This window comes from Anoplophora glabripennis, unplaced genomic scaffold, assembly GCF_000390285.2.
Source record: "Anoplophora glabripennis isolate ALB-LARVAE unplaced genomic scaffold, Agla_2.0 scaffold73, whole genome shotgun sequence".
NCBI classification, from domain to species: domain Eukaryota; kingdom Metazoa; phylum Arthropoda; class Insecta; order Coleoptera; family Cerambycidae; genus Anoplophora; species Anoplophora glabripennis.
The window spans coordinates 1,346,167-1,480,290 of NW_019416874.1; the positions used below are offsets into that span (position 1 = coordinate 1,346,167).

A 134,124-nucleotide genomic window follows, 5' to 3' on the forward strand; every position below is an offset into this window, starting at 1 on the left:
TTATAGACCGCGAAACTAATGCCAGTAACTGCGAACCTAATATTTTACTAAATTTTACTATTTTTCACTACACGTAGCAAAATATTTGCACAAGTGACCTTCTTACCACAACGAAATATACTTTGCTAAAAAGAGCTTACTTGCAATAAGTAAAAAGTTTTGGTAGAAATTTTTGTACCTCAAACGAGTCAACTCATTATCTCCAAGTGAACAGCTTAGCTACAATAAAAAAGACCTATTTCCTGTTAATGATTTAGATCTATATTTTGTTGACCTAAATACGTTTCCCAATTGCTGCTAGTGAGTTAAACAATGTATTATACAGGGTGTTTATGAAGTATGTGCACAAACTTTAATATAAACGTCTGCAAATAGATAATTTTCGAGATTCAGGGTGCTGAAATTAAAAAAAAAATCACCTTTTCTAAAATAACTCCGAAGACGTTTGATGCACAATGTCACAATGATGAAACTTATTCTAATAACTAATTTCTAACTAATTAAACTAATTAAAGATAAAATCCACTGAATTCGTATATGCCAGTGGCGGACATATCGGGAGTTACTTTCACTGAAAACTCCAGAAATTCGATGCAACATTTTCTTATTTTTATTAACGCCACAAAATGTAAAATAATTGTAGACCTACTAATTTCTCACAATTTGTTCAAGGACTTGCTAAAAATACAATTTTAATTACAAACTAATCATTAAAAGCCCGAAATAAATAAATAGCGTGAAATTTTCCATTTTATTAGAAGTAGCAAGTGGTATAGCCTGGAAAAAATATTTTATCGTATATTTAGAAAAAATCCCTATGAATTTAAAGTTGGCAGATTTAAGTGGTTGGTAGCGTTAAAAGAAATTTTTGAAAAATAATAATTCGAAAATGGTTCGTTTTTTTTTCAAATAAAAGATATATTTTTTCTTTCAACCACCATAAGAAATAGTAACAGAATTTTGAAAATATTCATTGGCATCCAATGGTTCAGTTCAAAGTACTTGTCACTCTCCAAAGCTGTGAAAAGATGGTGTGTATTTGAAAAGTAAAGTTTGCAGTAAAGTGATAGGAATACTGAAAATATATTTTAGTAGCTTTTATTAAGGCTGCTATTATGGAGATAATAGAGCAACGAACAATGCCAAGAGTGCCCCTTGATTAAAAATCCCATAACACAGATCTCAATTTGAAACAAAAAAAAATGGATTTTCACATTTGTAGGTTTTTGAATATTTTTTTAAATGACTCAACAGAGAAAGACAATCGGAAAATTTTCCACTCTTGATTTTGATTTGTTTTTGTCTCCTTAATCAAATCCCAGAAGGACCGGTGTCACTTTTGTGACAATCTATACAGGGTGTCCCGGAACTTGAAACACAAAAGTCGAGTACAAATAGATGAAGTCAAAATAATATCAGTTCTTCATATAATTTTTTTTCATACGGGCCTTCGTTAACAAGTTACGGGCCCTCAAAGGTGAAAATTAAAAAGTTATTTTTGTTTACAGTCTCTGAATTATTAATTTCAACATGATTCAAATTTGGTGATCGATAACACTCGCGTACAGCTTGTTTTTGATGTTGTAAGTGAAACTTCTTTAAGCCCAGAACGCCAGGGACGGACTATGCCCAATGGTTAACAACCCAGAATTTTTGCATAGATGACGGTCGTAATCTGCCTACATCAAAAATAAGTTCCTTGAATAATTTTCCAACGATAATACCTCTTGGTTCAACTCGGTAAAATTAGCAGTTTAGGAAATATTTGTGATTTTATGTCAGTGCAGATCGAATGGCGCCTCCGCCAATTTTTGTTTTTAATTTTTAATTGGACATAATTACTGTGTTAGAACCGTACATATTTTTGAAATAAGAACCTAGAAAATCTTACTGTCTGGTAGTGTAATTTTGACTAACAAAATTTGACAAACGCACTTTACAAACACAAAATAGAAAAACAAAACAGGAATAAGTTAAAGTTAAAAAAAAATTTAAAAGAAAGAAAACTATCTAAATACATTTTCAATATGAGCACCTTCCACCTCCACAAACATCCTAAGTCTACGAATATTAGTTGTTTGTACACGAAAAAGCATTTCTAGGGTATGTCTAATATTATCACAATGGAAATTAATTCTTTGTAGCAATTCATCCCTTGTCTGTACTGGGGCTGAATACACTAAAATTTTTTCAGGTATCCCCACAGGAAGAAGTCCATGGGGTTAAAATATGGAGAACGTGGTGGCTATGAAATTGGGCCTCCTCTCCAATCCATTTATGATTAGTAGCACTGGATAAATAATTTCGTAGGTACCTACATCAATATTGAAATGGGGAGGAACCCCATCGTGCACAAACCAAACATTTCTTCGGGTGTCTAATAGAATACCGTTTAATACCGTTTAATAGTGACTGCAAATTATTTTGCAAAAACTCCAAATATCGATATTCATTCAGACGTTCCTCAAAAAGGTATGGACATATTAAATTATTATCCAGTATTTCTGCCCTTACATTAATAGTGGGTAATAATTTAATAGGTATATACGTTTTTGAGAAACGTCTAAATGGACATCGATATTTGGAGTTGAATACTTACTTTAACTTATTCTTGTTTTTTTTTCTAATTTGTGTTACGTGTGTTTGTCAGATTTTATAAGTGAAAATTACATTAGTAGACAGTAAAATTTTCTAGGCTCTTATTTTGACAAATATGTACCGTTGTAACACAGTAATTATGGCCAATTAAAAATTAAAAACAAAAAATGGTGGAGGCGCCACTCGATCTGCACTATGATATAAAATCACAAATATTTCCTAAACTGTTAATCTACCGAGTTGAACCAAGAGGGTATTATCGTTGGCAAATTCTTCAGGGAACTTATTTTTGTTGCAGCTAGATTGCAATCATCATCTATGTAAAAATTCTGGGTTGTTAACCATTGGGCATAGTCTGTCCTTGGCGTTCTGGGTATAACGAAGTTTCACTTACAACATCAAAAACAAGTTGTACGCATGTGTTATCGATCACCAAATTTGCACCATGCTGAAGTTAACAGTTTAGAGACTGTAAACAAAAATAATTTTTTAGTTTTCACTTTTGAGGGCCCGTAACTTGTTAACGAAGGCCCGTATGAAAAAAATTTATAGGAAGAACTGATATTATTTTGACCTTATCTATTTGTACTCGACTTTTTTGTATCAAGTACCGAGACACCCTGTATATGCAACCCTTTTCCAGATCTCAATATAGGCAACCTCTAATTTTGTTTTGCAAATTTCTGTCGGAACTGTTGGTTATTATTCTACATATAAAGGAGAATTATGTAACAAGTTTTTTTTTTACATACACAAAATGGCTTTGTAGTTCGCACGTCTACATATCAACTATGATTACTAAGGTACTGTTATAAAATTACTACTTCGATCCTTGTAGCCATATAAATTATTTTTAACCATTAATAAGTACGCAGGTCCCAACTAAAGCCAATTTCCTAGTGCAATAAGTTATTTAGTTACCATTTGTGGAAGATATGCTAGAAAAAATGTACCTATTGACCGTAGAAAGCTGCCCTCTTCTTCTAGTAAAACATCGACTTGAGGTAGTAGCAAGTATACTTTTTAACGGAACCCCTTTATAGGTATTTTTACATAAACGAAACATATGGGCAAAAAATAAATATGTAATTATCTGTATAAATTATCTTGGTATTTAACAAAATAGCAGCACTATAGCTACCTAAATGGCAAGGCAATAAACAGGTTTATAAATCAGGGAACAATTATCATAATTTGTAATTTTTTTAAATAATAATAATAATACCTATAGATACATTTAGCTTGTTATGACCTAGATGTGGCTCAGATTATAGATATTATTGTTCTGAACTGTGCCCACATAGTAATGATATTTTACATAAACTATTACAGACAAACAGGACATGAAAGTTTAGAAATTTACAGAAAAATTGTCTTGAATTGAATGATATTCAGAGAAAAACTTTGAACACTCTGTAATATATCTCCTCCCATACTATTTTCTTATGAAATAGATCCAACTAGGTATACCCCTAACATTTTATCAAAAACTGGCTCATGATATAAAAGATATTGAAATTTAAATAATTGCAATGAGAAAAGATTCTTAACAGCGCGATATTAAACCCACAATAACTTTATTGTAATATAAATGCGTTCCATGAAAAATACTAAATGGACACACTAAATATTTTCCATTAGGTACATATTTTATGTACCAAAATGCTTTCTTTCTAAGGATAAAAAAGGAGTATCACTTATAAAAAAATTAAGTTATACATTAATTGACAATAACAATTTCGTTCCGATTAATTTGTTCTTGGCAGTATCTTAAATAAACAAATTATTTAGTATATTTTTCTAATCGTAAGAAAATTCGCTTTATCTCAGTTTTAATAACATTTTGCAGATCGTTTGTATTGGCCAGATTATCCTAGAAAATTACCTCCCTTTCGAACTAGCCGACCTCGAACTAATTAATTTTTACCACACTTCCGAATCTCCAAAAAATTTCATATAACGGAAATGCTTCTCTACCACCACCACCATCATCAAGGAGATTGCTACACCGCAGAGAGGACTGAAGGACTAAAAAAATTTTCTGTACTTTCGAAAACGTTGCAAACCAAATTCCCTAGAAATCTTATCTAAGCACATATCTGCTAAAATGACCTATTTTATCTAGAAATATACAGGGTGTCCCGGTACTTGATACAAAAAAGTCGAGTACAAATAAATGAGGTCAAAATAATATCAGTTCTTCATATAATTTTTTATCATATGGGCCTTCGTTAACAAATTACGGGCCCTCAAAGGTGAAAATTAAAAAGTTATTTTTATTTACTCTAAACTTCAGCATGATGCAAATTTGGTGATCGATAACACATGCATACAGCTTGTTTTTGATGTTGTAAACTGAAAACAGTTTAGGAAATATTTGTTTTTATGTCACCGAGCGGCGCCTTCACCATTTTTTCTTTTTAATTTTTAATTGGACATAATTACTATGTTAAAACCGTACATATTTTTAAAATAAGAGCCTAGAAAATCTTACTGTCTGCTAATGTAATTTTCACTAACAAAATTTGACTAACACAAACACACTTTACCCATAACACAAAATAGAAAAAAAAACAAAAATAAGTTAAAGTAAGAATTCAACTCCAAATATCGGTGTCCATTCAGAGGTTTATCAAAAATGTATAGACCTATTAAATTATTACCTACTATTAATATATGGGTAAAAACAGTAAATTTAATAGGCCTATGCATTTTTGAGGTACCTACGTCTGAATGGACATCGATGTTTGGAGTTTTGCAAAATAATGCAGCCACTATTAGACGATGTTCCATTAGACACCCGAAGAAACGTTTGGTTCATGCACGATGGGGCTTTTCCCCATTTCAATATTGATGTTCGAAATTATTTAAACATTGTGTTTAATAATAAATGAATTGGGAGAGGAGGTCCAATTTCATGGCCACCACGTTATTTAGACTTTAACGCGATCGACTTCTTCCTGTAGGGATACCTGAAAAGTTTAGTGTACTCAATTATTAATTAATTTCCATTGGGATAATATTAGACATAGACATACCCCAGAAGTGCTTTTTCTTGTACAAATAACATTCTATGCTTTGGAAGTATGTGGAGGTGGAAGGTGACCATATTGAAAATATATTTTGATAGTTTTTTCTTTTAAAATATTTTTTTAACTTACTTTAACTTATTCGTTTTTTTTCTATTTTGTGTTGTGTAAAGCGTGTTTGTCAAATTTTGTTAGTGAAAATTACATTAGCCGACAGTAAGATATTCTAGGCTCTTATTTTAAAAATATGTACGGTTCTAACGTAGTAATTGTGTCCAATTATAAATCAAAAACAAAAAATGGTGGAGGCGCCGCTCGATGTGCACTGCGACTTAAAATCACAAATATTTCCTAAAGTGTTAATTTTACCGAGTTGAACCAAGAGGATACTATAGTTGGCAAATTCTTTAGGGAACTTATTTTTTATGCAGGCAGATTGCAATCGTCATCTATGAAAATATTCTGGGTTGTTAACCATTGGGCATAGTCCGTCCCTGGCGTTCTAGGCATAATCAAGTTTCACTTGCAACATCAAAAACAAGCCGTCCGCATGTGTTAGCGATCACCAAATTTGCATCATACTGAAGTTAATAGTTTAGAGACTGTAAATAAAAATATTTTTTTAATTTTCACCTTTGAGGGCCCGTAACTTGTTAACGAAGGCCCGTATGAATGAAATTTATATGAAGAACAAATATTATTTTGGCCTTTTGTACTCGACTTTTTTGTATCAAGTACCGGGACACCCTGTATACAGCTGCCAAGCCCGGCTTTTGGTGGGAGGCTATAGTCCCAGGCCTTGGCAAGATTTGGTGATTCCAAAAAGTGTTTAGGTTTTGAAATTTTATACCGACCTTATACCGAAGTCGCGGATTGCATGGCTTTTATTTAAATCGAACCAAATCGTGTTTAGGTTTTGTAATTGTATCTTTTTTTTAGAAAAAGGCTTTCGTAGAGCTTGTATGGGGTACGTTAATGTAGCCCTGATAGCTGTCACCAGGTCACGTCACTAGTGAAAATGTTACTAATTTCAGTTGGACGTCAGAAATAAAGAATGTAGCTACGAGAGTCGTCACGACATGGGCTCATTTAGTTTTTTTTTAATGCATATTGACAAGGATACAACAATTAATAAAAGTAAAGTTTAGGGAAATGCACATGGCTGGGTCCAACACACATTAAATGATATCTCGAAGCAGACAAAAACAAATAAACGAAATATTTTACGAATTGAAAAATTATTTATCAAGGCTAATATTAAAGGTATCAGCCTAATTTTTTCACCACATATTTAAGGAGTGAAGTAGTTGCGGAAACGTAAAGTTTATAAATTAATCGTTTCTGAATGAACCCATTGCGCGATCTTTCTGTTATGTACAGCTTTAAAAAGCGATTGCAAATTTACTAGCTACATAATTGTCGCCCAGAGCTTAAAAGAAAGGTAGCACTTTTTCCAGTAAAACTATAACAATTTGGAATGGAATAACAGAATATATTATGCAACAAATTAATTAAGTGGTTTGAATTCGTTCAAACAATTGAACAAATCAAATTGCCAATGCACAAATAAAAGAGTATTACACAAAAAATAATGAACTAGAACAGACCAGAGTTTCTAATGAGCTCAAAATAGATAAACTACCGCAAAAAAATCGATTCGCCATCGGCTTTATTCCTCCACGAGAGTTCCGCTCTGATTTAAAACAATCGCGAGTCCATCCTGAACCTGATTGAGCCTCACATTAACTGAATGACCTCACATGACTGAATGACTGATGATTCGCCTGAAACGGCCCTCCAGTCGAAGACAAAATTTGCAAATTCTTCAAAATTTTAGTTCTCAAATTTATATTCCTTTCTGATTAAACTTGCTTTCTTCGAAACGGACAATAATACAGGGTGGCTCAATTTCACTTAACAACTATACTTCGATAGTTTGGCCGGCTAACATTGTTAATTAGAGGCTTTAATAAATTATGAAACCTGCAGAAATAGTGAAACATTTCTATAAAATTACATAAATAAGGATATTAAAGATTTTCATTTTATAAATACAGAAAATTTTATTCGTGAGTACAAAGAAAACATGTTATTTTGTTAAGAGGTCATATGGTTGTGTCAGTATATAATATTAGGATCTAATATGATACGGTGTACGTACACGTAGTGACGTCACTAACGAGACTCGCAACGTAATCAAGGCATGATAACGTAATTGGTATGGAAATAACATGACAACTTTCTATCATTTTTTTCTAAAATAGCCACATATCCAGTTATTGCAGCTTCATATAATTCATTTTATTGTGTGAAACGCTTCCTCAAACATCAAACAAATATTTAAGGTTATGTTCATGTTTAAATTCTGTATACCTAAACTCACTTCTTAAACAAGGTTCATTCCACATGTTAATATGAAAATTAAACGTTTTACATCTTACATATCACAATCAATTAAAAATTATCGTCAACTAGTATTCGTGTCAAAACGAAAGTCTGCTTCTCGTTACTGACGTCATGCGCCGCTAGGACGAATCTGAGCCGATTGGTGAGAACGCCATACTATATTCACACCAGGGTATACCACACCACCTTTACCTTTATCAGTAACAACTTATAATTTAGATAAACACAATATCCAAAGGTCTGCACATTTTCATAGAAGAAATATTACACGTAAATTTTAATCTGTGTTGCTTTTTATGCCAAAGGGTCTTGATGGGAAATAAATCTGGACTAAAACTCTGTTACTATATTTATTATATATATATATATATTTATTTATTAGTAAATTTCTGCAAGCTTGTTTGAATATTTTGTCATATGACAGGCGTGCTGTTCTGCTGGAAGATGAAGTCACCTTTGACCATATTTCTTAGATTTCCATCAACAAAACATGCTTTACCAGCACCCCTTCCTGACATACAACCCTCAGACCATAACCAACTATACTTTTTCAGTACAATGTCTTTGTGATAGTTCTTTGGAGGTATACGCAAAACTCGCCAGTAGCATGGCCAGCTAGAAGTCCTGACTGTAACCCGCTTAATTTTCTTCTGTGGGCCCCTTAAGGACCTTGTTCATATGGCTCCAATTAAGACAATAGAAGTCTCGATAGAACTATTACGGGAACATATTGAATAGAGTTTTCAGAGTATTGGAAATACCTCGAGAAGACCAGAACCAGTATGGCTAGCTGTGTAAAGACGTTGCAAAGCCTTGAATTAGTCATAAAAATCACCCAGTGTACATTTGTCGATCGGCAGAACACCGCAGCAGAAATTTAGCTACGGCCCCTGTTAGGATGTATCCACCGAATGACTTTTATGAAGTTTATCTGAATTATACTGCTGCCACCAGGTCAGGTAAAAAATGAAAAGTTGTCTCCATTCTGCCTGACCTCAGAAATTAAGAGTGATTTTTTGCATTGTATCGTGACCGACAATGAAAAACAGATAAGCCCGGCCATGTGTCAACATTCCGCAAAGTCGAATATCCGCGGCTCCAAGCCTACATTTGATGGTATCAGCTGGATGTAGCTTATTACAAACTGCTCAAATCGAATGAAACCACTACGGGAGATCGCTATCGACTACAATTAATGCGAGCACTGAAGGAAAAACGGCCGCTTAAGAGCACAAACATTACAAACTGATTTTGCAGCATGATAACGCTCGGCCACATGTTGCAAAACCGATGAAAAGCTACTCAGAAACGTTGAAATGGCAAGTCCTTCTCTGCCCGCCATATTCATCAGACACTGCCCCTTCCCATTCTTATGAAGATGCCAAAAAATGGGTCAACTCTTGGAGAGTCTCAAAAGACGTGTCATTATTCCGACATGGAATTAAAATGCTGCCAAAATGATGGGAAAAAATAATGGCTAGCAATGAAGAATGACATGTTTTTTACAATTATTTTTTAAATAAAGCATTCATTAATTTTTACGAAAAAACAGCGAGAACTTATTCAATTCCCCGATATATAAAAAAAAAAAGTAAAAGATCCAAGATCGAACCCTGTGGAACACCATATTTTCCACCATACTGAAATGTGTTGATCAAATATGAAAATATTAGAGATATTCCGTCATATCAAAAACCATAAATATATATTTTTTATTAAAATTTCATGTCACAATCAGACACGGTTGAAAGTTTTACTTAAGAGGGCTCTATAGCAAATAGGCAACCAGCGATAAATTTTTATAGATTTTATTACACACTTTGTCTAAATATGAATTAATGCACAAATAATAGACTTTCCCCCATTTTAACGCTATGAAATGGACTTAGTTTTAAACTCGAATTACTTTTTGGTGCAAAGAAATTTGTAATTTACAATGTTCAAAAACGGTAAATTACAAATTTCTTTACAACAAAAAATAATTTGAGTATCAAAATAACTCCATTTTATAGAAAATCTGCGTTAGAATGGAGGAAAGTCCGTTATTAGTGCATTAATTGATATTCAGACAAACTGTGTAATAAAATCTACAAAAATGTATTGCTGCTTGCCTATTTGCTATAAAGCCGACTTAACTCTAAGAACTGAGTACTTACCTTTACAAATTTCTTGAAACATTTATCTGTAAAAGATAAGAAACAGTCTATTGCCAATCCAGTTATAAATTATTGCGAAATCCATATTGCTGAGAGTTAAAGAGTTCATATGTTTCCATATTGATGTAATTTGAACGTTAAGAATACTTTCAAACACTTTATCCTTAAGCGATCCATAGGCGGGGAAAATATTTTCAAAAGGGATCACCCATCGCTTCGAACGTTATTAATTCAGAAATGAGTTGTTTGAAGTATTTTCTTTTGCTTCCCGCACCCTTATAGCTTACACCAAATTTGAATCAGATTTCACGTTGGTTCTCAGATATTATTGAAAAACTATTTCAAAAGAAAGACTTAACACCCTGTAACTTATAAACAAATAATTTTTGAACTTACTTAAATCGAGTTAGTTCAATTGTTTTTACACGAGAATGTATTTTCGGGATCACCCTGTATATTGTTTTACCTCAGAAATTTTACTGCGGTGATATGTAAAAACTAGTTCACTTTCCAGCTTTATTATTATCATTAATTCATTAAATGTGTGACACTATGATTACTTATTACACTTAAACAATTACAGCAGGGCCTTGATAATCCGTACCCCAGCTAGTCCGAACGTCTCTATAATCCGAACGACCCCCCTTACCTCTGCGCAACCGCCATTTCTCACAGTTTCTGTCTCGCCAGTGCCACGCAGTGCGTTTTAGATAATACACTTATCGCTTTTTCGTCCGCCTGCGCGCCGTTCCGCCATTTTATTGTGTTGGCGTCTCAAATTTGCATCATGGCCTCAACATCGAAGAAAAGAAAACATGTGACGCTAACAATTGAACAAAAGTGCGAGATTTTGGACAAGATTAAGGAATTTCTTTAAAAAAAGTGTGATTAATAGCATTGTATCTAACATACATCTAACGTACATACTTAAATAAATACATTATAATGTAAAATATTTTTGTTTTATTTTGAAAAATCCCTTTCAAAATGTCTACATACTATAATCCGAACGCTTCGTGAATCCGAACAGGGTATAAATTTTCGGTGTTCGGATTATCGAGGCCCTGCTGTAATATGTACCTAATAATCCTAAAAATACTTATATTTCTGCTATAATTATTTATTAATAATATTCGAAATTGGAAAACAAGAACAGCCTAATAGACGCAAGAAGTGACCGACTACGTTATAGAATTTAAATTATTTACTTTGACTTTCCACTTGCTTGTTAGGCTGATCCTTTAAAACGCCTTCTAAATCGGAAACCGCAGCAGAAACCTGAAACAGTCTTCCAAAAACATCGGCCAAATCACATTCTTGATTCGTTATCACAAAATATTCTGGAATAAATGTTTTAAATTTGGCGCATTTATTTAAGTTACAACAATATTTACCTGGTTTGTCATGGATCAATTTCTTACAATAAATATTTAAAATGGAAATCACATCGTTACTTTTGTCAAACAATTCTTCGTGTTCCTTCGAGAAATCATCTCTATTGCATTTAAAGTATAAAATCACCGACGTCCATTTTTCATTTTCGATTAACCTCGACAAATTTGATAATACGCTCTCCGTGTTAGTGAAAGTACCCGCTGACGAAGAAATTCCTCCGTCAGCGTCGGTGTCTTCATAGGCCCTTGTTAGTGCATTTTTTATAATCAGAATATCCCCAGTAATGTCTTTAAACTAAAAAATAAACGCAGATTCAAACATAATTAGGTTTTCCAGACAATAAAATAAAAAAATTTGTCATCCACTTCATAGTACTTACATCTGCCGTCTTTAAACTGTTATGAAGGATTCCAACCATTTTATTTCCGGCTTCGACTAACAGTAAAAGTTGAAAGTACAACTTATACAATGCTTTTCCCAGATCTAATAGGAAGTTTTCATGATTAAAATCTGATTGCTGGCCACTTAAACGTTCCAATTTTAGGGTAGTCTTTACTGCATCACAGTACTACAAACAAAGTTTACAAATTTACAGGATCTCCAAAAACTGCCATACTTTAAGAGGGCTCTATAGCTAATAGCCAACCAGCAGTACATTTTTATAGATTTTATTACACAGTTTGTCTAAATATGAATTAATGCACAAAAAACAGACTTTCCCCCATTTTAACAAAGATTTTCTATAAAATGGAGTTAGTTTAAAATTCAAATTACATTTTGGTGCAAAGAAATGTGTAATTTACGATGTTCCAAAATGGCAAATTACAAATGTCTTTACAACGAACAGTAATTTGAGTTTCAAAATAACTCCATTTTATAGAAAATCTTTGTTAAAATGGGGGAAAGTCTGTTATTTCATATTTAGACAAACTGTCTAATAAAATCTATAAAAAAAATTGTTCATACTTTATTTTTACAACTACATCAAAATACCACGTAGAAACAATTGAGGAGTGCTATGCGCCTCTTGGCTCGCTACCTCACAGCAACGAAATGCCCCTATTAAGGGCAAAATCATGAAGGTGAGAGAGAGTGGTAGCTTTTAATACAAGCTGTCCATTAATATTGTGAAAAAATTCAGGGGGAGTTTCCTTGACCAAAAATAACAAAGAAAGTTCCTATGTCCAAAAATGCTTCGTTTCGGAGATACAGGGTGTTGAAATTTAGAATTTTTTCGCAATATTAATGGGACATGCTGTATATCAGAATTTTTACAGACAGCAGATTACCGTGTAAACGGCGTAACATTATAGTATGGCAGTTTTGTTTCTAAACACAAGTGTATTATAAGACGTCAATTAAACATACAGCTCAATAGTTTCAATAATTCGGTCTAGAATTCTAAGTAGGTACTTACCATAGTTGCTTGTTCTTTTTTATCGCAAAACGTTTCCAAGTGTTCTTGTACCTCCAACATCCCATATTTTAACGTCTCAAAGAATTTAGAATTGCTAAACGCCAACGTATTGAACCATATCAAATTTATTGGCAACACACGATAGTTAATAATGTCGATCATAGACAGTAATCTCGAACTTATTAGTTTTATCGTTGGTAAACCACTCACTGCTGACTGGGACATGTAAGTACAAGACTCTCTCGTTATTTCAATAGCAGACACACATATATCCTAAAAAAATATTTTTTACATGTCGTAGGCTGAAAAAATACGTTTTCAACATACCACCACCAATTTTTGAAACTGATGGAAAAATTGTAAGGTATTGGCTGGGGTCTGAGGCATATTTGTTTGGATGTAAGTCGACCAATTTTCTAAAACGTCGCTTTTGGATATCGCCCTGATACTCGCAAGGCCAGATAAATTGGGTGATGCGTTACAAGGAGTCACTTCACCTAAATCTCCAACACTAGATCCACTGTGAACAATAAAAATCCCATACAAATTGCCCATTTCAATTGATTATGTGTAACTATTTTTTTTAAGCAGTGTATGTATTTAATTTGTGAATCACAATGACAATGAACTGTGACGTTGACCTAGTTTAGCTGAACTGTAAAAGTAGATAGGGACGCTTTTAAGAAAGTTGAAACAGGTAATATTAAAAAGTTTAAATTTTAAACAAAATATGGTACATTTCTACTTTTTTTCTTATTCGTATTCTTGAGCAGCTAATTGGTGCTAGTCATTATTAAATTAATAAAATATAAACCAAACAGCACCAAAATGAAACCAAATAAAGTTTAAAGTGTTGCAAGTGAAGAAATTGGCGCCCAACGTGGAGCGTTTTCAGTGTAATATAAGAGTGTTCTTTGGTGTTTTAAGAGTTAGTAGGAGTACACCCTACATAAAAATGTGGCAAGGATGGAAACTTGAATGGGATTAAGGAGAAAATGATGGTATTTGGGAATAAATTCAACATATAACGAAATTAATTAAAATTTCGTTACAATTTTAAGCAGAATTCGATCGTGTTCCAAACACCTACTAAGGACAATGCAGGTTAACCTCCTCTGTTCAGTTAAAATTCTGTATTACTGCCTCTGCAAACCGCCTACTGCCAGTTGACTTCACACTTGGTATAATATGACGGGATGGTAAAAAACAAACTACCATGTTAATTCGGCAAAATGAGAATGGCCAAATACTACATTTTGTTACAATCTTTATTTTAGTTTTGTTTAGCAGTTTACGAAAAGGTGTTTGCAAATACTAAGAAATAGCGCGACAAAAAAGTTTTTGCAAAATTTCCTTTTTTTTCTGAATCCACGGATTTGGAAAAAATTTTTTTTGCTAAGTCATTGTATGGACCAGATAGCTGGTTTATTCAGCTTCAATTTCCTTTTTTTTTAATTTTGATATGACCATTTTTCATCGATATATCGGACTTTTAATGGAAAAGGATCCTTTTGTCTTCAATCATCGATATCTCGGGGACAAATGGTCGTACAGAGAATTGAAGGGCAGTTTTGAAAAATGGAATAAATTTCCCATAACATGCTGCCACAACTTTTCGGGAAAAAAATGTTTTCTCATCTTTTACAAGAATTTTAAAAAACAGGAAAAAAGGGTAATTTATGGTTATGGTATAGTATGGTATAAATATTCACGAAATGACTAATGTTATTCATGACTTTTACAGTTCGATATACCCAGAAGAACCCTGTGAAGTTTCATCTCGATCTAGCGAACTGTTTCTTTGTTTCAAACAGTCAAACTTTTGAAAAAAATTAAAGGATCACGTTTTTTAATTCATGATTAAAATGGAAAAAATAATTTTTTTCAGGTTTTCTTCCCATTTTTACTGCAAATAACATTTAAATTGATGAAAAAAAAACATTTTAAAATTTTGAAAGTTTTGAAAAAAACTTTTTTAAGTGATTACAGACTGCACAAAAATTAATTAGAAATTGGTCTTGAAAGACGGTATGATAAATACAGTGTGTCAAAAATCACGGAAAAATTTCGGAAATTCTTTTGACCCTTCAATTTTTTGCATTAGTGTAGTTGCGTAAATATTTCTATTTTTTATAAAATCTGAATGAAAATCCTTCTCGTGAACATCATTTTTTCGATAATATTGTAAAAGCAACAAAAAATTTCTATATTCATTTAGTCGTTTGACCTTGAAAATTTTAAAAAAAATTTGCCTGCGGCGCTTTTTTTCCCACTTAGTAAAACAGCCACGGGTCTCGCCTATTTATAATGTTACGAGCCGTCACTGCAGTACAGTGTATTTTTGAGTTTTCATTTTCAAGTCTTTATAAGATATGGAAAAGCATGTATACTAATCAAGAAAGAGTTGATATGGTTAGAGCCTATTCAGGAGAAAAGACAATATTAGGTGGATTATCTCGACTGACAAGTACCAAATAAAATAAGATGTTTGTATTTAAAAGACTATGGGAGCTTTGATCTTGGACTAGAAATTTTTAATGCCGTGGAAAAGGACTCTGGTACCAGTACTAGAAGATTAGCCACAAGATTTCAAGTATGTGATATGCTGTAAAAATCAAGAGAGTAAACTTTTTCTGCATGAAATGATCGAAAATAAAAGATAAAATGATTCAAAATCAAAAATTTAAACAAATTTTGTAAAATTTTAACAAAATAAAAACCACACAAATTCACACCATTTTTAGTAATAAACAAAGTAAAATAACAAATAATAAAGTAAAAAGTAAATAAATAATTAAATAAAAGTAAAATAATAATAAACTAAGTAAAATAAAGAAATTACCTGGTATCTGATCGAGCGCTTGAATTAACCTGAGAATTATTTTCTCTCAGTGCCAAGGAGGAAGGTGGAAAAATTGCACTGCTCTCTATTGTACTGTTGTCAAACTCGGGTGCAATAGCAATCTCATCCAGAGGGGATTCCGATCCAATTTCGTCGTCCGATGACTCTTCCGTCAGCAACCGCTAAGAATCAAATATCATGAGAAGTATTTAAATATTTTTTTTGTTTGCATGCATATATAAAAGACAGAGGACGACACTCACATTATGATTAAAAGGACAGATGTGTACCTTTCTTACTGTCAATACGGGAGTCTTTTCGCTAAGACTATCTTCGAGCTGTTTCATATTAGTCTGATCGTCTTCACCTTGACTCAAAGGCCTTCTACGTACACCCCAATTAAAGTTATCGGTGCTCTCACCCTTAAGAATTACAAATGTTAGACGCAAGTGCGGTACAACTGAAAGGAAATAGAATAACCTACTTCTATGCTTTCACTTTCATATTCCAAGAAATCGAAATCTTTGAAAACACCAAATTCAGTCGCCGCGTCGTCCCTTCGCGAACCACCGCTCATATCGTTATTACCGGCGGACACCTCTTCGGTGCTAGAGGCCATACTAGACTGCCTCTCGATTAAGTCAGACGTCTGACTGAATATAACCTAAAATATCAACATTTGAGGTAAGAAGCGTTGGTATACTTATGTAAGTTAGTACTACCGATGGACTCTTGGGTAATCCAACTCTCTGTCCGCAAGTCGTTAACAGGTTCACAAGGCATTCTCGTACCCGGCCCTAGAAAGATTATGCTACACTGTTCACTGTTTACAATAAGGTAAATAATAACAAAATACGTATTTAAAAAAAAAAACATTAATATGGTGTACCTGACACATCCACGGTCTTTTCCAACCAGACTGTGGAGACGCATCGGCGGGACTTATCGAGCAAGACCGCCTAGGAGTCGCAGAGGTTTTGGATGTGGTCAGTTCTTCAGTTTTATTCAAGAAGCGTCTACCAATTACGGGAGTCTGCGACATATCAAAAGTAAATTCCATAGTTCTCCCTGTAACAAAGTATATTTGTGGATGTTTTATAAGTCCACGTCGCTACTAAGATCGTTAAATTAACTCCTACTACTATTAACCAGTCTCCTACTTTCTTCATCATACAATATCGAGGACTTCATAACAAAGGGGCGTATGAACCAATTTACAATCTATAACAGGCGTATGTTCATACGCCTCTATGTGATGTTCAGGAGATGTAAGATAGTTCATACACCTAACATAATAACACCAATAAAATTTTAATTACTGTAAATACCGATACGCCTGACTAAAGAACTATGCTCCACCCTTTTTGTGGCTCATATACCCGAAAATTCAATTTTTGTGATTTAGGTTCATACGCCCCTCTGTTATGAAGCCCTCGATATTATGAAAAACATGGTTCAATAAATGTGCAATTTTAAGAAATCTACACAAGAAAAAGAAATTAAGTACGTTTATATAAAAATGTCGAGATTAAAATGCAAATTTACTTTCTCCCTAACAGTTATTATAAAATTTGCATTACATAGATGATATTGCTTAATTTGATTTGTGTAAAATAATCAATTTTGAAGAAAAAAAAAATTAAATAATAGTTATTTACACCATAAAGGATGTAAGTATTATTTACCCGTCGAGGGCGATTTTGAGCCAATAAAATCAGAGACTGGTAAATTATACTTAACTGCTGCGTGGTCTATAACATTTGATCTGCTCCGACAGTCCTTTATGGTTCATGAAATAAAGATTAGGTTTTATTTTTTGGCATTTCTTAATCAATTGATTTTGACATTATTCGAAATCTTGCAAAGTCGCCTTGGTTTTTTTGTCGTGTCTAAGGTGTTTATAAACAAAGTTACATAAAAGTTGTGATTTTGCTGGTTTTGAATTATTATTTCTGAATGAGTGATTTTCAAATAGAAAGTGCAGCAAATGCTGCCTGCAAATTTTTATTGCCCGAGAAGTTGAAACTGCCCTACGGACAAGCATATAGAAACTTCAAAGAATGGTGCTAGAACAAAAATACTGGTGTTTCTGAAATGTCACTGCTAGCATATTTCATGGAGAAGTCAAGAACTTTAAAGTCACCGGCGAGATTGTGGAGTGAATACTCAATAATTAAGTCAACTATTTTCATAGAGTTTTAGGTTTACTAATCATGAATTTCAATTCAAAATTGCAAAATTCAACATGGCGCATCCAATATGGCGGACGAGATTTTCGAAAAATCAACAGATTAATCCTGAATTGGATCCTGAGGAGTTTTGGGGGTTGCTGATCACTAATACCAACTCAGAATTGTAAATTCATCATGGCGGATCCAATATGGTTGATTTTGTGGATGAATGTATGCATCTTCAGATGGATGTTTTTTTTAAGACAGGAATAGATGGACCTTTGAATGTATGGATCTTTGGATGTTACTGAGTATTTTAAAAATTGTATAAGTCCATTTAACTTATGTTACTATTTTTAAGAAAAAGTGTAAAAAGATATTTTCTACTTTATTTGAAAAATTAGTACTTTTTGAGTTTATTTTTAGTTATTTTTTCTTATTTAAAGCAAGCTTATCACACAGATCAAAATCAAAAACCTACAATAACACTGAAACTATACATTTCATAAAAAAATCAATCAAACAGCAATTATGGACTCTAGACAGGTGGTAACTTAGCCCGTACCTATGTAAGTCTATAGCAGGAGATAAATGATTTTATTTTATAGTTCAGAATATGTTAAATTCACAAATTTCATATTTGCACCAGATAAAAAGAGTACATTTTTAAACATATTTATAATTTTTCGAAAAAATAAACTTTTTCCTTCTTGCTTCAAAGTTTTCAATTTTTTAAATATAATATAATAACCAAAAGGGGGGAGCTTTTAAAAATATACAGGGTGATTCATTAACAATGGGAAAGTCGAAAGCTGAAGATACTACACGTGAAATGGTGACCATTGGCGCAAACATGCCTTATCCAAAAGTTGATAGTTTCGGAACTACAGGGTGTTAAAAGTAAAAATTTTAAATTGTTTTTTTGCGATTATTCTGAAAATATGTAGGTTAGGAACCTGAAAATTTGTGGAACTATATTTTTTTAGGCGATGAATAAGATGTGTGTTGTAATTTCATCATTACTCATAGAGGGCGCCACTTACGACCAATTTTACCGAAAATTTAGTTAATAACTTTTTACCCTGTATATTTAACATGAAACTTGATTCAAAACCTGAAAGAGCTATCATTTATCCATTAATTACGTACTCATGTTTCATTTCGGGATCTCGTTCCGTTTTCGAGAAAAATTGATTTAGCGAACACTATGTTTTGATAATATGAGAAATTAAAAGCGAAACAAACCAAGTGTTGCTTCGTGTTATTACAATTAACAATAAAACAAATAAAATACGTAATTATGATTTAAATTAATTGTTCGAGGAATCCACCGTTGACACTGATACACTTTACACGTTTTCTGAGAGATCCTCGAGTTTGAAACAACATATTGGGATTGCGTCTGACTTCGTTGGCAGCAATTTGTATTATTTGCCACAACTCTTCACACGAGCCAATAGATTCTTTGTAAACTATATCTTTCATTCGATACTAAATAGGAAAATCAAGAGGATTGAAGTCCGGACTTCTGGATGGCCAAGCAAAAATGCTTAAATGCCAATCCAGCGATTTAGAAAAACTGCATCTAAATATGCACGTAATGGCCAAGAAAAATGCGGTGGAGCTCCATGAACCACATGTCTTTTCTTAAATAAAGTGGAACTTCTTCAAGCCGTGAAAGCAATTTTACTTGGCCACCCAGAAGTACGGACTTCAATCCCCTTCGTTTTTCTATTTGGAAGAATCTATTGGTTCTTGTGAAGAGTTGTGGCAAAGAATACAAATCGCTGCCAACAAAGTCAAACGCAATCCCAATATGTTGTTTCAAACTCGAAGATCTCTCAAAAAATGTTGTGTAAAGTGTGTAAATGTCAACGGTGGATTCTTCGAACAATGACTTTAAATCATTACATTAGTTTTATTGTTAATCGTTGTAATAACACGAAGAAACACTTGGTTTGTTTCGCTTTTAATTTCTCGTATTATCAAAACATAATGTTCGTTAAATCGATTTTTCTCGAAAACGGATCGAGATATCGAAATGAAACAAGAATACATAATTAATGGAAAAATGATTGCTCTTTCAGGTTTTGAATCAAGTTTCATGTTAGACATACAGGGTAAAAAGTTATTAACTAAATTTTCAGTAAAATTGGTCGTAAGTGGCGTCCTCTATGAGCAATGCTGAAATTACAACACGCATCTTATTCGTCGCCTAAAAAAATATAGTTTCACAAATTTTCAAGATCCTAACCTACATATTTTCAGAATAATCGCAAAAAAACGATTTAAAATTTTAACTTTCAACACCCTGTATTTCTGAAACTATCAACTTTCGGATAAGGCATGTTTGCGCCAATTTCACGTGTAGTATCTTCAGCTTTCGATTTTCCCATTGTTAATGAATCACCCTGTATAAAAATAGTTACACTGTTTTTAAATTGTAATTAGAACAAAAATTCAATTCCCACACATTTTTTTTTCTTAATTAAAAAATTTCGAAAAATTCGAATTTCAAGTATCTCTCCAGTAGTTGATAGATTTGTAAAAAAAATTCAGTGAACTTTTGACGTTAATAAATTCACATTCATTCATTGTTTCAACATCTTCAAAAATATTATGAAAAAATGTGACATCGTTTCAATGCAGTCATCTTGTATCTTAAAAGCCATTGTTCAAAAGCCAAGTTCATTGAGGCTTTTAAATATATGCATTTCATTTATGATATGAATGATATTGCAGGTAACACACTACTCTGCGGGCTACATGTCCCGTCCAGCATTACACACACGATATCTAGTAAATAGCCAAATCCATTCGTCAGTAGAATCATCAGACATAGACTGGTTTTAAACTCACTAGTTCCCATTTGTATGCCATAGATGAGACAACCGATGAACGATTTAGCTATTTAAATATCTACCGATATATTTTGAGTGTGGGTGAGATGTAACCTACAAAGTACATAACCTAAGTGGCACTGCTTTTACAAGGCATTGAGCAGTAATGGCATTTAAGATATTACATGCTTTGAACGTTATCTCACACATATTTTGTTAATATTAATTACCTGGTAACTCCTTTTTGTTAAACACGCTCTCCTCAGAAAACGACGGATGTGGCATTGCTGTCAAAGTACTCTCCCAATGTGACTGTATAGAAATAGGAGGGGCAACCAGAGAACTTGATCGACTAACCACCAGTTTTAAAATTTTTAGGGCTTCCTTCCAGTTCACTCCTTCGATATATTTAACGATTACTTTGAGCAAATCTGCGTTAACCGGCTGAGCTGCCGCAGTTGCCAGATCCACATAGTGCAGGATACAATGTATAATATTTAATATGGGCAGTTGAAGATTGCTCGGTCCCTTTTCCAACACTTCAATCAAGAACGAAAGCATGTTCAAGCTTAAGTGTGAATATGTATCATGAAGGTATTTAACAACGCACTTTGTCCACTGGAAGCTTTCTTTACTGAAAGTCCTCCTGCTGTATAAATTCATGACAGTGCCCAAATTCTCCAGTTTTTTGCTCTTTTCTATGCTGACCTAAAATCAAGACGTTGGCAGAAAACGAATAAAGGATATTTTGAAGTAGTACCTGCGCGATATTTTCAGCAGCTCTAATGCAGAGTTCATTGGCGTCTTCGTAATTCAGTAACATGTAAGGAAGGAGAGCTATCACATTCATTGGAAAGGCTATGCTCTGAGACGGATCGACGACAACAAAGTTGAGGAGGGGTGTTAATTGTGATAGGAGTGCTACTACAGGTTCGTATATATTAGGATGTGTGCAACCCTAAAAAAAATATATATACAAACCTTATTTATTAATATGGGGTGTCCCAAAATTTATGCAAGAGTTCAATTTTGCGCCATTTCTGCAGTAAAGCGTTACCAACGAAAAAGACAGTGTGACAGCTGACAGTTCAGGGATATTAAAAATGGAGCGAATGCGTTTTCTTTGTTGAGCAATATTTTGAAAATAATAACAATTTGGCAGCTACAATTCGCAATTTTTGTACAAAATGAGGTTGGAATGTTGATTTAACTTCATCAATTGTGAAGAAATTAATTGAAAAATTCAGGGAGAATGGATCAATTAGTGAATTTACACACTATGGTCACCCTTCAACAAGTCGTTCAACACAAAACATCGAAGCAGTTCATGAGAGTGTTGCTGAGAGTCCAGAAACATTAATTCGAGTTTATTGAATGGATTATGGAACAAGTGAATGCCGATTTTTCGAACAAATTTTCAACGACGAGACTCATTTTTTTTTTAATAACTTCGTTAAGCAAGAAAATTGTCACATTTGAGGTTCAGAAAATCCAGGAGTGATTATTGAGAAACAAATGCATCCACAAAATGTCACTGTTTGGTGCAGATTTTGGGCTGGAGGTATCATTGGACCATTCTTCTTCAAAAATGCATCTGGTCAGTAATAACAGTTAACGGTGCCCGACATCGCGACATGTTATTCCAGTTTTTTTCTGCCTAAATTGCAAGATATGGATGTAGACAATGTGGTTTCAACAAAACACTCAAAATTCCATGTGATGTGGTAAAAGTTGTCCAAATTGAGATATTTTTTAAAAATACTCGTAATTATGTCCGTTTTCTTATGTCACTGCGACAATTGCGATATTTTAAGATCTCAGCCTGAGATATCTTAAATACTCTTATAAACTACAATCAGAAATGTTTCCGATACTTGATACCACAAAATATGAACAATATTTGGCGAATATAAAAAAAGTAAGGTATAAAGCTTAAAACCAGTTAATTGCAAGCCCTTCAACCATAAATTCTTGAAACCATAAGCCTAAAAACCTAACCTAATAAACCTAAATTCATTAAACTAAGCCCACAAAACCCAGACCCATAAAATTTAAACCAATAACATCTAAACCCACAAAACCTAAACCAACAGGTTTATAGTTTCACAAATTTGTGGTTGAAGGAATTACAATTAACTGGTTTTAAAATTTATACCTTACATTTTTTAGATTCGCTAAATATTGTTCATATTTTGCGATATCATTTATGATCTTATAAGATCACAATTGTCGCAGTGACATAAGAAGGCAGACATAATTACGAGTATTTAAAAAAATATATACAGGGTAGGGTAGAAGGAGCTCCCCGATTTTAAAGGTTAATTGTAAGAGAACGGTTGGAGATACATAAAAAAAGTTTGTATTGCTCAAAAGTACATATAATGCCGTTTTTTTATTATTTTTTTAAAATGATATCGTTCAAGTGGCAACCTTGGCGAGCAATGCACATATTGAGCCTTTCGAAGAAGTTTTCGGTCACTCTTCCCAGCATATCTTTCGAAATTCCAACGATGATGTCCTCAATTGTCTCCTTCAGATCCTCAAGAGTTCGAGGTCAAATTTTGTACACCTCAGCTCAAAGAGATCAGGCGACCAGGAAAGCGCTCTTGCAAAATTTCTCGTAAACGATGGGCAGTATGGACTGTGGCTCCATCTTGTTGAAACCAGAAGGCTTCTGTGTCGTGTTCTTCACCATATTCTTCCATTTTGGGACGAAAAAAGTTCTCCAACATGTCACAATAGCATGCCGAATTCACAGTAACAGTCAATCCTTCGGATTCAAAAAAATAAGGCCCAATAATGCATAAAGAGGACACAGCACACCAAACTGTTACTTTGGGGCTGTGAAGAGGTCTTTCATGTAGTCAATGGGGGTTTTCAGATGCCCAGTAACGAATGTTTTGTTTGTTTACTGAGCCATTGTAATGAAAATGTGGTTCGCACACTTTTAGGTCACCCAACTGGTTTCATAGGAACTGCAGATCCTGTCGCCCTTACATAACGGATCCATTTCCGAATGGTTTTAGGATCAAGAACACTGTCGTGACGATTCAACCCGAACCGAACCCGAAAAGCCCTCTGCGTAGCCACTACGCTTTCACCGTTTTTGAAGAATGTCTCCACAATAAAGTCCCATTGCTGACCCGACCACGGCATAGTGACTACTGAAAACGGCACCTAACGGCACCAGCCCCACTCCTCTATTCGGACCGAAGACCCTTCAATGATTTTTTAAAACTAGGGAGCTCATTCTGCCCCACCCTGTATATCTATCCCAAATTGGACAACTTTTACTAATTCGCACGGAATTTTGAGCGTTTTCGCCCACTCTGAGACGGTGCTACAGGCCGAGAAAAAATTAAATTACTGCACAAGTGGCTTCCCGTTTTGGTGATCAGAATTGGCCGCCCTGATCAGGTGATTTCAAGTAGTTCGATTTTTTTCTTTGGGGTTTTTTGAAGTTTTAGGTTTATGCCAACATGCCCATGACCACCCGCGCCTTGACTGAGAAAATTGAACACTGTATCAACAAAATTCAGCCATATTTATGCAAAACGATCATAGAAAATTTCAACAAAAGAGTGGGTATATGTTAACAAAGCCGTGGAGACCATTTATCCGAAATGCTATTCCATACATAACTTGATATTATATAATTTATGAATCAACAGAAAATTTGCAATTCCAAATTAAAAACCTGTGTTTTCTATTAAAACTACTCCTTGCATGAATTTTGGTACACCGTTGATAAAGCAATATAACCGTAAATAAATGAGATAAAGAAATGAAATGAAAAATATTTAAGAAACATTACCTTTAGCAGTAGTGCATGTACCCCAGGAAACGAATTCCACCTAAGCTGTGACTGCAGTTTTTCCACCTTATCCCTGGCATCAGGTCTATCAAGCGGTAACCTATGCATAACACTTGTTAAAAGTCTAACGGCCAACAGGAATTCATGTTCATAATCAGATTCCAGAAGTGACACAGCTAACCAAAACAACTGAGCCAAGATGGTTAACTTGTCATCTTGGGTTGCCGTGTCTCCTAACAATTTCAGGCTTTGCGCCGATCTCGAACGCGACAAATTCGCGGAGAACTTGTTAATCCCACTTCTGTGTTCTATTTCGTTGCTGAGTCTATTACGGTCTTTAGCCTCTGAGGCAGACTGGGCGTTCTTTCTAAGACCGTACGACACGGAGTAACTGGTACTTCTAGCATGACCGGCAGAAGTGGAGTGACCGTAGAGAGGCACTCCGTTAATATTCGCAGGAGATCCTTCGGGATTGCGTTTGAAGGGCATCGCGTCCTTGTTGTTCAAATTAGGGGTCGATTTGAAGAAGTCCTTCATAAAATCGAGTGGGCGGAAGTCCGACTCCAACGATTCCACAGCGGCTTCAAGAGTCAGCAATAATTCGGTTACGTAACCTAAATATATTTTTTAATTAGTGATATACTCGCAAGAGTTACAAAATTTTCTCACCTTGCATATCTTCACCTTGTTCCGCAACCGTCTCTACCAAACGACTTAAAATATCGGAAAGCATTCTCGAGGTTATGGGAACTCTTAGAGCCCTATAAATTTGCAAGGATCTGCCCGCGTAGTGCCTCGACGAGCAACTTAATCCTAACTGCAAAGCTGTCTGTGCCCATCGTTCATTGATATGAGCAGTAGGTAGAGATTCTCTGAATACTTTTAGAATATATTGCAAGAATATGTCAATTTGTTCGGCGCTTTTTATCGTCCACACTTTTGCTGTAATGTCCTCGTAATTCCACAAGGAAGTATTTTGTCTGGTAGCAAGGAATTCTATCAACGACTTTATTATCGCTGATACCGTTAGCTCGACTTTGTTAATGGGTGCCACTGGTTCAGTATTCTCTGGCAAAACTATCACTGGAGGAATAGAACTATCTTTTTCTTCTGCTAAAATTTTTTTTAGAAAAATATATTTTCAAATTTAGTTAAATTAAAATTGCAAAATATTCATATTAAAGTCGAAAAACCTCTCAATGTGCATGCTTCAATAACTAGAGTTATCTTAAATTTATATAGAAATATAAAGTATAATTTAATGTGAATTTTGCATTTGGACAGCACTCATCTAACCAAACGCAAGATTCGTCATATTCACTTGTGTTTTGTGTCTGGATATGGTTTAAAGATAAACTCAATTCACTTATTTAGGCCTTTTTCAATAAATTTTGTTAGTAAACACAATGATTAGAACTGAAATAAAATTCATTCACATTCCAGGTGTTTATATTGCTTTAAAAATCGTTGAGAATGAAATTCCGATAACATAATACAGACAATCTAAAAACATAATAATAATACTGAAGTAATATTTTTTTTATATTTTGTTTTTTTTTCAAAGCAGAAGTATTATCTTGTAAAGAAATACTGTTTTTATGTTTACTAATTCTTAACCAAATAAGCTGATTCAAGAAATTGCTCAATTTGGTAACAAAAATTGTGGTAAATTTACTAGCTGCAATAAAATTGAAAAAAATTGCAGGCAACGACTAGTACTAGTTCTAATTTATTGAGAACTTTGGTGATATTAGTGTAGTGAGTATTATGGTTAACTTGGCAGATTTGATCTTCAAGCAGACAAGCCTGTGTATGTGACAAGTATAGTACAGATAAATCTACAGGTCCCAACTTGTATTAAATCAACTGATTTGATCTACTCAAAACAAAAATATCCTTTTTTAAATAACAGATAATAACAAAAGAAGAACTTTAAATTCTCCTAAAAAATCAAGAGTTAAGATAAAATGAAAATAGCAATGAAATGTTAAATGACAAACCACTAACCACTGACATGGAAATTTTAACTAATGGATCTAATTGGATGATCACATTAGGAAATTAAATATGAGCCCTAATAACTCACCACAGATTTAGTATGTAACGTATTTGATATGAAAGTTAAATCTATATCGATTAAATCCCTCTGCCTTTATAACTGTCTGTGTTATGATGTACATGTAACTTGATATTTATTCAATATAATACGTTAAAATTTTGCCACGTCTTCATAAAACAGGGCAATAAAAAAATTACTTTTATATAATCTACAATTAAAAGCCAGAAAAAAATACTTTTTAATAATACACACTGAGTATCACCGACTTACTAATCGAATGACACCCTTTGTCGTCAACTACTATTATTTTTAGCACAATCGCTGAAGTAAAGTCCACTTGATTACACAGCCACACACAAAAAAAAGTTGTCTGTACTTTTCATGCGGCATATGTTATCTGTAGTATTTTTGCCACCTAATCAATAACCAGTGGTATTAGGTGATAAAAGTATGAATAACACAACCACATAAAAAAAAGTTGTCTGTACTTTTCATGCGACATAGTATTTTTGCCTCCTGATCACGAATCCGCTGTCAGAATTGAGATATCACATCATAGGAATTTCCTAACCTCAAAAAACAGGACAAAAATAGCAAAAATTCACGAAAAAGTGCTAGGAAAAATAGAAAAAAAAATTGTTTCTACAAGGTCAGAAAGTACCGATGGTCTATCTGAAGTTACATGAGTGCGATAAAGTAAAATATAGAAATACATGCAATAGAGGAGGATGGCTATAATGAAGGCGTCTCATAGTCGCCGCCCGTTTTGCCCTTCCACAAATAAGATCCACTTCTTATTTGTGGAAGGGTAAAATGGGCGGTGACTATTAGACGCCTTCATTATAGCCATCTTTCCCTATCACACGAATTTCTATGACTTACTTTATCGCTCTCACGAAACTTCAGATAGACCATAGGTACTTTCTGACCCTGTATATTCAAATGTTCATTTATATGGTTAAGGCCCCGCCGAACATGAATCTGCGGTCAGCGACCCCAAAAACCCCCTTATACCAAATTTGGCAAGAATCTGTTATTTTTTGAAAATTTGCTCGGCCATCTTGGATCCGCCATCTTGAATTTTGCAAAATTAACCTTGGATCCGTGATTAGCGACCCCGAAAACTCCCTTAGATCAAATTTGGCGCGAATCTGTTATTTTTTGAAAATTCATAATGTCTGACTTTATTGAGCCGTTTTTTTGAATATAAAAAAAAATCTGTTTTTTATAGCATGCTATTTTTGACATGCTTTTTGAGGTTAAGAAATTCCTGTAATGTGATAGCTCAATTCTGACGGCGGATTCGTGATCAGGAGGCAAAATTACTACGGATAACATATGTCGCATGAAAAGTACAGACAACTTTTTTTTGTGTGGCTGTGTTATTCATACTTTTATCACCTAATACCACTGGTTATTTAAGCTGTACTCAAGGCTGATACTCCCGAATATTAATATGTAGTTGCAATGTTTTGATGGCTGTTTTTTGTTTCCGAGGTACGTCTGCTGCTCGCATTGAAATTGGTTGTTATTCAACTGTCTCAACTGTAAACTTCCACGTGTCTTGCGCCTCTACGTTACTCGAATATGATGTACCTCGCAATGCCTAATACTAATTTACTATCGTCATCACCAATTTATGTCATGTGTGAAAATTGCAACAGCCTCCAACATAATATTGACATTTTTTCTTGTACCATAAAGTCAATAACGAATCTATTTTAATTGGCTTTTGTTTGTTTTGTTATTCATTTTATTTTGTGTCTTTATGGGCATTTTTCATTTTAACTTGTGTATACGTATAATGTTTATTGTATTTTACTAAAGCATATGACTGTTTTACACTACTGTTATTTTAGTTTTATTACTTTTAAATTTATTTATAGTTTTTTTTGTCTTCAAATTATTTTACCAATAATTGTTATTGTCATTTTTCTTTTTTTCAGTAATTGGATATTTTCTGTTGAATGGTGTAAAAAAAAAATCTTGATAAGTAAGGGTGGAAATATCACGAAACTTTAATACATTTCTTTTAAACGTTAGTACTATCCAACACACATATGAATTTTTGATTTGTGGCGCCAGCTGTGGGTTAGCCTTGGGACTTTTTGACCGATGTGTTCATATGTGATTTGACGATATCGTGATTAATTTTTATTCTAAGAGTTGGTAGTTTTAAATTCGGCCAACAGATTGACTATTTTAGTGTCCTATGTAAGAAAATGCAACAAATATAGTGAAAACAATTTATTGAACAATTCATTGTTTCAAAAATGATGTAAATAATAGTTACATCACATTTATCTGAAGAAAGTAATATTAGAATTGTTTTTATATGTATTTAGAAATTGCTATTGCCATGATAAATTTGTATTAAAAAAGTTGGTAGTTGCTTAAAAGCACGAATTTATCATAATATGTAAAATATATTGAACAATTTCTTGAACAGTTTCTCGAGTGAAAAATTGCTAATTGTAAAACCCTTTAACCGTATTAAACTTAAACATACCTGAATCCTCCCCTTTAGAAGGTATGCTTTGCAAACTCTGGACATTATTTTTATTAACTACCTCCCCAGCACCCGACAAGCTGGTCGGATTTTGTAAAAATTCGTTGTAGACAGCGTCAGATTCTACATTAAAAGGCTTTAATCAATACATTTACAAAAATAAATGAATAAACTAACCTGTAAACGCATGGATGAATACCGGCAAAGCGGGCGTCGACAAACCTAGGCCTAACTGTTTGGTCTTGCTATTCAATAAAATATGAGCAACGGTTAAGTGGTCGTTGTGCTGAGCCAATACAATCAGCAAGTTAAGCAACAACTGCTTGCAGTGCTGGTATACCAGGGGCCGGGTATGATCTAAACCTAAGAATAATATATGTAACATTAAAGGAATATGTACTGTCCAGTCTAGGTCTATTCCATCGACGACTATGTCGCACAGTAACATAACACCAACGTTGCACCTACAAACAAACACATGGTAACGAATGCTAAGTATTTATAAGCGAAATTTACCTGTGGAAACCAGATATGGGTTGCGAGCTGTCAGGTAAATATTCAGTAAGCGGGGCAAAATAACCGCCGAATTCTGGCATGGGTAAAGGATGAGGTTGGGGTAAAGGCATCTCTATTTTATCACGTAACATAACATCTTCCCCACTAGTGACCTGTAATGGCAAATATTAAACAGCAGCAGACGTGCTACGTATTCTTACCTCTTCTAGGGAGTTGGTCATGTCATCTTGGTTTCGTTGTTTGTCTGGACGGGACATATTAAAATCGGAAAAGACATTCGTTGCCGAGTCTGACTTCACAATTGACATTTTTGACGGATCTTCTCCACTGTGTCGTTTGGTATGTATTGTTCCTTTTTCTATGCCTTCAAATAAAACTGTTTTTATCACTATACTCATATTTCAAACAGTTAAAAAAGCTTCAGAAAATTCACTAATAAACTCACTGACAAAAAAACCAACTACTTAAAATTTGCACGATAATGTGATCAAGTTTCCTAATTACTTCAGCACTTAGACCTCCAATACATTATTTTGGTTGTAGGTGACTTATAACCTATAAAGTGTATGTCACATCTTAAGTGTCAACCACACCAAATTCCGCATTACTGCACTGCACTGCTAGGCAATTTGTCAACAACTGAAATTTATGGCGCAGTCGCCCAGTGCGACCGTGTTTGTACGCCGTTTGCCCGCGCGCGCCTTCTTCAACTAGGCGTATACATATCTACCACCTCCACGTTTAGTTTGACCAGACTGGTTATGGGTATGGCTAAATAAATATGGGAACAAGTTTTTCCAATATTTCAATGCCAAGTTGCTGCGTAGCGATCGAATCTGGTACGTATTGCCTAGCTCTTTGGTTTTCAATTGAGATCGGAAAGACTAATACCAGTAGACATTGACATTTAAAATGTAACAAACTTTACAGGTAATGTCAAACCCACACTCAAAATCTCTGTAGATAGATATTAAAATAGCTAAATCATTCCTTGGTTGTCTCACCTATAGCACACTGATGAAAACGAATAGGTTCAAAACTTGTCTACATCTGATGCTTCTCGTGAAGACGATTTTAGCTATTTACTAGATTTGCGGGTATAATTCAATGCTAGTTGGGGCACGTACCCCTAAAAGTGGTTGTTCCCCGTAATATCGTAAGTTGAAAAATCATATTGGTTCACCATATACAATAAACGAAACTTTTTTTTTCAAAATGCTTGTAAAAATTTTGACAAATTTCAGAAAAAATAATCATAAGTGAAGATTTACGAATGTTCTATAAAATCTTGTAAAATTTTAAGTAGCTGGATTCTTTTGCTGATAAGTTTAGAATACACAATAAGAGACATGACTACAAAATAACTGGATTGATGCTCTAAAAAAATGTTTTGTTAAAACTGTAGATTCTTTCTTGATTGATTGTACATGACCTTTGCCGTTTTTCCTTCACAGCCTCAGGAGACTCAAATCTAGTTCCTTTTAAAGCACACTAGACTTTCGGGAACAGAGAAAAGTCGCAAGAAGCTGAGTTAGCTGAGCAGGGGAAACCCAGGGAGCTCCAGGTGGAGAGAGCTTTGTGTACTGGCATTTCATGTCTTTTTTGGTAACGTGTTCACGAATGGTTAAAACCTCCTTGCTTGCCTTAATTTTTTCAGACAATTCCACAAATGTTTTCAATGTTAGCGTCTGTTTTAAATTTTTTAAACAAATCTAACACTTAGGTAGGAAATAAACTGCCATCAACATAAACTTCCTTTAACAAATTGTACCTTCGTGTGGCAGATTTTTCAAGTTTAGCGAGGTATTTCACATTGCGTATTGTTCTACTTTCACACTCAATGTCACAAAGTTAGTGGTACCGAACATCGCACGACTTTGAAATTTGGATGGTAGGGAGAAAAGAACACATAATAATATTTACAGGTTATTGCCAAGATAACAGCTAAACGGCAAAAATATCAGTCCAGTTATTTACTAAAAACACCTCACTAATCATTATCTTGGAAAAAAATATTAAAGAAATTTTCAGTTATCTCAACTCTTAAAAAAAATATTAATGAATTTAGTAACATTCGCTTCAAAACCTTGTAAATTAACTGATACAAAACATACTCAAATCGTTCCTACTACTTGAATCGGTCTGTCCAGGAACTCCATTTGTACCATCCGAATGACTAGACGCTTTTCTCATCACGGTAAGTCTATAAAATGGTGGTGTTTCTGTCCTTTCTATGAGGCAATTTAGTGTTTCAACTGTTTGTAGCTCTACCATCATTTCATCTAGTAGGCGTACAGGTTGGACCCTCGCCAAATACAGAACAACTCGTTTTGCCTAGACAACATATGTATAACATACGAAAGTTGTTACAACATTCCAGCAACAAAATTCTACAGGCAATTCCTAATTCTCAGATCAAAAAGGAAAAAAGTTTGATAAAGCGTAATAAAATTTTATTACTTTTTTTAATTATTATTCTCATTTATTTTATGATTATCTACGTTTGAATAAACAACTAATACAATTTTGTTGGTGGATTGCATTATTCTAAATATTTGTGTATTTATATAAATATATTGGTAAAACACATATTTTTTTAAGAAGTGTTTAAAAATTGACGAACAATTTAAAACAGAATTGACCACGTTAGGAATAAAAATTTTAACTTAAAGCCTGGCAAAGGGAAATTAAATTATTTAAAATAAAATAAGAGCACTGTATAAGTAACAATGGAAGATTTTTATGAGAAACCGAAAAAATTACCATTTTAAGTATTCAAATACTGTAAAACTAATCAAATATGTGTCCAATATAGTAGAGTTCAATACTTACATATGGTAAAAGTTCACATGGTGCCATTCCAGATACAATTATCAAATACCGTATAATAACCTTCATGTTGTTTGGCCAAGATGTACAAAGTGTGCCCCACACTTCTTCAATCTCTTTCGGATGGTTGTCACCAAACTAAATCAAATGTATTAAGTAGTAACAAATGAATTAATTTTTTTTATCATTTACCTTTGCGGTTATATAAAAAATATTATTCAGTACCATTTCGGTAGCTTCCGCAGAGCCCCACCCGTCTTTTCGTTCTGCACCCATCTCATTTGCATAAAACTAAAACCACATTAAATTTTTCAAAAATTATTTATCATTTAAATAAAAGAAACTTTGAAAATATTATATATTTTATTATTAGGTCTCGTAATGTTACTTTATTTTAAAGATATTAAGCTAATTTAAATGAAAAAAAAAAAGCTTCTAAAAATCTAATATAGGGTGTTAGAAGTTTGACTGTCTTAATTTAACAGACGATAGAATACATTAAAATAAACAAAAATAAAACTATATAATGGGTCCTAAACTCAAACATTTCCGTGAAAAAAATTATCAAAATCTCCAACTTGTTGTACAAAAGTTTGATTAATTAAGAAATATTGACATAACTGTGTGCCCAGAACACCATAAAATACAATGTTTATCACTTTTTTATACTTCTTTATGCTTAATTCTAAAAAATTAATAAATACCGAGCAATGTGACAACGGCGCGGCGGATAATACGAGGTACTAAGCTGTCGTGCATTAAGCAATTCAATTTGTATCTGGAATTGAACTGTGTCTGGAGTGTTTTTTGCGTACCACTATTTCCTTTTCTTGAGATGTTTTCCAGCGAATGCAAGAAAATTGGATTCGAAGGTGTCCTGCATGCATCGAAAATGGTGGTGGACATTTTGAGCATACAATGAAAATCGGTTATAACGACCTTCAAGGGACCGTTTGTTTACGGTTGTTATAACCGATAGATAGCACGATAGCAATTACATATATTTTATTTAAAATTTTTACAGAAAAAATTATAAATTTACAATACAAGTCTTTAAGTATTTACATGTATTTTATTGTGTTCAAAAGATCTCGTGCGCTTATTTACTGCTACTTTATTTCTATCCTTCCAAATTGTTGAAACTGTAGTGTGACACGCCATATTTTTTTGCTTGCTTGCATTAGTTTCTCCGTTTTTTTATCCGTATATTATATATGACATTTCTTCTTTATTAAACACTTTCCTCTTCGTCATCGTGAAAGAAAGCGGTAATTAATTCATATAACTGTATGCGTAGATAAGTCGTAATTTGTCCCGAATATACCAACTGGTGTCAAAAGCATGGATTTTGAAAGGGCGGGCGGAAGAGCGGTGCATTGGTTTTAAGGCTTAATGTCACTATTGGTCGTTATAACCGACAGATTCTATGGTAAATGTATATAAAAATACGTTGCTAAATCCGAGATGTCATTGTAAAAGGTGTCACAGTAAACGATATTTTTAATATGGTATTTCTATAGGGCTAAATCGGGACTTCCAAATTCTGTCGTTATATTCAATATGTCGTACAAAGCGATGTCGTTATAACCAATTTTCACTGTATATATTTTTTTTAATCAGTTTAATACTTTTAACACAAACCAATATAAAATTCAAAAAAAATTATCATTGTCAACCAATCAATTCATTTTTGAAATACTAAATCAGAATTCCATAACTGATAATGATAAAAATAAGTAAATTTTGTAAATACAATTTTTGTTGGCAAACTATACTTAACAAATATGATAATTTTTATATTAATTAATGTCAAGTTAAAAAATGCATAGGAAATGTGTCCAAATAATCTTTTTTTCTAAAAAAAAAAATTTATGTGAAATATTACATACCTGATACATATGTGCATTACTTGGAGGAATGTTAGGGTCTACTAATTCCATATTATGTAACCAAGGCAACAAATACTGAAGAAGTAATTGTCTCACTTCTGGTCGTGCTGATTGGAATCTGTATGTAATTTCTAAAACACGTTAAATCTCACAATTACTTAGAATCTTTTAATAGTGTTTGTTCGTTTCACACAAAAAAATGTATACAGTTTGTTACTTACCAGAAAACATTGGCATTGTCAGTTCAGGATGCAAAAGAGCTAATTGTCGAGACAAATGAATTTGTGACCTACAATATGTAGTGGCTAATATCACATCTAACGTGCTTCTTCCCTTATCTCCCTCGGCTACAAAAATATGTACCACTTAGCTTTCATTTCAAGTCTTAATTAAAGCTTAACAGATTTGAAGCTAAAATATATATATTGTTTTGTTAAAAAAAAAACACCTACCTAAATCATTTTCAGCCAAAGGCCCGATGCAACCGAAAAATCTTTTATCTAACAATTGCAAAAGTTGTAAGGCAGTATCCCGGACAACTTGTCTGGGACATCCGGTATTCATTAGTGTAACATTGATAATAGCAGTGTAATGATCACACGGGTATTCCCTGGAAAGAATAATAATTTTAACCTGCTGACTCTAATCAACTATTAATAACACCTCAAAATTTTGTTAGTTTTGATCAAATATACCGGGTGTTTCAGAGTTGAAGTGTCAAAAGCTTAAGGAAGATTCCGTTCAGAAAAATATGTAAAAAGTTCATATGGACATGGATCCGCAAGTGCTTCGTTTGCAAGATACAGGGTGTTAATTAAAAAAAAAAATGAGTTTTTAAAAAACACTAGCCGATTTGAATTAAATTTTTACGGATTATTAAAATAATTACCATACATCAACTGGACCAATTAGATTCAATTCAGAATTTTCAGGACCATGCTCAACGAGCAAGTCGTTTTTTTTATACTAGAAAATATTTTTTTGCTTCTGACAAGGCCTACTGTTCTAAAAATAAACACATGTTTCCAATTACCTTTTGATCAAGCACGATAGTTTCCACAAATCTAATTTCAACTTAATAATTTGTTGTCATTTATGTATTTTCTGATTAGCGTAATTATATTATTGAGTACTAAGGTTAAAACAAACTGTTAATTTCTAATCATTTTTTATTAAGGTGCACCCTTTTTATATTCGCTCATTTACAACCACATTTATATGCATTTGAACACACAAAATTTAAAAAAAGTAAATTTTTTCCATACAATATGGTGTATGAGGAACGAGCTCTTAAAAGAAAATTGTGATGGAAGTGCTGTCAATGACGATGTGCTCCACGAATATATACAAGGTGATTCACAACTTATCCAAAAAATTTTGGGAATAGATGCGGCATGAGAAATGGAATCAATATCGTAAAAACAATTTTTGTAAAATCCTTATAGCTTCCGAGAAAAAAATTATTAAAGTTGTAGTACTTTCAAGCATTATATTGTTGGACAACTGCGTCATTCGCAATACACGTAGAGAGCCACGTGGCCTCAGCGACTTTGAATACTGAAATCCGATTTTACAATCGTTGTGATAGTGTTTACAATGTGTGTAAAGTCCTTTATTCCTTTCCTTGCGAAATTCTTTCAAGTTTTTGTCCGTTTTTATTGTATTGTCCGAAGTCAGGTTTTACAGTGGAGCAGTTTCCAGTGCCATGCAGAAGTGTATTTTTAAATCATTTTCGAACTTTCTTTTTTTATTTTTTCTTTACAAAATTGTATTTGTAAGAGTCCCCTGTACATCCAAAATTCTGAAGTTCTGAATCACCCTGTAGAAAAAGGCACGGAAATAATTTGGCAAAAACGCTCGCTTCTAACAGCACACACTGAGTTGAGAATACTTTGAGTGATAGCTTGTGTGAATAAAAGGGATTGCGATATTTTCTAACATCTTTAGGTAAGCTCGAATCTATCTAAATTAAAAGGTAAATTTTTTTTACTTTATTTTTTAATTTTAAAAAAATATGTTACTTGAAAAATGTTCTTACTTTTTGAGTTTTATGTTATGTTAACTCAAAAAATTCAACTTAACAGATACAAAATTCAATTTAGAACAATTTCTGAGAAAGCTGTAGTAAAGAAAACAAAAAAAAATCAATAGGTGAAATACATATTTATAAGGTTATCCACCAACCTGGCACTGAATATTGTTGCCAATGCGAGGAAGCAGCCATCTGCAACGACAGATGTTCCGGTGTAACACTTATCAACTACCCAGTCCAACAACGGCGACACATCGGGATTCGATTCCAAAAGTAAAATCACAGTTTCTTGAGCCAAATTATACACCTATAATTGTTCCTGTTAATAATAAATCGTAATAATTACACAAAGTGTCATACTTTTTCATCGGAGCTGTTTAAAAGTCCATCCAGCCAAGAATAATACGAACTTTCCTCAGATAATGAGTCAAAGCACGGACCGCAGCACAGCAATGAACTCATGGCTTGCAAAGACACAAACTGAAGTTCGATATGTTTTTTGTTTGACATATCCCCTTCTAACTGTGTCGTTTTGTTATTGGGAATTCCATATTTTCCTACCCAATTTGTGAACAACGTAAATAAGTTGCGTCTAAGATCTCTCTTCAGCAGACTTCTACACGTCTCCACTAAAATTTGTCAAACTCAAGTCTAATTTACGATAAATAAGACTATTATTTAATTGTTAACTCAAAAAAAATCTTTTGTTGATCCATAAGCTGAACATAAAAAAATTAAAACACATACATTCCTAAAACGTTATATCAGGGAGCAAACTGATAATCTTTTGTGGTCAACATACAAGTAGGTGGAGTATTTTATTTAAAATATATTACTTCACAACTTTTTTTGAGTCATAATGTAAAGTAAGACATTATTGATGAGCATCAGGGCAGACCTTAGGGGTTCTAATAGTTGGTTCCCAGAGTCTAGCCCGAGAACAAGGGCGGGTCAAAGGTTCCTAGCTAAGGTTAAGGAAGTGAAAGGTAATTCTATTACCGACCAGGTACACAGGCCGCAGCGTAACAAGTAACAACCCAAAAAAAATATTGTGCTTTAAATTGTGAATCAAAGAAAAAATTTAAGTGAAAAAAAATTTCATATCTTCATTATAAACACTTGCTTTTTTAAACTAAACAGTTAATTCAGAAGGCCTTGAAAAGATCTATAAACTGATACTTCAATTTTTAGGATATCTTAAAATTATACGAGATACAGGCTTGGAGGGTTTTAGATAACGGTTATTGTATACCAAACGGGAAAGCATTACTAAACCATGAATATTAAAAAACCGTCAGCAACAAATCATTTTCTATTGTGAATATGATAAATTAACGCATAAAGATACTTACGACTAAAATTCTTAATCATCTTCCTTATGAAGTAGCAAAAATGTAAAGTTAAATCTCTTACGCTGCTAGAATTCTTATCAGGCTCGTTCTCTAAATAGTAACGTACTCCTTCTATGAATTCAACTATTACAGGATGAAGTGCCTGAGTGTCCTTATCCAACACGCAAGGACTAATTCCAAATGTACCATTTTCAGCGATATATTCCAACAGTCTCATAAGTTGCAGTCTTAACGCATCTCTTCTTCGCCTTCTCCTGACATTCTCTTGTTTCTTGTCTATCGCCTCACGAATATAAACGGCCAGTTCCTCCAAGAGGTCTCTAAAATGGTTCGTTTTAGCAAAAACAACAAAGAAATGATAAATTAGCTACCTCAGAGCAGAACCGTTAATATTTCCAATGGCATAGACTGCAGCATCCTTTATATCGGTCACCTCGCACCGCAAATGCGGTACTACGAGTTTATAAAGGGCCGAAGGGGAAATACTCGATGGGCATAATTTATTGTCCGTTTTCTCAGCATTTAAGCTATCAGGAGAAGAGCTATAAGAAAAAAATAAATAGTACGTTCAAAAACTATTTTTTAATCACATAAAGTGATCACAGGGGTCATATTCCCCCGAATACGAATCTGAAATTCTTTTTTTTTTAAATAGTCGACAGGGCGGCGTAAACCGGGACACTCGCAATTTGCATATTAGTGCACTATCAGCATTGCAGTGACAATGAAAAATAATTTAGTAAAATAGATTGCTTTTGTATAACTTAGGGAGGTGCCATTTTAAAGTCACCATATTTTTTTTTGTCATGACTGTGGTCAAAGTCAAGAACATTACAAAAGAACATATAATTTCTAAAAATATATAAAAAAATTTTACGAAATTTATTAAATATTGACAAAAAATGGTATGGAGATGCGTTACTAATCGTAAATAATTTTTTTTTAATCAACTGTTAGATAGCAAAACTAACGAAAAATAATTTAGTGAAAACAGATTGCTTTAATAGAACGTGTTACCATATACATGTTAAAGTCACCATTTTTTTTATGTCAATGTGGACGAAGTGCCAAACACTAAAAAAATTGTTTTTAAAAAATTAAAAATTTTGACCATTTATTAAGTATTAACAAACGCTGGTATTTATTTTTGCCGTTTTAAAAAACGACCAAAAAGTAAATAAAATTACTAATCTGATTGATATGAAACATATTTTCCATCATGTTCTGAATGCTTCCAAGGTGCAACGGAGGTTATCCACCTCTGTTCTGTTGCAATGCTGCCTCTGAAAGCGGATACGCTAACTGTCTTCGCATCTGGTATAAAACAGGAATGGCTAAATACTACAGTCTTTCATTTGGTCACATTTTTACTATAGTCTTCAATTTTATCAGTTTACGAGAGGGTATTCATAAAGTGCCTTTGTGTGTATAATCTTATAAAGTTATTTACTTCAGTGTCTGGTGACGGTACAGTGTAATTTGTGTTTTAATTTTCAAGTTTTTGTATGACATCATGAAAAAGAATATATACGAATCAAGAAAGAGTTGATAAGCTTAGAACCTACTTTTTGTAGAGTCCAGGAGCAAAGAAGACAATATCAGATAGATTACCCCGACTTATGGGTACCGAATAAGAAAATGTTTGTAAGATTGATTCAACATTTAAGAAATTATGGAAGCTTTGAATGCCAATACGCTAATGTTGGACGGGAACAAATTCAGGGAATGAAAAATTTCAAGCCACGCCTCTGCCGCGGTAAATTGTTACAGTCGTTTCGATAACAGAACCTTATTGGCTTATTTTCTTGGAATTCTATCTCAATACATATCGTAGGGACTGTATAATCGATCAATTGATTTGTTTTGGTCTACGGAAGCTTTGGTTTAATTTTTTACACCTACTTATGACCCACTCTGTTTAACATAAATCGATAAGAAATGAATAAAATTTGTACAATTTAAATCTCCCAATAAAAAATTTTATCATAATTTTTTTAACATAAATCCCACTTACCTTAAACTAAGATCTGGGCTAGCACACCTAACAATAGGATTCGATATGAGAGGCGCTACTCTAAATGCGAAAGTAATATAGTTTTTCCATAAATGCATATACGCGTCGCGTTCTGTCGGGGGCTTCTTAATAGCAGTGGCGCTCCTTAACAAAGAGGCCCTATTATCATTTAATGGCCTGTAAATAATAAATTATGTTATCATAAAAATTAGGAGAACGCAAGAACTTACGTTGGATCGACAACAGAATACAGTGCATTCAGTCTTGTGAAAACTATCGGCCAGGAATGCATAGTCATAATCGGACACAAACTTAACAACCTATCTCTTTCCAGAAACCCAAAGTAACACAGGCTCCAAGGATCTACGACACTAAAATTGTAGCTGGCGGAACTTTTCACTACGCCATCCTCGAATAGTCCAGCCGTCCAAATTGATGAATTTCTGTCTGCTAACCATTGAAGATCGATATTGCCCGCTGCTTGTATCGCTGTTTTCTCAGCGGGCGGTAACAACGGTAAACATTTCTCTATGACTTGGGTGCAACATTGGTCCATAACGTCAATGACTGGAGGGTTTTCGGAACAATTTAAAAGCTTCAACAGACACTTAACTTCTTTTAGGATGAAAACGGACAACCTTCTAGTGGAGAGCTTGTAGTTACATAACATTATTAACGCTAATGCTTCAACTAGATGAAGCACGGATGACAACGGTTCGGATTTTCCAACGTCTGTTCTTTTCGTAAGGTTTGGATCGGGTGGACCTGCCTTCAAGTCATTGTAGTCTTTCCCTAAAGAAAAAAACTGTAACATTTTTTGTGAAAATGAAATAAAAAAAAATTGTTTCCCTAATTTATTGGGTATTTTGCCACCTGCGAAAAAATTAAAAAAGATTCAGTCGACGGTGATTTTCGTGTAAATAAAAAGAAATTATGTCAAACAATGAGAGGAAATAAATTAAAATTCCAGATATTCCTGTCTTATCCAAAAAATTAAGAAGATAGGTAACAAATTTAAAAATATGCAAAATACTGTGGGTACACATGTTCGACAGCAGATTGGCGCCAAGGACCAGATACTTATACCTGCGAGGGACTCCACACTGAGACTCTCCAGCGATCGCTCGCCCCAACAACACATTCTTTTTCACTAACTTGTTTTCAATAAAAATACTTTTATTTGCCGTTGAGAGAGAGTTTTTTATTGCTGTACACCAAAAGCCACCCTCAATACCAAATAAATAAGGAAAAAACAAAAAAATTAAATCAGTCAATAAAAAAAGACTTACCTATTCGTAAAGTTGTATTTGGCAAAAAGGTATTATTAGATATAGCAGACTTCCAAGCTCCTAATAGAGTCAAAATCATTTTTAACCCATGATCCATAAGTTGCGGGAAAGTATCTAGAACATCTTTAGCGACAAACTGGGTCAAACCCCACAAAACATCTTGACGCCAGTCAGGAAAATCAACAACAAGACTCTGCAAACTGCAATAAGAAAGTCCCCTCAATTCCTCGTCCATGTGAACGGTTAGTCGACTTAGTAAATCGACGAGTTCACCACTGGTCATACCATCGGGTATCAAACGTGGAACAGCCGCAACGCAAGTTCTAAATAATTCAATCCTTGGTTTTCTTTCCCCCGTGATCATCTCGTCTGGTTCTTTATTAACGTTTTGAGTATTAGTCATCATTAAAGGCCTGCCGTATTGAGTGTCGAGTGCCCTCAAAATATCTACAAATACTCGACGGACGTGGGGAAAATAAGCGTTCATGCCGATACTTCTCGCGGTATCTTCCGTTAACATTTTATTCAGAAAAGTCTTGCGTACTCTCAGAGTATTACCGCTCGGTAAAACGCCGACTGATCTTGGCATTGGCGGATCGCCTTCCTTCTGTTGCAAACTGTCAGCTACCACCAGGAAGGCCCTCAGTCCTATACTCATTCTTTCCGGTGTTAAAATTAGTTTAACAGGCCTAGCAACTGAGAGTAGGTCGAATACAATTTCTCTCATGGCAAAATCTAGCCGTTCTTGAGCTATGAACTGGATGATCTTCACGAAAATATTCAGAGGGGTGTCTCTGGGCACGACACCCTTAGACCCCTTGGGAAACAACGAATTCACAATGCTCTGCAGCCTCGACTGGGTTGCGGAATTACTTTCGCATTTAATTCTTATCATATACACCCACAAAAGACGATACAACGACTCTAAAAATAATGTGTTTTAAATTTATAAAAAATCGTTTATACGTTTTATTTTACCTAAAGCAACGCGACACATCTTGGGGTCTCGGTTTTTTAGATGAGACAAACACATGGCTAAAAAGTAATGCCAGTTTTGCAAAAAGAATTGTTTCTGGCTAACACACAACAGACAGGTGACTAGCGGAAATAAAGCCAACCGATGCTTAGATTTCGTGCTCGCATCCAGTGTTTGCGAATAAAGCATTTCTACAAAGTTCTTTAAGCAAGGGACATTCACCTCGTTTTTAACCGCCTGTAATAAGTAAAGTTGGTTTTAATATCCATACGAGTATTTAAAAAAATACAATAATTCAGTAATTCCAGAAGCTAAATGTATTTCTAGCTTTGCAGTATATAAAGGAAGTACTATTCAGATTCAGATTAAAATATATAAGTAGTATGAAAAAAACAATTAGAAAGTTTAGTATTGTTGTGATTAATGTCCAGGTATTAAATTATACGAACAATTTTGTCGACGGCATCGTCCTTTGTCAGGATTTTGAAAATATAGATGAAAATGAATATAGAATATATTAATATATAATATGAATATAGAATATGAATATAGAATATGAAAATGAATATAGAATATATGAATATAGAAAATATAATTAATATAGAATATACATATGTAGAAATGAAATGAATAAATAGAATATACAGGGTCGGAAAGTCCCCATGGTTTATCGGCCGTTACGTGAGAGTGATAAAGTAAGTCATAGAAATCCGTGCGATAGAGAAAGATGGCTATAATGAAGGCGTCTGATACTCACCGCCCATTTCACCTTTCCACAAATAATAAGTGGATCTTATTTGTGGAAGGGCGAAATGGGCGGAGACTATTAGACGCCTTCATTATAGCCATCTTTCTCTATCACACGGATTTCTATGACTTACTTTATCGCTCTCACGTAGCGGCCGATGAACCATGGAGACTTTCCGACCCTGTATATAGAATAGAATAGAATATAGAAATGAAAATGAATAGATATGAAAATGAATATAGACTATAAGTACATATAAATGAACATAGAATATATATAGAAATTGAATATAGAATATAAGAATATAGATGAAATGAATTTAGAGGAAAATTAAGATGAAAATATAGATGAACTGGAAATATGATGAAGATGGAAATATAGATGAAATAATAGATGAAGATAAATGATAGAATTTGGAAATATTTGGCCACGATTCAGAAGATAGGTGAATTGTTGAAATGTGCTTGAGACTGATATTATGACAGTAGCTGCTTTTATTTATATCCATTTTTTACAATACATAATAAATAAATAATGAATGGGATTTCAAGAAGTCAAGTCTCAGTCGTTTATCTTTTTGCACACGATAAGCCGAGAGAGAAATAGGTGGTTTTAACGATAATAATAATCATAACATATTATCGGAAGACTATGCAAAAATGAATAGCACGGTAGAATTTTAATGCAGAGAATACACAAAATGATTTTATCAGATAAAAAAATGGTAAAAACTATGGTTTAATTAATTTATTTATGATTCTACTGCCTACTATTTAGACACTAGGATATAAAAAAGTGACATACCGCAGCGACGGGAACTAAGATCTCAACAAACAGGCCCGCTAGAGCATGTTTTATATCTTTATCTTTGACTTCCAGAAAATATTGGGCACATTCCTGCATAAACTGGAACGAAGCCTCAAACTCCTCTATTGGTACCATTTTAACTCTAAAGAATTTCATCCCCATTAGTAAGCTTATTATACTCTGAGTTGTACTTGGACTAGACTCTTTTGATCTCAGTTCTTTCAGTTCTGCCATAAACCTTGTTCTAACCGACATAAACCTAGATTGTGCCAATACCCCAATTACTTCGGCATAGAGATCAGATATCATGTGAATATTGGCACTGTTTGGGCTATTTTGTATCCTGAAAAAAAAAGTTTATTCCTGAGCTACTATTGTCATTAGTTTCGTTAGTTGATTCTTTAGTTTACGTGTATATTAAGAATTTATGTAAAATGTATTTATTCGTTGTAAAAAACGAAGACTCAAGGTTTGTTTGATATTCAAATTTTTATAAAATACTGCACTGCAAAACAGGAAACTTATCTATAAGTATAAAAGATAATCATTTTCAAACGATAAAGTAGATAACAAATGTATTAAAAATAGATTCAATTTTTGATCAGATCAATGTTTGCTGACTAATACATTAAATATTGTATGTAAAAAATTACTAACCCCTCGTGATATTTAAAGTGTTTAAGAGCTAAATTTTCTATGTACTGAACCAAATCCTCGTGTCCAGGATGCAATCCCATCTGTTTCAGGACTTCGATTAAAACTAAACAAAATATAAATTCTACGGCTAAGTCTCTTTTCTCCTTTTGTATATCAGCCTCAGACCTTTCTACTGTCTCAGTTGTGTTGCCTGCCACTATATTTATTATACTGAAATAAAATATTGATTTTAACATTAGACCCATGGATTGTACGTAATTACACACCTTTTTTGTTTAATATCAGACTTTTTCTGCTCGGGATTCGATACCTCCGACATTTGCCGTTCATACCACGAAAACAATGCGCGGAGCAAAGATGGCAAACAGTGTTCTGCTACTGATCCAAACGCACTCAACAATTGATCAAACTGAGCATCTTCCCCTCTTTGCAATGTTTTTGATAATGGTTTTTCCTAAATATAAGAAATGTATTACTTACCTCTGTAATACTTATTTGCATATACAAGTGATTAAATATTTTTAAAATGCAATGTTTTAATAGAGTACCTGTTGTTCTGTCATTACAAATTCAATTTTTTTTTCGGCCAGGACAGTAAAGTCTGCAAATAGGTTTCTCATAACAAACTCTCCCGGCCTGATTTCCATATCTATTTGCCCAGAATGAGGTGATCTTTCCTTTTGGGCACCCCATGGTAGAAGCATTCCTCTATTTAAAGCAACAACAGTTTCAGCTTTTCTCTCTGATCCTAAAATAATTATATAAGGATACTTCAAAAATATTCCCGTACATTAAGCAGATTATAAGGTTATTTTTTTAATAATCTCTCTTCTACTGCTTTGTTTTCCAAATATATCAAATGTATTTATTTGCAAATTTCCATTAGTTGAAGAAACATGAAAAATAGTAAGTTTTTTGAACTTATAATATGAAAAACCCACTATTTTTTAAAGTAATATCATATACTCTTATATCCGATGGTAAATTTGACACTCCCTTTATATCATTGTTCCAAATCGTTTATACATTAAAAATACTAAAAGATATACAGGGTGTTAATGAACTTATGTCAAATATTTTTGCCACATCTCCGTTATGTTAAAATGAGGTAAATACACCGATTTGTATTGAGTAAAATGTAATTTTAAAATCTGACTTACCTCAACATTGCAAGGAGCCACTTTTGAGAACTGCTGACTTTCATAAATGTTCGATGTACCCACCATTTACTTGCATACAAGCTTCAACGCGACGTATTCAGTTCGCTTGCATGTGTTGCAACACTGTCACATCCTCTCGAATCGTATTACAAGCTTCGGCAATATGATGTCGCAGTTGGTCAATGTCACGAACTTCCGTGGAATACACAAAACTTTTCACAAATCCCCACAAAAAGAAGTCGAAAGGGGTGAGGTCGGGGGGCCAGAGGGACCATCTAATGCCGCGGACTAACCAGCGATCGGGAAAAGTAATGTTTAGAAAGTCGCACACTCTCCAAAAAAAGTGAGCAGGGGCTCCGTCATGCAGTAACCACATATTTTGCCGAACATTTAATGACACATCTTCCAATAACACTGGCAAGCGATTTTGCAAAAAATCTAGATATGAAGCACCATCTAAGCGTCTAGGCAATTTAAAAGGTCATTAGCGATACTAACCCACACGTTCACTGAAAACTGTTCCTAAAGGCACCGGGTTGTATTTCGTGCAGATTTTCGATAGTACAGTGGGGAGTGTTGTGAACGTTACGTACACCATTTCGACTGAAACATGCTTCATCTATAACAAGTATTTGCGCTGTAAATTAAGGATTTCTTGCATGTTCCTGAAGCAGCCATTCGCAAAAACCTCGACATAGTGGAAAATCCTCAAGAGTAAGCGCATGAACATGTTGCATATGAAATGGGTATAACTGAGCTTCTCGTAATGTCTGCCACACAACAGGATGCAAAATATTTACTTGTTGTGTGATACTTCTGGTGCTACAATGCGGATCATCTTCAACGAGATCTAAAATCGTCTCCTCAACATTTAAGATTCTTAGTGATCACCCTGGGCCACCGTCACGACCTCGACGTGATTGTACTTCACCGGTATCCAAACTTGACAAACTCTGTGGGCATTTTCGTTTGCTTCGCCATAAATTATGAGTATAGGGATCATAATATTCGCGATAAATAAATGTGCCAAAAAGAAAACTTGGAAATGCGGCTATTAAATGTACTTTCAAAAAAAAGCACAGCAATCACTACGACAATGTATTACAAACTGACTTTCAAATATAATCCGGCTTGATAAGAAACCTACAAACTCGTAAAAAGCGTTACAGAACTTTTTGTAAGCACTCACCGCGATAAAATACCCATATATCAGCAGTTCCAAAACAGTTTTAAACACCTTTGTAATCAGCTTTTTTCTCTATGACCTTAAACTTCCGATACAAGTTTGTGACATCAGTTAAATCAGTTTTTGCTCCTTTTTCACCCCTTTAAATTTTTGACATAAGTTCATTAACACCCTGATATTATAGTCAGTGGTGCTCCACAAAAAAAAATGTCAACTGAGTATTTACAGATGTAACACCTAGTTATATTTCTCTGTGCAGGATTACTCTTGCACAGTTTAACTATTAAAATATTATATAAAAAAATGTCTATAACTTCAATACTGTGACCGTAATTACTTAACAGAATTATAACTAGTTTGTACCTACTAAATAAAAAGTTATTTTGAACTATTTCTTACCTGGAGAAACGGCTGTGCCTCCAGTAGCCTCACCTTCACTACCTCCAGATAAGGCATGAATCGTTGACTCAGAAAGCGTGCTTTTTTCAGTTAAACCCGACGCTGATGTGTTATCACTGTGGGTATCTGAACAAACACTTTGGGAACATTCGACATCTGAATCATTAGATACCAAATCTAAAATAATAAATGAAAATTGAAAGGCAAATATTGTATATTTGCGTATTTCTATGTTCCCAACTCATTTTTGAACAGTTAGGATATTCTTAACAAAAAATATAGCTCAAAAACATATGTATTTTTTAATTTTATTTTTTATTTAACCCGTAACAAACCTATGCACCTCAAATATGGCATACAAATATATCTGTCACAACAATTTTTTTTTTAGTTTGCTACCTTATACCTGGATTATTCAATTACACAAAATTAATAGTTTTTTGTTTAACTAGACAGTAAAGTACAAGATTTAATGCCGCAGCTGGTATTTAATATTATATTATTATTAAAGTAGCCAAGGCATTAATTCTATTACTGCCAAGTTAGACACATTATTTTTTCGCCGATCAATATTAATTTTATCATACTAGCAAACAAAGCTATTTATTTTATATTGTTAAGATTGTATGATACTTCTTTCATGAACAATAATAATTTCATCAGGTCGAATGTTGTTGCTATGAGACGAGCGTTATTAAGTAAATAACAGGTACACAGTAATCGCAATATTGTTCCTATTTAAATCCATAAAAATAACTATTATTTGAGATGGAAGAATTCACATTAACTCTGCCAGAAACTATTTAAGCAAACCCAAACATACTTATAAATCTGACTATCAGTTGTAGAGAGTAAAAGCAAAAAAAGAAAGATCGTATGAACCATTGTCCTAAATAATTTAGTTTTCGAGATACAGTGTGTTAATTTTGCCTAACCAGAAATATATCACATATCGACCCTTTGACAATATTTTGAAGCAAAGGGTTGTTTATTCAATTTTTTTTTCTCTTCAGCGTGGCAGAAAAAAAACCAAATAAAAAGGTAAATGAAAATGCCACAAATAGATGATCATAAACAATTAAACATTTTCAGAAATATGTGCATAAGTGTTACATATTTCAAAAACTTTAACACCCTGTATCTCAACAAATAAGCATTCGATATACAGCACTTGCTTATAAAACCATTGAAATAAGCTCTTTAAGGCACAATGTTATACAAACTCTTATTTGTAGTCGAAGAATATGTACAATTTTGTAAGTGAAGTATTGCAACACACAGAGATATGTTATTTGTGCCGTTGTAGCGTCAATTTATCAATATTAATAAGACCTGTAAAGTCTATTAAAAAAATTTAAATGTGTAAGGAAAAAATTAATTAAATTTACCTGTATCTTGAACGGGTAGTTCAAGTTGATGATCTGACATTTTTAACATTAAATATTTGTGGTGAAGTTTTTAAAATGCATTACATTATCAACTTTGTTATTTGTCACCTGATAGGACGATTGGTCATCGATTTATCGCGATGAGAAGATGAAAACACCCTTTTCGTTTGACATCATCGATGCACTTTAAAATGTTTTGTTTGATATCGAGTTTGACGTTTGTCACCCGATAACCTATGATGACGTCTTCTTCTTCTAAAATATATTTTCAAGGTCAACTAGCTTACTTTCGCGAACTACCTACTGAATTGAACAGATCCGCACAAACTTTGGTTATTTAACGGTGTAAATTTTAAAAATGTATGCTATCAAATTTGCCACAATAAAAATTTAGCTACAGTTTACTGTGTATTATTATTTCAGTAGACATACAATGTAACCTTTTATGGTTCCAACTTTCCATTTCCATGATGACTACTTATTTTTCTGTGTCCCAGCACGGTAGAAGAAAGAAAATTATGCTGGAATATCGTTAGGAATATCAGTGAGCATTTTAAAAATAGTGTCGTGGCTTGGTACTATAAAAAAGAGAGCTTTGAAACATATATCTCAATTATTTAATAGTAGGATTTATTGACAATAAAATTTATTTAACACATGGTTATTTTCAAGGACAACGGAGAATCTTTTTTTATCTATAGAACAGGTGACAGTATTTGATTGCAATGTAATACGTCAATACAAGTCTGAACTTAAGTAAGAATCGTATTCGTTGTCCCTATTTTTAGTTTTAAATATAACAAATTAATTGTAGAAATTTACGTTCAAATTCCATATGAACCAATTTTTACAATAATGTTTTTAAGAATCAAATCTTTACTTTGGCCATAAATTTTACATTTTAGTTTTAAATAGTGTATCATTGTTACTTATAGCTTCAGCTGTGTTTAAAATTTCTAACTTTGAAATTGTATCGGTTTTTTTTCGAGTGTCTGATACGTTAACAAAAAAGGTCTTCTGTCTTTATCACTCCTATTGCGGACTCTCCTCTTGATCCTCACATCTTGCAAATGCAAATTGATAAAATTTAAAATTTTCTCTTTAATTTAATGCACACACATATACACTGTTAATATATACATAATTTTCTTATTCTTAGTGTTTTATTTATTGTTTTATCGATACAGCGATAAAATTGAAACTAATTAATGTTTACATAAATAAAAAGTAAGGTAGGTCGATATTTAAATACTTAATCGATACTATGTTTACATTAGAAATATGCATACATTCTGATTTTAGCAACTCATAATTATTATGAAACACTTAGACATTATTCCTTAATCGAAAAAAGATGTAAAAGTAACACATATTTTCGAAAATTTTCGAAAAACGCAATGGCTCATTTTATCCAGTAGCACGGTGTTGTAAAAGAGTCGCCAAATATATCGTTAATAGCACTAAATGTGGAGACAAACCCTCCTACTATTCCAATTATTATGAGTTCCCAAATGTAGACTCTTTCGTAAAGAGGTATAAACCTGAAAATAAATTCATGTGGATTACTTATATTCTCTACAAGTAGGTAAATTATAACCTTTTTTCCCAGTTGGGGCTAATCTTATCACATAATTTCATATAAAATAGCGGTGGAAACACAAACGTCAACAGGGTTATGGTGGATCCTCCGACTAATGAAAGAATTTTTCCAAACTGTGGAACTGATTCTCCTACTATTATCATCAGCAATACGATAATTGTTCTTATAAGACACCTCTTCCAATTAAAATCTAAAATGTAAATGTTTGATAAATTGTATTATTCAAATGAATGTGGCAATATTCGAGGTAATACCCTAATCTACAGAGAAACGTTTGTTGTCTAACATTTTCCGGGTGACTGTGCGAATTTTTGTGGCAATTTTAGTTTTGAAATAACCCCAGAGAAGATAATCCATCGGAGTTAAATCCGGTGATCTTGCCGGCTATTCAGTATGTATCCGTCTATCAGTCCATCTATTAGGAAATATTTCCTCGAAATATTCTGGGATCGGGCGAATCAGGATCTTCTGCTTTAGAAAACAATACTGATAAAACTAGATTGGAAGTCCAGGTACTAGCTTTGCTCCTCTGATGCATTAGAATTAGTTTCCAATAGTCAGATGCATTTGCTTCTCAAACAATGAATTTTGAACCTTATGACCCTTATGTAAGTATTATATCGGTATGCGCATGCGTCTGACAGTTGGGAACTGTTTTGAACTGTTGTAGAAACAAAGCTATTAATCATTATCCAACATTCCGTCCCAGAAGTATTTTTCAATGATTGGATTACCTGCTACTATCCCAAACTACACGTTAACCTTTTAGGGATGTTGTGTCGTTTTCGCTTCCATCATCCAATGCCCAATAACAGCAATTTTGCTTATTGCTGGTACCATTTAAGCAAATGTTGCACCATCAGAAAAAAATATTTTTTCAATGAATTCAGGATTTGCAATGGGGATTTCCATCACTGTCTCACAAAATTGCGCTCATCGATCAAAATCATCGTCAGAGAGTTCTTCCACCAAATGCGCTTTGTACTGGTGAAATTTTATCTTACGAAGAACTCTGGAAACTCTATTTTTTTGAGGTATTAATACTTGAAGCGACTCCCACAAAGGTTGAATGTGGATTTTCCTGCATCATTAACAAGGCATCTAACTGTATGTCTTCATCTAAAGCCACGCGTCTCGTACATCTCCAAGAAGCCGAAATTTTTTCTCAATTCGACTACCGTTGATTGCAATATTGGAGGACGGTTTGGATGGATTTTTAAAGCTGGGCTTGCTAGCGTATGAGGTTTGAGGAGTCGAGAGATTGAAAATTGCATTTCTAAATGATAATTTAAAAATTACCATCGACGTATCCGAGCTTTTTCTGAAATATATTCCTCTACGATTTTATAAAACTTATTCGTTACTATAAATAAATATGTATTGCAATGTATTTATTTTTATTGTATTACCTTTGGGGATGTCGAATGTTTCCTCCACATCCTGACAAACTGGATTCATAACTATTAAGAAGGCGAACACTAAATGAATTGCCATTAGTATATTTCCTATGTGAACCAAGAGGCTTGCAGACAGTGATAATGTTACGTTAGCACTAACTTCTTCACCATACACAAAGAATCCTCCAACTGTGATGGGGACGTAAAGAATCATTATAACTGTAAAATATGTCTATAGAAAATCACTAGTTTCAAACAATACTGATTTTACTTACTGATAAAGGCGATCGTGACACTTGATGAGAACTGTTTTTTGTTTCGCATGTCATTCTGAATGGTGGGGAACGTCGAGGCACCTCCAAAGGCAAATAGTAGAGTCCCAAAAGATAAAAAGAAGTCGTGGAAGCCATGGATGTTATGTTTTACCGTCCTAATGTTATCTCTTGCATCCAAGGCAATTTGAATAGTGAATAGAATGCAAGCTATTATTGAAGACAAAATAGCGCCCCATCCCACTAGGCTAAAAAAATATTACAAGTAAAAAAGCAATATGTAGAGGCAATAACTATATCATCATCGTGAAATCGTGAAGGTTCTTAATCAGATAACTATAGAGAAAACATAATCTTTGGAGCTAATATCAAAAATATTGGGTTGGGGAATAAGTAATGTCATTTTTTTTCAAATTTAAAATATTTTTAAGGTTGTATTTTCTATCGTTATTTATGACCTCCTCCCAACGTTCAACAAGTTTCTCGATAGAAATATCTGTAGAAATTCTCCGGTTTTGACTCGAAAAACTCATCCAACCAAGATGTTAACTCTGTCGTTGTTAAAGGAAACACCGCATCAAAAGTTTGACAAAGAGCAGAAGAGGTGAAAATCAGAAGACGCTAGATCGGGAGAATAAGGCGGGTGGGGCAGAACTTCCCAATTCAACTCCCGAATGTTCATTTTCGTCACATTGGCTACATGTGATTGCGCACTGTCATGTTTGATTTATTGGTAAGAGTTCGTAATAAAAAATCCTTTTCCGTTCCCACCAGATGCATAACATTGTTTTTGGAGGATTTAGTCTTGTTCGCGGAGTTGCTTGTTATTTGGGGCTTAACCCATTCTTTCCGCTGTTTCAAGTTCACATACAGACACCAATTTTCGTCATCAGTGACAATACGATGAAGAAAACGTTCCTTAAGACCACATATTGAACGATGACGACAGAGTAAACCAGCGCAATTTCGGAGCGTTGATTCGTAAAAATTGACATTACTTATTCCCCAATCCATTAAAAAGAACAGAATTGAATAACTGTGAGATCATTATTTAGCAATATCTGTTTCAGAAATTTGAAAATTTGGTTAATAAGACCAACGTAACTGAAATATCGACTTTCGCCTTATTTTTAATGTTTTTTAAATCTTTTTACTTTTTAAAGTAGTGTCTCTACTTCGACAGCAAATGGTTTTCATGATTTTGACATATAGAGACTCTCTAAAGGTACGTTTGATACGTACGTATGACTGAAGAGATTTAATTTATCAATTTTGAAGAATATGTAGTTTAGACATTGGATGACCATAAATATTTACCAAATATTTAATAATTATTAATCAGGTTGACTTCCAAGCGAGTGATTTTATAAATAAAGTTTTGAATTAAATGATATATCCATGTATAGTTTTCTTACATCAATCAATCTGTAACTATATCTAAATTCTCTTTTTCGTATATGAATATAATATTGTCAGTAAATCAGAATTTTTTTATTATCATGGTTAGTAATGTATCTTACTTATATTAATTTACCACTGCTCATATATGTTCTGTTGATTCTGTTGAATTTTTAGATACACGTTTATAAATGAGATTAATTTTGTTCCACACTGTAAAATTTTTCCAAATTCTTTTAAAATAAATACTGGATTACAACAATTTATAAATATAAATAATTTAGCCTTTTATTTTATACCATGTTTTAATTTGTTAAATTACAGTGACTAACTCACCTGAACTCCTTGGGAGAACCTAGCCACATCGGTAAAATCACACATAATGCTATGACAAAAAAATATGAACAGGAACTGACATTAGACAGAACGTTTCCGATGAGAGCTTGTATTATTTGCGAGGATAATAAAAGATAGACAGTTCCAGCTCCAAAAAGAGTAAATCGTATGCAATGTGAAACCAGTGAGCTGCCAAAAACACATAATTATTCAATATAATGGAAAAGAAGAAAAAGTTATGTTGTTATTCTCGTGACTACTTTATCTAAATGATTCTTCTAGATAAAGTATAATTATCTTCTATTTTTCTAGATAACAATCTAAAATCAGCCATACCAGTAGTATATTAAAATGAAATATTTTTATTGTCTTTTTTTTAACTAAAGAATAATTTAGATTATAGATAATTTTATTGGATAATTTTCTAGCAAAAAAAATTAATTTTTCTGTATAACTTTATTCTATAAATTGATAACTGATAACTGATGTTTTGTTTTTAATTTTCTGTCAGAGATTACTGTTTACTATACTAGAGCTTAAAAGTACAAACAATGAATTTATAGACATATATTCATATCTCTTATATGGGTCAAGAGTGTCAAATGAATATTTAGCCTTCGTTGAGTTTGATAACATTGAGATAACATACTTTTATTTTTTTTAGGTGTTTTTCCATACCTAACAAATTAAAAATATGATGATAAATAAGTTCATAGACAACCAGAAGGGTTTATACTTATATTTATTATTAATATTTATTTTCCTTTTTTTGAACGAAATCGCTAATAAATAAAAAAATAATAAATAACAAAACTGCATTTAGTTTAATAAACTTTTTTATACCTATTAATATATTTTTCTAATTAATTGAAGGTTTATGCTACACTGAAAGGAGAACGAATCTTAAAATTTTTTTCTAATGTAGCAGAAAGGCCTAATTAAAGAAAATAGTAACAAAAATACAATGTGTGTATTTGTATGATAGTATTACCTTTTAAATGTACGTCAGTCTTTTATCACAAAACTTACCTACCAAACTTGCCAACAGCCCTTAAGGCAATAACAGAATACGGATTTCTGGTGTCAATTCTATGTTCCGGATATCGCTGCTCTATTATATTCCAACAATTTCCCAATCTTACTCCTCCATATGCTGCATTTATGCAAAAAAATACGAGGAGTAGAATGCCTATGTAACCTACAAACAGTTACGTATATACAGGGTGGAAATAAAACGTTTTGCCAAATTTTAATGACGGACTCTCTCACAAATTAAAGAAAAAAGATCTTATGAATATGGAAAATGCTTCGTTTGCAATATACATGATGTTTAAAATTAATAAATATGTGGTTTATGTCCAGTGCAAAAAACATTTTAGGAACGCCAGGTAAAAAATATCCAATTGCATCCATAAATAACGTAGTTGCCAATATTAATAAATAATAACACAAATATTAATATTCATATTCCGAAAACCGAAAGAGATATTTCAGGAGATATTAACAAATTATTTATTACGACAAAAAATACTCTGTTTTCCAAAACCCTGTATAGTATTAAGTAGATACTTTCCTCTTACCTGTATTAACTACAGCCCTTGGTAACGCCAACACACCACTTCCAGCCATTTCCCCAGCAATGAAGAGAGTTGCAGAAAATAAACTTAAACCCTTAACACTTTCCGTATCTTTTTCGTTAGCCTGTAAACGACATTCAAAGCAAATATATACCTACGATCTTCTTACATTTTTATAACACGATTACCTTTTCAACATTTTGACTTTTCGCACTTTTTAAAGTGCCTTCCAAAGCGCCGTAGCTGTAACTCATCCCAGTTGGTGGATTCGTAAAGTCAAATATATGCCACAGACTAAACCGTCTAGCACATAAATAGTATGGAGCACGTGCATCTTTATCACACTTTTATCGTTTTAAAGAAAACTCTTGTTACCACACGAACACAGACAGTACACTTAGATAACATTTATCTTGTATTTGAGGATGAATAACTGTTTCCATTGCTCGCATACAAACGAATGTGTTATTTTTGAATTGACTATAAACTTGATGGTCGTGTGCGTGCAAACAGGTATATATCCTTCTCAAAAAAAAAGAAGGAAGTCAATCCTGTTGTAACAGATTAAATATGTATAAACGCATGCAATGTACATATTTCGGAAAAATAGCAATGGGATTTCTATTTTTATCCCAAAAACTGCTAAGTACTGAAAAGAAATAATACAAATGTCTCCTAAATATATGAAGACATTTTTTTCAAATTTGGCACAGAACCAATGCTACTGAATAGACATATTTTAAAGTGACTACCTATAAAATCCATTGACGATTGGGTAATGTAAGGGTAACCGCCATTTGTTTCCTCCTGCATTTTTTATACTCCATATTTTGATGGTTTGTAAAATATCAGTTGACAGATACTTAATTTGCTCAGACTAACGAGATTACGGTTAATCTTTGTTTACAGAGTATCTTACTCTTTTGTTTTCAAATGATCTGCAAATAGGATGCGTGTTTCTTTTTTCTTCGTGTTTAGTTTCCGGTATATCCCGTTTCAGATTCCAACAATACACAGCTAACATATTTACTTTCTATCTTCCTTGATATCGCTTTTTCATTTCTTTGAAGTCCTGATGGAGCCGTTTGACCTGTTTTTCACCTGATGGAACCTTTCACCCTGTTCTTCACCATGTCCTTCACCCCTATTCTTCACCCTAAATATAGATTTTACCAGATACTGGCCGGTCATGGACAAATTGGATATAGTTTCGTTTTTAGCTGCTCAAAATACCTAGGGAATGATATGTCCGATATTATGTAGAGCAAAATCAATTATGGAGCAATTTTGGTGTCCGTTTTCAACCCTAAATATAGATTTCATAAGTTGCTGCCCGATCGTGCATAAATTCTGACTACTGACAACAAATACGGTACTATTAAATGTGTAGTTATTGATAATTTCAACAAACTTTATTATGAGTAGAGGGAACATTTAAAACAAAAAAAAACTATTAAGTCTTTGTCTAGTTATGCTTCACTCGAGTAGAATAGGCCTTTAAGGTGACTTCAAAGGTAAACATCACAAGGATTAAGATCATGAGAACGTGGTGGTCAAGTAATAGGCGAATTTTGGTTACGATTTATCCATCTTCCAGGAAAATTTTGATGCAGGATCCATCAAAGACTGGTTTGCTGGGGCATGCTTGAGGTACATCATTTTCCTTACTTTCAATGGAATTTCATACAAAATAAACTGTTTTCTAAAAAATTGAGATAATCTCGTAAGCGACACGGCATAATATGAGATCCTACAAGGTAATGTCCTATCATAAATATGCATATATTCAGACTGAATGTGTGCTGCTGATGGAACTCGTGCGTATCATGAGGATTTTCATCGCTCCAGGTTATGCATATTATAGGTACCAAAAATACCAATTCTTGTAAGAGTTACCTCATCAGAAAACAATACAATGTTATAGAGATTGTGATGTATGTTTAACATTTTCAACATTCTTCTGCAAAAAGCAACTTTTCTGCGGAAGTTTTGAGGCAGCAACTGTTGTATAACTTTTAGGATATGATACGGCGATAATTATTGCTCTCATATGACTCGCCACAATACTGACTGTAATATATTACCTTGTAGGTGTTGGGAAATTTTTCTTGTGGAAACTGTAGGATTTTCCTTAATAATAATTAAAACAATTTATTTATTGACATTTATCCGACCAGAATAATGATGTATGAAGAATCTATTTTGACCTAGATATCTCTTGTTATATTTATAAATTAAAAAGAGGTGGTCCATCGCCACAGAAATTACTCTAAATGACGATTGCTATATTGAAGTTCGAATCAAGTATAATAATGTTAAAAAAAAAACAAAATCAAAGTGTAAATTTTTGAGAAATATTAATTTTAAGTTCGCAAAAAAACCTCTTACCATACTCACCTACATGCATAGTACTGATTTTTTTTTGTATTGAAAACTGTAACGTATTGTAGCAATTATGTAAACAACAAAAGAAATTATTAGACATTGCTGTTATAAACCCATTTTTATTTTGTAGGAAAAAAGTCTTATTTTGACCTCAAAATAAGCCCCTAAATTCTTTGTACTGAATTTTGAATCACCCTGTATAATAAATAATAATATAAATTACGGTTTGTACTTATTTATTTTTTATATTATTGTGGCAGAAATTATACATTATACATTATACATTAAATTATTACGTTCACCATATCTTCACTTGTTATATAAAACAACAAAACCTCTCCACATTGCTATGAGTAAATGTAAGGGTAAAAACGTTAAACAATGTCCTTTTCACTTACGCTTCAATTAAACACTGTCAATAATTTCAATAGCAATTTGCCGAAAAAATAGAAGACAAGTAGGTAAAATCCATACACGCATATTACATGGACTATGTACAATCTGAAAAAGAAAGGTATATTGAGATTAATCAAAAGTTTAAGTTTCAGTATTAGGATGAAAGTAAATTAATGTCAAAGAATGACAATGTAGGAGATAAGTAATTGATTTGAAATTAAGATGACAATTAGATGCAAAATGACAGTTTAAAGTAAAATATAAATTTTGATGAAATATCAATCTAAATTAATAAAAGTGATCATAAAATAAGGGTATATAGCAAAATAAGGATTAAGTAATATTGCAAAGGTTAAATTGGAAATGTAAAATTAAAAAGTAATCTGATTGGTTAAAAAGGATAAGTTAAGAAAAAATTGTATTTAAACATAAGAACGCAGTGCAGTGGTAATCAAGGAGACAGAAAAAATAAATAAATAAAAAATAAATAAGACAGGAGAGAGGAGATATAATTTTCAAAACAGAAAAAGAAGATTGTATAAGAAAAAGTTAAGTAAGTTAAAGAAGACGAAAGGAAAAGAACACGAAGCTGATAGTGAAAATCAGTTGCTGAGAAAAAGAAAGAAAATTTTCTTAAGGAGTAAGGAGAATACAAAATTGTCGTTTATCGTTCAGGAAACTATAAAGGAACGAAGATCACAACAGAGAAAATTAAAATTAGAGAAAAATTGTGTTTGAAGAAAGAATAAGGGTGAACACGAAGTTTGACAGATAACTAAAGAGTAATAATCAAATAGTCGTATTAGTAAAATTATTTGAATTGTCGTAGCTAGGAATAAAGGAGATAAGGAGTAGGAGCTATTAAGGCGAGTTAGGAATTTGCAACCAGCAGAGCGATACAGGAGACAGAGAAAGGAACAAATTGACAAAAAGGAGATAGTGAGTGGACGAAAAGAAGGAAAAAGACAGGAGAGAAATAGCAGAAAGAAAATTACTACTTAAAAATCGTGGATATTAAAGGAAAGAAAGGACAATAGATATGTATGTATAGGTAGGTAATAAGTAAATGTTAGTTTGTAGAGTAGAAATAAGTTATCGCAGGATAAATAGGGATATTTTAAAAAAAAATAAATTTATAATTTATTATGTCAATATAAAAATTTAAACACAGATTACAAAAATATTATTTAATATTTTTTAACAAAGTTAATTACAAGTAAAACCTATTTTGTGAACCGCCTGCTGAGATAAGACCTCATATTCTATTAAATTTGATGTCTATTATTTATACAGAATTGACATAGGTAATCTAATTGTCATTAAAATTATCAAACATGAGATAGAATCCCATTTTAAATCAAGAATACTTGATAAAAAAAATAACTTTTTAATTTACAATTTATATTTCAAAAAACAATTGAGTGATAACAAATAAAAAGCTAGCCTGGTAAGTAATAAAAATATATTTTCTAAAAGTAATATTCAAAATTTATAATATTTCCACTGACGCTCAACATTACATATTACATAGAACTACACAAACATTAAAAACTAATTATTTTAAATGGAACATCTCAATATATTAATATTTGTAATTAAATAGTATCTAAAAAGCTGTTTTATAGTGTGTACTTGGCCACAGAAGAATCTTATGTGTCATTTTCTCGTCCTTTTCCTACCATGAACACTTTTGTTGACGTTTTCTTTCAGTAAAATCGAGTTTCATAATTCTCGTTATTTTATGACTTTGCATAATTGTTATTTACAATAACAAACCATTAAGTATGAGAAAAAACTACACAAAATTTATTTTTTACACTTCTTTAGCATAGCTATACATTGTAATTGGGTCGCTGAATCCAAATCCACCTTTAGAATTCATACAGCATGTCATTTTTTTCTAACCTCAAAAAAATCGACCAAAAATCGAGGTTTGCAAGAAATTAATAGAATCGTGAAAAATTTGGTACGTAGGGGTTTCAGATTAATGTTATATTGTATCCGTGCCGATTTCTAGGTTCGCTAATCACGAATTTGAATTCATTATTGCAAAATTCAACATGGCGCATTCAATAAGGCGAACAAGATTTTCGAAAATTCAACAGATTAATTCCGAATTGGATCCTGGGGTGTTTTGCGGGTTGCTGATCACGAATACGAACTCAGAATGGCAAATTCAACATGGCGGATCCAATATGGCGGACCAGGATCCAATATGGTTGATTTTGTGGATGAATGTATGCATCTTCAGATGGATGGCTTTTTTAAAGCAGGAATAGATAGACCTATGAATGCATGGATCTTTGGATATTAATATAACCTGTCCCACTAAATCCTACATCCTAATTCATTTATGAAGGCTCAGTGTTAATGAATTAGAGAGAATTGATCCAACGCATTAGAGTAAGTATTTGAAATGTTTTCAACAAAATATTTGTTATTTTATACAAGTTTATTCAAATAATTCAAAATATTATTTTTAATCACTATCACTTAGCATTCATTCGATTTACTGAATAAGTGCTTGAAAACGATGTACTCACATTTTTTGTTTTTGGCGGCATCGGGGAAGGGATGACAAATCCTCTTTCAAGCAGTACTGACGTGTACCTAGGAGTCCATTAATCAAATACTCCTTTAAAGAATACTTGCGAAATTCTGATATGGTAAATATTTTTTTATCCTCCTCGGTTAAGTAGTTGTTGAGAGCTAAAAATTTTTCACTTTTGAAGATCCATTCTTTAGTCGCGAAAAATTCCAGCAGGTTTAAGCCGTCGTAGATTTTCTTCTGTATTCTCATCATACTGTAAATATACTAAGAGTTAGAGGTTACCTAAACAGCCTATACGGCTGCTTGGTTGGTCTTTGTCAAGAGTGATAGATTATTTTAGAAATACAAGATATGTCTTTGAATAGAAAATGTCAAGTATGTATTTTTTGAGCTCATTTGATCTCTTACCTTCTTAGAAAAAAAAATTTATCATTCCTATAAACGTTTTTCTTATTTTAAGCCAAATTCTCAAAACATGAGAACAAAACTTTCGATCACCCTACATTTCAATACATACAAAGTGAAATATTTCACGTTTTGACCCGAAATTAATGACAGATATCGTAATTTTACAACAGTTAAAAAACAATCTGTATTAATAATTAATTAATAATAACACTGTCTTCGTACTACAAAATCGATACATTTTATTTTATTTATTTAAAAACTGGAAAACGATTCTTGAAATTTACTAAATGTTTCACAATAATAGTTGTTTACATTTTTTCCGTAGAACAAGTCTGCCGCGCGTACACGTGGTATACATCAGATGTGTAGCGTTAGCTTATGCGCTGTTGTCATGTTGTGATGAAACTCCCCAATATACATCTATATATACATCTCATTAATTGACTTTTGTGCATAGGTAAGTTGATATAAAATATTTTGAACTAAGCAATATCTAATCTTAAAACTGCTGCAAATGATACGACCACTAGCCAAATGCTATGCAATTATGCAATGCAACAAATGCAATGTTGTATACAGGGTGTTAAAAAAATAGTGTAAAATATTTCAGGAGGTAATAGTATGAACCAAAATAAGCAGAAAAGTCTTAATAAACATAGGACCAAAATAACGGTTGCGGGGATATGGACCACTATCCGTTTTTCAAACATTTTATTTTTAACAAACAAAAAACAAAGTTACAGAAGATGTTCAAAGTGCCGTCCGTTCATTTCCAAGCAGGCACGACATCTTCGTCTCAATGATATTCGAACTCTTTCGAAAACACCCTCCTTGGTTTGGATTTCTTGACACTTTTGATTAATCCGTAGCTGCAGCTCTTCCAGGCTATTTACAGGAGTACCATACACTAATGTCTTCAAATATCCCCAAACAAAGAAATCTAGAGGGTTCAGATCAGGCGATCTTGGAGGCCATAAAACAGGTCCGGCCCTTCCTACCCATCTATGTGGAAAAGTTTGGTGTAAATGCTCTCTAACGGCCATGGAAAAATGAGCTGGAGCACCATCATGCTGGAACCACATTTGTTGCCTCTGAAACGTGCTTGGATGATCATTTATTGGATTTAATGCCAGTACTCGTTGCACATGGTATGGATAAAGCAGTTGCTCGTGAAGGATTCTCCAAACAAGAGGACCACTAATTCCTACCTCGGCTGATATTCTCCGCATACTCGTACCTGGATTCTGCTCTACCAGTGCTAGAATTTCTTCTTCTGCTCTAGGAGTGGATACCGACCTTGGTCTTCCGGAAAAATGGCACTGTTTGCTCAAGGAACCGGTATCACGCAATCTTTGGTGAATTCTTCCAAACATGCGTTGTGAAGGAATCTGGCGATTTGGATAAACGTCAACATAAAGACGTCGCGCTTCGGTGGCGTTTCCATTAGCACGACCATACATGAAATGCATGTCTGTTAATTCTGCGTTAGAGTAACCAGCCATAGCGAAAGAAAACTTGTGCACTGAGAACAACTGTCAAATACGTACTGTTTATTTCACTAAACATCAATAAGAAAATACACAACGTTTTTGCAAAATAAAAAAAGGGGCTAAAAAACATAAAACATACCATATCTCCGCAACCGTTACTTTGCGGACCCATGTTTATTGAGACTTTTCTGCTTATTTTGGTTCATACTATTACCTCCTTAAATATTTTACACTATTTTTTTAACACCCTGTAGAGTTCGGTAGGTCAAAATTGCCAACATGTGTAGATTTTCTGGAATTTACATATCCGTCAAGTGTAAGCCAATGCTGTATAGTGTGGGTGGTGCATATCGATACATTTGAAAGGATGTCTTGTCAATTATTCACTAAAGCTATACAAATGGCACACTAACAAAATATACACCGGATCGGTTGCAACGACCATAGCAACAAGGTTTATTTCTACAAACGATCTTAAACGAAGGGTACGTATTTAAAATTTCCTAAAGAATTTAGGAAGTTCGTCGCCCTTGTATTTATATTTTTGTAGTATTTTTACCTACTGCTTTATTTAAAAAATGAAAATTTACCACATGCCGGATTCTATAACCAAGTTTATTGTATCTTTCACCTGTCGCTTTTTTGTTCTAATTCGTCATAATTTTATTCGCAAATGTTTTCAGCCTGCTGTCAACTCATATTGTGGAGGAAAACAAGTTTCTAAAGCAGTTTTTAGTAACTACAATAATAAGTAAATAAAACTTAAAATAAAGATACTTACAATCTTTTTTGTCCACAAACAAACATTATCAAATCTATGAGAAGAGCGGGTAACCAATGAAAAAGAATGCTGTAAATGTTATGGACCAACTTGGACGACCTAATGTCGCCGTCAGGGTACCAAATTTGCATCTCAAATGGATATTCGTAATAAATTGATCTTCCCATGTTCAATATCTCTTGATATGTAAGGGGCATTACGGCGTCCTGTGTCAGATTATACACAGGGACTTCTTTAGACCTGTTGAAGTTACATTAACAATATAGGTACTTATAAACAGAAATAAATAAATAATAATGGTTCATATCGTAGCATGAACTAGTACCATGGGCATACGCAGAAAATTTGCCAAAGGCAATGGTATATACAGGGTGTCCCGGAAATGGTGGGCAGTCTCTCGGATATGAATAGATAATGAGAAAATAATGTCACAAGTTCATATAAAATTTTGTCCTCCGGGCTCACCCTCAAGAGTTATTAGCTCTTGAAGTTGAGAATTAAAAATGTTTTTTTTTGCTGTAACTTGTATTTTTCCATAAATTTTGAAAATTTTTTGGCTGGATCTATAATATTTGAAGCTGCTTTGGATGATAATATGAAATCCTCGATAATAATTATGGGGGCCCGGGGGCAAAGAACCCCCCACCAAAACTTCTAGAAAAAAAATTTTTGTTCCACTATACCCCAAATTTTCCATCATTTTATAAAAATTTATGGTATTTTATGTAAAAAAGGTATACTTGTTGAATATCCATAAAATATATATTTTTTGAGATAAACCCGTTTAAAGAGGAAGGTACCATTTAATTTGAGACATTTTATTTAATTGAAACATAGATTTAATCGTGGTTGGCTTTGACATGTCAGAGTATGCCAAAGGCAATTAAATTGTCAAACTTGGCGTAGAAGTTATGTTTAAGAAAAGGGTTGGGCACCCCCTCCACTCCGCCACTGTACAAGTTTTTGAACATTCTTATCCCTTGTTTTATGTCCCTTAATTAATAGACATTATCCCCCAAACATGAAAAAAATCGAAGCATTCGTTTATAAGTTATAATGAAAATTCGAGAAAAAAAAATTATATTCAACACCCTGTATCTCAGAAACGAAGCCTTCTACGACATATTATGTTTATAGGAACTTTTCTTTTTAAAACATGTGTTCTATCTCCACCTATTTTTTTACAACGTAATCGTGGAATGCATTATATTCGACGCAGAAGAGTCCAACTTACACAACGAGAGCGCAATCACTCCGATAAGATCACCTTTGTGCCCAGCGCTCTAAACCGAACGTTTTTTACAATTTGAAAATATACTCGTATACACTACACACTGTTAGATTATACATATTTTTTTAATATCTAGTGTTACATTTTCGGTACCAATATAAAGTGATTAGGACATGTTTGCGAGGTCTATTTGTTTTGATATTTTATTTGAATTTTTAGTCAGCGATTTTTTAGAAATTCACTGACGATTGTAAAAAATTACATTGTATCAAAATTATCGATTAAATCCTAAACCTAAAGTAATGGAACCCACCTAGTTTCTGCTTTTCCAACCATTTGTGCGACCACGATAGTAGTGTTAATAGCAAAATCCACAGGTATAAATTGCCCCCTGTTTCCACCATTGCAATACATTGATCTGATCACGCCTTTACCAGCGCCAACCAGAAGACCCACAGGGCCGTTAAGGCTATCGACCCATCCAGGGACTGGCTCGTCAACAGCAGGTATCACTAGAAAGAATTACAATTTTCTTTTCCAGTTTCAATTCATGTCTACGCAATCGGTTCTATCAGTTGTCTATGTTGATATTACAGAAGCGATACATTTCTAAAATTGCATTTTAAGATTTTGAAAGTTATAATTAGATTACTACGAAGATGACGCTGTTGGAAATTTGTGAGCTTGGTCATTGTTATTCGTTCAACATGAAGGTCCCACACATCCGAAGGAAAGCCTTGCGGTTAAATTTTGAACATTTTCCAGTAACTTTTGATCAAGGAGGAGATTGAAGAACCACACTAGACTGGCATATTCAATAAATTGATCGCACATAACTGGAGAAGTTTCGAAAGACAAGTTAGAGAAAGTTTTACTAAATAAAAATTGTATAGTATTTGCTCTTTAGTACTCTGAGCTTGTATGGTCTGACCATGACAGTTTAGAGTTAATTCAGACTCCTGAACGAGTTGACACTGTCCATTCCAACTATTTGATAGAGAGTTGTTCTTGGCAAGACACAGCTCTACACATTTAGAATTAGGTCACTTGCACCAACAGGTGCTAATGGAAATGCTAACTAGACATTGGTTTCTAGAGTAAATGAGAAAGAGTAAAAGGCTCAATACAGAATCTTGAGGAATTCCTCTAAAAACAAGTCTATCTCGGATAGAAATCGCCCACTCTGAATTTGAAAAATCTGTCAGATAAAAGGTTCCTAATCCATATTAACAAATTACCTTAAAAACTAAGAAGTATTCAAAAAGAATTATTACACAAATGTTGTTACTTTTGATCAGTTAAATATGTGGTAATTATTTCTATCGTTAATATTTTTTATTTAGGAGCAAATCAAATACGTAAATTCTTTATAGTTACACGTATTACTAATATATTTATACATAATTACATTAGTTAATATAAATTAAAAAGCTAATTTTTAAAACTATAGTATTATGCCAATATTAAGCCAAACAAATTTTTAATAATTTTACGTGTACCTATTTATAATTTAAACAAACCTAGACAGGTAGATTTATGTAGATAGGGAAATTTTAAAAATTAATTTAAAAATTACGAAATAATTATGGTCCACTTACTTAAAAGAGAAAATACAAATTTTCCATTCAATTAAAAGATACTCTGGCGAAGGTAGTGTTAACGATTAATGATAAATGTACAGGTATAAATAATTACGTATATACAGCGTGGTAAAAAAGTTCTGCATAAAATTCATATTTTCGTTAAACAATTTTTTTTTCGAAAAACGGTGAGCCCCGTCGATTTTTATTTGATCCAGGGCACCTTGTTATGTGAAAAAATTTTTTTTTCGATAATCCACTTACGGCAGCGATGACATAATTTTTTTTTAAATGACAACGCATATTTTTTTCGTTCGAAATTGATGACAGTGATAATTATCTAAACAACGGTGTGAAAATTTCGATGTCTTACATAACAATTTTTTTTAGAAAAATGCACCTTAAGTTCTTATAAGTGATAATTGTCTACTTACACTATTAATGGCTCCGAAAAGGACAAAGTTGACAAAATTACATTTCAAACGAGTAAAATTACACTAATGTTTGTGTAAGTCTAGCGAAATTGTTCGAATTGCCCACCCTGTACCATTTGGCATTGTCCTAAGCGTGTGTAAACGCCGTCTACACTTCGTTCAAGCATTCCCGGGTCGATTTGATTTATTTCAAAACGAATACGGTTTTTAAGTTCTTCCAAATCACCTGGTCTGTTTGTGTACACACGCGATTTCAAATAGCCCCACAAAAAAAAGTCTAGAGGTGTTAAATCAGGCGAACGCGGAGGCCACTCGATTGTTCCGCGTCGCCCGATCCACCGGCCAGTAAACGTGTTATTCAAGTACTCCCGTACTTGCACTCCATAATGGGGCGGTGCACCATCCTGCTGAAACCAAATTCTTTCCTCAGGAATATCAGGATCCTCGTTGTTCGGGAATAACTCTGCTAAGCTTGGGACCAAATCGAACCGCAGGAAATCCAAATAGCGAGCAGCAGTTAAATTTTCCTCGAAAAAATACGGGCCTAAAATACGACGCCCTATTATTCCCGCCCAAACGTTCACCTTTCGGGGGTGCTGATGATCTACTTCTTGCACCCAGTGCGGGTTTTCCTGAGACCAATACCGGCAGTTATGTCGATGCACCGATCCATTAAGATAAAAAGTAGCCTCGTCAGAAAAAATTATGTTCTTGAGGAAGTCGGGGTCTCCGTTACATCGATGCATTAAATCTTCACAAAAGTGGAGACGGCGGTCTGGGTCGTCCTCAGTCAATGCATGTATCAAGTGACCCTTATAGGGGTGAAATTTCTCTTTTTTGAGAAAGTTCACCACAGTTACATGTGAAATATCATTGTTCAATGCAATCGACCTTGTACTAGAATGAGGGTTGTCCTGGAGCTCCACCAGGATATTCAATCTAGTTTCATCATCTACTCTAGGACGACCCGCACGAGGAGCATCTTTCACACTACCAGTTTCCTCAAACCTTGCCAGTACCCTACTAACCGTAGATTGCGTAATTGGTGGTCTGTCAGGGTACGTTGCATTAAATAATTGGCAAGCTTCTTGATGGGTTCGTAACTTATCGCCGAAACCAATCATCCTCAAAATATCAATTCTTTCGCGTTCACTAAGTTTTGCCATTTCGAATTAAACGATTTCACCAAAGAATGTTAAATCGGTACTGATTTTTAGTCTTCAATATTTCAGGTAATCTACTCCTTTCAAGTAAACATTTCTTTGGATCTTTTTTTTTTGAGGAATTTATCGGCAAACTCGAAGACAAAAAGTCGACCTTAATTTGCTACATACTATTTGGATTTTGTGCGGTTGAACTTGGTTCTAAATTTTGCAGTTTAATCAGGATCCTGACAATATCTGATGAATAATTCCGCAAATATTACATAACACCAGTTGCAACTTAAGTTATCTGAAATGCTTTCTGCCGAATAAATTTTTTTCTAAGGCATTTGATCCGTAAACAGCAAATTATTGCATTCAAGAACTTAAGGTGCATTTTTCTAAAAAAAATTGTTATGTAAGACATCGAAATTTTCACACCGTTGTTTAGATAATTATCACTGTCATCAATTTCGAACGAAAAAAATATGCGTTGTCATTTAAAAAAAAATTATGTCATCGCTGCCGTAAGTGGATTATCGAAAAAAAAATTTTTCCACATAACAAGGTGCCCTGGATCAAATAAAAATCGACGGGTCTCACCGTTTTACGAAAAAAAATTGTTTAACGAAAATATGAATTTTATGCAGAACTTTTTTACCACGCTGTATACTAAAAGATATTTGATTTTTATTTACCAAGCGATATCATTACGAAACTGTCATGTGTGGATGCGCTCGATGTCTCGAAATTAATAAGATAAAAATTATAATGTGGATAAGTGTCAGAAAGTGCAGTAATAGCAAGTTGTTTTTTTCTTCTCTTTCTTTCTTCCGGTTAGTGGTGACGTTTGGGTAGCCATGGAAGTATAATATGGCTTTTTTTCAGAATACGTTCAGTTACCTCTAACAAAAAACAAAATTTCCACGTTATTGATTGTCTCCGACTCCTCATGATTATGCATCATTTAAAATTAAATTTCTAGGGGAAAAAATCATATGAACTGTTTTTACGAAAAGAGTGGTTATAGATTCTACTTCAGATTTATTGAATTACTTGATCGTCACCTACCAAAAGCAAAACTAGAAGTGAACAGAACGAAAAAAGCTGAAAAGGACGTAGTCACATCATATTATAATTTTTAGGATTATTGGATGAGTTAAAAACAAACTAAGCCTGTACAAAGTAACCTGAAATTATTGGCAATTAAAAACGAAAAGAGCAAATAGAAAACCGCAAGCGCGGATCTTTATGGCATGATAATACAAGAATTTGTCATTTTTTTTTTTTTCATTTCCTAAGTTTATTTATTTATTTATTTATTTTTTCATCTCCACGTTTGCCAACTGCTTTGACGTCATCGAATTTATGATTCCAAGTTTCATAAATATTTTTTATGAAAACCCTCTTCTCAATAACTTTTGTTAAAATATCGGTATCTCTAACCTTTCAAAAGATATAAGATGATATGTATAAAGAAAAATACTGGTTCGATCAAGTCTGTTACTGTTTTTTTCAGGTTTTTGTAGAATACAAGATACTTTCAATGTTTATATTCATTACTTACATATTTAATTATTTTTGAACAAATTTACTACATTTATTAAATATGCTCGAAAAGATTTGAAATTAATACGACTTTATAGAAACAAATGATTTATGTCAATGAATATAAACATAGAAAGTATATTTTTTCCACAACAACGCTGGTAATAGTTATTTACACCATAAAGGAGGTCAATTATATTTAACTGCTGCGTGGTGTATAAGTGATGTATAACATTTTATCTGCTCCCACATTGTTTACGGTTCATGAAATAAAGATTAGCTTTTATTTTTTGACATTTCTTAATCAATTCATTTTGACATTATTCGAAATCTTCCAAAGTCGCCTTGGTTGTTTGGATTTTGTCGTTTCTAATAGCTGTTTTACATTGACAATTTATTGATCAATTAATTCATGAAGTCGCTTCATCAAGAAATTGGACAAGTGTAATGTACCAAATCTGCTGTCAAATAACTTCATGAATTTATTCATCAAGTTCTTGACGAATTAGTGCATGTTCTAATTTTCGTCAATTTCTTCGTGAAGTTCGGAAGTACCAACCCAACAGATTTCCAGCCTCAGATCAGTAATGAGGTTATGTTATTGGAATATGTAAATAATTGTGTGGCGTCGTACTAGTTTTGCATTGTTTTTACTGATTTGTTACTTACAAAAACTAATATTTATATAATATGTGTCAGAATGGTACCGCTGTTGTATCACTACAATTATGAGTGGAAAGGTGACATTTTTGAAATTTATTTTCTTCTTTGATTCATTGGTAGAACTGATTCATACGTCAAAAAACTTGAGAGAGTCTGTAGCAGTGTAAAACCACACTGTTTACCAATAAATTCGTGAATTAATTCATGAAGAACTTTATCAATTTATTCATCAAGAAATTGTCAATGTAAAACAGCTATAAGGTGTTTATAAACAAAGCTACAGAAAAGTTGTAATTTTGCTGGTTTTGAGTTAATATTTCTAAATGAGTGATTTTCAAATAGAAAGTGCAGCAAATGCTGCCTGCAAATTTTTATTGCCCGAGAAGTCGAAAGTGCGCTACGGACGGACGAGCATACAGAAATTTCGAAGAATATTGCCAGAACAAAAACACTGCTGTTTCTGAAATGTCACTGCTAGCATATTTCATGGAGAAGTCAAGAACTTTAAAGTTTGGGAAGTGAATGAATACTCAATGATTTAGTCAACTATTTTCATAGAGGAGAACGTGGATATATCAAAATACTCCAAGCTGAGACAATTTTTGAAACGTAAGAATGACGGCTACACACCTAAAAAGTCAATCGTTTTTACAAGAGAACAAGTCAACGATTTTCTCGTTCAAGCACCCGATAACACATATTTGCTAATGAAGGTAGTGACGGTCTTAGGCATTGCAGGAGCATGTCACGTCGTTCTGATGAGTTATGCAAAATTACCTTGGACAACGTCAATTTCAAAAATTTCGATGACATTATTGTAGTTAAGTAGGTACATTTCCAGTTTCTAAAAATGGTATGTCACGTATGTTTACAATTATTTCTCATCTGGGTTCTGTTTCTCACCTAGAAATTCTCAAGAAATATATCAGGGTTAGATTGGAAATTAAAACTGAAATTTCACGCTTTTTTATGCGCTATCAAGCAGATAGATGTTACAACCAACCAGTCGGCAAGAATACCATTTCTATGATTCCTAATAAGATTTTGAAACTAGAACATCCTGAAACATATACAGGTCATTAATTCCGAAGAACATCGGCAACGTTACTGGCTAATACAGGACTTGTATTACATGGACATGTATTAGCAATCAAGAGACATGGTGGGTGGAAATCAGTCATAATTGCAGAAAGTTATGTTGCTGACAGTTTAAGTAACAAAAATGAAATAGCCAACAGGATTCTTTACAATGACACTTCAACTCCAGATTGTACTAGTTCGTCACATTATACTGTTTTAATAGAGCGGTCAAATCATTTTGAGAAAAATATGACAATTAATAAACGCCAGGGAAATAATTGTCCAGATTTTATAAATCTTACTAAATGTAATAACTATACAATTACTATAAATATTCATTCATAATAATTAATAAACTGTAATGTTCATCAAATATTTCTATTTATTTGTTCATAAAATTTATAACTCGAAATCGCTTTTTCTCTAGTAACCTCACTTACCTCCTGTTGTCCATAGCAACTTCCACTTCTACGGTAAAATCTACTTCCCTCCTTAAAAACAATGTGTTAATAGTCTCTCTACTACAGTGGGAGCAGATAAGATTGGTAACAAACTTGATCAAACTAGTGTTTTTCTCTATACATATTTCTTTATATCTTTTGAACAAGAAGAGATATCAAAAAACTATTTTAATAAAAGCTGTTGAGAAAAATGTTTTATAGAGTAACAAAATCTGTGTGAAATTGAAAAAAGTAATGCTCGATTTTGCTCTTTTCATTGTCCTTCAAAGGGGGCCAACCATTGATGATCCTGGGTTTCCCTGTACACGTTTCACTTAATTTTACTAGTTACTTCTGTTACTTACCAATTGAAGGCCGGATTATGGCCACTGGCATGTTATCCACTTCATCAGCGATTAAGGTTTCCGCAAGTCTTTTGCTGTAAGTGTATGTGTTGGGATGCGGTGATATAACTCCTGGTGTAGCGATCTTCAAAGTTTCCAAATTCAACCATTCAGCAACCTTGATCACATCTCTAGGTTTCTCTTTGCTAGGGTATACCTAAAAGCCACAGTACCCAGATAACATGATGTTTTATTTGACTCTTAAATTGGCCAATCCTATTATTTATCAGGCTAGATTTTTGAAAAACACTCTTACCCTCACCTAAAGTAACCCATTCTGGATCGTATACAAAATTTATTTCAACACTATCAAATTAAGAATTAAAAGCTGAAATTTCAGGCAACTGTATTCTACAAGTTGTTAATGAAATAAGTACTCAAAATTGGAGATATGATGAAAAGCTTAGTAGAGTTTTTGTCAGTGGCGGCCCCTAAGAGAGATACAGCGCCTTGAAGGGGTAACACAAGAAACAGTTTTTATTGCATAACTTCAAAACGATTTAATATTAAATCGCGAAATTTTGGGGTAAGTAATTTTCTCATGGCACAATTTGATATACAGGGTGATTCATTAACAATGGGAAAGTCGAAAGCTGAAGATACTATACGTGAAATGGTGACCATTGGCGCAAACATGCCTTATCCGAAAGTTTATAGTTTCGGAAATGCAGGGTGTTGAAAGTTAAAATTTTAAATCGTTTTTTTGCGATTATTCTGAAAATATGTAGGTTAGGAACTTGAAAGTTTGTGAAACTATATTGTTTTAGGCGACGAATAAGATGCGTATTGTAATTTCAGCATTACTCATAGAGGGCGCCACTTACAACCAATTTTACCGAGAATTTAGTTAATAACTTTTTACTCTGTGTGTCTAACATGAAACTTGATTCAAAATCTAAAAGAGCAATCATTTTTCCATTAATTGTGTATTCTTGTTTCATTTCGGTATCTCGATCCGTTTTCGAGAAAAATCGATTTAACGAACACTATGTTTTGATAATACGAGAAATTAAAAGCGAAACAAACCAAGTGTCTCTTCGTGTTATTACAACAATTAACAATAAAACCAATGAAATTCGTAATAATGATTTAAAGTCAGTGTTCAAAGAATCCACCGTTAACATTTTCACACATTACACAACGTTTTCTGAGAGATATTCGAGTTTGAAACAACATATTGGAATTGCGTTTGACTTCGTTGGCAGCGATTTGTATTCTTTGCCACAACTCTTCAAACTAACCAATAATTTCTTCCAAATAGAAAAATGAAGAGAATTGAAGTCCGGACTTCTGGGTGGCCAAGTGAAAATGCTTCCACGGCTTGTAGAAGTTCTACTTTATTTAAGAAGAGACATGTGGTTCATGCACGACGGAGCTGCACCGCATTTTTCTTGGCCAGTGCGTGCATATTTAGATGCAGTTTTTTCAAATCGCTGGATTGGCCATGTAAGCATTTTTGCTTGGCCATCCAGAAGTCCGGACTTCAATCCTTTTGATTTTTATATTTGGTCTCGAATGAAAGATATAGTTTATAAAGAATCTACTGGCTCGTGTGAAGAGTTGTGGCAAAGAATACAAATCGCTGCCAACGAAGTCACACGCAATCCCAATATGTTGTTTCAATCTCGAAGATCTCTCAGAAAATGTGTAAAGTGTATCAGTGTCAACGGTGGATTCTTCGAACAATTACTTTAAGTCATAATTACGTATTTTATTTGTTTTATTGTTAATTGTTGTAATAATACGAAGAAACACTTGGTTTGTTTCGCTTTTAATTTCTCATATTATCAAATCATAGTGTTCGTTAAATCGATTTTTCTCGAAAACGGATCGAGATACCGAAATGAAACAAAAGTACATAATTATTGGAAAAATGATAGCTCTTTCAGGTTTTGAATCAAGTTTCATGTTAAATATAGAGGGTAAAAAGTTATTAACTAAATTTTCGGTAAAATTGGTCGTAAGTGGCGTCCTCTATTAGCAATGCTTTAATTACAACACGCATCTTATTCGTCGCCTAAAAAAATATGGTTTTACAAATTTTCAAATTCCTAACCAACATATTTTCAGAATAATCGCAAAAAAACGATTTAAAATTTTAACTTTCAACACCCTGTATTTCCGAAACTATCAACTTTCGGATAAAGCATGTTTGCGCCAATGGTCACCATTTCACGTGTAGTATCTTCAGCTTTCGACATTCCCATTGTTGATGAATCACCCTGTATTTATTTTACAGTAGGATTTTTTTAGCAAATAATGAATTATTGAAACGGATTTTACTAGAAAACGGCTCATGCTATTAAAATCTAACAAGAGTACCTTTTTCATGCAAAATATGATAGATTTTCATATTTTCGGTTCAGGAAGTAAAAAAAATTGCGTACAAAAAAAATTGTAAAATTTGCCCCATGGTACCGCATTTTCTTAAGACCCTGTAGCAAATTTGGATTTGTATATTATACCGATTATTAAGCATATAAATAGTAATACAACCCCAAAATTTCGCAATTTAATATTAAACCGTTTTGAAGTTATGAAATAAAAACTGTTTCCTAAGTTACCCCTACAAGGGGCTGTGTCTCCCTTAGGGGCCGCCACTGACAAAAACTCTACTAAGGTTTTCATCATATTTCAACATGTTTCACATACTCTTCAATTTTGAGTACCTACTTATTTCGTTAACACCCCGTATATTACAAAATCTGATGGTCGTCTCTTATACTTATTTAAAAATTACTAGCTTTGTCAAAAACTTTATATGATTGCTTCATACTAGCAAATACGACATTTGAGTGCAGTAGTGTAGTTTTTGTGCTAAATTGAATTGTTGTATTTGCATTTATCACGTTTCGACTGAAGTATAACAAAAAGTTCATTTGTAATTTGAATAAAACGATTATTATGGGAAATATGTCTCAAAAACTAAAAACGAAAACCGTTTTTTTTTTTTAGTTTTCCTCAATTCCTTAGGCAAAATTACTTCATATTAGTGTTTTAAGTAACTCAATTGTAAATTCTCGGCATCGACAAAAATACACCATTCATATTTAACTGACCTTAAATTTTCATTATAACTTCTTGTCCGTAATAATACCTATTTATTTATTAGGATTGTAACGATCTTTACACTTTGTTTTTTTAATATGTATTAAAGGTCAATTAGAGTAAAAAAAACTTGAGCTTCAATTATTTTACATATCTATGTAGACACATTACATTTTTCTTTTTTTTTCAATAATTAAAACTTTATGATAATTACAGTAAAATAATTGTACTACAGTAGTAAATAATATTTATTCTCTTGCTTGTATTTACAGTAATCATATATTATGTAGCAATTTCAGAAAGAGAAACATTAATTTTTGCCACACTAATGTATTTGGCAAATAATAAATAATAGTGTCTACGCATTATTCTTTTATTATAAGGTGTAAACAGACCAATGACCCATGACCTCTAGCCAATAATGAATTTACAATTTCCATATTTTTCCTTTAAATATTTTTATTATATGTATTTTAAACATATTAGCAACAAGTACAAAAAATTTTTCAGAAATGTTGCTATATCTTAAAAACTAACAATTTTAGGTGTTGAACATTCTTAATAAAAGTTGAAGTGGACCGATATGTGAATAAAATAATAAATACAGGGTGTTCCATTTGAAAAATTTTAGAAAATCAAGTTTGAACTTTCTGGAAATTATCGTATTATAAAAAATGACCTGTATAAAATATCCATATTAGCTAATATACCCTTGTCTAACATTTGTCTATAACTCTGTCCAATATTTTTGCTCCAAGTGTTAGTAGTTGAAAGTTAATGCAACTTCTTCGAGGTCATGTTTTTTCCAAAATTCGAAGAATTTTCCACATAACTTGACAACCCCGCACTAAAATGTTAAACTGTTTATTTTGCCATATATAGAAATTTCTCAGAAACCCATATGTTTCAAAATATATAGGGTGTACCATTTAAAAAATGTAATATTTGGCGTGTTTCGTTTTTACTCAACGCCCTGTATGTTTCAAATTAATTTTGTAGTTTAAGTTTCTTGATTCTCTACTACTTTTATATAAACTTTTTATCTGTATTTTGAGTAACAAGGAAGTTATTGTACTTTCTCACACTAATGACCCACCCCGTATATGTATACAATAATTTTCAAAATATTCAGTACTTATGTAATTTAGTACCAAGCATGAGAAATCGATTTATAACTCAAAATATTACCTTCTGAAACAAATGTGATGGATGGAAATGGAAATATGATGGAACACTTTGATGGATAAAAAAATAGTAACTGGAAACTTACCCGTTCTTCAAATACATCAAGATCGGCAGAGCAAAATGCGGTGCTGAAGTGGAGGAAGGCTTTAAGATTTTTAATCTTTTTGCATATGTCTATCACCCTCGCAGTACCGTTAGTATTAAAATTTATGGCGTCCTTCAAATTGGCTTCTAGTTTTAGGGTGGCTCCTAAATGGAATACCACGGAAACATCATTTAGTAGCAAATCAATATCTTTTGCTGTTAAACCTAATCCATCGGTACTTAAGTCTCCGTTTAAGGGTACAATTTTTTTTATTGCATCAGGTTGGCTCTCACGCAAACGGCTGAAGCACTAAAAAAAACATTTAAATTAATTTTATGATTATAGAAAGTTTTTATTTTTTATTTGCAAATTTGCAAATTAATTTACGGCTTATTCCTAAAGCTCTTGAAAATGTTAGTGTTTTCTTTATTAAAAATAATTCAATAAATATACAGTGTGTATCAGCCAAATGGAATAAATTAACTAACTAATAAATAAATGGGGGCGTCTTCGAAAAAACTCTTTTTTTCATTTTCTTCAACAAAAACTTTTTATTCAGGGTGTGTCATGTAACAGGGGTCAATACCATCTTTTTTATTTTAAATGCAACACCCTGTATATTATACAACTTTTGGATTCACCAGAAAATTATAGACATATTTCATGTACAATGTCCTATCTTCAACTGTTTCGGAAATATTAAGTGTTTTCAGATTTGTTGCAAAAATTAACATTAAAAAGAGAAAATTATTTGTTTACAGAAATTCGCTACAACACACTCAAAAACTAATAAATAATACTATTTATTTATTGATAATGTAAAAAAAGCAAAATAACATTAATGTCAATGTAGAAGATGTCTTGGCAACATCCTAATCTTAAATAGAAATTTCTTCTAACGCTACTCAACATCTCTCAACATACAGATAGATCTATTGACCTCTATCTATACCACAGCAATAGTCTAAGATTTTTTAACAAATGCAAAAAAATATAGGATATTTCATTCAGTGCCAAAATAATGCTAAAAATCTCAAATCTAAAAAATTACACTTTCTTCATATTCTCTTCATAAATCTTAAAAACTGAGGCACATGTTGTTTGACTCGAAATGTCATCGAAAGGATCTGTAACATGCATTCTTTTTCAAACTCTATATGTTAAGAATATTCTGGTGATTAATTATTCTCTAATTCAAAACCAACAAAGTATTTTTTCATTCGATGAAGTTCTGGTGACTCTAATTAATCTCTATTTCAAAATTAACAAAATATTTTCGTCGAAAGACGCTTGGCCTAATTTTCTATATGAATATTAATAAACACATTACATAATACGATATTGGTCCCTATTTATCAATGACTGGAATACTTAATGGTTAGCTATTACTTTACTTTTTCGGTATTAAATTGTATTTAATTGCCAGCAAATGTTTTTGTTCATAATTCTCATTAACATGAACTGCTGTTTATTATAGGGCATCATTTCGATCATTAAGTGACGTTATTTATTCTATTGATCTACATGTATTCGCAATAACTTTATTACTACAATTATATAAAATGTGTTTTTTTCAATTACACTTAAATGTTTAATATTTCATGCCTCTTATCATTTCGCATCTTAAAAACAAATTTATGGAAATCATGTTATAGTTTAAATTACCTTTGGTCGAACGTGCATACATCAAAATATATATATTTCCATTACTAAAACTGGTATTAATCAAACTGAAGATTAATATGTACATATTTCTGTTGGGAAAAATTTGGTAACCGTTACAAAACAATAAATTTTAAAATTATATATTTTTTACTATTAACATTAAGAAAGCAATATTTAGAATGCGGAACTAGGTCGTGGTTTAATGCATATGATCTAAATGATACTCTTTGTTAAAGGCAATGCCAGAACAAGAATAGCGGATTCAAAGTTTCATTATTTAATTTAAAAAAATAAATAGTCGGTCACAATTAAGTAGTTCCAGAATGTTACAGACAGCAAGATAATTTTAATAAGTATATGACTTAATTTCATAAAATTTTTAAGAATATTTTTAGAATTTATTGATTTAGGTATTATTATTTAACATTATCAGTTTGTTTAATTAAAAATCGTTAATGATTTCAATTTACTCAAAACTACATGTATTATGTATTAGTTTATTAGTTATTTTGCATCATTTTAATACAATTATACGTGAAACTTCTCATTATATTAGGAATTTAGGACTGTAATTTGAATCATGTAGGTACCTATGTATCCATTTTAAATTGCATCTTTTTTTTTATTCATTTTTTTCTTTTCTCTGAAACTTATTCTACTTGCTGTTAGGCAATGTTAGGTATATTTACATTTTCCTGGGAGATGGATAAGTCGAGGGAATGATGCAGCCGTGATGCCTGCGCGATCACCGGACCACACACTCTTGGACTAAGTAAATTTTCGATTTTCAATATCTATATCTTTTTTAATACATATTTATTACATAAAATGATTACCTATTATATCATTTTTCCCACTCTGAAAAAATCTCTCGCTAGAAAATTTAAAATATGTCATACTAGAAATTATTATTTAACTTATTTCCACCTAAGGTGACTCTGGCCTCATTTGTGCCCCCTAATTTAAATACACCCTATATATCAAGCTTGTAATTTTTACTTCAACTTGTTTAGATGTTTCAAAAGATCAATTGCTAACAAAGCTGCTATATCTTTGTAAGGAATCGGAATTGACTTCTGATCCTTTTTTTTGTTAATTTTGAACAAAGATTACCCTGTACAACCTGGTAGTCGAATTTATGGGATACCTTGTTTTACTATACGACTGAACCTCAAAAGCTTATTTGATTGCATCTGTCACGTAAGAACCAGACATTGGGAATGAAATAACCTTTACCCAAACCAAAAGTCCCGACATTTTTTTTGTTAATATAGAGTGGCCGTCCAGGGTTGGTTCACCATTGGCATAAGGGAAACCGTAAGATATACAGGGTAGCTCAAATTAAAAAAAAAAGTTGCGCCTTTTCAGGATCATTAAAATAAACCAAACAAACCAACGATATCTGCTGTCGTTCCTGAAATATTGTGAAAAAACTGAAAATGGTGATTTTAGAAAATGCCATCTAGCATCCTTACCTATTTCACAACAGAAAGAGCTGAAATTTGGTAATGGAGATAAGAAGATACAAGAAATCCATTTTTGTCGAAAGAAAATTTCTACGGCCACTAGTTTCAGTTATGCAACTTTCAATTGTTTTTTTCCTTATGGGCGCCATATTGGATCTTGGCAGTAACAGATAGAGGATAAAATTACGATCACGTCAATAAACAACACTACTATTTTATTTGAAAAATAATCCATAAAACTAAGGAAATTCAATAATTTATTTAAAAAATTAATAAAATCTAGCTGTTCTTGACGTAAAACAAAAATCAACAAACATTTTGACAGATTCGAAATTTGCTAGCGCTTGCAGCCTTGTGTACATTATTTTAATACTTATTTTAATTAAAATTATGGTAAAGTTTCAATTACAGGGAATAGGAAGATGTATGAATTATACATAAAAAATAATAAAAACTCTGTAGATACTGTTAGAAGATATCATCAATTATATCCAGAAAGACACCAGCCTCATCGAACGGTATTTTTAAAAGTGTATAACAATATGGTAGAATTTGGAATTGTGGAGAAAGCAGATATACATGCTTACTATTTATTTGTTTTTAGAGATTATTGTTTCCAAACTGCATAATTAAATGTAGGTATCAAGTAAGACGGAAACCCGTTAATGAAATAAATGTCTTGGGACAAGTTAACAAAAATCTTGAGAGTTCTACGAGGGTGATCGCAAGAGAATCACGGACAACCGTTAAAAGAATTTAAAAAAATATAAGTACCATGATTATAAATTCAAACCAGTACAAGGACTACATCCAGGAGATCGAGACCGAAGAATGGAATTTTGTAGGTGGTTCAAGGAAAGATAACAGAAGACAAATTGTTCGGTAGGAAAATTATTTGGAGCGATGAAACTACGTCCACAAATAACGTCATTTTTAATAGAAAAAATTATTATGCCATAGAAAATCCAAATTTGGTTCAATAGATTTTCCCTTAACATTTTTGTTGTGTAATATTAAATGACCGTATAATAGGGCCATTTCTTATTGATGGTAACCCTACTTCTCTGAAGATATTTTAAGAATAGCAATGGAGGATGCATTGGATAATCTTCCCTTACATTACATTGGAAATTTAGAAATGTTTCAGCAAGATGGCGCAGGTCTCCATAATTCTGCAATGGTATCCCAATATTTAAATTGACGCTTTTCAAATAACTGGATTGGCACTCATAGACCTGTAGCTTGTAGAATATTTGTGTATTTTGTTTTATTGAGTATTGATTTTTGTTTTACGTCAAGAACAACTAGATTTTATTAATATTTTCAATAAACTATTGAATTTCTTTAATTTTATGGGTTATTTTTCAAATAAAATAGTAATGTTACACATTAACATGTGCATAATTTTATCCTCTATCTGTTACTGTCAAGATCCAACATAGCGCCAATAAGAAAAAAAAACAATTGAATGTTGCATAACTGAAACTAGTGTCCGTAGAAATTTTCTTTCTACGAAAATGGGTTTCTTGTATCTTCTTATCCCCCAGCACCAAATTTCAGCTCTTTCTGTCGTGAAATAAGGACGCTAGATGGCATTCTCTAAAATCGCTATTTTCAGTTTTTTCACAATATTTCAGGAACGGCTTCAGATATCTTTGATCTGTTTGGTTTATTTTAATGGCCCTGATAAGGCGCAACTTTTTTCTAATTTGTGTCACCACAGTATACAAAAAAGAACTCTGGGTAACGCTTAACCATCGCTCTGTATAAAATGCAACAGAAATCTTACATAAACATACTTACAGGCAAATTCCACATAATCTCTAATCTTTGCTGCGGAGTCTTTCCTCTTTTATTTCTCAATAAAATGTATACGGTTTTTATTCCTGTACAAGAATATAACAGCTTCTCTACCAATACTTTTCCCATAAAACCGGAAGCACCAGTAATGAAGACACATCGGCCATCATACCATTTAGCTATGGGACTCTCAACTCCTGGCATGATGATTAAACTTATCAATTCTGAAGTAATAAGGGTTGTATGTACATTAACGATTCATATTTAATTAATGCAATAGATGGAAATCAATAATTAAAAAATAAATAATTGTTGTTAACTTCCATTAACGTCTAATAATTATTTTTCTACTACTAATTTTTTTTTAATATATGTATTTGAAAATTGCATTATTCACCTTATGTTTGGATAATCTTTATCCTTTTTTGTAGCTGCCTACTTCCAAATAGATCTAAACAATTTTTTTAAGAACTCAGTAACTTAGGTAATGAAATCATTATTAAAGTTATCAGAGGCACAAAAATTTGTAACTCTCTTTTCTATCACAAGTACTTACTATTCATAGTAAATCGAATTTAACAGGAAAATCTAGTATACTTTGAATCAAGGTCATGAACTTCGTTTCCCCCATTAAAAATACACTTTTTAGCTTCATAAATAATTGTAAACTAATAACAGTTCTGAAGTAATAAACACTATTATTATTATTATTATTATTAACGTATAGTAAATAATTAGGTGAATAATTAAAACCATTCAATTATAGTTATCGAGACATATAATACCTACTTATATTTTGAAATATTTTCTTTTATTAATTCACTATGTTATACACTAAACCAAACAATTAAAGGGTCAAAAGAATTTCCGAAATTGTTCCGTGATTTTTAACAGACTGTATTTAAGTGAAAAATGGTCGTATCGAGAATTAAAAAAGCATTTTGAAGCTCTAAGATTCTAGTTTTTAGTTCTTTCAGTCGAAAATATTTAGGAGTTACGGTTATCATGCAATTCTAAGAAATAGCGCGACAAAAATTTTGCAAATTTTGATATTTTTTTTCCGAGTTCACGGACTTGGAAAAAAAAATTTTTTCAGCTCAGCCATTGCATGGACCAGATAGCTTGTTTATTCAGCTTTAATTTCTTTTTTTTTAATTTCGATAAGACCATTATTCATCGAAATATCGGACTTTTAATGGAAAGGGATCCTTTTGTCTTCAATAATCGATATCTCGGCGACAAATGGTCGTACAGAGAACTGAAGAGCAGTTTTGAAAACTGTAATAAATGTCCTATAACATGCTGCAGCAACTTTTCGGAATTTTTTTTTTCGTCTTTTACACGAATTTAAAAAAACAGGAAAAAAAGGGTAATTTATGTTTTTTTTAGAAAATTGACGGCTAAATTAGAAATATTCACGAAATGACTAATGTTAAGCATGACGTTTACAGTTCGATATGCCCAGAAGAATCCTGTGAAGTTTCATCTCGATCTAGCGAACCGTTTGTTTGTTTCAAACAGTCAAACTTTTCAAAAAAATTAACGGGTCACGTTTTTTGAGCTTAAACAGTTCATAATCATGATTAAAATGGAAAAAAAAATGTTTGAAGTTTTCTCACATTTTTATCGCAAATAACTTTTACATTGATTAAAAAAATATATTTTTCGAAAAATTTTCAAAAAAATTTCGTATTTTTATTTTTTTTTTGAAAACCTTCCGGACATTGAAGAAGACAAAATCCAATTGTTTCCAGCACGATTCGGCTTTTCTGTCATATGCTTCTGTTCATCAGCTTTTAATTAAATTAAAATTAAAATTAAAGTTGACCCAAACCAGATTTCGATCCAGATTCATATCGTTCTTTGAGACTTTGTAATTAATTTTTGTGCGGTCTGTAATCTCTTAAAAAACAGTTTTTTTTTCAAAACTACCCTTTTTCTTCTGAAAAAAATTTCTAAAATTCTTTTGACCCTTTAATTGTTTGGTTTAGTGTATGTATAATAAATCATTTTGTAAATATTATTTTAAAGTTCTATTAAAATACAGGTGTGCATCAAAATTAGGCTACACAGGAGATTATGCGCAACAAAATGCTGTCAACCACATCACTAAGTACCTCCATTATCGCGTAATTTAAAAAGTTTGGTTATTTTCTGAACGAAGCTAGTATTTACAAGATACTGAATATTTTTAAATACAAAATCCATCGAAAAAGTTGAATCAAAAAATGGTTTTGTGCTACCGCTCTAGAAAATGTCAGTTTCCGATCAGTTTTTATATCGGAAAACGTGTGATTACTGATCCAGATCAGAAAGGAGGGCGAGCTCAGTAAAATGACATAAGTGAAGTAACTTTACCAAACACTTACGTCAAAACTTACATTAAAAACCAGATATGTATCACAATTATCTGTCAGCAGAAGTTTTTGACGTTTTGACGTTTATATTTTTACAAATCTTTAGCTCGTTTAAAGACGAAAAGCGATAAAAGTGACGGAGAAAAGATTCCATTCGATATTACAGAATTGGTTGACCTGTTATAATTGGTGGATTTGGAAATTGATTAGTTCCACTAATATTAGGTGCTCCAGATATAGCATTTCCACGAATAAATAACATAAGATTTTGATAGTGATGAACCAATGAAATCCAGGAAAAGGTACGAAAAAGCATAGTAATTTTTCGAAGAATGGCGCAAAATGAAAAGCTTAGCTTATTTTGCTGAAAAATCAAACACAGTTTTCTAAACTTTTATAAAACATTATTAATTTCATTAAATAAATAGTCAAAAGTTAAATTATTCGAAAATTTTCCATTGTTTCAACCGACCTTGTTTGTGTAGTGCTAGAGTCATTTGTTGTTTACAAAACAACTTTTATTTTTTAAATGTACATTGAAAAATTACGAAGGATTATTTTATGTTGTATTTATTACCTTAATAAAAATAAAATAACACGAGTTTTGAAATACGCTCTTGAAACTATAGAATTTGAAATATAATCAAATACCTACTTATTTCCTATAATATTCCGTGAAATGTTGTCAATTTCTGAAACCTTCCACGTCATCCGGCATATTTTGTAATCTTTTGATAGAATCAAAATTGATCGACATATTTGTAAACCAGTTTAAATTTTTGCTTCTAATTAGATGCATTGTATATATTTTGTAAATTTCAACATCGTGTATCTCGAAAATCAGTGCTTTTAACCTAATTGTAAGTGTTCCGAAAATGAATGTAAAATTTTAATGGATGATTGTATCAATGTTACAAGTTCTTATGACATGATGTTCTCAAAAACTCTTATTACAGAGTTACATAAACCTACAATTACTTTTTAAAGTTAAGAGATTTTTCAAAATTGACAATTTATTATTGGTAACAAACTACATCTACGAAAAAATTATACAGGGTGATTCACAAAATGGTGACCAATAATGAAACCTTGTATTCTTTGGTGAATTTTAAGGGGAGTTTTTCCTATAAAGTTTTTATCCAGGACGCTTCGTTAAAAAAGTACAGGGCGTTAAACTAAGAATTATTTTTAATTTTAAATAATTTAAAAACTAGTAAATGAAATAATTTGAAATTGGGCACATGTATTTATATAAACATTGTCCAAAATCTGAGGACTTTTCCTAATATTTGCATGCTCCAGTGGCGGAGATACAGGGCATCGGTGGCATATTTTTCTAAATAAAATACTACGCCACTGCTTTACGGTAACAATCATGATATTTATGATTCGTCTTTCAATTTTCTGCAAATTACTATTCTCTTATGTTTTTCGAAAAAAAAACTGATTTTCGAGTAAAACTTAAACAACCAACTGAAAACACTTTTACTTAAATGACATGACGAGCACTAATCATTCGTATTTATTCGAATAAAGAAATTAATAACATTAGTCATCATTTTAATGATTTTACTTGAGAAAATGCTCAAAAATACCTCCTCCCGAACACAGGCGCGACATCTTTTTATAACGAAAATGTAATTTGTTCGAAATTTATTGTTAAGAACATTATTTGTTCTTTCTTCTAACTGTTCAAGTGTATTAATTTCTTCACTGTATACCAGCCGTTTAACAGCACTCCTCAAAAATAAATCCAGTAGGTTGAAAGAGAATTCGAAAATATCATGGTTGTTACCGTAAAGCAGTGGCGTACAATTTTATTTAGAAAAATATGTCACCGGAGCATGTAACTTTTAGGAAAAGCCCTCAGATTTTGGACAATGTTTACATAAATACATGTGGTCAATTTCAAATTATTTCACTTACTAGTTTTTAAATTATTTAAAAAATTAAAAATATTTTTTGAAGTTCAACACCCTGTATCTTTTTAGCGGAGCGTCCTAGATAAAAACTTTATAGGAAAGACCCCTTAAAATTCACCAAAGAATACGAGGTTTCATTTTTGGTCACCATTTGTGAATCACCCTGTATGGAAAATGCGAACAAAACCTTAAATCACTTAAATTAAAAAATTGATGTTCATTTATAATTTGCAATTTTTCAAAAAATCTATCATCTTAGAATTAAAGATCATTAAAGATATCATCATCATAAAAAGACACTGGTTTCCAAGTTGATAACGTTAACCGTTTTCGAGAAAAAAAAGAATTTATTGTTCTGGAGAAACACCAAAAAACAGTTAATTCAAATTTTAAAATATTTGAACATAAAAAAAATTAATATACCTGTAAGTATTAAAATCTACCAAATCGTCTATAATTGAACCGTCAAATTTATAAAAATTATAGAATTTAAAAATAATGGTAACAAATTATCGGGATTTGTAACAATCTTTAAGATTTTTAAATGGTCCTCATTATTAAATGGTTTTAATTTTTTGAAAAACTGCATATAAAAAAAATTACTATCAATTTTTCAGCCAATAAAGCTCATTTAAACCCCCTTAGGGCTTCAGTATTTTTTTCATAGTATAGTAGTTTATAACTGATAATAAAGGTATCGAATTTAAAAATAAAATTTTTAACTGAAAATGAGAGAGTTATAGAAAGTACCATTAGTTTTATAAGTAGAATAACCCCTAACCTTATTTTTGCACAATATAAGCTTAGTTAAAAACATTAAATGTAATGATTTTCATTACTGAGTCAATTGAAGGGGCAAGTGGATGAATGTGTTATGTTACAATTAGCTTATATCTCGGCTATTCCCACAAAATCAATTTTAAGTAATTTAATTTTAAGTAAATTTTGTCACATGATACGTTCATCCACTCTAGAGATCCATGACAAAGTGTCAGTATACTTATGAAAGTCTGTAATATGATACAATGATACAAAACATGTTCGTCAACTGAATATCTCAACTTTTCGGAAATTGTAACATAACACCATTCATCCACTTGCCCCTTCAATTATTTTAGATAATGTAAATAAAAATACACTTTTTAAAATATTTGAATTACATATAAAAATGCAGCAACATTTAACTAAATAATTTTTTGTACTGTGTCGCGCTTTCAAAATATAATAAGATAAACAAAATAAGTAAAAAGTTTTTGTTGTTTATAATATCAAAATCTAAATAAATGATAACAATAATATTTTCCACCATTTCCACTTTTCAGAATTAAATAAACTCTATAAACAATTAAGAATTCAACAGGGTAGAAAAATATATTGAACAAATTTTGTGCAATTGTGTAAAGAATAAGTTTGATGTTTAATAAACAAGTGTGTTAACTTTTTAGCTGTTTACAACTATACGTACCATTAAATAAAGATGTGTCAGTGTCTTAACAAAATAATCACTTATTATGTATGTTTAGGAAACACCATTAAAGAATACTACCTTACGCATAAAAGACCGAAATAAATGTACCTGCTTATCTCATATTCTCTCTAACTAGCCCCTCCATTTCATACGCTATTTCGTTATAATAATTAGATTGGAAAATAACTGAATATGTTTAAAGCCAATAAAATAAGGAGTGTAAGAATAATGTAGCAATAGATTCTTACCTATATGTCAATGCAGTAATATTAAGAGACGCAAATAAAATAAAATTAAATATAAATAATTATATGAAATTGATTACAAAAACAAGGAATAGTTTTTAAAAACTAAATAATATTAACTGCTGACTAATATGTCTTTTTAAATGAATTACTCTACTTTTTATATAAAGATTATTATTTTTTACTTCCTTGGCTCAAACTGCTTAGACATTTGTGATATACGAGGTTTGGTCAAAATGTAACGGGAATTTTCAAATAGCGCGTGTTGTATCCTATCTATCGAGTGGATTCTTTTTTTGTGTATTAGCAGCACTTTCAGTAACGTACCTTTCAATTTTTAGGTAGCTGGCACGTTTAGTTTGTGTTTAGAGAGAGCATGTCAGTGTTTTTGGCGACATATGTCAATCAATCATCAAGTATTCAGTTCTTTTAGGGTTGCATTAAAATATCAAAGGACATACTAAAGTATATGACAGATTATATTGATTATAATAAAGTCTGATCCAAGTAATAATTATAATACTACTGTATTTTTAATCGTTGAGCCAAAACTGAAATGAAGAAATTAACTATGACTTTTAAAAGTAATCCTACCGTAAAATAGATTGTATCATATCTAATTTTCAAAGTAAAGATAATATCAGTGGATATTTTAAATGTTTGGAGAATGTCTACCGCAATTTAAAATGCATGTAATAATACCAATTCAGCAGAAGATAATCTTACTCATAAATTAAACGATCTGATAACTGGTAATAAGTTATTGAGTTACGAAAATTTAAGAAACTATCAAAGTTAGTTCCTTGTGAAAATAGGCCAGCAACGTATAGAAACGTGTAGAAACGCTATAAATAAAAATTCTTATAGATTTATAAATATCTAATGAAGGTTTATCATTTCACATTTAACATTGACAGGAAGTGACAATTTATATTAATTCTAAATATGGAAAGGATTGTGTATCTATCTGCCACTGTCTTTGCCAGCTTTTGATGAAACCTACTCGCACAAAGCTACCGTACCAGTAAAGCAAACTAAATAATACCACTACTACAAACAAACAGAAATATGTAAATACAAATAGCCGCCTTATGCGATGCAATCTGATTCATCTGTGATTCTGTGTAATGTAACCATAAATTCGAACTAGTTTAAGATATACCAAATATAACTCGCCGAAATTTATTACTTTTTTGAAACGCCAGACAGAACTTTGTCAAATAAATGATTATGGCAATAATGTATACATATTTATGTAATAGTTTTTTAATTACTTTTTTTATATATGAGTGTAATTACAAATGTGAGAGTAAAACTTAAAAAGTAACTTCCGCTGTCTTCATATCATTTTCGAATATACAGTGTATTCACGGATGAAATTAATATATTAAAAAAGTTTTAAATTTACCAATATTCACAGGGTGTCCTCTACAAACAATTGATAAGGAATATAGTAATATAATAATAATAATAATATCTCTACTCCTCATTCTTACTACGAGAGTTAGCCCAGAAGTCGGAGACTTGTGCGGGAGAGGAGGCGGCATATTATTATTACGCAGGCCGCATTTACGCCCAGGAACGACTTAAGTTGGTAGACCCTAACCACCATTCAGTGCAGGAATGAGGGAAACCTGGAAAACCTCATTAATTAGGGGGGTGGTCAAATGCCAACCGGTGTCAATCTCTCACATTGACCCAAGCCAACATTCTTCCACCCTACCATACCTGCACAGAGGGTGCCAATCCTCCGTACAAGCATAGCCAATCTACGGTCTACCGGCCGCGGGATTCGAAACCCGGGCAGATCGACACATCGATTTAAGTACTGACGCCTGAAACCGTGCGGCTATCGACCGTGTACTTGACTTTATTTTTAGATACGCTGTCAGTTAAGAAACACATATCAAATTTTTGAGTACAAGTTTCGCTTTCTGAGAAACGATCCTGAGAGATTAAACAATAATTTGAAACATAGTACAACATTATGTTGGTCTTGTCAGAGGCAAAAAATATTTGTTGTATATCTAAAGTACCATTTTCGTTTTAAGATATCAAAAAATGGTTTTAAATAAGTTATTCCCTCTTAAAATGGATTTTAATGTAACAATATCCTTATTAACGATCCTTAAATGAAAGTTATTCAGTTCATTGGGGGAAAGCAGTTGCTGACCTTGAATTTGATATTAACCGTGATCTTGAAGGTCGATTGAAGGTCAACATCATAATATTAAATTGGACACTCTATTGTTTACCTTGGCAATAGATTCGGCAGAAAATTTTAATTAATTTAATTTAATTTTTAATTTTTTAGGATGTAATCTGAACTTTGACCCTGCGGTCAAGGTCACAGCGAGTTCAAATAGTTCATCACCCCTGAAGCAACCTCGGAATAAAATGTTTGCCCCCAAAGTCGATGGAATTTTCATTAAGGTACTCAATCGTGACCTTGGATTAGACCTTGACCTTCAAGGCCATTTTAAGGTCGACTTCAGAAATAGACCTTGAAGACCTCTGCAAATGTTTTAAGGATGTTCAGGACGTGGATCGGTGATCTTGGATTTAATATTGAAGATCATTTGAAGGTTGACTTTATTAATTAAATTATATTAAGTACTTTAAAAGTTATTCAAGAAAAACCATTTTCCAGCGACATGTACGAAAAAAATTTATAGAAACTTGATATCTTTTTTTTTTCTTGTTCTATCTGCACCCGAGATATTTCCCACATTTTCCCGGACACCCTTTGTATATTATAGTCTTTCCTGCACCCATTCGTCACATTATTTGTTCCTGTGATTGAGAATACCTAACACCAACGTATTTCATTAATTCGTTGTTAATTTAATTACATATTGAGAAAATTTTCAGTGTGAAAAATAGATGGTCCCATTTAAAATTAGGAAGTTGACATTCAATTGACCTTCGAGGTGACGGTTAAAATCAAAATAAAGGTCAGTAACCACTTCCCCCCAACGAACTGAACAATTTTCATATTTGGATCGATACCTTGAGGCACTGGCGGTATATTCATGTGTATCGATTAAAATGGAACTCGTATAAATATATAATTCTTGATTGAAGAATTTTTTTGCACGTGACCAAATACAAATTTTATTAACTTCTCAGAAAAAACCTTGCATTTTTATTTTTGTTTTCTCTTTATTTTTATACTAGCAACTTCCGAGTAGTAACACCCAAATTAACGAACATGATAATTTATAGTATACAATGGCCTATAAAAATTATGTAAAAGCTCTTAACTGGTGGGAATTTATAAGGTTATAAGTTATGACTCATATTGGATAATGGAAACTGTTTCTTATTATTACTAAATGAATTGCTTTTCCGAAAATTTTGACCCGGGTTTTGGTGATTTATTAGAGTACGGCATTTATACTGCAAGTTTCGGAGCGATACATAGATACATTTTTAAGCGACGCCGTACGTACTTGCTGATACAGGGGTTAGGAATACAGTAAGTAGCGTATGAGGGGTGATGAGGGGGAAAATAATGACATTTTTGGCCATGCCGTACATTTTTCATGAAACATCTGCTTACTATAGGACTATGGGAAAATTAATTTCCGTCTGAAAAGTAGGATTTCACGGTGAAAAATTTTTATACGGCATTAATATACAGGGTGATTCATTAACAATGGGAAAGTCGAAAGCTGAAGATACTACACGTGAAATGGTGACCATTGGCGCAAAATTTTAAATCGTTTTTTCTGCAATTATTCTGAAAATATGTAGGTTAGGAACTTGAAAATTTGTGAAACTATATTTTTTTAAGCGACGAACAAGATGAGTGTTGTAATTTCAGCATTGCTCATAGAGGGCACCACTTACGACCAATTTTACCGAAAATTTAAGTAATAACTTTTTACCCTGTATATTTAACATGAAACTTGATTCAAAACCTGAATGAGCTATCATTTTTCCATTGATTATGTACTTACTCTTGTTTCATTTCGGTATCTCGATCCGTTTTCGAGAAAAATCGATTTAACCAACACTATGTTTTGATAATATGAGAAATTAAAAGGGAAAGAAACCAAGTATTTCTTCGTGTTATTACAACAATTAACAATAAAACAAATAAAATACGTAAACTTAAAAACAATGAAATCATAATTTCTACGGTATAAATTATATTTCTTGAAATTAGGATAAAACTCATTTTGGACTTATACAGTTTCAGAGAATTTTATTGTTCCAACGAATATGTACGGCACTGCAATTTTCATTCTTTATGTTATATTTCTGATGAAAAGTTGTAAATGCCGTATAGATATTAATGGCCTAAAAATGTAGTAAAAATTTAATGAAAAATATTATCGGCTGTGTAAAATCCACTAGCTAAAAATGTACGGCATTGGTTTTTTTCTATTATTTTACTTATGAAAAGTCAATTACAGCCATAATATTTTGAGTATAACATTTTTAGTTTATAACAAGGAATTTTCAAAATATTGTAACATTTCACAAATTATTTATTTGTTTTTAATTCGAAATTTGAATTCGTACCATTAATTATAACCGGCCGTGATTTAATAGTTTTTGGTCATATTTTATCAAAAATGTGATTGCCGTACAGCAATTAATGATCTAAAAAAAAATAAAATTCAATTCCAAAATACAAGTAATTGTTTATAAACTTTTACATTAACCATAATTTTCAGAAGGCATAGTTTCTAAGAATTATTTGGAGAATTAAATAATCATCGAATCGATACATTTTTCAATGACTTGAAGCAATGGGGGCTAAAATAGAGGGTTGCGCCCTACATTTCTAACCCCTGTATCAGCAGATACGTACGGCGTCACTAAAAAAGTTATCTACGTATCAATCCGAAACTTGCAGTATAAATGCCGTACTATACCTAGTAAATCACCAAAAACCGAGCCAAAATTTTCCTGGCTTCCGGTATTGCTATTTTTGTACTGCATTAGGTCGAGGTTCATTTTTTTTGTATAACCTATATACTTTAGAAATGCCGTACAAAAATGTTTTGCCGAAAACCATCCCCCTTGGTGGACAGGTTTAGCTAACCTGCGTACTCAACTGTACCAACAAGGATTGACAGCATAGTTTCTAAAGTTATTGTTATATGTGGTAGTATTGATTTATAAGTAATTGATGCTGGGTCAAATGACCCCTTGAAAATTTCCGACTATTATAAATCAATGTTATCTTAGTTCTTGTTTAAGTTCTTGAATATTTTGAGAATTCCATATACAGAGTGCATCATAATTAATAGCGCGTATTGAAACAACTTCTTAATCTTGAATTTGTACGTTTTCTTAACTAGAATGATGTTTACACACAATGAAGTCAGTGATGGCTGGTAACCACAAATTTTAAATTATCTCGCAAACGGCAAGTTTGCGGACCCATGTTTACCAAGACTCTTTTTGCTTCTAGAATCGTGTATTTCCCGCTCTTTCAATTTGCACTATTAATTACGATACACCATGTATAACAATGATATAATGGTATTTAATAGTTTGTTTGATAAAATGGTCCTGTGGGGAACGATATGGAACTTCATTTAACTTAAATAAAACGACTTAATATTTATATACTAACAGTTTATTAATGTTTTTATAATACAAAAGTACAAAATTGTTAGTATTAACGCATCCACTACTCTATAAAATATATGTTATTTATTTGACAATGAAATGATGAGGTGATGACGGTGACTGAAAATCCCAAATTTTCCCCTATTTTAATTCTGATTAATATTAACTTGACGATGGTTTAATGATAGCGTTGACTCCTGGAATGTAACTCAAGTAATCTCTAGCTGTGTCAAAAATCCGTTGGACTGGAGTGAAATAACAACTGAGAAGGTAAAAAATGTAGAAATAGAATCCATAAACGCAGAATATGTGAAGAACGTATAATCTGAAAGAAATATATTGTTAGTTACTTACAAAAATTTGTAATTGGTTATTTTTAAGAACAGGATGGTGCACTGTGGCAAAGTACAATAATTCCGTTACTATTTGAGATACGAAAAAATATATTCGAATAAGAGATAAAAGGGATATAAAAATTGAAGATACAATTTAATATAATTTTCAAATACTAATATTAGGTAACAACATGAAATCGCGATACTTAATAAAAAATTTTAGTTTTTTTTAATGGAACATTTTAAATATTTGAATGTAGATATTACACAATTCCGCATATGGTAACAGTTTTGAATTTAATTAAGGCATTACAAAATTATTTAAAAAGGTCCTTACATTGTGCAGAAAATATTTTGTTAAAATTTGCATTAATTTTCAAAATTAGTAGTAAAAATTTTTACTCTTGTTAAATTTTAAAAATCTTTAAGGTTTCCAAGAAAAACCGTACTGAAAAAAGATTTTAACAGTGTTTATTAGAAAATAATCGAAAAGTCAGTAGTAGGCAATGAATTTATCTTTCAAACTTGTCAATTAGTAATAGAATTATTTTATTTCAACAATTGCCTCCGATTGTTGTTGAAAAAATATCAATTGTTATTTTTATTATTTATTTGTGTATTTTATTTAATACAGTATTCGCTTATTTAATAACTACCTAGGTACTTGTTTTCTTTTTGTGGAATTAGGAGAGAAGTAAAGTAAAAAAGTAAAATTTATTTGGCCAATTGTCAAATTTGAAAGATAAAGCCTACTACTGACTTTTTGATTATTTTCTAATGGACACTGTTAAAATCTTGTGTCAGTTAATACGGTTTTTCTTGAAAACTATAAAGTTTTTTAAAATTTAACAAGAGTAAAAAAAATTAGAATCAAATTCTGCTGTGAATTAATATTACTATTTTTCAATTCGATCAATGAAAAAAAAGTACTGTACAGGGTGATTAACTTTTTTGTTTTAAGAGTTAAAAAAATGTGAAATATAAAAGTTGCACGAGTTTTTATGAATTTTTTGAAAATGATAATAGAAAAACAAATGAAGTCCAAACAAAATGGCCGCGGAACTTTGTTAAGTTAAATGGAACACCCTGTATATTTTTACATATTTGGATAGAACGTTCCCTGTCGAGCATAGCCATATAGGGTTTGTTGGGTCCATCTGTAATAATAAGCAAGATACTATAAAAAAACGAAAAGAAGGGTTTTTATTAAGAAAATAATACATCTTGTAATTGTTAGACCTCTTTCAGGCATTTCTGCCTTTTTATCAATTACGTAAGGATGTACAGATTTAGTTAACTCTCTCATGCTGAAGAAATGGCAGTCAAACTTCTTATACCCTGTATAGATACATGAGGAAGTATAAATTTTCAAAGTATAACAAAAATTCGGTAGTGATCGCTGGGCGCAGGGGTAGTTCGATCGAAGTGATTTTCGTGTCGCTGTGTAGATTGGACGCTTCTGCGTCTAACAAAATTTATCTAAATACAAATAAACTTTTGAGTTCTGTTGAAACAGAAATTATCAGTTCACGTAGTCCAGTGGTATATGTTGAAGGAAAAGCGGCAAAAAAAAACATTTGAAAGTAAATATTGATTATCTTGAGCAAAGTTTAATTTTATTTGTAGGCAATACCTATATGGATTTTGAATAATACCGCATAAATTGGTACATTAACTCCCTTAGTCTAAGTTTAATATATAAATAAAATGTCTTCAAGGACTTTTAAAATATCGCAAAATGTAACATCTGCTCTGCAAAGGCTTATATCTCCCTTATTACTCATTTCTGGAAGAAAGTTCGATTAATAATGCAGGTACCGTTTTGAAAATATCAGGAGGAAGTTCAGGACCAACCGTAATTTAATTTTTTTTTTTGTTCAAGAAACTAATATAATATTATTTGTACCTATATGATATGTTTGAGTTTGCCATAATTTACGACAAAGATATATTAACTTTCCCGTTTGAGTATATTTTTTGGAGATTTGAATATTTTAACTAAGAAAACTGGTCAGTAGAGTTTCTACTGGTCTATAAAACCGGGAATAAATGTGTGAACGTCTTTATAGGTTTACCTTATTTATTTTAGTATCTACCACAAATTGTTAGATTATTTTAAAATACTTAGGCAACATTTAATTAATAATTAAAATCGTTAGTTATCTCAAATTCGGCCATGTTTAAATAATTATTAAACTTACAGTTTCTGTTTCTGGCGACATCTTGGTAGCGACGACAAATCTTCCTTCAAACAGTACTGCCTAGTACCCAGGAGAGCTCGCGTCAGGTACTCTTGTATAGGTATTCTAGTAAAATCTGCAGTTGTAAACATTTTTTTGTCCACATCTGTTATAAGATCATTTAAACCAACGAATCGTTCACTTTTAAAGTACCATTCACGAACAGAGAAGAATTCCAATAGTCCAAGTCCATCGTGTATTTTCTTTTGAATCCGTATCATACTAAAATATAATTACAATCACATTAAAAACGGCAAATTTATTTATAGGTATACTTAGAAATTATATTATCGCGCGTTTGTTTGCAGTATTTTTATTTTATAATTACTCACAATTTCTTTAATACTTACAATCTCTTTTGTCCAAAAATGAGCAATAAGAAATCAATTAGAAGAGCCGGAAGCCAGTGAAAAAATATGCTGTATATAGTGTGAATAATTTTTGAGGATCTAATGTCACCATCGGGGTACCATATCTGCATTTCAAATGGATGTTCGTAAGCAATATTTCTTCCCATATCTATTATTTCTCTATACGTTATTTTCAATAGCGCATCCTGCGTCAAATTGTAGACAGGCACCTCTTTTGGTCTAAAATATAACAAATACAGGCTATTACAAGTAGAAATATTTGAAAAAAAAAAAAACGAAATTTCGGAAATCCGTTTTTGTTTAATTTTCAGCCTTGTTTGAGATGATATTGAAAAAAGAATAACACTTTCTCATGGCCATGGCCAATATCCGCCATGAGAGTCACGGAGGCAGAGGACCGGCTTAGGTTAGGAAGGAAGTATGTCACCACTTTCCCCTCGAGAGAGCAGGGAAAGCAGGATGGTGATATGTTCCCCCCTAGTATGCTATACTGATGGATCTCGGATAGAAGACGAGTTTTCAGGAGCAGGAATTTATCTGGAAGGCAGTGGTAACCCGGAAAACTTTTCACTGGGTATGTATGCCACAGTCTTCCAGACCGAGGTTTTTACTATTTTAATGGTAGCAAAACAAGAAGGAGGTAAGGAATTATGTAGAGGAGAAGATTTTTATCTGCTCCGACAGTCAGGCAGCGCTCAGAGTGGTTAGCTCCCCGAGGACTAGGTCTGCTCTTGTCCAGGAATGTGGAAACGTTCTAGAGTCATTGGCCAGACGAAGAGAGGTAGAGCTGGTTTGGGTCCCGGGCCATATGGGTATCCCTGGTAACGAGAGGGCTGATCAATTAGCTCGTCTCGAATCTAGGGGACCTGACCAGGGATCTGAACCAATCTTAGGAAACACACGAGGCAGCATCAATGGGGCCCTCAGTAAATGGGCCTATCAAACTTTAGGTCGGAATTGGAGGAGAAATAGAGGATGTAGGCAGGCCCATAGTTTTATACATGTACCTAACAAACCCAAGACGAGATGGCTGCTGAGCCTCAGTCGTAGAGCGCTAAACCAAATGGTGGGGGTTCTGTCAGGTCTCTATCCCTCTCCACCTTCTGGGACATTGTGCAGCCTTTGGTGCTGAAGAGCTGCAAGGGGTTGAGGTCAGAGACCTTCCATGGACCAAAATCCTGGCATTCATCAGGGCATCGGGTAGGTTCGAGGAGGGTCAGAGACAGAGAGTGGACAGGTGATGGGACGGCGGGGTGGGCAAAAAGGGCCCACTTGTGGCCTAATTGCCAGGCTGAGGCCACCCCTTTTCACTACTACTACTTTCTAATGGCAACTTTTTGCCCTCTATCGAATGGCATAATCTATTTCTATATGTAACGTTTCGTCTCTCCAGGACCATCATCAACTTCATTTTTTTAAATACGACCCTGGAAATTCTATTACATTTTTTTCAAGCCTTCATGACTCCCAATACTGTACTGCTTCAACTCGAACCAGATTCAGACGTTTTGTCTCTAAAAATTCATCTTCAATGTAATGTAATGTATTGAGGGTCATGAAGGCTTGCAAAAAATGTAAAAAAATTTCCAGGGGCGTATTTAAATAAATGAAGTTGATGATGGTTCTGGAGAGACGAAACGTTACATATAAAAATTGATTATGCCATTCGATAGAGAGCAAAAAGTGGCCATGAGAAAGTGTTCTTCTTTTTTCAATATCACCTCAAACAAGACTAAAATTATATAAAAAGAAACAAACTGGTGATTTAGGAAAAGTTGAATTAAAGTTAAATGGGCGTAAAGAAGCTTCAATTGGACAAGAAAATGTATGGCATTACATTAAGAAAAGACGCATTTATGCTAAAATGCGACCTTTTGTCTCTCTCATTGATATTTCCACAAAGATTTTTTTCTCTAACCAAAGGTAGGTCTATGACAAAAGAGGTCACAAAATGGTCACCTTGTATCTTGTCAGTAACGAATCACGTATGAAAATCACTAACTTTTCTACAGCGCGGTCGTTTTTTAACAAGAGGATTCATTAAGCTAATTAAATTAAGTCAACATCAAGAACAGAAACTACTTCCAAAACTGACAATTATTTTAAACAGGCTTGGCTGAATTTGGAAGATTTAAAATCTGCTCTAAAACATCAAGTTTATTTACTGCACCAAAAAATGATGATGAACCTCTTTAAAAAAACGGTGTAAATTCTCAATAACAATCAACAGGCTTTTCTCCCTTAGCTAATAAGACTGACGAAGCAACTCACTTTTTCTTGGAAGTTGCTATTAACTGCGCTATTATAATACTGGCGTTAATAGCATAATCCACAGGTATAAATTGGCCACTATTTTCGCCCTTGCAATGCATTGAACGAATAACTCCCTTTCCTGCACCAACTATAAGTCCAATAGGACCATTGAGGCTATCAACCCAACCCGGCACAGGTTCTTCTACGGAGGGAATTACTGAAAAAGAATATTTGTAAGTCAAGCACCTTATTTTTTTTTTCATTTTCTGGATGATACAAATGAACTGTTAAATACTGTTTGATTAGCAAATATTTTGCATTGATATAACTCATTTTCGTGTCTGCAATACTTTAGTTGATAATTGTTAGGACCATATCTAGTACACATGTAAATTTATCTTGGAAGTCGTATACAAACTAATTCACAACTTTTCGATCTTGGCACATAAATTGACTTATGGCAATGTCCTTATTAATGTGGTTTTACGTCAGTGTGACAAGAGATCAAAATAGCTTATGAGAATAACTATGCAGAATTAATAGATATTGTTTTAATTTATGACGAGACAAAACGTTTCAGGGTAAACATGTGCGAAAAGCTGCTATTTTTAGGGCATCCTTTAAACTATAGTACCAAAAATTATTGTCAAGTTATAAAGTATACTGTTGTCATAAAAGAGACTTACAAAATATTTCAAGACAAGTTTTTTTTTTCAGTATTGTATATTTGTTCTGCTGTCATTAATCATTAGTTGTCTAACATCGAGTTTAAAAAAGATCTATATATACAGCTCTTATAACGTTTCAATTAGTTTACCTTCAACAGAGTTTAATTTAATTATGTTGAATGTCACTAGATAAAATAGAAAAAACATATTTACCTGTGCGTCAATGCTATTTATATCACCAGAGATATTTTTATGTATTGAAACATAAATTGATTAATAGTTATAAAATTAATATGAGTTTAAGTCAAAAATAATATAATTTTAGAACGCAATATAATCAAGGTGATTAAGTAATTACATCTAGTTCAAGACATACTAATGGTGAACAGGAACACCCTGTATATTTTAGTAGGTTGAAATCACCGATAATATAAGGGTGTACTTTGAGTTAACTTTTTGAATTTGTTTTTTGTACTGGAATAGTTTTGATGTTTTGGCAGCTATTAATCAATATGACTTCGACTGAACAACTTGTCTTTATTGTTAAAAATTTATTTTAAATGTGGAATAAAATATCGTACAAAATATGGAAAAACAAATTGTCTACCAAATACTTATTGTGAATAAATTCGAAGAAACTGATTCAATTCAAGATCAAAGAAGTAAAAATTACAGGCGTCGTTCACAAGAAAATATTGCAGCTGTCAATTATAGTGTAACTGCAAAACCAAACACATCTACTCGTTCACAGCAATTAGGCATTAAACAAACCGCTTTATTCAATATTTTGTATAAGGATCTTCACTTAAAGGCTTACAAAATACAGTTAACACAATAATTATTGCCAAGTGTTAGATCTGCGTTGACTCGCTACTGGGTAATACTCTATAACAGTTAACATTGTATCATGTGGAAAATGATGATTTTTTAACAAAATCATCTTTAGTGATGAAGTTCATTTTGAAATCGGTGTATATGTAAAGAAACAAAATTATCATATCTGCGGTGAAGACTAAATCATCACCAGTATCATTTATCTAGGATCATCACTAATCGTGGGATAGTTACCTATAGATGGACGTATGATGCAAACAGGCATATTATCCAATTCATTTGCAATAAGCGTCTCGGCTAGCCTTTTACTGTACGTGTAAGTATTTGGATGAGGTGAAATTATTGCTGGTGTTACTTTATCCAGAATGTCAGAGCTCAACCAGTCAGTAACGTTTATAACTTTCCTGGGATCATCTTTACTCTCGTAAACCTGAAATGAAGTATTTGCTATAAAAAAATATATTGATCTGTTGTGCTTTGAAATCAAACATAAACTGAGGATAACATTAATTTAACTCTATTTCTTTTTTGTATAACATGTACGAACTTTGAGTAAATAAAACAACTATTTAAAAAAAATTGAAAATCCATTTATCTTTTCTTTAAAATTTGTCATGTTTAAATCAAACAAAATTGTAGATGGAGATTTAAAACTTAGATAAAACTGGAAACATTGAAGGATTCTATTTCTGTGTGGACTGTGTAAATTAATGTATATGAAGCATTGATGCGTATGGATATGTAGGTTTACTTTGTTGTCAATTGATTCTCTACATTTGACTTGAACTGACTTTAACCCAGGTCTCATAGAGTCAAATGGACACCGGATTTGGATACAGCGACCCCGAAAACATATAGATATGTAGGTATACTCTGTTGGCAATTGATTCTCTACATTTGACCTTGGACTGACCTTAACTCAGAGCTAATCAGATCAAACGGACATCGGATTCGGTTTCAGCGACCCCAAAAACATATGAATATATCGGTTTACTTTGTTGACAATTGATTTTCTACATTTGACCTTGAACTAAACTTAAACCAGATCTGATCGAGTCAAACGGATACGGGATTCGGATTTAGCGACCTCAAAAACGTATAGATACGTAGGTTTAGTTTGTTGGCAATTGATTTTCTATATTTGACCTTGAACTGACCTTAAACTAGAGCTAACCGTGTTAAACGGACACCGAATTCGGATTCAGCGACCCCAAAACCATATGGATCCCATGGTCTTGTCTTTCGGACCTGCCACTTTTTTTTGTGGGGCTGTTATTTTTTTCAAAAGCCAATAATTACGACTTTAGAGAATACTTTGCAGTTTTCAAAAAACTGCCTAGATTTTCTGTACGACCATTTTTTCCCTAGTCAAAAAGGAGTTTTTGACAAATCATCGTATAGGGCTCCGGAACCACTCAAATTAAAGAAAATTAAATTATCTAAAAAAGCTTTAGGTCTTTTTTATACAAAGCAAAAATTTATAATTTTTTTTTCGTTGATTTTCTTATTACTCAAAAACTGCTGACGCTAAAAAATTTTAAATTTCAAATCCAAAATATAGAGACGAAGCTTCAATTTTCTTTTTTGGATTCTCTCTACCACCATTTCCCTCCAAGTTACAGCTCCTCAAAAATCTCCCATTTGGGATGTTTTTATTATCCCTTTAATTCTGTGCCTAGTGTATTTATAGACCAAGCAAATTAAATTTTTACTCGAAAAAAGTCCTATCCGCTAGATTATTGTAAAATGGTATAAATGAACATAATATAAGACATCTCTCGTCTCGTGAGTCAAAAACTTTTATTAGCTAACTTTTCTATTTAAACAAATAAGTGAGAAAAACAGTTTTTTCACTTTGCAGGGAAAACCATCAATTTTAGCGAAAAGTGACTCACAGACAGCTTATAGGGAGTAAAATTATCTACAAAATGAGACTAGTTAAATTAAAATCGGTTAATGTCTTGGCTCCTGTTGGTCGTAGAGGGTACTTTTTTATTTTAAAACTGTATTTTTTACCAGCTATCCATTGCATCTATTTTCGGTGAGATAGCATAAATAGCAACAATGTTATTCAAATTGTTTATAAGCGAAAAACGCACGGTTTTTTAATGCACAATTTGAGAATGTTAACGTCAAAAAACGGTGATATTTTTTAATAGGCCGCTTAATTGCATCTTTAAGATTACAATGACGCTTTCAGAATCATGTTTGATTGAAAATTAACGCCTGGACAGAGGCTTAAAGTTCATAACTTTTGGAGCCTCCGCTATAAACAAATAGAATTGTGCGGAAAGTATTGCACCTACAGCGCCCACTTTTGGCACACTTTTAAAGTATGACAAAACCCCCAACTTGTCATAGGTTTCATAAAATTTTAACAATAAATGCGACAGTTATAAACAAATTCAAAATGGGTACTTTTCTTGTTTTTTTTGCAATAACTTTTTTGTTTATTAACCGATTTTAATTTAACTAGTCTCATTTTGTAGATAATTTTACTCCCTATAAGCTGTCTGTGAGTCATTTTTCGCTAAAATTGATGGTTTTCCCTGCAAAGTGAAAAAACTGTTTTCCTCACTTATTTGTTTAAATAGAAAAGTTAGCTAATAGAAGTTTTTGACTCACGAGACGAGAGATGTTTTGTATTATGTTCCTTTAGACAATTTTACAATAATCTAGCGGATAGGACTTTTTTCGAGTTTCTCTTTTATTTTCGCTAATTTTCCTGGTGTATTAACAAAATTTATATATTCGCGATAGACTTTTAGTGTGACGTCACATATTTAGGCAACTCGCAACAAATTGTCACAGTTGAAATTGTACAGACCGAATCTGACCCCTGTGTACTATTTACGTAGATACTACAATAAAAAATGAACAACTTCAAATTCATTTATTTTTACAAGTATTTAAGAACAATCAACAAGTGTTTCGTAAAATAGACACACTAATATGCTTAAAACTTAAAAAAAACGGTATAAAAGAATATTTGTAAAAAATAAAATATAAATTTAACATTAGCCGTGTTATTCCTAATGCTTATGCTCGGAAAGAATAGCCTCATACGCAGGTGAGATCTTGCTTATATGTCATCGCTTTCGTCATTAGCGTATTTCCTCTTCTTTTGTTTAATCTTGGCATTTCTAGTTCTACTAAGTGGTTCAGTGTGTTTATTGAGTGTGTTTTTTTTTCTTCGCATGGTTTATTATAAACGTACTTTTAACCATAACCAGACTTTTCTTGAATGATATCCTGTTACGAGGCTACTTGGCTTACATGAAATTATCTATAATGCGCATGCTCAGTAACATTGATATAATTTTAATTTATAATTATCATAAAAGTCAGTATTGTTCTATAAAATATAAATTCAAATATTCTATTAGTCTGTCACTTAGGATTTGAAACTTCTTAAATATTTCTAATATAGCCAGAATATAAGCGATATTTAAAGTAAATGACAAAGAAGCCATTTCTTTGGCATTTATGTCCAAAGTACATAGGGTCAAAAATCGATCTAGTAAAAATATTGGGAAATTCTTCATTACAATGGGGTTGCCTATTATTTGGCGTATGTGACGTCACTACTAAATAGATCTATTGAGATACTTTTAAATATCAAATTAGTAAAACTTAAGCACAGATTAACAAACATACATTTAATTTTTCATGCGTAAACAACGAAAACAAAACAAAACTTCTCCGTAAATAAAAAACATCTCTGAGATTCCTTCTGAAGCTACTCAGGTTTTAATAGACTATGGATTAAAAAAGAACTAGTCAAAAAATCTCTCTACCTATTATACCAAAACGATTTCATTTCTTTTCTACCTAACAATTAAATATTTCCCAACAAAAGTAAATCAAGTCTAAAAAACATTAATACTTCTAACTTACCCTTTCCTCAAAGACGTCGATGTCTGCAGAACAAAAAGCCGTGCTAAAGTGTATAAAGGCTTCCAGATTTTTAATCTTCTTGCACACATCAATAACCCTGGCTGTACCAACAGTATTTTGTTCAATGGCATCTTTTAGGTTGGCCTCCAATTTTAAAGTGGCTGCCATATGGAACACAACATTGACGTTGTTTATGAGAAGTTCCGTATCAACTCTCGCCAGGCCGAGTCCATCTGAATTTACATCTCCACAGAGAGGCACTATCTTATGGATGGCATTCGGTTGTGATTTCCTTAGTCGCTCGAACATCTGTAATATGGGCACATTTTAAATAGAACCCATTGTGAAAGTGGCAACGTATTTTGGAGGTACTCCAAATAATTTTCCCTACTTATTCGGTGCAGCAAGATAGTAATAAAGTACAAGCAGTTTTAAAATTGTCGAAGATCCCTATCCACGTGCAATTTTCTTTTAACAATGATACTTAAAAACTAGTTAGCTCAAGAATGAAATGTTCTCACAGAATTTATGGAGAAATCACATTATTTTATCCACAATCACCTTATAATTGGACTTTTATCCACACATATGAACCGTCTAAAGTGATACTTTATCCACTAGACTAGAGGAATAAAGTAACTTTATTTCACTTGTAGAATAATGAAAAAATATAATAAATTTATTTACTTATTAACATTAACATTTACATTTATGGTACTAGACATTTCGTTTTTTTGTTTTATCACATTTAACTTCCTTTCCTTTAATAACAACCCTTGTAGCATTGTTGCCATAATTTTCGAAACGCATAACATCTGCCTAAGTTTGTGAAGAATTTGCACAGGTCTTGTAAAGAACAGCTATATTTTCCTTGGATTTTCCTTGCAATATCAAGTTTGTTAAATACAGGGTGTTAAAAAAAGAGTGTAAAATATTTCAGGAGGTAATAGTATTAATGAAAATAAGCAGAAAAGTCTCAATAAACATGGGTCCGCAAAGTAACGGTTGCGGAGATATGGAATGTTTTATGTTTTTTAGCCCCTTTTTTTATTTTGCAAAAACGTTGTGTATTTTCTTATAATAGTTGGTTGATGTTTAGTGAAATAAACAGTACGTATTTGACAGTTGTTCTCAGTGCACAAGTTTTCTTTCGCTATGGCTGGTTACTCTAACGCAGAATTAACAGACATGCATTTCATGTATGGTCGTGCTAATGGGAACGCCACCGAAGCGCGACGTCTTTATGTTGACGCTTATCCAAATCGCCAGATTCCTTCACAACGCATGTTTGGAAGAATTCACCAAAGATTGCGTGATACCGGTTCCTTGAGCAAACAGTGCCATTTATCCGGAAGACCAAGGTCGGTATCCACTCCTAGAGCAGAAGAAGAAATTCTAGCACTGGTAGAGCAGAATCCAGGTACGAGTGTGCGGAGAATATCAGCCGAGGTAGGAATTAGTGGTCCTCTTGTTTGGAGAATCCTTCACGAGCAACTGCTTTATCCATACCATGTGCAACGAGTACAGGCCTTAAATCCAATAAATGATCATCAAGCACGTTTGGTTTTTTGCCGCTGGTTTCTACGTCATGATGCTGAAGACCCTCGTTTTCTTGCAAACATTCTTTTTACTGATGAGGCCGGGTTCACAAGAAATGGAGTGTTTAATTTTCACAATACGCATATTTGGGCCGACGAAAATCCTCATGCTCTAATAGAATCTGGACATCAGGCACGTTTTTCATTAAACATTTGGATGGGTATTGTAGGTGACAGGTTTCTAGGTCCTGTTGTTTTACCAAACCGATTAACAGGCGCTGCTTACCTCAACTTTCTGCAGAACACACTGTATGAGTTTTTGGAAGACATTCCTTTGAATCAGAGGCAACAAATGTGGTTCCAGCATGATGGTGCTCCAGCTCATTTTTCCATGGCCGTTAGAGAGCATTTACACCAAACTTTTCCACATAGATGGGTAGGAAGGGCCGGACCTGTTTTATGGCCTCCAAGATCGCCTGATCTGAACCCTCTAGATTTCTTTGTTTGGGGATATTTGAAGACATTAGTGTATGGTACTCCTGTAAATAGCCTGGAAGAGCTGCAGCTACGGATTAATCAAAAGTGTCAAGAAATCCAAACCAAGGAGGGTGTTTTCGAAAGAGTTCGAATATCGTTGAGACGAAGATGTCGTGCCTGCTTGGAAATGGACGGAGGGCACTTTGAACATCTTCTGTAACTTTGTTTTTTGTTTGTTAAAAGCTTCCTTTGTCGGTTTATTCCTAATAAAATAAAATGTTTGAAAAACGAATAGTGGTCCATATCTCCGCAACCGTTACTTTGCGGACCCATGTTTATTAAGACTTTTCTGCTTATTTTGGTTCATACTATTACCTCCTAAAATATTTTACACTCTTTTTTTAACACCCTGTATAAACTCCTCAATATAACTTTCTGCTACAAAGGAGCTCTTCCATCCACCATGCCGTTTGATGGTTATAAGATCAGCACCTTTATTGGCCAATAAAGTTGTTGAAGTGCGCCTCATACGTTGCCAGTATATGCTTCTGGATTTGTGATATTCAGGAATGAAGCGACTATGGAGGGTACCTTCGCAAATGTGTTGATTCCAACAGGCTAATTGTAAGAAGTACATTTTTGATTGATGTATTTTAAAGAGAATCTGTCTTGTGTTAGGGGAATTGGGCGCAGAGAAATATATATTCTGCATATTTCAACGGCATTCACGCCAAATCCTTCTTCTATAATTGTAAATTTTCTTGAAATGCTCGTCTTGGTGTCAGGTATTGAAACAAGTAGGTAACTGCCAACGTCCTGTACGTCACTAATTTTCAAATTTGTCAATTCGTAGCATCGACAGGCACGAGAAACCCCCATTATTAGTGCAACCTAAAGTAATTATTTTTTGCTTTGTATCCTCTTCAAATAAGCAATAAGCTTATATTTTCCAATATCTATATTTTTGTAGACTTTTATATGTAGTAGCCTTCAACATCGAATACTTCGACCACATAGATGAAATTGCATATTTTTTTTCTTCAAATTTAAAAAATAAGATCGCATGACTTCTTCATTTATTGTCATTACTCCCCGTCTTTTCATCCATTCGTTAAATTCGGCGAACACTTTTACGTAATGTTCCCTGGATTTCGCTGGCAATAAATGGAAAATTGCTTCTTAAGTTTCTTCAAAAGCAGCCATAGGAACGCAATTACTTTCTTTCATTTTTACCAAATTCAGATAGAACCGTTTATTAAATAATTGATAATAAACAACGTACCATAGCATCCAGTAGATATAACAAAACCTACCACGTTTTATTAAGTACTAGTAAGAAATATCAAGTCATGACAATATTTTTTTTATTAAATTCCAATAATTCTGACTCCACAAATATAACTGTGATGTGATTATGGATAAAACGTTGTATAGCATTCGTGTTTTAATTGTATTTTATCCACTTAAGAATATTATACGCTCGAACTATGTTCTCGCGTTTAAACATCCTTGCGTGGATAAAATGCTACTTTGATTTGAATTTGAATTTGAGCAAAATCACATTTATAATAAAAAAAAAATAAATTAACAGTTCACGACTTTCGTGCGCTCAAACTAAGAACATTTGTAGTAACTTTATGTATACCGACTTATTTTGATTCAAAGAACATGTGGCAGAATGTTGTAAAGGCCATTTCTTACCGGCAATTGCCACATATCTTGTATCCTCTGTTGCGGCGACTTTCCTCTTTTATGCCTAATTAAAATGTATATGGATTTAATTCCTGTACACGCGTATAATAATTTCTCGACCATAACTTTTCCCATGAAGCCAGTGGCTCCAGTGATAAATACATTTTTACCCCGGTACCATTCCGCCACAGGACTACTTTCGCCCACCATGGTGATCAATGTGTAAATTACCTGTAACAATAATTTGATCATTTTTGGAATAAAACACAAAAACATTTTTAGTATATAATATTTAGTATTTTTAGTATCAAAATAATGCAAATGATTGATAAAGTCAAACGGGTTAGTATTTTGTTAAGCTTGATTATTGAAAATTTCAGAAAAATGTTACATGTACATTACTTAGATTAGTACTCTGTTTATAAATCTACAACAGTTCTGATGTCACTATTTTTTTTTTGCTGGAGCCATTTAAAATTAATCATCAGAAACTAGCAGAAACCAGCTTAATGTTACGATTTCTCTTTAATGTCAGTTATTCAGAATGATGATGCACAACTAACAACAATATATAGGTATACTCAAAGTTGATAAAAGGAAATAATTCATAATTCAAATACAATTGATCAGAGCGTAGGCTGATAAAAACATTAACCTATAAAATTTACAAATTAGAAATTCCCGTATCTCTTATAGTTGAATGTAGTAAAGCGCAGGAATTATTATTTATTATGTTCTCAAGCTACGTATTAAATGCATAGAAATTATGCCAATTGGCTTTGAAGCACACAGTTCGTCTGCAAAAACATACCGTGGTAATGTTACAATTTAATATGCTATTTAAGGAGGTATATGGGGTTTACTCAAATGCACAGATGTACTTGAAATTTATATAGCGTATTACCCAGTGCTCCCTCTGTGCGTCATATTTTTTTGAAATTTTTTTGAACCTAGATTTTGAGATATTGTTGTTGAAAGTTGTTCATTTTAACATAGGTTTATATGGCGAAGATGGACGGTGCGGCTCTTTTTTTGCCCATAACTGAGACAAAAATGTAGAAATTGTGAAACAAAACTTTTCCATAGATAGTACACAGTATTATCTTATTTTTGATGTAAAACCAATGTAAGTTTTGAACATAGTACAGCTGTATTAATTAGAAACAGAAACCAATAATTGCATTTCTGTTTGACTTGAGGAGAATTAATGTGGCAATGTGGCAATCAGCTGACAGCAAGGAGAGAATACATTTGAAAGACTTGATAAAAGCGAAATTGATTTCAAACATATACATTTTTCCTAAATCCCATATACATTGTTATCGAGAATAAATTATCCACAACAGATGATTTTTTGTAATGTTTTTAAAAAACTAGATTAATTAAAAAGACTAAGAAGCTGTGATATATTTATTGGAATAAAAAATACAGTTGATAAATCTATTTAATATATTTAATGGTTTATAAAAGCATCGTAATCATTACCCAGCAATATTTAGGGTTACATAAAGTTTTCTTTACTTGATTAATATAATTAGTAATACTGGAGATAAAAGCATTTGTACGGAATAACAAAGGAACATAAATATTTCTCAGCAAACTTTATATCTAAAAAATTAGTTATAGTTGCAAAACTTTTGTAACGTTACTAAAACAGACACGAAACATGAACAGTGAGTAATAATGTAATTTCTACCACAGAACCTTCAAAATTGCATCCAACATTTTCTTTGACTTGGACGAGATATGGGCGCGAGTGTCATTTCATTTCTTTAGAACTAAATTAACATAATTCTCGTTGTTTTACCAGTTCACATGATTTACGGATTTTAAATAAAGGATACAAATCTTCGCGAGGATAATACGATATATTTGCTATATATAATAATTATATTGTACATAGTTTACACACAATACATTTTTGAACGCGTACGCATCTTTACCCGAATTTGACGCGCAATATCTCCGATGTCCGAGGTCTGTAGCTTCGCAGTGTGTACAACTGCTAGTCAATTATTAGCGCTGTTGCCACATCTACATAGTCTGTATGCGTTCATTAAATATAATTTAAAATTACTTAAATATGATATTTCTATGTTGTTAATTAGTCAATATGTATGCTATGTGCATATGAGTAGATTTATTTGCTATATAGATAATGTTTATCGCAAATAATTTCAAAAGAATTTAATTTTTTCAAATTGGCAGCGGGCTTTAGTCCCATAAGAAAAGCATAGGACTCCCCCTGCGTTCCTCACTTCCCTCGGACCCCGATATACCTCTTTAATATTTGACATCTCTCTCTTAAATTTAGAAACAATTTTATATTTAAAAATTCCTTGGTCTTATTAATTATACCTGTTGCAAAAATAATTTCGTTTCAGTAATTACTGTAATTTTTAAACCATTGAAATTCAGATCTTATATGGGTATTGTAGATTTGTATAGTATACTCAAGGATTGTAGTTAAACAATTTATTTGATAGATTAATTACTTATGTGTTTAATTATAAAAAATAGCAAATTATACAGGGTGACCAAAAATGAAACCTCGTATTCTTTGGTGAATTTTAAGAGGAGTATTTCCTATAAAGTTTTTATCTAGGACGCTTCTTTAAAAAGGTATGGGGTGTTAAACTTAAAAAATATTTTTATTATTTTTTTAATAATTTAAAAACTAGTAAGTGAAATAATTTGAAATTGGACACATGAACTTATGTAAACATTGTCCAAAATCTGAGGCTTTTTCTAAAACTTCAGTGGCGGAGATAACAACAGGGTATCGGTGGCATATTTTTGTAAATAAAATAGTACGCTACTGCTTTCCGGTATAATCATGATATTTCATTTTTGGTCACCGTTTATGAATCACCCTGTATAGATGTTAAAGTGAACTGGTATTTAGAAATGTGTGCTGAGCGGTAGTTAACTTTTGTTTTTCTTATGGACGCTATAATGAATTTTTACCTCATTAGAAAAAAGGGAAAATTCTCTACAACTATGTATAATTTATGGGGTTTCTTAAATAAATTACCAAAATATTGAATATAATTATAATTTTAATAAAAAAAATCAAGAAGCCATGTGAAACATTTGAATATTTTCTATAAATTAATTTAATATTTCTTGTCTTTAATACTTTTTAACACATTTATTTACATAACAATAACAAGAGCAACGAACAAAACAACATAGATAAAGCAATTAGTGGTAAATTTACATTTAATCACCAATGTTCGAAGAGCGAGAGAGAAAAATTATACCCAAACTATCTTTTTCTCTCTCTGTCACTCGTCTACACTATAGCCGTAAGAGTGCTTCCTCCATGTAGTATGCTTCAATGTAGTAACCTAATAGTATAGTCTTTCCGAACTCAATTGAAGACCAAAGAGCTAGGCAGTATGTACCAGGTTCTGTAGCTACGCAGCAACTCGGCATTGAAATATTTGAACAACCTGTTCCCATATTTATTTAGCCACACCTATATACAGGTCTAGTCGAATTAAGCGTGGAGGTGGTAGAAATGTATTCGCCCAGTTGAAGAATGCGCGCGCGGGCAAACAGCGCACAAACACAGCCGCACTGGGCGACTGGGCCATAAATTTCAGCTGTTGACAAATTGCCTAGCAGTGCAGTGCAGCAATGCGAAATTTGGTGTGATTCGCGCCTATGAAACTCATCAACTTTTATTTCTAGGCGTTTCCATACATATTGAACTGACTTCGGAAAGACCTAGTTGTTGGCTTAGTTCATAAGTAGACTTTAAAATATTCTGACGAGTTACTACCGACTCAAAACAATGCACTTTGGTTATTACGTTTTAGAATTTATTTTGATACATGTAGAAGCATATCAGCAAGTAATATAAAATTAACTGGTGTTTGTGAGGTGATCAAAGGTTAAACAGTAATTAAACATTCATTTCGATGTTACATAATTAAGGATAATAGTTTTATTTTACTCTCAGAAAAATTACTAATTAATCATAATATGTATAATGACCATTACTTAATGTATATATATTTTTCCCTAATTGTTAACCAAATGTATTTAAAATACTACCGAATACATTAAGATTTATAAATTATTTTATGTTTTTTTAGGTGTAAATTAATAGCACTATGAAAATTACAGAATAACACTATTAGCGTTTCAATATCGACATTAAAGAAATTATTAATTTAACTCAAAATGTCGTTCTAACGTCTTAAATGAAGCAAAAAAAATTGTGTTGGTAATATGTTTTTTTCTCTTTACAAAGTACATTTAGCAACATAAAAGAACCATTTTTTCCAACTTTAAGTGGTCAGAAATACTAAGATGTTATCTGGAGCTGGTTGGATTCTCTTGATTTCGTTGATAAAATCTTCAGCTTTTTTTACATGGTATTTTCCCTTTCCCAGTATGTCTTTAATTTTCATGACTACCGAATATAGATTTATTATGCATTTGGTAAATAATTCATAATAGTAACCATTGTTTTTCGGTGTGAAATATAATATGTATAAATTCATATAATCAACGGTCTCTGGCCAATTAGAAACAACTTCCTCTATTTATCTACGATTGGCCGCTTTGATATCAAATAGTCCTCCTCCTACTATTATTTTTAACGTATCTGCTAGTGATTTTTACTTTTCTAAAATAAACATTTGTGACAGTCTTTCATTATGCATACAACATATATAAATAGGGATCAGACTAAAACCACTTCTCACTCTTATCACTGATATCTTCTCACCGATATCGTGATTTTAGAAAGTGGCTCCAATCTTCAGTTTCAGAGTTTTTTTGAAGAAGAAGAAGAAGAAGAGGGAAAGCAACATGTCACTTGCAATGTCAAGGAATCAACCATCAACCTCCATGGTAGTCCAGAAACGAAGCTATGAGTCAGCTTTGCCATTTTTTAATTTATTCTGAAATAACCTATATTTCAGCATATTTCCTTTAAAAATATATCCGTTTTACCAACCATTCATAAGAGATATTAAGATATTAAAAAGGAGACAAAAAATAATTAAAAAATAGATTTTGTATTAGACAATGTACTTGGGCTGATCACAGGCGTGCATATAAAAAATTAACCCCTACCCATTACTTCCAAAACATTGGTGTGAACCCCAAAACATTACATTCTGTACATCATTTTCTCACGTATTGTATATATTACACAAATAAAAAAAGAACCATTGCAGTTAAGAATTCTTTAGCTCAAACCATTTTAAAGTTATATGAAAAAAAATGTTTCATGACACCACATTGAGATGGTTATATCCAAGTAGGAGTTGCTCTTTATCGATTTATTTTGATCCAAGGAATCTGTGATTCCACTGATTCCCTCTAGTACATATTTTACAAAAAGGAAACAAATATATCTCTGCAAGCAATATTCGACTTTATTTATTTTTCTTTTTATTAGTTTTTATCTAGAAATTTTCATTCAACGATTTTCCGTCTTCAACTACGACAAAGTTAGTAATAGTGCCGAATTGATTTCGTACAGCATATATAATCTATCTCTCAGTCTACGCAATTAATTTGTAGTCATAAAAAGTTGTTGAAATTAAAATGTTGCGCATTATTTGATAAATAGATACTGGTATTTCCATAAATATAAATAAAACATTCAGTAAGGTCATTTCAATATATTTTTGCAAGACAAATATATATCGTCTTCGTTTTTGAATATTGTTAATTTGCATAAGTATAGACAATTAACATTATTTATATAATTTGTCCCAGGTTCGCCTCTTTATTGCCATATAAATATAATAAAAATATAGATATGTGCATAAAATTGCAATTTTTATAGCACACGAAACAGAATATCAAAAACAAACACTAAAATTTTGCAATTTCTACAACTTCATTTGTTGAATGCACTAGTAGGTTACTATTGAAACTACGGTCTTTAATTTCTAAGAAACCAAAAGACATTATGTCTTACAGCCTCTATAAAAAGGAAAATCAAATTTGTTTCAGATATTTTTAAAAATATAAATTTTGACGTCACTGCGTACACATAAAAAAGTTACGAGGTAGCCAATGACGCACAGGCACTAGAAAGAGAACATCCTGTATATGTATTCTCACCAAATTCTTTATTTACCAATTTCCCTTATATAAAAAAATATATGTACCAAATTTGAAGTTTCTAAGATAAATAGTTTTCAAATTATTTGAAAAAAAATAGGTTATCGATTACATATTTAGAAGCCTTACATCTTAATAGGCGTGCACTTTTGTATATAAGTAAGTTAGGTTAAATACTACTAAATAGTCTTATTTTCATCCAAGTCTATGGTGAAGCGTTGTCCATCCTTTTCAGGGACACCCTGTATATAAAAATAAGCTACACATATGAAATAATAAAAACAGTTATGTAGGTACGAATTGTTTGTTGCGTAATATTCAAAAGGGACTTATAATTGGATGCAGTGTACTACTAACAAAATGAAAGCACTTCTTGTACCCAAAATTTATTAGAAAGTACAAATTCTCCATCGATAATTATGTAATATAAGAGATTCAAGTTAGACGCTGTAAATGTATATCAAAACTAGAAATTAGAGAAAGTCATGGAATATTTTGATAGAAAATTTGCAATCGTACCTATCTAACTTGGTTTTATACAAAATATTGCTTAAATTGTTTAAGTGTTTTACTACCAATTGTTTTATTTAATATTTGGCTTTACAAAATATTTTACAGGTAAGTAAAAATTTGGAAATGAGAAAAGTATATTAGAACTTAAACTGTTAATTAATGAAGTCCAGCATTACTAAAATAAAAAGAAAAAGCAAAATTCTTAAAAAAGACCATCATCTTTAGATGGTTGTTAATATGGTACTCCATTTCATGTTATACTTCTTTCCGCATTAAATCTTCTTTTATATCCTCAGTTCAGTATTAAAGGCAGGAAGTTGTTATGTTCGCAAACACCAACCAATTTTTTTATTTCAAAGTCAATGACATAAAAGCAGTTCTGTAGCGGCAACAGACAAACTTTTTCCTGAAACGTACTTATTTTTATTTATCTTTAGATTTTTTTTCATTAGATCCAGCGTTGTACTTAATTTTTTAAGTTAATTTGGTGCTTTCTAAAAATGTATAGTAAAAAATAAGTACTTTATTTGCTTAATATTAAGGAAAAACTATATATTTTACAAATAAACGAAAAAATGTTATCCAAATGTAAAATGTTATTTTTTCTTATATTTAAATAAAATTTAAATCGGACAATTTTATTTTAGTTTCTTTGATATCACTAGACTTATACAAAAATTAAAATAATTAATAAAAAATGTTTATGCAAATCAAGATTAGTGTTTTAATTAAGAAAGTTATATTTTTGATATTCCCATTTTTATCTGTAGGGGTGCAAATATTTTCATATCTAAATTGAAAAAATGTCACTTATTTTCACTTTCCGTGACTAGAAAGATTAAGTTTTCTATTCCTTTATGTGTATGGATTTTCACAACATAGTCGATGCGAAAGTTACATTTTTTTAAATTGAATAATGACTAAAACTTTCTTAATTAAACTAGCTCTAAATTTCCACGAATATTTTTATCAATTAATTTCATTTCCAAAGATTAAACGTCATTAAACCATCTAATAATTATCGTCATCGTCAAGCCACCTCATTAAAGTATTAAATAGAACGTATCGTCCCTTTCATTAAAAACTGCTAGAAGAAAGTGGAGTGTGTGCCAAGTTAAAGAGGAAAATATATTTATATCAAAATCCAACAGCCTAAATAGAACTGTCGAGAAAACTTAAAATATTTTTATTTATCTACATCTAGTTTATTTTCTCTCATTATTATTTTAATGGCAAATAACAATCGTTAAAATAAGAGTGTTTCTTTGAACATAGGTACCCTCGAAAATGTGATGAAAGTTGATCTTTATTTCTCCACGAACATTAACAAAAATCTGTTCTAGATGAAATTTTACAGACAGACAATAATTTTTACGTTTATATGTATGGTATTAAAAAATTGTATACCTTTCGAAACATAGTTTTGGCGAAATTTGATACGTTTCGACAATTTTACTTATTTGTTGTTTCTTTGTTTGTTTGTTTGTTTGTTTGTTTTTTGTTCGTTTGTTTGTTTGTTTATTTAATTAATTTATTTATCTACACTGGAGTATTCCGACAGAATCCAATTACAGAACACGAAAAAACAAAGACTAAAAACAGAACACATATGGAAAAAAATACAAAGGATTTACAAACACAACCAATTTTCCATGTCGCTCTTATTATAAGAGGTACACCCATCAAACCATATATCTCTGTAATCGTAAGGTTTCATTAAATACGTAAAAATATAAAGGATATCCCACTAAAACAAAAGTAGGTATGATTGTGTTGCCTAACCTTTGCTATATTCATTTGTTTGATCCGATATAAAATTCTGGGGATTCAGAATAATTCGTACAACTTTTACATTTAAGATTTTTCTTAACGGCTGTCGGAGGAGTGCAAAATATAGGAAAACGCACGATTTACTTTATAACATCTTGAAAATGACTAAATCCAGATATAGAGCAGTTTATATATGTGCAAAGTGTAATGGAACAGTGGAAGAGTTTGACGTAGAAATTACACAAATTATGATTAGGTTTGATTTTGGTGCCTATGTTTATATAAACATTTTTGTAGATAAATAATTTTATTGTTACTTAAATATAGGCAAGCCTTCGTCTTCTGTTAGTTCATTGAACAGCTTCATCTAGCCAAGGCCAATAAGTTTAGATTCTCTTAGCAATGATTATATAAATATATAATAATGAATATACCTGTATTAACACATTTTGAAAGACGAATGTAATCGAATGATTTACATTAAAAACTAACCTGATCTAACGTTAATTCTGTGTAATAATTTTTTGAAAATTAGATTTATCATTAGGTTAGATATTAAGTTGTCTTTTATTTAATTAAAAAAAGAACTGAACCCGACCTAACTTGACTTGCAGACAAATAAATTATTAAAGTTAGGTTGCCAAATATTTTTTTTGTATTAAATAAGAACTTATCTTGTAGAAATTATTATAGAACCAGAATTCTTATTGAATTTCTAGAATTAAAAATTAGATTTTTTCTCATTCAATGTATTTTCTGTAGTAATTTCTGCAAAGGTCAGTTAAATTTTTTAATTAAATATAGAAAATCCAACTTCAAATTCTGATTTAATAATAATTCCAATTTTATGATAATTTCTACGTTGGGTTAAAGTTAGGTCAGGTTATTTTTTTATTTATATAAAGGAACTTTAATGGCCTAAACTAATTTTATGCAGATGTAGGTCAAGTTTTTCCATAGTAATATTATTGAGAATACTATTAACAAACGTAATACACAGTTATTTGCTATGTTAATTTATTAAAATATTTTTATTAGCCAAATGAACACAAAGGTTAAATGAATATGAATATTTATATTTCACAGGTAGCAAAATACCCAAACAGAGTAAAATCATGACTTTATCTAAAGTATTATTAAAACTAAAATTAGATGTGCATAAGAAGTTTCGACACTGCAGAAAGTAGTACTAGTTACAAATAGAAGAAAATAACAAAAACGTAGTCAATGGTATAATTACATAACGATGTTATAAAAAAAATTGTGACATATTCCTTATGCAATTGGCAACATCATACACGACACTTCAAACGTACTAAACACTTATATGGATTATGCCACACAGGCTAAGCTTATTAGCATGCTTATTTTTGCCACTTTATTGAAATAACAATTATCACTCACAAATCACAGATTTTTGCGTCAAAGTTGAGAGGAAAATAATATTTAGTTATTATTACAACTTAACTAAACTCATCGTATCCCCGCGATGAGCAGTTTAAATTTAAAAATGAGCTACCAAATACGATTTCATACTCTGGAAAACCGAATAAATCTTGACCCTTAGACACCTCTGTATTTATTTATAATATTATATTTTGGTAGTTAAAACACTTAGCTTACGTCACAAATGAATCTAAACATGCCTACTCAACAACTACTACTACAACTAGAAATGTTAAATAACACTATTTACTTTATTTCCCGTAGAATTTTATGATAGGTGCGTCTTAAACATCCTGTTTCTTGTAAAGGTGGATATAAATTATAGTCACAAATAAATTATTTGTTTCGATAATTCCATCCTTCCTAATAGCTGTTTTACATAATTTATTGATGAATTAATTCATGAAGTCGCTTCATCAAGAAATTGGACAAGTGTAATGAACCAAATCTGCTGTCAAAAAACTTCATGAATTTATTCATGAAGTTCTTGATGAATTAGAGCATGTTCTAATTTTCGTCAATTTCTTCGTGAAGTTCAGAAGTACCAACTCAACAGATTTCCAGCCTCAGATCAGTAACAAGGTTATGTTATTGGAATATGTAAATAATTGTGTGGCGTGGTACTAGTTTCGCATTGTTTTTACTGATTTGTTACTTACAAAAACTAATATTTATATAATATGTGTCAAAACGGTACCGCTGTTGTATCATTACAATTATGAGTGGAAAGGTGACATTTTTGAAATTTATTTCCTTCTTTGGTAGAACTGATTCATGCGTCAAAAAACTTGACAAAGTTTGTAGCAGTGTAAAACCACACTGTTTACCAATAAATTCGTGAATTAATTCATGAAGAACTTCGTCAATTTATTCATGGATAAATAGTCAATGTAAAACAGCTATAATAAATATTTAAAAATATAATAATATATATATATAAATAATAATTATTTACAATCACTTTCTATTTAGCGTTTTACGAAAAATACTAGCAATACATTTTCATAATGTAACATTTTAGTTTTACTACCTCCCAGGCGTTAGTTATGCATTTATTCAATTGCCTACACTACATTCTATTGAAACAACTATTTATATTCTAACCGTTTTTCAAACAGAAATAATTCTATTTTTTAAATTATACAGGGAGTTCCCATTTTCAATTCAATAACTTTAATAGTTGATAGACAACTTGATTTTGATTATTAAATTAATAAAATTCGTATGAACATAAATTGTAAACAGCTTGCCAACTTAGATACAGGGTGCCAAATTTATTTGGTAGATGATTAAATGAAAAGCTGATGTTCGTGCAAAATTGTTGTAAACTTTAAAGGGTTGTGAGTAAGTTTTGTGAAAGTTAACAAAATTTTTGTTGGTTCAGACAGACGTAGTAAGCGATGGACTTGTTTGGTGATCATTAGTTGTTAGTAACTCACAAATAAATAGAACATTGTAAGATAGAGAGTAGCGGTCCTGTATCATGACTTCAACCATCACCCGACCTTAATCCCCTTGATTATTTTGCCTGATGTCATATGAAACATCAGGAATACTCTTGTCCGATAAACGTAAGGGAGGAACTAATATAATCATACAAATTTCTGACTATCCATTATAGTCCAGTCATTATAGACATGAAAGAGCCTGTTTCGGGAAAAAATACTATTAGAAGTTTCTCTGCAGAATATTGTTCGGAAACCTGTTATAAATAAAATATCAAAAAATCAACTCGAGGCTAGTTGGGAAACTTTGTTTTAACAGTGGTCAAAGTTATGGAAAAGTGGTTTTTTGACTCACGTAAAAAAGCTATTATTCATAGCGAAAAAAAGTTTATACAAAAAAGGTAGGTATTAAATAAGCCTATAAAATGAAAAAAGTCCGATTAAATTCCGATAATTTGTTTATGCACAAGAGCTCAAAAATGGTCGAAAATTGCCGTTTTTTTCAATTGCTAATAATTAATGCAATTTTCATCGCAGACACTTGTAATTCAGGATTTTTGAGGCTTTTTACACCCTTAATAAGTGGTAAAAATTTCAGCTCGAAAGCTTCATTGGTTTGGCGTTGGCGGAATTTGTTATCTAAGAAGATGCTATTTTCAATTCATTTTTCCCAAGCTCACAGGCGTTGTAGGGTTTTGATCATTAGTTGTTTTTGTACCTAAATAGTTGTATTGACATAGGCATTTACTGAGAATTTAGTTTTTCAAATTTAATTTGTTTAAAATTGACTGAAAAAATGTTAATATTTATTAAATTGTTAAGATAGGTAATTATTATAAAATAAAATAGTAACCTCTTTACTTTAGTTTTCTTCGAATTTAAAAAAAAAATCGTTGTTGTAAGTTGATTAGAAGCTGAGATAATTTTTTTTATTTATTTAATCGCAGTGACCTTAATTATTAATATTAAGAGCCGAAATTTGGAGAGAGTATACATTAAGAGCTATATTTTCATGTCCTACATTAACATTAAGGTGAATTCAACTATTTAATTTCGAAAAAGAAGATAGCGGCGATGCGTTCTATTACTTGGTCTAGCGAACGAGTGGGGAAGGCGAGGCTTAGCATGCGCGCTTAACGATGTAATAAATATTAACATTTTTTCAGTCATTTTTAAACAAATTAAATTTGAAAAATTAAATTATCAGTAAATGCATATGTCAATACAACTATTTAGGTACAAAAACAACTAATGATCGAAACCCTACAACGCCTGTGAGCTTGGGAAAAATGAATTGAAAATAGCATCTTCTTAGATAACAAATTCCGCCAACGCCAAGCTAATGAAGTTTTTGGGCTGAAATTTTTACCACTTATTAAGGGTGCAAAAAGCTTCAAAAATCCTGAATTACAAGTGTCTGCGATGAAAATTGCATTAATTATTAGCAATTGAAAAAAGCGGACAATTTCGACCATTTTTGAGCTCTTGCGCATAAATAAATTATCGGAATTTAGTCGGACTTGTCTTATTTTACAGATTTATTTAATACCTAACTTTTTTGTATAAACCTTTTTTTCTCTATGAATAACAGTTTTTTTACGCCAGTCGAAAAACTACTTTTTCATAATTTTGACCATTGTTTTAACAAAGTTTCCCAACTAGTCTCGAGTTGATTTTTTGATATTTTGTTTATAACACGTTTCTGAACAATATTCCGCAGAAAAACTTCTAATAGTATTTTTTCCCCGAAAAAAAGCTATAATGATTAGCCTATTACGCCAGTGCATTTATTAAGCTCAAGGTCATTATTACGTAGATGCCAGTTATATGCCGAACAGAAAGACTACCAATTTGTATACCTGCTTTAAGTTCTGCATACTATTACATTTTTTGTAATTACAAATTGTTTCTAAATACCTGTTTTAAAATAAATAACGATATATCTATACAACAAACATTTTTCAGTTTCAGTTAAAATTTTGTGTGATTTTTATGTGCACTGAAAGGGATTCCCGCCGTTTTGTTTGAAATTGATCAGCGACGTCAAAAACGTCATAAAATTAAAAAAAAAATCATAGGCGTAGATATTCCATTTAAAAAACGGCACTGCCTATCCGTCTGCCACGCTACTGGTGATTGTAGTGAATCGTTTGTAGGTCATTTTTAAAGGATAGTATGTCGCGACAAGACATACTCGATTTGGTTTTATTAATATTTACTGTTTTTTAAATATCACGAAGAAAGTTTAAAAAAATTAAATGCGACACACTGCAGCTCGGTTGAGAAGCGATTTGCAACCTATGTTCATATAAACTTTTTTGTTCGATTTCGAAAAATAGACTATCCAAATGGCACTAATAAATTAACATGTATTTTCTTTTGAAGGTTATTCAATTTGGATGGATATAATTTACAAATTCGAAAACTAAAATAAATAATTATTACGCTGTTAAAGATTTACAGAAGATTGAAATCATCGTAAAATTTTACAGAACTTAACTTTTCTGTTTAAGTACCTACTTCTCTTCTCAACTAAGTATGCCATAATATACATACAACGTAATTATTATTACTGTAACTTCTTTACAAGCTTGTTTCTGTTTCAAGGAGGTCCAGTCAAAGATGCAAGGTTAAATAAAAATGTATAGAAATTATTACCCAATAGTTCTGTTTTTACGTATCTTCATATATTTAAACAAAGTATTATTGATTCATGACATTAACACTATTAACAAGGTATTCATTTTCATATGTAAAAAACGACAGAATACAAATAATGACGAGAAAATCTCTCCCAAATTTTATTATTCTGTAGAACTTGATATCGTTTAAAATATACCTCGCCATAATATATTTTCTAATGAAGGTATGCGAGGTGCGGTATGTATTTGTGCAAAAGAAAATTTTAATAGACGTCGTGCATATCGCAGGTATTCAGAAACTTACCCAAACAGGTTACAACCAGATCACAAATTATTTAAAAATATTTTTGACCGGTTAGGAGAAACTGTACCATTTTATCCCAAAAAACGAAATGCCCATCTAAAAACCATTACTCCAGAACAAGAGAGTGTACCCCTTTGACTTTACCTCAGTGCAGAAGTTACTACCTGTCGTTTTTCTAGCTAAGGTACTATTTTGCCTTCTGTTGTTGAAAAGCATATGTTAGGCCCTGACTTGCATTTCTTACCTGATTTTCTTAAGCCACTTGTCATTAAATGCGAAACAAAATACCTATGCGCTTTATACAGCTTATACTGCCTATTTGTACAGGTCCTTGGTCTTCACAGAGCCCAGATTTAAATCCAATGGATTTCTGTGTTCGGAGTAATTTAAAATGCTGATAATTTATAAAACACTCGGAATGGCCTATGACAAAAAACTGTAAGGGCTAACAATTTAAATTAGAAATGAAAAAAGTATTTGATATCAGACAATCCTTTATTTAAAGAATAAGGATGGGATTTATTATAATTAATTAAAAATAGCAAATAAATTGAAAACGGTTAAATTTCACATAAGTCTAATTGTGTAAAATTTGTGTAAAAAACTAAGAGAATAATATTTTTATATCAAAACTTTTATACATACAGTGAGAAAAATGTTCTGACCAATTTTTATCCACTAGCGCCCTCTAGCAACTAATGCAAGTCTGGATTTCTTTTCCTCTTCCAGAAAACTCCAGAATTTAACTTTTCAAAGCATTTCTTTGACAACTTTTTAAACATTTTAAGAATTTTGATGTCAAAGTTAAAACTTTGAAATCAACATTCTTGTATCTTTTTCTGTAGCTCAACTTTTGGACTAGTATTTGTGTGAGGAGATTTTCAATAATTTTTAGTGGTTGCATCAAAATTTCGACAATTTTGTTCATTGTAGGCTACACTAATACTAGTAATTGACAGTAGATGATGTGGAGGATATGAATGACATGATAATAATAAACATTCCTAATACAAAAACAAATACAGAGAAAACATTTGTTGTTGTCGACAAATTTAATTTAGAATTGTATAGAAAATATTTAGCACTAGGGTCACTGTTATCAAATAACCCCTTTATTTTATCTTTTTTCACCCCTGGCCGGGGGTTGAAACAAACAAAAATTACTGTCACTTATTGTTATTATATACCCTAAACTAACTTATATCAAAAATTCAGGCAAGTTTACTAAATTGCGATTTAAAGTCTCATTTAATTGGACTAATACCGCAAATTCTATTCAGAATAAAGTAAACACAGCAAATCACAATGTTAATGCAGAAAATAAACAAAACCAACCTGAAACTTGCAAAAACCAATTCAATTGTATTGATCACACAAATGTTATGTTCCTAAATTGACCAGAACATCAACATATAATAATTGTACTTTGCATCACTGCGCTTTCAAAAAAAATATTAATAACAAATGAATAACAAATTTATCGCTAATAAATGCAGAATGAGCTGATTATTAAATAACAGGTACGTAAAGATAGTAGCATTACTTACCCACTGTATATAATGAATTAACACAGTGCGCGCAAGGTCAATTGTCTGACGAGTCGAACGAAAAGCGAGTTTTTAAAAACCGCACCGCTACCGCAGTTCTGAGAGAACTAAACTAGAGATGAAAGTATCGCCGAGCACCTACCTCACTTATGTTATGAAATTGACCCACCTTTCTTCAATAATAACACCGGAAGGTAAGTTCAATGTCTGCAGTCCGTACTGAATTATTATGCGTGGTTTATTTCCTTTCCAAAGGCAAAGTGAACAGTCAGAAGTAAACATCTTTATTCGTAATACGAAATGACTTTCCTTACAGAGCAAGTATAATAATCGATAAGCTTGATACACTTTTATAGAAGAATTACAAAGAAAATGGACCTAAACTTTTGAAATATTGAAGAAAATTGAAACTTGTAGTTAGGTATACTTATATATTTTAACATTGGACATATTACCTAATTGGAATAATTTAATTTGTATGAAATAAATTTAATGATTACAAATGAATAAAATAGGCCGATTTTTTCGAAAATTGAAATTAAAGACTGCTTTTTACCATTGAACAGCTTTTCCTAGTAACTTAATTCCACATCTTCACAAATAAGTGCACTTCACTCTTGCACCATTTAAAGTTTGTTCAATTTTTTTGACCCTGTACAAGAAATGTTAAATTTTTGTATCCCAATCTTACTTTAACAACCAGCAAAAATTTTTATCAGGAGTAACTTTTTTCGATAAAATGAAAAATAAGAGTACTTATAATAATAGAATAAGTTTTTCCTATTCAACACCTTTTCTGTGGACATACTGTATATCCTCCTGTAGTCACTTACTAGAGTGTAATTAGCCTTTCCTTGGGGTTAGCTGCCTCCTACCGATCTGTTGCTCTAAAGCAACTTAGAAAATTTGCTTCTGTAAAAAATTCCCGACTATCTTGTATCCGCACCTGTTTAAGAAACCTTACTCTGATCTTAGAGTAATATTTGGCAACAAACAGTACATAAGTTTTCTGTAAAATTTGCTTTAACCACCCCTTTTTGCTTTTCTGAATTCCTTATTATATTCTATTAACATCAATTAATTGTATTCAAATGGTGACATCAATGATCGATTAGAAAACGAACTTCGGCTGTTTTACAGAACAAATAATACAAATTTTTCTATTCGGCCATTACCTACGAAATTATCCATTAATATTTCTATATGTAATTAGGATACATCAGTTTATTAGATTTTCTATTTCCGTGCGGAATTAATTAATACTTAAGTAAACATTAGTTAAATAATAGCATAGTGAATCTGAAAGTATGTACAATCCTATTCATTCGAATAAGTACACTTTTGAACAGTTTACTAGGTACCTACCTAACAAGTACCTTCAAGGCGATTGTTTTGATAAATCAAATTTTATTTTAGTCATAACTTAAGAAACTGCAAAAAGTAGTGATTTTTTTTTATTTAAAAGTTAATAATACCATTTTATAATTTAGCACCCCAGAACCCGATAGATGGAAATGGAATTCTCACTGTACCAAATATGAGTGAACTATCTTTAAAATTGTCCACGGTATACGTCCTTAAAAAATGTACTTAGTTTTTTCCTTTAGCGAAATCGTTAGCTTAAAAGCCTTCAAAGTTAGATACGTTTTTCCTTTTACATTTTATTATTATTTCTTAATTCTCGAGTAATTTTTTGTTATCTAAATGGTGATATTAATTAGGAGTACAAATATTTACACATTTATTGAAAATAAACAACAAATAATACAAGGCAAAAGAATAAGCAGAATAACACTGCAGCATTAAATAACTAAAAAAATATCTCGTGAGATAGACATACTCACAAATGTATAGAAATTTAGGTATCTAGGGTGTTATGTGGATAATAATGCTCCTAGGTCGGAGTGTACCGAGAGCATTATTATCCTGTAACACCCGTGGTGCTTATAAAGCTTAATATCCTGCTATTACATTATTTAATTCTTTTTTTACAAGCAGTGTCCCAGGACTTGTGGTAAAAAACTCATGAGTGAGTAGGTAGGATTAAAACAACGTCAGCACCATATAAACTTCCGTAATACTTAACTTTAAAAAATCTGTTTTTATTTATAATTTCTAAACTGTGCAATATTTGGAAGATTTTCAAATCAATTTCCAACCATTTTCAGGCAACATTCCCGTAGAAACTAGAACAAAAATGTGCTTTACGCACGATGGTGCGCCCCCTCAATTTTGTACCAAGCAATTAAAAGTTTAAGTGAACAATTTACTTAAGGAGTACCTATATTTGAGTGAATGTAATCAGTTTTTGTTTAATTATAGTCACAAATAATAAAATGTCCAATATTGAGTGAAAATGTACTCAATAATTTCACTCAATAGATTCACTCCGAACCTTTATTGCTTTCACTCACACCAATTTTTTTTCAGTGCACATGGTAATAAATAATTATTCAAAATAAAGACTCAATATAATTATTTATTTTACGCATCTTAATGCCTTTTATCTCTCAGTAATTATCAACAGTTTTGTTAACAATGCGGTCCCATAACTACAAAGAAAATGGCGGAGGCGCCGATATTGTAAACTGCCATAAAAAAATGGCGACTTTCTCTAAACCGGTACATTATAGAATTCAAACAAAAGCATATTTTCGTTAGTAAATAGTTTTAGGAAGAATCCTCCCTGTGAAAATTCTGAATTTTTACCATTGGCTTTCAGGGGAGAATAGAAATTTATTTATATTGTCAGAAAGGTCATACGTACCTACGTCCGTTGCCAACCACTAAATTTACATTAAATTAAACTGATTTTTTCCTAAATTTTGTCCAGACATTATTTTCGTAGTATTTTGAGGCGCTCAACACGGTCGTTAGTGAAGTTTACCTCTGACCTCGATATTTCTCAGGAATTCGAAATGAGTGCTTTTTTACATACCTGAACATTAAAAAAGTAATATCATTTTTTATTTTCAGGTAGGAAAAAATCAGTTTCGGCCCACATTTGGGACAGTTTTCACCCAAATAGTGGATTTTCTGAGAAATATCGGGGTCATGGGTAAATTTTACTAATGGCACTGTGTTCAGTATCTCAAAATACTACGAAAATAATATATTTTGACAGAAATAAGAAAAAAATCAGTTTTGACCCATATTTGGGCCAATTTTCACCTAAATAGTGGATTTTCTGAGAAAATCGAGGTCATGGGTAAATTTTACTAATAAGGTCATGTTCCGGGCCTCAAAATATTACGAAGATGATATATTTGGAGAAAATTTAAGAAAAAATCAGATTTGACCGATATTTGGATAAGTTTTTCCAAAGAATTTCACTTTTCTCCGAAATTCGTCTTAAATTCAGGAATTTTGATATGATAAAATTATATGCCTAACAGGGTCTAACGACACTTAGAGTGTACGATAATTCAATAAACAGAAATCTAAATAAAAAATTTGATAAATTAGGAACGAATACATTGAAGATCGGATTTAAAAAAGTTGATGATGGTCATGGAAAGACGAAACGTTACATATAAAAATTAATTATGCCATTCGATAGACGTCAAAAAGTTGCCATGAGAATGTGTTCTTGTTTTTTCAATATCACCTCAAACAAGGCTGAAATGAAACAAAAACCGATTTCCAAGAATTTCGTTTTATTTTTTCACATATTTCGAAAACTAATCATTTTAGCCTTGATTTTTTACAGACATAATGTTACTCCCCTGATTACGCAACTTTGCTCCCATTGAATCTAGTTTGTATCTCTTACCAATTAAGACCCCTGTAGTGAGAAGCGAATTGGTAACAAACTGTATATATTTATAGATAAATATCCTTCGATTAACTTGAAAATATATAAATGCCAATATTAAGAAAAAAGGCTACTACTGCTACTACAACTACGGATATATCAATTGTGGAAATACTTATGTAAGAGCTATTAACAGTGTCTTAATATCACAGACAATTTAGCTTGGCGATAGCTATTTTGTCTGTGTTAATACTTTTGAGACAGATATTCAGTTTCATAACATCTTTAATATCACTTAAACTAAAATGTCAACTGAGCTGTTAGTGTATCAAAGACAGAAATAACAACTTACATAATCCATCATATTTTTCCAATAAAAATATTTATAAATATGGTAATATGAATATAAATATTTCTTTAACAGGGAAATATTGCTTAATTTGTAGTTTATATCTACAGAGTAGAGCGACAAAAGATTTTTTAACATTCTTCCATTTTTAAAATTGCACCATATGTTTTTATGCTCATGTACCATAGTTTGGACCAAAACTAGCTATTTTGCCTTCACCAGTCGCGTATACTATTATTTAAGCTGAAGAAAATTGCACATCGGAGTTAATAGAATTTGACACGATTTTTTAAATGCCCAACTGATTTATTACTAAAAACATCTCTTGTGTTAATTTCACTTAAAGCAGGAGAAACGCCACTTGTCCGGGGTATTTAAATTATTAAACCTGCAGCTGTAATTGAATCAAGTAGTTTAATTAAAAGTTCAACTTTTTTTCGCAATATTTAACGGCCTGAATCTCAACTATATAAACAGTGATCAAGCACGTACGGCTACAAAACCATTGGTCGAAATGAATTGAATGCCAATACTCGCCAATGATACGTTTTCATACAGAACTGAACGTAAAACATGTAACTGACATCCCACTTCCGATAATCACAACCGTCAATGAAGCAATGTAGCATCCTAACTACTCACTGTTCAAACCAACAAAATTCAACCTGATACTGTCTAATCTAAAACTTGGCTATTCGTTTTGTATTTATGGACACATAACGCCTTGAGGGCAGCGTCCAATTAAAATTATTAGTGTTCTTTGAGCTGGGAGTTAATCATGTTAGGAAAAATAGAAAATTAATGTTCACAACTCGGTTCACAAAACACCTATAAAAATAAATAGGTACATATTTTCTTACGATGAAATAGTCCTAGTGTAAAAAAAAGTTAATTGGGCACTAAGTAACTGTCGTACACATTTCTGTAAAAGTCGCATAACAGAGTTCGTTGTTAGGCAAACATAATTCGGAACAATGACTTTACATTTTTTACAAAAGTTAATTATTTATAATTACATTTTCATACGACAACACAATTAAAGTAGTGTCAATTTATAAAAAAAATGAAGACGAACTCTAATTCATTTACTCTTTACCATAACAAGAACATTAATAATAATTAGGCAAATGATAATTTTCCTCGTACCGTGTTAAAAATATTCCATACAAACATATAAAGTTAAAACTACTTCCTCATATGCGATTATAAAACGGAGGAAACCTTGAGTCACGTACAAACATTTCATTCCGATAAAGAACTCGTAGGCTCATGCACAGTTTCTCTATAAAGAATTTTCTCGATAAAGAATTATACTATAAAAAAGGATCACCAATAGCACTGTTCCTTTTATAAGTATCTTACTTTTTTTATTGTAACACTAATAAAATATAATTTAAAAACAATTATTATTATTGCGATTTATGCGATATTGAACATTACCAACCGCGTTTTCTTAAAACAATAATATCAAATGACGTAAATGTTCAATTTCACATATTTTTATAAAAAAAACTGTATTGTTCAGTATTTATTTTTTATGATAGTGTGGGAAATAAATACTCTGCGGGATAATGTCCCGACAAGCATTGAATTACTTCCGCAATTATCTAGTAAGCAATCAAGTTCATTCGTAAATAAATCCACCAGACCGTTTCGAACTTAGTAGTTCTCATCAGTATACCGCAAGTGAGACAACCGATGAATAATCTAGCTATTTTTTGTGTATCTACTTACACGTTTTAGTTATGGTGTTAAGTATTTCGTAAAAAACTCAAAGAGAAAAGTTCTATTGACTCAATAAGTAATCAAGATAAAGTGGATTATAAATTAGTTTAAAAAAATACTCTAGTAGAGGGTTGGAAATTGGAAAGGGAGTATAAAAGTGACAAACTTTATTCTTTATGTTTTTGGAAATTTGAGACCACTTTTGAGATTTTATTGAGTAAATGTAAAATTTGGCAGACATCGGGTTATTACTTTTATCTGCTCCCATTACAGTAAGTAGACTATTATTAATACATTGTTTTTAAGGAGGTAACTGGATTCTACCATAGAAGTGGAAGTTGCTATGGACAACGGGAGGTAAGTTTGGTAACTTACCTCCGTAGGGAAAAAAATATTTCGAGTTATAAATGCATATTTTATGAACAAATAAATAGAAATATTTGATGAACATTACATTTTATTAAGTATTATGAATGAATACTTTACTTACCTATAGTAATTGTCTTGATTGCTAATACATCAACTCGTGTATTAGCCTGAAACGTTGCCGATGTTCTTCGGAATGAATGACCTGTATATGTTTCAGGATGTTCTAGTTTCAAAAACTGTGCAATCTTATTAGGAGTCATAGAAAGGGTATTCTTGCCGACTGGTGGGTTGTAACATCTACCTGCTTGATAGCGCATAAAAAAACCTGAAATTTAAGTTTCAATTTCGAATCTATTCTTCATATATTTCTTGAGAATTTCTACGTGATAAACAGAACCCAGGCGAGGAGTAATTGTAAACGTACGTGACATACCATTTTTAGAATCTGGAAACTAGAATAATGTCATCGAAATTTTTGAAATTGACGTCCAAACTAAGTTTGCATAACTCATCAGAACGAGAAAATCGTTGACTTATTCTCTTGTAAAAACGTTTGACTTTTTAGTTGTATAGCCGTCATTCTTACTTTTCAAAAATGCTCTCGGTATTTTGATATATATATATATCCACATTCTTATCTATGAAAATATGTAGTTGACTTAACCAACAAACTCGCCAGTGACTTTAAAGTTCTTGACTTCTCCATGAAATATGCTAGCAGTGACATTTCAGAAACACCAGTATTTTTGTTCTGGCACCATTTGAAATTTCTATATATACTCGTTCGTAGCGCACTTTCGACTGCTCGGGCAATAAAAATTCGCAGGCAGCATTTGCTGCACTTTCTATTTGAAAATCACTCATTTAGAAATAATAATTCAAAACCAGCAAAATTGCAATTTTTATGTAGCTTTGTTTATAAACACCTAAGAAACGGCAAAATCCAAACAAGGCGACTTGGCAAGATTTCGAATAATGTCAAAATGAATTGATTAAGAAATGTCACAAAATAAAACCTAAGCTTTATTTCATGAACCATAAAGAACTGTGGGAGCAGATAAAATGTTGTACACCACGCAGCAGTTAATCTCGCTCTGCTCGACTGGTAAATAATACTTACCTCCTTTATGGTGTAAATAATAACTATTATACATATCATTTGACTTTACTTTTTTAAGCAAAAACTATTGCAAAAACCATTTTTTCATAAATCGATCTGAATAGCTTTTGTATAAAGAATGTACCTCACTGTGTATTTCTACGAGATAAAACGTTTATAAATAAATCAAAAATATTCCAGGAAAGAGAAAACATTCCTGCTAAAACAATTTGCTGACCTACCGCACCTCGAAAGGAGAGAAAGTAACAAATTTATTACAAATGCAAATCTTTTAATAAAAAACAGTTCTCATAACTTTAAATATTTGTCAATATCGGTTATACATGGTGTCTATGTCACAAATTATTTTAATCGAGTGAATATATGTATTCGTGTCCACAAACTTTCCGTTTACGAAACAAGTATTGTTAAAAATGAATGAAGGAAATATTGTTATTATTATTAATATTAATAGTATTTGTGGCGAGGTTGAAATTATGAATGATTCATTTCAAACTGTAAAAACCGAGTAAGGGTAAATACGCAAATAATATTTTCTTTCACTCGTGAGGAACACCATTATACGGTTCAACAGTTTGAAGTTATTTCTTTAGCGTTGGAATCGATATGAAATACTAGAAATAGGATAAAACCCTAAATGGCACACCTCCCTGATATACAGGATGTCCCACGGCGACGAGACATTAGACATATTTCAGAGACTACTTCGATTTTAATTTATCTCTCATTAAATAGCCAGCGAGTCCTATTGATTATCTTGTGACACTCTCCGTGAATAAATAATAAATTTAGAATGTCAGCATTTGACTAAATTTTAACGTTTTCCATTCTATAACAATAAATAATACTCAAAAAACGGCATTAAATTGCTACCACCCTGTATGAAATTAAGTCATTTTGAAATTATGGCAGGTAAGCTTAGAATTTCAGTTATATCCCCTATAAATTTTATCGCTCTAACTTTATTATTGTAAAATACACTCTTTTTGAATTAGGCAGTGCTTTTTTAATTAAAAAGAAAAATTAAATATATCAAAAACGGTTAACTTTAAGAATAGGAAACCTTTATGAAAGTTCACCTAAAAATTGACGTAGATTCCAAAATTGCAATAATATTCCATTTAAAATAACGAAGATGCGTCAACTTCCGGTATAACCGGAAACGTTAGGTGGACGCCATTATTTTAGTTGAAAAGGACATGTCCGAAAACACTATTGCCCAAATTTTCAAAATTAAAATCGAAGTATTCTCTGAAACATGTCTAATGTCTCGTCACCGTGGTACATCCTGTATTCGTCAAACATCCGTTTATTTGTATCGAGTGAATATTGACTGACTAAACTGACTTCAGATTCGTTTTACGCGGGTCCGAAAATATAATAATAACAGGGTCATGTCAAAGGAATATATCGCTTTTCCTGTTTGGTGTGTGTGTGTGTTATTAATTAATTACAGTGGATTATAAACCAACGCGTGTATTCTTTTCAAAATTGCGAGGAAATCGTTACTTGTGACGTATTCCAAGTCACGAGTGTATTTTGGATTCCATTCAACTATCGAATCTGACTTAGGAAGCCGTTTGAAGAGCCGCAACACACGGAAAACCCAGCCAAAAATAGTTGCCGGATCTAGCCGGATCTAGCCGGATGTAACTGTTTACAGCAGACTCAGATGCTGTTGACAGCAAAATTTCACTCCAGTTTAGAATTTTTCCGCAAAAATACCAGAAACGTCAGGAAATTCTTACTAGAACACGAGACAGAGCTGCCTTAACGTAAACCTAAACTAACAGTATGTTAACAACCAAACGGGTACTTCTTTAATAACATCATTACGCAATTTATAATTTTATAACTCTTGTGTATATTTGTTTGATGTAGATTTGTTAAATTTAGTGGATACTGTAGGTGATTTTTCGCCTGATTGGGTACGAAATGGTATATGTATAAATAGGTAAATTAAATAAATATCATAATCTATAACGAAGAGCAGTCCCCGAGATATTAGCAGAGCCATCATGAACCGAGATCGAACGTCAACTCTGGTATGCTGCAGTTCTCTTTGTCCAGTGTATGTACACGACCCGAATTCAAACGTATTCGTATTCAATACCTTGAAGCTGTCCATGCTTATTTGGAAGGTAATAAGTCTCATGAAAATACTAAGGGTCCTACACGACAGATCCAAAAAAAACAAAAACCAAATATTGTTTTTCTTAATTCGTTGAGCGAATTCCAACTTTGATCATATACGTAATTGCATTGTCCCACTCATTTACATGTTACATAATATTTTGTAAAATTTACAGTAATAAACTTACTATTGTTAAAATAAAATGTTATATTTTGTTGCGAGCGCAACAATCCGCCCTTGGAAGGGCTGCGTATGTTTTAAATAGTGTTTTTCACAAAGACAAATAATTTGAAACATTTAATAACTGAATAATCTAAAGCTTATCAATTAATAGGAATGTTATGTCATCCCATCTGAGTATTTTCAAAGACGCCGCAGTAAAACGAATAAATAGGTGCAAAAAACGATCAAACCATCAAGGTTTTAGGTACTGATATCTACGAAAATACTAACTTTTTTACATATAACTCCACATGTAAATATTCTTATAACATTTACATGCTTAGTCCGACATATAAAATTGTTTACTTTTTTTTATTTATAAGTACGTGAAAATATGTTCCACGAAAGTGTGCGGGGGTGCCGGGAGAGGGAGTGTACGAAGGGGGAGACAATCCGGAGACCGTCAGATCAGATCGTCGAGAGTGATTCAAGGGCACAAAAGGGAGGATATTTTGTGGTCAAGGGGACGGACGGTTATTTGCTGACTTGGAGTGTTATTATTTGTAATACGGATTGTTGAATAAATTGGTTTCGAAAATCCTTTTCTTGAATCCGTACGCACCCAGTACAATGTGGGGTTAGGATAACAGCAATAACATGTCTTACAAACGCTTTTTTTAGTTATTATTTTATTTGAGTAAATTTAAATAGTAACAATGAATGAATAAACAGAACATCAAGGATTTTATTTTTGTGCTTGCTTTTGTTCTACACGTTTTACTCTTCAAGATTTCAGTACCTAAACATGCCAGAAATTTGACTATTTCTCGGCCAGGGATATGGTCACCTTAAGGAAACATTAGTAGGAATGTTGTAAGTTGCTTATCCCGCATAGCATTCATCTCTTTTTTTTAATAATCCTTGTCTCTCAACGATATGAATAACCTTCAGGTTGATTTCTAATGGGCATACGCAGAATTTTTTTCAAACTTTATTAATATGTGTATTATTAAGAGTAATTATTTGAACGTGCGTAATAGATGTGTGATATTATTTTTTCTGTTTTCTCTCATATATTTTGATGTTCTTTTCCACTTATATATAGTAATAAGTAGAATATATACGACACGGGTAATTTGTGTTTAGTTACAATGCTAATTTCTAATTTATATATCGCATGTACAGTGGCAATATAACATACTTTTTAAGTATATGATTTCTAAGTTATTTTCCGCATCTCCGTTGCTCTATGATGGATATTTTTAGGTTTCATTCTAGTATGACAGATGCACAAATACTGGAAAAAAACTGCTTCGTAGCAATCCGGTACTCTCTATTTCGTACTTTCTTCCTCTTGCATACCGTGTTCTTACTCAATTCAGAATTTCAAAATTTACATCTTCATTTTAGACGGGAGTGAATTAGGTGCTCAGCAAGTTCCTATTGTGTTCAATGAAAGTTTATGGAGATAGTTTAGGTCGTTCCAGACAATGTAAGAGGCTAATAACAAATGCAAAGAAAGTATACTATGCGCATTGTAAATAAGAAGAGTGATACGAAGAACAGTTTACTGGAAAAGGGAGCTTTTGATGTAGATTTATAATAATAAATTTATTGTCAATAGACATTTGACTTTTGACTTCATAGATAGGCATGCTGTCGTGGTACCTAGACACAGATTGGCAAAGTCAGCTAATGGTCCTTTTGTTATGGCACCTAAAATATATAACTACCTTCCAGTTAATATAAGAAACCACTTTTAACAAAATCGTTCTACACGGTGCGTGAATTTTTTGAGTGTAGTTTTCTTTGATTGTTGTTTGTTGACTTTATAATCAATGATTGTGTCATTGTTATTTATTTGTTATATATTTGTATAAATTCTTACTGTGAATTTTATTCTATTTACTTGACATTTTCCATGCATTATGTCTCAGGAGAAATAAAGCATATTATTATTATTATTATTATTATTATTATTATTATTATTATTATTATTATTATTATTATTAAATTGGGGGGATT

General features: G+C 32.2%; 4 protein-coding genes across 5 annotated transcripts; all 4 read right to left on the reverse strand.

The window, feature by feature from the left end:
- Positions 1–10,691: 10,691 nt before the first annotated feature.
- On the reverse strand, positions 10,692–48,690 carry LOC108905022 (protein furry). Its single transcript, XM_023455608.1, is given in 38 exon segments — positions 10,692–11,529; positions 11,584–11,878; positions 11,964–12,152; positions 13,002–13,274; positions 13,329–13,521; positions 15,844–16,025; positions 16,134–16,265; positions 16,328–16,508; positions 16,510–16,640; positions 16,733–16,911; positions 21,085–21,562; positions 21,615–21,812; positions 24,669–25,282; positions 25,338–25,781; positions 29,237–29,359; positions 29,414–29,700; positions 29,753–29,904; positions 29,953–30,128; positions 31,867–32,086; positions 32,585–32,719; positions 32,774–32,872; positions 34,471–34,601; positions 34,692–34,817; positions 34,923–35,080; positions 36,655–36,809; positions 36,863–37,131; positions 37,855–38,174; positions 38,226–38,396; positions 39,869–40,045; positions 40,099–40,660; positions 41,158–42,081; positions 42,136–42,370; positions 43,686–44,031; positions 44,346–44,555; positions 44,612–44,799; positions 44,894–45,093; positions 47,091–47,267; positions 48,479–48,690. Coding segments are annotated over 38 exon segments (9,219 nt in total). The 5' UTR covers positions 48,528–48,690; the 3' UTR covers positions 10,692–11,389.
- Positions 48,691–49,583: 893 nt separating this feature from the next.
- On the reverse strand, positions 49,584–55,338 carry LOC108905008 (amino acid transporter AVT1J-like). The gene is made up of 8 exons (XM_018707761.1): positions 55,247–55,338; positions 55,062–55,182; positions 54,511–54,679; positions 53,482–53,670; positions 51,751–51,995; positions 51,488–51,694; positions 50,076–50,268; positions 49,584–50,019 (listed from the first exon to the last, which is right to left on the reverse strand). Exons 1-8 carry the CDS (start codon positions 55,310–55,312, stop codon positions 49,881–49,883), a joined length of 1,329 nt encoding a protein of 442 aa, XP_018563277.1. The 5' UTR covers positions 55,313–55,338; the 3' UTR covers positions 49,584–49,880.
- A 2,380-nt stretch (positions 55,339–57,718) lies between these two features.
- On the reverse strand, positions 57,719–86,692 carry LOC108905003 (putative fatty acyl-CoA reductase CG5065). 2 transcript variants are annotated; one of them, XM_018707754.1, is made up of 8 exons: positions 86,585–86,692; positions 80,844–81,064; positions 75,910–76,218; positions 71,553–71,748; positions 64,614–64,812; positions 63,070–63,309; positions 60,383–60,643; positions 57,719–57,944 (listed from the first exon to the last, which is right to left on the reverse strand). In XM_018707754.1, the coding sequence occupies exons 2-8, from the start codon at positions 81,042–81,044 to the stop codon at positions 57,845–57,847; spliced, it is 1,506 nt and encodes a 501-aa protein (XP_018563270.1). In that variant the 5' UTR covers positions 81,045–81,064; positions 86,585–86,692; the 3' UTR covers positions 57,719–57,844. The 2 variants fall into 2 exon arrangements, with proteins under 2 accessions (XP_018563270.1, XP_018563271.1); XM_018707755.1 differs by lacking the exon at positions 86,585–86,692 and adding an exon at positions 81,238–81,405.
- A 5,718-nt stretch (positions 86,693–92,410) lies between these two features.
- On the reverse strand, positions 92,411–122,611 carry LOC108905000 (putative fatty acyl-CoA reductase CG5065). Its single transcript, XM_018707752.2, has 8 exons — positions 122,487–122,611; positions 106,736–106,957; positions 103,020–103,328; positions 99,357–99,552; positions 97,639–97,837; positions 95,347–95,586; positions 94,958–95,218; positions 92,411–92,746 (listed from the first exon to the last, which is right to left on the reverse strand). Exons 2-8 carry the CDS (start codon positions 106,934–106,936, stop codon positions 92,584–92,586), a joined length of 1,569 nt encoding a protein of 522 aa, XP_018563268.1. The 5' UTR covers positions 106,937–106,957; positions 122,487–122,611; the 3' UTR covers positions 92,411–92,583.
- Between the last annotated feature and the right edge of the window lie 11,513 nt (positions 122,612–134,124).

Excerpts from the sequence above, each read along its gene's own strand:
- LOC108905008 (XM_018707761.1), bottom strand. The coding sequence starts at position 55,312 with ATGAGTTACAGCTACGGCGCTTTGGAAGGCACTTTAAAAAGTGCGAAA. Across the intron at positions 55,183-55,246 it reads AAAGTCAAAATGTTGAAAAG|GCTAACGAAAAAGATACGGA; the intron begins GTAATCGTGTTA and ends TGTCGTTTACAG. Across the intron at positions 51,695-51,750 it reads TGTCACGATCGCCTTTATCA|TTATAATGATTCTTTACGTC; the intron begins GTAAGTAAAATC and ends CATATTTTACAG.
- LOC108905003 (XM_018707754.1), bottom strand. The coding sequence starts at position 81,044 with ATGCCAGGAGTTGAGAGTCCCATAGCTAAATGGTATGATGGCCGATGT. Across the intron at positions 71,749-75,909 it reads TTGATGTATTTGAAGAACGG|GTATACCCTAGCAAAGAGAA; the intron begins GTAAGTTTCCAG and ends TGTGGCTTTTAG. Across the intron at positions 57,945-60,382 it reads TGCCGCCAAAAACAAAAAAT|ATTGTACATAGTCCATGTAA; the intron begins GTGAGTACATCG and ends TTTCTTTTTCAG.
- LOC108905000 (XM_018707752.2), bottom strand. The coding sequence starts at position 106,936 with ATGGTGGGCGAAAGTAGTCCTGTGGCGGAATGGTACCGGGGTAAAAAT. Across the intron at positions 97,838-99,356 it reads CATCATACGTCCATCTATAG|TAATTCCCTCCGTAGAAGAA; the intron begins GTAACTATCCCA and ends ATTCTTTTTCAG. Across the intron at positions 92,747-94,957 it reads TGTCGCCAGAAACAGAAACT|ATTATACGTTCTTCACATAT; the intron begins GTAAGTTTAATA and ends TATTTCTTTCAG.